The sequence below is a fragment of the Hyla sarda genome, chromosome 1 (assembly GCF_029499605.1).
Source record: "Hyla sarda isolate aHylSar1 chromosome 1, aHylSar1.hap1, whole genome shotgun sequence".
In the NCBI taxonomy this organism is placed as follows: domain Eukaryota; kingdom Metazoa; phylum Chordata; class Amphibia; order Anura; family Hylidae; genus Hyla; species Hyla sarda.
In genome coordinates, this window is record NC_079189.1 from 303,474,897 (window position 1) to 303,619,075 (window position 144,179).

Sequence of the window (144,179 nt, forward strand, 5' to 3'; positions counted from 1 at the left end):
AAAGTGCAAAAACGGAAAAACCCTGATTCCTTAAGGGGTTAAGGAGTTAAACAGGAAAACACAAAATTAAAAATTGTCTGTGTCCTCAAGGGGTTAAAGATAGGGGGGGCATGTATAAAAACACAGGAGTTCATTATCAGAACTGCCTAAACCAATCAGATTCTTCCAGTCACTTGATGGCGCAGTCAGAAGTGAAAGCAGTGAGCTGATTGGTTGCTGCGCGCACTCCTCTCCTCAAGTAGTTTTGATAGAGGAGGTACACGGGGGGATTTCTCCTCTATACAGTGCTCTACAGATGGCACACGTTAAACAATACTCCCCTGCCCTACAGTAAGCCTTGTTGTCTCCGGGTGGACGCTTGTGGCGTCTCTGCGGAGGCCCCGACCCCACGTGAACCAGGATAAACACTACTGTCAGGCAGTGAGCGCTGATTGGCTGCACACATCCTCCAGCAGCCGGAAAGCGGAAGTGTACGTGCACCGGTGAGCTGGCTGCTGCTGTGGCAGGATGATCGGGGACCTATTGCTTTTCGGGTAAGAGAGGGCACAGGGTGTGTCTGTGAGGGCACAAGGGTTCCGGTCAGACTGGGGCTCTCCTTTATGTGTGACATCACATTAGAGCGCAGGACTCCACTGTCATGACGTCATCTATTTACACTCTAGTACAGTGTTTCCCAACTAGGGTTCCTCCAGCTGCTGCAAAACTACAAATCCCAGCATGCATGGACAGTCTTAGGCTGTCCGGGCCTGATGGGAGTTGTAGTTTTGCAACAGCTGGAAGCACCTTGGTTGGGAAACACTTCTTTAGGGTTATGGTTTGTTTTTTATGGCCACCAGTTTGCATCCCCTCTGTTGCATTGAGCCTACCTCCTATATCAGTGGTCTTCAAACCATCTAACTCCAGCTGTGGCAAAACTTCCTGCTGGGAGTTGTAGTTTTGCAACACTTGGAGGTTTACCATTTGAAGACCACTGTCCTAAATCCACAACCCCTATGTCAGTGGTCTCCAACTTGCGGACCTCCAGATGTTGCAAAACTACAACTCCCAGCATGCCCGGACAGCCGTTGGCTGTCCGGGCATGCTGGGAGTTGTAGTTTTGCAACTTCTGGAGGTCCGCAGGTTGGAGACCACTGCCCTATGTGATGACGTGTACTGCAACTTCATGGTAGATTTTTGTGTTTCAGTTTATGACTTTTTCATGAACTCTGCTCACTGTCAGTGAATGGGACATTGTTAGGCTATGTTTACATGGCGGAATTTCAGCCTGGAAAATGCGGATAGACATTCCACAAATTTGCACGTTCTGCCAGCACTAGGACTGTTCGAAAATGTGCCGTCTCCATAGACGGCAATGCATTTCTGAGCGGATTCCGTAGAAAGAATGAACATGTTTATTCTTACGGTGGAGATTAGAATTGGAATTTCCACTGCGGAAATATCTGCAGCGGAAACTCTGCCATGTGCACAGTGCAGCAGAATCCCATTGTAAATGATTGGACTGGACTGCAACAAGATACCCCTCAGAAATTCAGTCCCGTGAACATGGCCTCACATCCAGGGGTCCTAGAGGTTGTCTATAGTAGGGCAGGGTTACACGTGCCGTATTTTGCTGCGTATTTGCTGCAGCGTATTTTCCTACCCATTGAAGTCAATGGGAAGCAACATCAGCTGCAGAAAATATGCAGTAAAACATGTCCCATTTTCACACTACGGAATTATTGTGTGCGGAATTGTGCTCCGGAATTTCGTGGTGTGTGCCTTTGCATTAATATGAGTCTTCCGTGGAAGTTCATTCTTCTGACGGAATTACTCGTGCATTGCCATCAATGGTGATGGCACAGGGCCGCCTGGTCCTACCGCCAATGGAATCTCCACGCGTGGAATTCCGTGAGCCGAGTTTCTGTAGTGTGAACTTAGCCTCAGAAAACTGTCTTTGTTGCCTATGGTCACAGCTCAGCTTTTTGTTTTTCGAGAGCACAATGAAAGCTGACTTCTGATTGGTTGCGATGGGTAACAAAGCCAATTTTATTTTTGCCAGTGTAATAAATGTTTGCCAGTGAGGCGCTGTTTCCTGCTGCTCTCATATCTTGATTTTGCAATGTGGCGGTCGCAACGTGGGTGTGTCCTCATCCGCTATTAGGAATGTCCCTTATTCGGAGGCTGCAAATACATTAACCTCTTAAAGTCGCAGGGCGTACCTGTACGCCCTGCGCCCAGTCCTGGTATGTAACAAGGGGTCACGCCGTGGGTCAGTCCCGTCGGCTAATGAAAGCCAGGACCCTGAGCTGTTAGCGTGGCACCGATCATTGTGCCACGCGCTATTGACCCTTTAAACGGGGCGTTCAAAGTTGATCGCCGCGTCTAAAATGAAAGCTTCCCGGCAGGTCAGTAGGGCTGATGAGGACATTTTCGGTGAAATTGCGATGTCCCAATCAGCTAGAATGCGAACGGAGGTCCCCTTACCTGCCTCTGTCGCGTCCGATCGGGGATTGATTGCTCCAAGCCTGAAATCCAGGCTTGAGCAATCGTCCGCCAATAACATTGGTCTTTGCCGTGTCATTGCACGGCAATGATCTGTGTATGAGATCGGTATGTTCAGCGTAATAGCCACTGGGGGGGGGGGGGGGGCTGTAACACTGCAAAATAGCCACTAGGGGGGCTATAACACAGCAAAAAAAATAAGTTAATAAAGATCATTTAACCCCTTTCCTAATAAAAGTAAGAATCATCCCCCTTTTCCCATTTAAAAAGCAAAAAAACAAAACTGTGTAAATAAAAATAAACATGTGGTATCGCACGTGTACGGAAATGTCCGAACTATAAATATATATCTTTAATTAAACCGCACGGTCAATGGCGTACACGCAAAAAAAAAGTCCAAAATAGCGTATTTTTGGTAACTTTTTATATCATTAAAAAATTTATAAAAAGCAATCAAAAAGTCCTATCAATATAAAAATTGTACCGATAAACACTTCAGATCACGGCAGAAAAAAAAAAGTTATAGGGGTTAGAAGGTGACAATTTTAAACGTATACATTTTCCTGCATGTAGTTATGATTTTTTCCAGAAGTGCGACAAAATCAAACCTATATAAGAAGGGTATCATTTTAACCGTATGGACCTACAGAATAAAGATAAGATGTCAATTTTACCGGAAAATGTACGATGTAGAAACGGAAGCCCCCAAAAGTTACAAAATGGCGTTTTTTCAACAATTTTGTTGCACAATTAATTTTTTTTCCACTTCGCCATGGATATTTTGGTGACGCAAAAAATAAGCCATAATATGGAATTTTAGGTGCAAAATTTAAAGCATTATGATTTTTAGAAGGTGATGACGAAAAAATTAAAATGCAAAAATGGAAAAACCCTGCGTCCTTCACCAGTTAAGGACCCAGAGCGTACGGGTACGTCCTGACACCCTGTTACTTAAGGACCCAGGACGTACCTGTATGCCCGTGGGAATTTCGGTCCCCACCGGGTGGGGACCGGACCGGAGTTACTGCTGATATCGATCAGCAGGCACGCCGCGCAAATGCCCAGTAGGCTGGGCAGAACGGGGAAACTGAGGACCGGCACCGAAGGTCCACTTACCCATCGGCAGCAATCGGCGACAGAAGAGGACGGCGATGCGGCTCCCTGGATCCTACGGAAGCCGGTGAGTTGTCTAGCAACATCTGGAGGGCTAAAGTTTGAGACCACTATACAGTGGTCTCTAAACTGTAGCCCTCCAGATGTTGCAAAACTACAACTCCTAGCATGCCCAAACAGCAGTTTGCTGTCTAGGCATGCTAGGATTTGTAGTTTTGCAACTTCTGGAGGGCCGCAGTTTGGAGATAACTGTGCAGTGGTCTCTAAACTGTAGCCATCCAGATGTTGCAAAACTGCAAATCACAGCATGCCCAAACAGCAAACAGCTGTCTCGGCATGCTGGGAGTTGTAGTTGCATACCTCCAGCTGTTGCATAACTACATCTCCCAGCATGCCCTTCGGGATCAGTACATGCTGGGAGTTGTAGTTTTGCAACAGCTGAAGGCACACTGGTTGGAAAATACTGAGTTAGGTAACAGAACCTAACTGAAGGTTTTCCAACTAGTGTTACTCCAGCTGTTGCAAAACTACAACTCCCAGCATGCACAGTCTGTCAGTACATGCTGGGAGTTGTAGTTTTGAAACAGCTGGAGGCTTCAGGGTACATTCACACAGGCGGGTTTACAGTAAGTTTCCTGCTTGAAGTTTGAGCTGTGGCAAATATTTTGCCACAGCGCAAACTCCTAGCGGGAAACTCACTGTAAACCTCTCCCAGTGTGAATGTACCTTAAAAACACTACACTAATACTACACTAACACATAAAGGGTAAAACACTACATATACACCCCTTACACTGTCCTCCCCAATAAAAATGAAAAAGTATTGTACGGCAGTGTTTCCAAAACGGAGCCTCCAGCTGTTGCAAAACAACCACTCCCAGCATTTCCGGACAGCCACTGACTGTCCAGGCATGCTGGGAGTTTAGCAACAGCTGGAGGCACCCTTTTAGGGGTATTCTATGCCAGTGATTCCCAATGTCCACCCCTATGCAATCCCTAATGTAGTCCTCAAATGCGCATGGTGCTCTCTCACTTCGGGGCCTTGTCATATTTCAAGGAAATAGTTTAGGGTCACATATGGGGTATCGCCGTACTCGGGAGAAATTGCACTACAAATTTTGGGGGGCTTTTTCTCCTTTTACCCCTTATGAAAAGGAAAAGTTTGAGGCTACAGCAGCCGGTTAGTGTAAAAAAAAAGAAAAAATTTTACACTAACATGCTGGTGTTGTCCTTTATTTTTATTTATCAAAAGCGGTAAAAGGGAAAAAAAGACCCCCAAAATTTGTAACACAATTTCTCCTGAGTACGGAAATACCCCATATGTGGGCGTTTTTCTCTTACTCTGGACAGTTCCTAAAATGGACAGAGATGTCAGCAGAGAGCACTGTGCTCGTGATGTCAGCAGACAGCTCTGTTCCAAAAAGAAAACCATTTCCTCTGTAGTATTCAGCAGCTAATAAGTACTGGAAGGATTAAGATTTTTTAAAAGAAGTAATTTACAAATCTGTTAAACTTTCTGGCACTAGTTAATAAAAAAAATAAAAAATTAAATAAAGTTTTCCACTGGAATACCCCTTTAAGTCTTATGGGACTCTGCCGGGGAATTAAAAACTGTCTGCTATTGGGAGGTGTCCACTAAGGGAGATTTTACTGTACTACAATTCTCAGAATGCATTGCTTTCCTCCTGCTCTTTATCCCACCCTGCCTTCTCCCATCCCAGAGCAAACCTGCCAGTTCTCCACCCATAGCTGTGTGAAATGAAATGTTCTGCAGCAATCAGATGAGATTTCAGAACCTGTTATTCATTCCCTGTCCGCCTTGCCAGTGGTATTGTTCAGCACAAGGCAGCATGCTGTAAGGCTGTGTTCACATGTGGCATTTATAAGTGGTACTGCTGCGTTACTACCACAGTTTTCCAAAATTATACATATTTCAGTAAAATGCATTATTTTACAGCGATTTCAATAATTTTCTGCAATATTGCTCACAGTCCTGTATATAAAATACAACAAGGGATTTAGATGATTTTCTTTGCGGTGAAAAGGTGCAGAAAAGTCGCATGAGTGTTGAGTGCCTTCTCCTTAAATGTCCCAATAAACAGATGTGCATATGACATGGATATGCTGATGTAGGGGCTGATGACCTTGCCCAGGGGGTGGGACTAGAATTCAGATACCCTTTAGCCACACCTCCTAAGGCTATGTTCACATGTCGGAATATGTGCTGAATGTCCACCCGGAAAACACTGGTGTATATTCTGTACATTCGCTTGATTCGATGGCACTAGGACTGCTTGGAACAACACAGTCTTCACAGGAACCGCAGAAACATTGAACCCAGGGATGTGGAATTACTATCGCCCAACGCCCGGGACATGCAGTTCCGGGCAGGTGAATTTTTCAGGTCCTTAGTCGCGCTTCGGACAAGCAGGGCTTTACCTGAAAGCCCCTGACAAGCACAGCAGCGCTCAGAGTGTATGCAGCGAGCTCTGGACTCATGCCCGCTCCATACTCTGCAGCCCCCGGCTGTTTTCAGTAGCTGGGGGCCGTCGCTAATAGCCAGCATACGGCGATCGCCGCGGCTGGCTATTAACCCTTTAGATCACCGCTGTCAAAGCTGACAGTGGCGTCTAAAGGGACATGTGAATGCTCCCTGGAGGGTTAATGGGGTGGATCACCACCCCCCCGCAGCACGATCGCGAGTGTGATCCACTATGGAGGTAGCCGGAGGGCTTACCTCGGTTTCCCTGTGTCTGTGGCTCTGTCATTGATAGATCCTGGCTGGACTAGGTTCTATCAATGGATCGCAGAGCACACAGATCAGTGGAGTTCAATAGAACTCTATTGATCTGCATGAGGAATCTAATGATTCCTCCTAAAAGTCCCATAAGGGACTAATAAGTACCAAAGTGAAGAAGTAAAAAAAACAAAAAAAGTTTTTTTTATTAAAGTTTAAGACACACATTAAAGGGGTACTCCCGTGGAAAACTTTTTTTTTTTTTTATCAACTGGTGCCAGAAAGTTAAACAGATTTGTAAATTACTTCTATGAAAAAAATCTTAATCTTTCCAGTACTTTTTAGGGGCTGTATACTACAGAGGAAATGGGTTTTCTTTTTGGAACACAGTGTTCTCTGCTGACATCATGACCACAGTGTTCTTTGCGGACATCTGTCCATTTTAGGAACTGTCCAGAGTGTATATGCTTGCTATGGGGATTTTCTCCTACTCTGGACAGTTCTTAAAATGGACAGAGATGTCAGCAGAGAGCACTGTGGTCATGATGTCAACAGAGACCTCTGTGTTCCAAAAAGAAAACCATTTCCTCTGTAGTATTCAGCAGCCAATAAGTACTGGAAGGATTAAGATTTTTTTATAGAAGTAATTTACGAATCTCATATATCCACAGAAGAGAAAGAAAGCAGAGCACTCACCAGCGTCCTCTCTTGAAAGCAGCTTTTATTTCAGTGTTCCGTTAACAACCATCAGGTCTCAGGTACACATCGGGGGGACACAGACTGGGGAGTGCGGCAGTGAGACGCTGGGGTATCCTCTAGGTTTCAAGAGAGGACGCTGGTGAGTGCTCTGCTTTCTTTCTCTTCTGTGGATACATGAGATTCTATCTCTTCAAGCGTGGTAGCACCAACGAAGTACCTCCAGCAGTTGCGAGGGGATTTACCAGTTGTCTATGGGTTTTCCATTTTCAGGATACAACTTAGTGGTGCCGAGCTACTCTCTATCAGACTGTGTAATTTACAAATCTGTTCAACTTTCTGGCACCAGTTGATTTAAAAAAAAATATATATATATATTCCACCGGAGTACCCCTTTAACCCCTTCCATATTAAAAGTTCAAAGCACTTCCTTTTCCTATATAAAAGCATGTAAACATAATAAAAATAAACATTTTTGGTATCGCTGTGTGCGTATTTGTACGAACTATTAAAATATAACCTTATGTATCCCGTACGGTAAATTACATAATTGTAGAAAAAAAAAAAAAATACCAAACCACAGAATTGCAATTTTTTAGAATATCCCGGAAAAAAAAGTTCAGTGATTAACCCCTTAAGGACCAGGCCCATTTTGGCCTTAAAGGGGTACTCCACACCCCTAGACATATTATCCCCTATCCAAAGGATAGGGGATAAGATGTCAGATCGCCGGGGTCCCGCTGCTGTGGGCCCCCGGGATCTCAGCTGCTGCACCCACCTGTACGGCTTCCACCTCACACTCCTCCCCTGTGTGACGTCACGCCCCGCCCCCTCAATGCAAGTCTATGGGAGGTCCGTCACGCTTCCTCCCATAGACATGCATTGAGGGGGCGGGACATCAAGCTCGTCCGCCATTGTGGTCGGGTCCGAAGCCTCCAGCGTTGCCGGTGTGAGGTGGAAGCCATACAGGTGGGTGCAGCAGCCGAGATCCCGGGGGCACACAGCACCAGGACCCCGGCGATCTGACATCTAATCCCCTATCCTTTGAATAGGGGATAAGAAGTCTAGGGGTGCGGAGTAGCCCTTTAAGGACCATAACTCTCTAAAAATCATAACTCTCTTATATTTCCATCCACAGACCCATATGAGGGCTTGTTTTTTGCGTCACCAATTGTACTTTGTAATGACATCACTTATTTTACCATAAAATGTACGGCGCAACCAAACAAATATTATTTATGTGGGAAAATTGAAAAGAAAACCGCAATTTAGCAAATTTTGGAAGGTTTTGTTTTCATGCTGTACACTTTCCGGTAAAAATGACATGTTTTTCTTTATTCTGTGGGTCAATACGATTAAATTGATACCCATGTATTGATACCCAATGATACCCATTTTCTATAATTGTAGCGCTTAAAAAAAAGAACCTCAAACTATTTGAACAAAATTAGTATGTTTTGAAATTGCCCTATTTTGACCACCTATAACTTTCAAATTTTTCCATATATGGGGCGATATGAGGGCTAATTTTTGCGCCATGATCTGTAGTTTTTATCAGTACCACTTTTGCTTAGGTTTTACTTTTTATGAATTTATTAATTTTTTGGGGAATAAAATGTGACAAAAAAGCAGCAATTTTGGCCTTTTTTTTATTTTTTAAGTTTATGCCATTCACCGTAGGGGATAATTAACAATATATTTTAATAGTTCAGACTTTTACACACGCGGCGATACCAAATATGTGTATTAATAATATTTTTTACGCTTTTTTGGGGGGTAAAATGGGAAAAACGGACGTTTTACTTTTTTATTGGGGGGAGGGGATTTGTCACATTTTTTTAACTTTTTATTTAACATCTTTTTACTTTTTTATTTTTTTTATTTTTTTAGTCCATAGGGGACTATTCATAGCAATCAGTTGATTGCTAATACTGTTCAGTGCTATCGGTCAACAGAGCAGAAGACCCCGGGAGACGGCCGGAGCCAGTTGAGGGGACCTCCGGCCGCCATGCTGGATGATCGGATCCCCACGGCAGTGCTGCGGGCGATCCGATCATCCAAAGTACCGCACTACTGCAGATGCCGTGATCTGTATTGGTCACGGCATCTGAGGGGTTAATGGCAGACATCCGCGCGATCGCGGATGTCCGCCATTACCGGCGGGTCCCTGGCTGCTGATAGCAGCCGGGACCTGCCGGGCTTGACACGAGCACCGCTCCGGTGCTCGCGATCATGGCGGCGCGTAAATGTACGTCATGGTGCGCTAAGTACCACGTCACCATGACGTACATTTACGTCCATTGTCATTAAGGGGTTAAAAAGTCAGATCAATACCAAAATGGTACCAATACAAAAACAGATTATGGCGCATAAAATGAGCCCTCATACAGCCTGGTATGCAGGGGGAGGGGGATGGGAAGGCTAGAAGGGTCAGAAAATGGCAATTAAAAATAATTCGAAAAAGTTCAGAATTTTTTTTTAAATTAGTAAAACAGGAAAGAAACTATACAAATCTGGTATCGCTGTAATCGGGCCGGCCTGAAGTATCAAAACAACATGTTATCTCAACCACAAAGTAAATGGCGTAGAGAAGAAAACCACCAAATCTGCTAAATTATCTTTTACTATTTCAATTTCACTTCACCAATATTTTTTGGTCTAGAGAATGTTATGGAAAAATTAAAAGGTATCATTATATTAGTTAGTTATGGCTATTATAGGGCGAGGAGGAAAAAACGAGTGTAAAAGCGAAAATTAGCCCGGACAAGTTGATTTTTCTCCGTTTTAGTCCCGTGGACAAGTAGTTTTTTTATTGAATTTCCACACCCCTGGAACTTGTTTAATGTTTCTGCGGACACCAGAATAAGGATTTCTACAGCACATGTTTCTGTTGTATTTACAGTGTGACTTACAAAAAAATTACTCATAATATGCCAAAATCCCTTAAAATATAACTTTTATTAAAGCACACTTACAAATAGATGAATGTAAATGATTAGAAGACTCTACAACATAGTAAACCAATAGGAAAGAAATACTGGAGTAATAATAAACATTAAAATATTAAGTAAAAAAGCGCCAAAAAGAATCACAAAACAAAAAATCCCTATATGCACATAGTCACCCCCAACAAAATAAATATACAAATGGTAAAAAAAGAATGTAGGAGATAATGAAAAGTGAAAATCACTTACATATCAGACGATCATATGCTGGAAAAAACAGTTCCATAGAGTGATGAATATAATGAAGGAGAGCTAATGTTTGGGGGGAAAAGGGGGTGAAAACAAAATAAATGCCCAGTCCACCATCAAGTGAATAAACCTCACTCAAATACAGATAAGGTCATCTGAAAACCTCTATTGTACATACATATACTCATAAACGGTACTACACCCTATGATGACGCATCATCATACCACTGACTAATAATTACAGAAATCACATTATATTAAATTAAACCAAAAAAAGGCTTAATTCTTAAAAGCAGATAGACCAGAAATCAACCTCAACGCGTTTCCCCCTAAAAAGGTACTAAACTGGGTTCCTCAGGAGGTATCTATACACAAACAAACTATTCTCACAATAGAAACTGAAGCCCATGATACCGGCAGAAGTCTTAGAAATGAAGCATAGTGGTGCACACCCCTTTTTGGTTTCATTTAATATAATGTGATTTCTGTAATTATTAGTCAGTGGTATGATGATGCGTCATCATAGGGTGTAGTACCATTTATTAGTATATGTATGTACAATAGAGGTTTACAGATGACCTTATCTGTATTTGATGTGATCGTTAGGGGATTGAGTACTTGTTTTGTTTTCACCCCCTTTTTTTCCCCAACATTAGTTCTCCTTCATTATATTCATCACTCTATAGAACTGTTTCTCCAGCATATGATCGTCTATGTTTTTTTATTTTTTACTATTCATTATCTCCTACATGCTTTTTTACCATTTGTACATTTATTTTGTTTGTGGTGACTCTATTTGCATATAGGGATAGTTTATATTGTGATTTTTTTTTTTTTTTTTGGGGGGGGGGGGGGGGGGGCGCTTTTGTACTAAAAATGCTCCGGTATTTCTTTTCAGTTGATACTCATCTACACCTACTAATTTGGTTTACTATGTTGTAGAGCCTTCTATTCATTTACATTTATCTACGTTTAAGTGTGATGTAATAAAAGTTATGTTTTAAGTGATTTTGGCAGATTATAAGTATGCACAGTGTGGCTGAATCCCATTGAAATATTTTGGTCCAAAATTCCGCTGTGTGAACATACCCTAAGACAGCAGAGGATGATGCGTTGTTTCGGGAGGGAAGAGGCGTGGAGTCGGAGACAATACTGCACTTACAATGAAAGGTCTAAACAACTTCCTAGGAATCGCTGAAAAGCATGCTGAAACCAGTGTCTGATAACACTATATCAAAATGATTAGGGTGATAGTCTTATTTAAATACAATTTTCTGAAACCTGAATACCCCTTTAATTGTAGTATTGAATTCCCTACCAAAACAATCAACCTTATACATGTAAATCTGCTTGAGACAGATTTTATATTGTGCTCTTGTAGGTGTCACTGACCCAGCAGAGAAACTATTATGACTTTGATATGCTTATAGCCAGAAAACTACTATAAATATCCTCTTTTAACTGTAAGTGAATGAATCTAATCATAAATCTGAGATGAAGTTTTGTAATAAACAGTGAATATATCTGTATCCAGTCCTAGAGAACAATGGCCGACATTTATCATTGTCTTTAGACTGTTTTTTAAACAGCAGGGCTTATTTGTGCCTTTTGGTTTACAAATTTCTGCTGATTTTGAGTTGCAATCCCCTGATTTTGGCAATACACATGATATGGAAGGGTTTTATGAACTGCGCCTTTTTGTAAAAAGGTGCAAAAAAGGCGCAAAGCCACTGAAAAGTCTCTAAAACTACACCAGCCCAGACTTAGCTTTTTGGTGTATGAAGAGAGAAATTTCAATAAATTTGGTGCTCCTACTAGGGCTGGGCGGTATGGCCAAGTATGTGTATCGCGTATTTTTGTAACTTATGGCGGTTCCACGGTATATAACGGTATCCACCCCCCCCCCCCCAAATTAATTATTAGCCCAGCGCTGCGCTGTCCCCATTGGGGTAAATACTCACATGTCACCCGCAAGCGCTGCCCTCCTCGTCCTCCTGTTTGTTGCGGGCTGCCGGCGCTGACACTCTATACTGTACACTGTATCCCTATGCCCGGGCTGCAGAAGGTAAACAAAAATAAACTTTAATGCACATTCCTACGTTGGCCTTACGCTCTTCCTGGGGACATGAACGTTGGACAGCCGTCAGCCTATCGCCGGCTGCAGCGATGTACCGTCTCGGCCGGTGATGGGCTGAGCCCACTGTCATGTAAGAAGCCGGCTTCTTACATGACAGTGGGCTCAACCTATCACCGGCTGAGGCGGAACATGGCTGCGGCCGGTGATAGGCTGACGGCTGTCCAACGTTCATGTCCCCAGGAAGCTGGTCCGGACCGACGGGGAAGGGGAGTTAAAGTTTATTTTGTTTACCTTTTGCAGCCCGGGCATAGGGATACAGTATAGAGCAGTGGTCTTCAACCTGCGAACCTCCAGATGTTGCAAAACTACAACTCCCAGCATGCCCAGACAGCCAACGGCTGTCCGAGCATGCTCGGAGTTGTAGTTTTGCAACATCTGGAGGTTGAAGACCACTGGTATAGTGTGTCAGCACCGGCAGCCGCAACAAACAGGAGGACGAGGAGGGTAACCTATGTGAGTAGTACCCCGATGGGGACAGCGCAGCGCTGGGCTAATAATTAATTGGGGGAAGGGGCAGAACAGCGCTCGCGGGTCACATATGATTTGTTCCCCGATGTGGGGACAGCGCTGGGCTGATAATTCATTCCCGAGGGGGAGGGGCCAAACTGGTATTGCGGTATGAGTTAAAATTCATATCGTGCAGCACAAAAATTTCGGTATGCGGTATAAACCGGTATACCACCCAGCCCTGCTCCTACACATTACCAGCACACAAAAAAAGTGTAGAAAAATGCTTCACTTACACCTACAATGATAAATGCTTCACTTACACCTACAATGATAAATGCTTCACTTACACCTACAATGATGAATGCTTCACTTACACCTACAATGATGAATGCTGGCCAATGTGTTTATACCTTTTGAAACTTTTTATGTTCTTTATATGCTAATTATTTTTGAAGGGATATTCCCAACTTGCAAATGTATAGGAGATAACAAGCAGTGTGGGTCTGATTGCTGGGATCCCTGCCCATCACAAGAATGCTTGGCAATGTTCAGAAGCCATATGGAGAATGAATGCAGCAGGTTCCCATGGTTTGACCACCACTGAACAGCTTGTTATCCCCTATCCCCTATCTTGTTGATAGGGGGTAACTTTGTGCCTTGGGAATACCCCATTAATAAACGGAAACTGAGCTGTTATATTGTAGTACTGCAGTACATAATCTGAATGACCCTTTCCATTCATCTATAACAGGACGCTGTTGGTGAATGCCGGAGCAGTATTGAACTTCAAATTGTGAGTTTTCAACAATGTTAACCTGCCAGGTGAAATGCTAACAACTAGAAAATTGAATCTACTGAGCTTTCAGCTTATTTTCAGAGGGTACCCCTTACACCTAGACATTTTAGACCTTGAAGTAAGACATTTCATCTCTCCAGTGGTTGTGTATGGTATTGAAATTTATAGAGCGAAGATCCAATGCCACACACACAATCTGTATACATTGATCCTTCAACTTACAATGGCCTCAGGTTACAATAGTTTCAACATACAGTGATCTTTTCTGGACCATTGTAACTTGAAACCAGACTCCACATACAATGCTACAGATGTGTCAATGTCTGGAAGATCTGACCAATCAGAATGAGCATTTTACTGGTAAACACCTGTAAGGGTGGGTTCACACCATGATTTTGCAATACGGTTTTAGCATACGGTTTCATTAAAAAAATGTATGCAACCTTACAGAAAACCATGCCCATAGACTTCCCATTCAAAACCGTGTGCACCATAATGTATACGGTTGTCTCCGTTTTCCAAACCGTACGGTTTTTCACAGTTTTTTTTTTTTCCGGACAGAAAACCGTATTAAACCTTATACTTTCTTTTTTAACATGGGAGTCAATAGGAACCGTATGTGCCTACGGTTCCATCCGGTTTTCACCATCTGGTTTTTGACTTTGCACAGTTTGTTTTCTTGGAATTTCAATCAAACAAGTGAAACTTTATTCATATTGGAGTGAAAAAGTTAAAAATGTATACTTTTTTTTTTATTATTGAAATTTTTTTAAACAGATGCGACCGGACATCATTTTTCAAACTGTATACAGATAAAAATTTGTACACACATTTTGATACAGTTTAGTCAGGTTTTGAGGAATGCGTTTTTTAAAATCAAAAACCTGATACGGGAACTGTATTGCAAAAACGTGGCGTGAACCCTTATACTGAAGTGCATATACTGATTGGCTGTCTGATAGCACCCCCTACAGTACAGGGAGGTATTACATGTTCTCTACTACTCTTTACCTGTGCCATGGTTAGATGCTCCTTTGGACACCAGGTAAGGGCGGCTCCATTTTAAGACCCTGAAGCAGCTCTTGTCCCCTACATAATCCGTGATTTACAGCATCTAACTGCTCTACTTTTATATGTAAGGTCTTCATATATCTATATTATTTATTTCCTTATTTTTCTTTAATCCTTGCTTTTTATTTTTCTATTTTTGGATGACATTTTGGGGCTTCAGAACCAATTACCAGGTTTCCATCTATTTCTGGTCTCCTAATGGTTTCAACATACAATGGTCGTCCTGAAACAAATTCATATTTCTACTTAATGGAACCACTGTATATAAAGGTGGCGCTGTTTGACATTACATAAACATGGCCTCTTTCTTCCTTTGACAGCCCCTCAAAATACAAAGTACCTTTATATAAAATCAAGCAGAACAGCCAGGAGAATGTCAGATTCTCAGGGGAGTCTGGGCTTTTCCTCCAGCAGGCTAAGGTTCTAGAGATCTGATTTGCACCTGCCAGTATAGACCTTTACATATTCCCAGCTGCTGTGCTGTTTTCTAGATCCGCTGCTTTCTTTAATAAAAATATATTTTATAAAGTTCCAAAAACTACACTTCATGGTAAAAATCCAGCAAGGCTGCCCTTTCCACTGCTGTTCTGTGCAGCCCCCAGCCACCTTGGCATCCTTGGTAACTCGTTTCGGGATGGCATTCAAGACAGGTAAGTAGGCTGTGCATGGAGTTCTCTCCATTGTAGTTTATGAAAGTAGAAAAATGCTTCCATCTAGGCTCCCTTTCTCTAAAGCAGTGGTCTTCAACCTGTGGACCTCCAGATGTTGCAAAACTACAACTCCCAGCATGCCCGGACAGCCGTTGGCTGTCCGGGCATGCTGGTAGTTGTAGTTTTGCAACATCTGGAGGTCCGCAGGTTGGAGACCACTGCTCTAGAGCAGGGATGTGGAATTTCTATCGCCCGACGCCCCGGACTAGCAGTTTTGGGCGCCGGGCAGGTGAATTTGTCCGGCCCTTAGCCCGGCTTCGGGCAAGCAGGGCCGGACCTGACAAGTGCCGCGGCGATCTGCAGTCTGTATGGAGCGGGATCCCGACTCCTGCCCGCTCCATACTCTGCAGCCTGTGTCCTCGGAAGCAGAGCAGGGGAGATGAGAAGCTGTGTATGTGTCTTCTCTCCCCTGCTCTGCAGACGTGCGGGGGGAGATGAGGGGGCGTGGCTTATTTCTCCCCGTGCAGACCTGCGTCCTTTGCCTTCGCTCCCCGCACGTCTGCACGGGGAGACTGTATGCGGCGCTCACAGGGGAGTATGGAGCGGGCTCGGGATTCCTGCCCGCTCCATACTCTGCAGCCCCCGGCTGTTCTCAGAAGCCAGGGGCCGCCGCTAATAGCCAGCATGCGGCGATCGCCGCAGCTGGCTATTAACCCTTTAGATCGCCGCTGTCAAAGCTGACAGCGGCGTCTAAAGGGACATGTGAACGCTCCCTGGTGGGCTAGTGGGGTGGATCGCCCCCCCCCGCAGCGCGATCGCAGAGGGGGCGATCCACTATGGAGGTAGCCGGAGGACTTACCTCTGCTTCCTCCAGTCCCAGCTCTGTCATTGATAGATCCTGGCTGGATCACAGAGCACACAGATTAATAGAGTTCAATAGATCTCTATTCATCTGTCTGAGGAATCTAATGATTCCTCCTATAAGTGTAATAAAGTGTTAAAAAAAAAATCATAATAAATAAAAGTTTTAATAAAAGTTTGAAAGACACACATTAACCCAGTGGTCTTCAAACTGTGCCCCTACAGATGTTACAAAACTACAATTCCCAGCATGCCAGGACAGCCGTTGGCTGTCCGGGCATGCTGGGAGTTGTAGTTTTGCAACATCTGGAGGGCCACAGTTTGAAGACCGCTGCATTAACCCCTTCCATGTTAAAAGTTCAAATCACCCCCTTTACCTATATAAAAACATGCAAACATAATAAAAATAAACCTATTTGGTATCGCTTCGTGCGTAATTGTACAACCTATTAAAATATAACATTATGTATCCCGTACGGTAAATGTAAAAAAAAAATACCAAACCACAGATTTGAAATTTTTATAATATCCCATAAAAAAAGTAAAAAAGCGATTTAAAAAGTCAGATGAATACCAAGATGGTACCGATACAAAAAACAGATTATGGCGCAAAAAATGAGCCCTCATACAGCCTGGTATGCGGAAAAAAAAATAAAGCTACAGGGGTTAAAAAATGGCAATTAAAAAAAATTTGAAAAAGTCCAGAATTAGTAAAACATGACGTAAACGATACAAATCTGGTATCGCTATAATCAGGCGCCTAAAGTATAAAACGAACATGTTACCTCAACCACAAGGTAAATGGCGCAGAAAAGAAAAACCACCAAATCTGCTAAATTATCTTTTACTATTTCAATTTCACTTCACTTAATATATATTTATATATTTTTTTGGTTCAGAGAATATGTTATTGAAAAATTAAAAGGTATCATTATAGTAGGTAGTTATGGCTATTATAGGGCGAGGAGGAAAAAACGAGAGGGTAAAAGCGAAAATTGGCCGGACAAGTGGATCGTCATGAGGGACAAGTAGATTTTGCTCCATTTTAGTCCCGTGGACAAGTAGTTTTTTTATAAAATTTCCACACCCCTGCTAGAGTGTCAAATGAGGAAACGGGGGGGGGGGGGTACCTCATTCACCCACAAAGTTTAAGAAGTGTAAGGCTATGTTCACGTGTCAAGATTTCAATGCGGAATTCACGTGTCAGTGATTTCAATGGGATTCTGCTTCTCTGTGCACACAACGAAATTCCAATTCTGTTGTCCACAGGAAGAATAGACATGTCCATTGTTTTGGTAGACTCTGCATGGAATGCATTGCCCATCTATGAGGCAGCACATTCCTGTGCGGTCCTAGCACCAGCATGTCATGCCAGCGCCCGCAGGTTTTCTGTGCGGACATTCTGAAATATGAACATAGCCTAACCCTGAGTCCATGTTTACACGGCAGAATTTCCGTGCCGGATTCCCCGTTGGATGGGACTCTGCTACAGCAGAATGCGGAAACGGCACGGAAATTCTGCGGTGTGAACATGGACTCAGGGTTAGGCTATGTTCATATTTCAGAATGTCCGCACGGAAATTAAATTTTCTGTGTCTGCACAAAGAACACGATCATTTGTTTGTGCGAGTCCGCACAGAATGCATAGCCGTCAATGAGATGGCGCGTTCCTGTGCAGTCTTAGCGCCAGCAGCAGAATTCCGTGCCGTATTCCACAATTGAAATTCTAACATGTGAACATGTCCTTCGGGTCCATGCACGCTACGGAATCTCCTCCTGGAGATATTTTGGGTCGAAATTCCATCTGTATCAGATGCTGGTAGGATCCAAACTGTTCTGAAATGCGCTGTCTCCAAAGATGGCATTGCATTTCGAAGAGGATTCTGACAAAAGAATGAACATGTTTATTCTTTTGGTGGAATCTGGGTTTCGGAGTTTCCATGGCGGAATGTCTGCTGCAGAAATTCTGTAGTGTAAATGCAGATGGAGTTTTCGCAGCGGAATTCAGCTTGGAAAATATGTTGTGTTTATGGATCCTTAGTTTGTGTGAGGTATTGCAGAAAAGTGAGACACCTAGTAGCCAAGACAAGGTGCACTCCAGTGTTTAACAACGTATCCCCCATCCACAGGATGGGGAATAAGGGACTGATCTCTGCCCTGCAATCTCCAGAACAGGACCACAAATCTTCCAGCTGCATAAAGCATAGGGTTTCATGCACTCCATGGGAGTACAGCGCATGTATCTTCAGTGCTTCTGTAGAGAATGCCTTAAGTGCATGCCGACTCCGTGCAGCTGGGAGAATCTGGGCCCGTTCTGGAGTTAGCGGGGGTCCCAGAGGTCGAACACCAGCACCACTGATTCTGCTGACAGATCTTTACAGCCACAGCGAAGGTTAGTGTGTACGTGCTGTACTCCCATGGAGTGCATAAAACCCTATGCTTTATGCAGCTGGAAGATTTGTGATCCTGTTCTGGAGATTGCAGGGCAAAGATCAGTCCCTTATTCCCTATCCTGTGGATGGGGGATACGTGTTCTCTTTGGATGACCAAGAAAACACAATTTTAATGTCCCAGCTGCACCAATGACCATTGACAGCTCTAGTGGTCTTCAGACTGGACTCTAGATCTGTCAGTCATTGGTGAGAGTCAGGGCCAGGGATGATCCCATTACAGTGTGCTCACCTAGAATTAAAGCCAAATATTCAGTCTTGGTTTTATCAGACCAGAGAATCACACATTCTGAGAGTCCTTAAAGGGGTTATCCAGGAAAAAACTTTTTTTTTTTTTTTTAAATATATCAACTGGTGCCAGAAAGTTAAACAGATTTGTAAATTACTTCTATTAAAAAATCTTAATCCTTTCAGTACTTATGTGCTCCTGAAGTTAAGGTTTTTGTTTTCTGTCTCTCTGATGACACGTGTCTCGGGAACCGCCCATTTTAGAAAAGGTTTGCTATGGGGATTTGCTTCTAAACTGGGCGGTTCCCGAGAACAACTTTAAGTTCAGAAGCTCATAAGTACTGAAAGATTTTTTAATAGAAGTAATTTACAAATCTGTTTAACTTTCTGGAGCCAATTGATATATAAAAAAAAGTTTTTTCCTGGATAACCCTTTAAGGTGCTTTTTTTTTTTTTTTTGCACTCTTCAGGCTGGCTTTCATGTGTCTTTTTTTTGTGGAGAGACTTCTTTCTGGCCACTTTGCTATAAAGCCCAGATTGGTAGGGTGCTGCAGTGACGGTTGACATTCCGTTTTTTTCCATCTGCACACAGGATCTTTGGATGTCAGCCAAAGTGACCATTGGGTTATTGGTCATCTCTCTTAGGGTATATTCACATGGTGGAATTTCCGAGCAGAATCCGCCTGAAAAATTCTTAACCCCTTGACGACCAAGGACATAAATTTACGTCCTGCTGCTGCGGTACGTAACGCACCAGGATGTATATTTACATCCTGTACATGACCGCGAGCATCGGAGCAATACTCGGATCATGCGCGGCTGGTCCCGGCTGCTGATCACAGCCAGGGACCCACCGGTAATGGCAGACATCGGTGATTGCGCGGATGTCTGCCATTAACCCCTCAGATGCGGTCTGAAATATGGATGATCATCCAGAACGGCGCACGGAGGACCCCTCACCTGCCTCCGCCGCCTTCCACGGGTCTTCTGCTCTGGTCTGAGATCGAGCAGACCAGAGCAGAAGATGACCGATAACACTGATCATTGCTATGTCCTATGCACAGCACTGAACAGTATTAGCAATCAAAGGATTGCTATAAATAGTCCCCTATGAGGACTATTAAAGTGTAAAAATAAAAGTAAAAAAAATAGAAAAATCCCCTCCCCCAATAAAAATGTAAAATGTCCTTTTTTTCCCCATTTTACCCTCATAAAGTGTAAAAAAATAAAAAATGTATACACATATTTGGTATTGCCACGTGCGTAAATGTCCGAACTATTAAAATATTATGTCATTGATCTTGCATGGTCAACGTAAAAGGAAAAAAAAAGCTCTGCTTTTTGGTCACCCTTTCAAATAAAAATGTATAAAAAAATTACCCGTAATAAAAGTTTTATATACACAAATGATGTATCAATAAAAATTACAGGTCGTGGCGCAAAAAATGAGCCCTCATACCATTAACCCCTCAGATGCGGTCGGAAATATGGATGATTCGATTGCCCGCAGCGCTTATATGGAAAAATGAAAAAGTTATAGATCGTCAAAATAGAAGGATTTTAAACATACTAATTTGGTTTAAAAAGCCTGCGATTTTGTTTTAAGCGCAACAATAATAGAAAAGTATGTAATCATGGGTATCATTTTAATCGTATTGACCTACAGAATAAAGAAAACATGTATTTTTCACTGTAAATTGTACGGCGTGAAAACTAAACCTTCCAAAATTAGCAAAATTGCGGTTTTCTTTTTAATTTCCCCACAGAAATAGTATTTTTTTGGTTGCGCCATACATTTTATGGTAAAATTAGTGATGTCATTACGCAGGACAACTGGGTGCTGATAAAAATATAAGAGATAAGATTTTTAGAAGACGAGGAGGAAAATGCCAAAATGCAAAATTAAAATTGGCCTGGTCCTTGAAGGAGTACTTTTTTTATTTTTTTTTTATTTTTTTTTAAATGAACTGGTGCCAGAAACTTAACCAGATTTGTAAATTACTTCTCTTAAAAAATCTTAATCCTATAGAGGAAATTCTTTACTATTTGAATTTCTTTTTTGTGTTGTCTACAGTGCTCTCTGCTGACACCTCTGTCCAGAGCAGCATAGGTTTGCTATGAAGATTTTCTCCTGCTCTGTACAGTTCCTGATACGTGCATCAGGTGTCAGCAGAGAGCACTGTAGACAACACAAAAAAGAAATTCAAAAAATAAAAAGATTTTCCTCTGTAGCAAACAGCTGCTAAAAAGTTCTGAAAGGATTACGTAATGGAAGTAATTTACAAATCTGTTTAACTTTCTTTAAAAAAAAAAAAAATTCCATCGGAGTACCCCTTTAAGGTCAAAATGGACTTGGTCCTTAAGGGGTTAACAGCCAATATTTCCACTGCAAAAATTCAGGTGTCTGCCGAAAGAATAAATACGTTCACTCTTTTGGCGTAATCCGCTTAGAAATGCATTGCCCTCTATGGAGATGGCGCATTTCCGAGTGGTCCTATTGCTGGCATATTCTGTAGGCTCCCACTGTCTGTGGAATTTCACTGTGTGAACATACCCTTACAAAGTCACTTCTCCCCTGCTTTCTTAGTTTGTTGGGGGGGGGGGGGGCGAGAGGGTCAGCTCTGTTGAGAGTCCTGGTTGTTCCAAACTTGTACTATTTAAGAATTATGGAGACCACTGTGCTCTTGGGAATTTTCAGTGCGGCAGAAATTTTCTTGTACCCTAATCCAGATCAATGGCTTCACACCATCCTGTCTCTGAGCTCTAGGCAGTTATTCGACCTCTTGGCTTGGATTTTGCTCTGATACAGTATGTATTGTCAGCTCTGAGACCTTATATAGACAGGGCTGTGTCTTTCCATATCCTGTCCAATTAATTGAATTTACCACAGGGGACTCCAATCATTGTGTAGAAACATCTCAGAAAGGATCAAGAGAAATGAAAGACCTCCAGAGCTAAATTTCGAGTATCATGGCAAAGGGTCTGAATACTTATGTTCATGCTAAATGTTTTCGATAAATTTGCAAAAACTTTCTAAAGCTTTACTTTCACATTCTTATTATGGAATATAGAGTGCAGAACGATTGAGAAAAATTGTGGTTTTTTTTATTTAAATTTTATTAAAATAGTACAAGGGAATACTATTCTATCATTAGGGGGGCTGACTGGGACATCCACAGCGCAATTTCAGATCAGAGGTCCTGATCAGTAATGATGGTGGCTGACCATTCTCTGCAGGCTGTATAAGCAGATGACCAATAATACTGACCAATGCTATGCTATAGCATGATATTAAACAGTGTTAGCAATCAAAAGATTTGATATAATAGTCCCTATTGGGACTTTAAATCATAAGGTTGTAAGGGGTCATATAGGTATTGTACATGATTAATAGAGTAATAAGAACATACAAGTTTATAAAAAAAAAATCAAAAGTATATAGAGACTACAAATAAACTGGAGGACATACACAAAGACACTAAGGGGATAAGCACACTCACAAAAATGATATATAAAGATCACATATGAGAATTATAAAGTGCACAATCGCAAATGTCAGGCGTCATATACAGATGATGTCTTGTTGGCACAGTGCATCAGTGGTTGGCTACAGTGCATAGTACATCTTCTCTATGCATTTGCATAGAGCTGTGCACATGACAATGCATACTTACACAGTCACTTACACTATAATTTCTGTGCCACCTCTATGCTGCCAGCGTTCATCACCATGGAAACTAGTAGTAAGCTAGGGAAGCACCAGACCCAGGGAATCTGTGCATCAACTTACCTGTCACCAAATAAACTGTTCTAAACGAACTCTGGCTATGTTCCCTAACTACTCCTAACACCCCTCCAGCAATCTCCCAGTAGGAAAAAGTGGGCATTTCCCAGCAGGCATGACATCACTGAAGCCTGCCGGGGGACCACTTCCGCCCTCACATGGTTGCAGCGCTGTGATGAATAGAAGACTTCAGGCTCTGTGCCTGTTTCAGTCTGTGTTGCTATCAGTGAGGTTCTCTTGCAGCTTTCAGGCTGTTATAAACAAGAAGACAAGTTGCGTGTGGGATATAAAAAATCTCTTTATAGCGATTAAAAACACACAGTGCATATAATAGAACTAAATTTAAAAATGGTTCAGACAACAAGCCAGTGCAGTGGCATATGCAAGTAATGAAAACTGTGTCCACAATGAGTGACATATGAGGGACATAAATGGCGTGGCCAGTTGGAGCATTTTGTTCTAAAGCTTTCAGTCTGTGCAGCTTTCTGTCAGAATCTGTAGAGCTTTCACTTTCTGTTCAGCTGTCAATCAAGCTCAGAGCAGCCAAAAGCACTTCCCGAGTTTGGACTCCTGCCAGGCCGAGAGGAGACCAAACTCACTGTATTAATTGTGGCAGGGAACAGAACAGAGCCACCTAGTGTCCGTTTCTTACATTTTAAACATATTTATGTTGATAATTTTAAAAGCAAGTGAATGGTAAAGTGTCTGCTCCTTACACAAGTAACACTATATTAAAAGTTTTATTTGGAGACGGGTTCTCTTTAAGGGTATATGCACATGTACCAAATACAATGCAGATTTTATGTGTAAATCAATCTGAGTAAAAAATTTAAAATCCACAGTGTATACATATAGGTGTAAACAAAAGAGCCTGTACAAAGCATAAGTGTATATAAGCTGTGTCTGTATGCTTACACTTGATACAGACAAAGCCTAATGGGTAGTATGGCAAACATTACACATGATAAAACACAGCCAGCAAACCAGCTTTACCCAGGAAGTAAGCATATCTCTGTGAGGTGCATTAATGGGCAAATAAGAGGAGTGAAATAAGTGAAGGCTGACCTGATCCCATTGCTGGCAACTTTGGGCATGTTACAAAATGTTATTTTCCTTAACGCAAAATGACATAGCTTAACATCATGCAGTATGATCTGTCTATGAAGCTCCTACACTTACTTAATAAAACTATCACAGTATCTAAACGCTTAAAGGGGTACTCCGGCCCGAAGACATCTTATCCCTTTTCCCGCCGCTGGGACCCCCACAATCTCTCATGCAGCACCCCCTATCATCAACCTCACGGAGCGAAGATCGCTCAGTGTCTGATGACTCACGGGGCCAGAGTATCGTGACCTCACGCCCCCTCCTCATGGGAGGGGGTGTGACTGCCTCCCATAGACTTGCATTGAGGGGCGGGCAATGAAGGCACAAGGGGGCAGAGCTATGATATCAGGATACACTGGCCCAGTGATCGTGAGTCATCCCCACCCTCCGTGAGGCTGATGATAGAGGGTGCAGCATGAGAGATTGTGGGGTCCCCAGTAGCGGGCCCCATGCGATAAGACATCTTATCCCCTATCTTTTGGATAGGGGATAAGATGTCTTAGGGCCGGTGTACACCTTTAAGTGCCAGTCGCCGGTGTTTGGGGTCTCATTGGACCCCCACAATGTGAATGTGGGGGTCTGATTACTTTAAATGGCTGCCTAAAGGGATTCTCCATGCTGCCGATCTTGGTAGAGCGCAGATATTGCTGTACCATGCAATAGCAGGTAAAATCAATCAAATGAATTGCTTACAATAGTACTCCTTGGGACTTATAAAAAGATGTACGGTAAAGAAAATATTTAAAATATTTACCCCTTCCCGGCGATTTTTCATTTTTCACTTTTGCTTTTTCCTCACCTTTTAAAAATCATAACCCTTTCTTTCAATGTTGCACCTAAAAATCCAAATGATGGCTTATTCTTTGCGCCACCAATTCTACTTTGTAATGTCAGTTATTTTTTTTTTAATGGGAAACGGGGGGTGATTCAAACTTTTATTAGGGAAGAGGTTAAATCATCTTTATTAACTTTTTTTTCACTTTTAATGTTATAGCTCCCATAGGGGACTATAACATGCAGTACATTAATTCAATACACTGATCAATGCCATTGCATTGCAATGCATTGATCAGTGTTATCGGCGGTTGATTGCTCAAGCCTGGATTTCAGGCTTGGAGCAATGAATCCCTGATCGGACGCGCAGGAGGCAGGTAAGGCACCCTCCTGTTGCGTTCTAGATGACCGGGACACCACTATTTTACCGCGATGGTCCTGATCAGCCTGACTGAGCTGCCGGAAGCTTTTACTTTCACTTTAGACGTGGCGATCAGAGTTGAAATTCTTTTCTTTTTGGATTTCTTTTCTGTCTGTTCACAGTGCTCTCTGCTGACACCTCTGTCCATTTTAGGAACTGTCTGGAGCAGCATATGTTTGCTATGGGGATTTGCTCCTGCTCTGGACAGTTCCTGAGGCAGACAGGTGTCAGCCGAGAGCACTGTGGACAGACAGAAAATAAATCCAAAAAGAAAAGAATTTCCTCAGTAGTATACAGCCGCTAATAAGCACTGGAAGGATTAAGAATTTTTAATAGAAGTAATTTACAAATCTGTTTAACTTTCTGGCACCAGTTGATTTAAAAAAATGAAAAAGGTTTCCACCGGAGTACCCCTTTAAGGGGTTAAAGGAAAACTCCTGTTCTTTTTTTTTTCTTTCTAGTTATGGCATTGTGTAGGATATGTAATTTATTAATTTTTTTTTTTTTTATTAAACCTCTACTTACCTGTCCTGCTCCAGTCCCCCGTAGCGATCGTCTTCCTGAGCTGGAGTGTGACTGTCGTCTACGGAAGCACCCAGTCCCAATGTGTCACACTACAGCTCAGTAAATCTCTGGCCAAGGTGGGACAATGCTGCACTGGAGTTTTCCATTAAAAGCAATCTGTCAGCAGGATCAGATGTGTACAAGGAAAAAGGGACTGAGCACTCAACCCCAACCCCCCCCCCCCCCCCCCCCCAAAAAAAAAAAAAAAAATTTGAATTATGAGTGTTTCCTATCTTTGAAATCACTGAAGGATAGATTATATCCACTAAAAAACATATATGTGTCCCAAATCCATTATCTAGCACTTGTATTACAGGAACATTTTAGATATTTTTTTTTAAATGCTAGTACATTCAACAAAAATCTGCCACTATTGCGTATTTTCTGCTGACCCATTGAAGTCAATGGTATCAAAATTCGCTGTGGATTTGCCACTGTTGGCAATCCACAGCAGATTAGTTACGTGTGACCCTACCCTAAAGGGCAAAAATTGCTTCTGCATTACCATGTCTCCACATGTAGTAGCTTTGTAATAAAAAGAAAATTAAAGTTGTCAGGGATCATAAACAATGGGTGAAATAGTATTGAACAAATCACAATTTTTCTCACTAAATATATCTCCAAAGGCGCTATTGACAAATGATCCATATATACAAAGAAACCAAAACAAATCAATGGGTAGCAAAGTCAGTTGTGTATTTTGCTACCCATTGACTTCAATAGGTAGGAAATCACGCAGTAAAATACAGCACATGTGACCCTACCGTGTTCGTTTCTGAAGGTATACTTATTATGGACTGCTAGTCCTCCTCTGATGCCCAGAGCTGTGATGGGCACCCCCCATTAAAGTATATGGAAGATTCCGTGTTACTGTGGAGCACTGGTCTCTATTGCTGTCCGCAGGAGCAGCTTTATTTTCTTTGAAACCATTTAAAAGTTTCCTTGGATGTGTGTTTGGGATTATTAGGGGAGATTTATCCAAACTTGTCTGGAGAAATAGAGTTGTTCCGTTTCCCATAGCAACCAGTCAGATTGTTTCTTTTATTTTTAAAGAGGCCTGTAATTAATGAATTAATGAAGTAATCTGGTTGGTTGCTATAGGCAATGGTCACTCTTCCTCCACCGTGGTGTTGATAAATTTCCCCCATTGTCTTGCTGAAATGTCCACCCTTGTTTCATCTTCATCATCTTCAGAATTCTGCAGTAAATTCCGCAGAAACTAATTGCCCATTCACTTCAGTGGAATTCCTGCAGCAGAATTTCTGCTGTGTGAATGGGACAGTGGAATCCCATTGAAGTATATTGGCTATACATTCATGCTGAATTCGGGTGTGTAAACATAGCCTCACTGTTGGTATGGTGTTTTAGGGTGATATGCAGTGCCATTTCTCCTCCAAACATGGGGGGAGATTTATCAAAACCTGTGCAGAGGTAAAGTTGCTGAGTTGCCCATAGCAACCAATCAGATCGCTTCTTTCATTTTTTTTAGAGGCCTTTCCAAAAATAAAAGTGATCTGATTGGTTGCTATGGGCAACTCAGCAACTTTTTTTTCTGGACAGGTGTTAATAAATCTTCCCTATGCTATAATACACCCCTTATAGCATCCAAACACATCTGACCACACCGTATCTTCCCAGTACTGTATTTCACTTGCTTTTTGAATAGACCGGAGTACCCCTTCAGTTGAGACTGTACCACCTGATATTAATTTGCACTGACAAGTGGCTGGATTGCTTTTTTATTAGTGACAGACTTCAGCTGTTGTCTTTGCTTTCCATGCCTTTTTGCACCTTTCTTCATGTGTTACACATAACTTTCTGCGCTTATTTGGTTTGGTTTGTATGTATGGATCACTTGGATTGTTACCAACATCTGGTTAAAATTTCTTGTCAATAGCATCTTTAAATAAACAAATAAATAAATAAAAAAAGATATATATGAAAGTGGTGATGTGTTCAATACTTACTTAACCTATGGTAGGTATTGCACATGGAAAATAGATATCAGCCTATTTGTATAAACTCTTTTTAAATACTTTAACAAAATTGCAATATTTAGCTATGTATCCTTGTTTGCAAGCCTTGTATGAGAGCGGTACATAATATTTTCATTACAAAGCTACTACATTTTGAGACATGGTAACGCAGAAACCTATTAAAAAGGTGATTTCTGTTGGAACCAGATACAGCATGTCTTAACATTAAAATTGATCCTTAGTAATAAAGGGAAGTAATGTTGGCTTTGCTTAATGTTCACACTTAATATTTATTTTTTATTTTTTTTTATAGAAAAAAGAAAGAATCCCAGGGATTTGGAGATGATGCTGCAGAGGCTACTACAGGTATGAAAGTTGACAAACATTCTTTGTGGAAATACTAGATGAAATTAAAATGTAATCATTCTTAGGCTACTTTCACACTACTGTTTCACACAGTAGTGTGACCGCCGTCAGGGCTGCCGGGGAGAATGGCGGAAGAAAAAATACTGCTTGTGCCGTCTCTTTCTCCCGCTGAAAAAGAGTGGCGTCTGACGGACCCCATTGACTATAATGGGGTCCATTGGGACCCACTTTTGCCCTCTGCGCCCCATCAAAATGACGGCCATCAAACTCCAGAGTGTAAAAGTAGCCTTACCTGTTTGCTGGTGTCAACAAAACCTGTTTGGGGAGCTGAAATAATTGACATAGTAAACATTAACTACCAAACAGTTGTAAGTTGAAATAAAACACATTTTCTAAATCATAATGCTGTTAACAAATAAGATGAATAACATTTTGGGTAGGGTCACGTGTTCCATATTTTCCACAGGATAAGGGATAAGTGTTTGATGGTGGGGGGTCCGACCGCTGGGACACCCCAGGATAACCTAAATGGGGCCCCCGGCATTAGCGCTCAGTGTGAGCGCAAATGCGCGTAACGTCGACCTCACCTGACCTCACAATGTCTTGCTGGGGGCAGAGACGACTGCTACCAGTTTCCTGGCGTTAGTCATGTCTTCCAGACAGGAGATGAACAGACATCTATCTATGCACTGTCTATGGGAGTAACAGACTTGCCCAAATACAGAACTTGTGTATCTCTGACTCCATGGAGAAGGGACCCCATTTTGTTCACAGAGGGTCTCAGATGTCTGATCCCTACACAATCAGACACTTATCCCCTATCCTGTTGTGGAAAGATCATGGGACATTAAAAGTTAAATGTATTTCTTTAGGTTTATAACCCTGTTTATTCACAAGGCAAGAGATCCTTCAAAATCTTTGAGGTAATTTCTGAAAGCGTGCACAACACCAGTTTATCAGGTTGGGCCAGGACTACTGTTTGAGAAACCTTTCAGAAGATGTTATCATTTATAATAGATTAACATATGACCTGATTTACCATAATCTCGCATGAATGTTCTCAAGCTAATTTTTTATCGTAGCATCCCTTGTCATTTTGGGGATAGTTTATAATTGTGAAAAATCATTTCATCTTGTATGGAGGCCTTGTAAATATTTGTCCTCAGATTGACAGTAAGCAAGTGTGTTGGCTTTAAGAAGCAGGTAATATATATAGCAACAGAATAATGCAGCAGCACACTGCCAGCACAAGGATATAGGTGAAACATGAACATGCATATAAAACATGGAGAGCTATACAGCTATGGTGTAATAGATGCAAATTTGAAACTATGCGATAGTGAGGCACTTGGCTCGCAAATTTGTCTCTGCCGGCGTTCAAATAGCTTGGACCGTCCCACCGTGATAAGGTGGCCTCATTGGGACGGACCCTACACTGTGAATACACCATAGCTGTATAGCTCTCCATGTTTTATCTGCATGTTCATGTTTCATCTATATCCTTGTGCTGGCAGTGTGCTGCTGCATTCTTCTGTTGCTGTATATCTAGCCTAGTAGCGTGCACCTGCAGGACAGGTCCATATAATAGTTTGGTATCAACTAAAGTGCTGGCTGACTTATTCTTTGTCTATATATATATATATATATATATATATATATATATATATATATATATATATATATAGCACATTAAGGTGGTAGGAAGAAACTGGCACATTAGACATTGGGCTGCTTGAAAAATATGCTAAATTCTGCCTTGTGTTGGAACACCTTACAGATATGACTCATATCATTAACACAGGAAAACTGTATTAAACAACTGTAAAGGTATTTTCCTTATCTTTATATTGTATCAATAGAGAGGATAAGTTGAATTCCCAAAGTGTACATGGTAGTGTGAGATGATTTTAATAGTGAAAGGAGGTAACAACTGTTCTGGCTGTAGATTTGCTCATAATCTGGCCAATAATATCAAAAATTTAAATTTTGTCGCTTGTAGTGACAGGTCAAAAAGTTTTGATCGTGCGGAGTCTGGGTGTTCAGATCACGACCAATAGCTAGAACTATCTGGGAGAAAAGTGCACTAAATGTGACAAATTTAAAGTGTAATTCTGCGGTATTGTTTCAGTCAGCTGCACTTTTCTCCCTATTGGTTCTAACCCTTAGAACCCAAGTGATCAAAACTTTTGACATGTCTGTAAGAAATGTCAAAAGTCCTTTTAAGCCACAAGTATACTGTAAAATGTACAATGATAATCTGTTCTAATAAAGTAACAATGCCAATGCGTTAACTTAAATTTTAGGCCATTACAATTTGTTTTGTGCCTCTTGCTCACTATGACACCTAGCCCCCTCATTTACAATTTTTTCACCCCCCCCCCCCCTTCATATTTTTTTATTTGTTTTATATATTGGGAAGCTTTGCCTTCTTTTGTTTATACAACCTGTTAACCTCTTAAGGATGCAGCCCATTTTGGCCTTATGCAGCCAATTTTAGTTTTCATTTTTCCCTTCTTGCCTTCTAAGAGCCATAACTTAGCTATAAAATTATTTTTTTATTCACAGACCCATATGGGGGTTTGTTTTTTGCACGACCAATAATATGTTGTAATGAAATGTAACTTTTTTTTTTTTTTTACATTTATTTTACGCTTTTTATGCCCCCATAGGAGACATAAGATCATTAGATTGCTAATACTATTCTGTGCTATGTATAGGCATAGCACTGATCAGTATTATCAGTGATCTACTTCTTTGGTCTGCTTGAAGGAGAGCAGTTGAGCAGGTGAGGGGACCTCTGTCTGCCATCTTGGCCGCGGCTGATTTGATCAGTATTTTACCACATAATCTATGGTGAAACTAAAATAAGATAAATTATTTGTGGGGCTAAATTGGAAAAACAAAAAACAGCCATTTCGTAACCTGTGCACTTTTTGGTAAAAATTATGGAGGAGATTTATCAAAACCTGTCTAGGGGGGGAAGTTGCTGAGTTTCCCATAGCAACCAATCAGATCGCTTCTTTAATTTTTCAGAGGCCTTTTCAAAAATGAAAGAAGCAATCTGATTGGTTGCTATGGGCAACTAAGCAACCTAGACAGGTTTTGATAAATCTCCCCCTATGTGTTAACCTTATTCTGTAGGTCCATCTGATTTAAAATGATACCCGATTCATATAGGTTTTGTTTTACTTTTGTTTCTATTACTTTATTTTACAAAGAATGCGAGAAGGGGGGTAATTGAAACTTTCATTGAGTAAGGGGCTTAGTCACATTAACTTAAAAAAAAAAAAAATAATATATATATATATATATATATATATATATATATATATATATATATAAATAATTCACTATTTCTTAGCCCTCACAGGGGACTATTACTTGCAATCTTACGATTGCATACACTGAACAATGCTGTCCCGTAAAACAGTATTGATCAGTGTTATCGGTGCTCCATTAGTGCAGGCAGCTTAGGCTTCCTGCCCCTTTGGAACGTCCATTGGACAACCTGGAGGCGGGTAGAGCCCCTCCGCCTGTCCTCTCAGCTGATCGGGACCCTGTGATTATGTTGTGGTTCTCCTGATCAGCTAATTAATAACTTTATTTTCCCACTTTTAGTTAAAAGTTGATTGTGGCGTCTAAATTGTTAATGCTGGACATTGGCCTAATCGGCGATGTCCAGCATTAGCCACGGGTCTCTGCTGCTGATAGCAAACAGGATCCACCGGGTATGTAGCGCACTCAGCTCCTGAACATGCTTCATACAACAGTGGAGGCTCTTGGGAGTACATTTATGCCTGATGTCCTGAAGGGGTTTAACATGAAAAAACAGAGTCGGAAAAGGTTCCAAAAACAGGGTGAGCACTTTCAGAAATCTCTGATAACAATGCCCCCTTTTCACATAATTAGCTGACAATTTAAGTGAATTGCTTTTACCCATGCACAGAACACGAGTACATGAAGGCCTTTATGTATCTGGAGGAAAGCCCTTTTTCTTTGCAGCATTAAGTACGGTAGATGTTCACAGATAAGATGTAAGCATGCTTACCATAATCCTACTCATGAGGCCATAGTAATCACTTTATTTTTCTGATAAACCTGGGCTCCATGCTTATCTTATTATACACATGTGGCCTCTGGTAAAGCAGGATATACTGTCCGTCACATGTGTATCAGTATGTATATTATGCCCGATGTGGAAGCAATGCTGTTCTTCCTCATACTTGTATGTAAACACATCCATGTGACTGAAATACTGCATTATTATCTAGGCTGGGCTATTGCAGTGCTCTGTGCCGCTGTAGATCTTTACTTAGTAACAACTGCAACATAGTAAGACACCGCTATGGCCACGGATTGGCAGAGCTGGGTAGTGATGGGGTCAGGATTGTGGTGGGTTAAGCATAGTTTCATATTTAACTGTGCCCTGTTCCATATATACTTACTTAACCCCTGTGTGTTCCATCTCACACTAACAATAATTGTAGTTTGTGTATGTTTGCAGGTGACAACATTCGAGAATTTCTGCTCAGTTTACGCTACTTTCGGATTTTTATCGCCATGTGGAACATTTTTATGATGTTTTGTATGATCGTGTAAGTATTGATTTTTTTTTTTTTTTTTATAATGAATTTTTTTAAGCAAGTAGAAGAATTGGAAAGCTGTTGTTCTAGCATAGCTATATGCTAGGATATAATGCAGTGTTCTTGACTGTTCAAAAGCCTCACTAGGTAGGTTAGAGGAACCATTTCATGTGGCTCCTTGTTGCCGACTGCTGAACCAAAGTATAGAGTCATAATAAAAGTATAGTGATGGGAAGTAACGTTTTAGCCCTTAATTTATCCTTTGTTTTGTAACCTAGTGTAAATGGATTACTACACTAGTCTTTGGTCCCTGGCCATAGATACAACAGTTCTAACTCAAAACAATTTATATATTTGATATTTGGAGTTTCAACATTTTATATATTTAAAAACAAACCAAATCGGATACAGAATATGCCCCTTTCTATGAGCTTTAAGAAAGCACTATTATTAGGGTATGTTCACATTGAGTAATGTGAACGGAATCTTTGCTCGCAGAATTCCGTGAGCGGAGATTCCATCAGATGGACTGCGCGGCACTGAGCAGTCACCTTTGACAGCAAAGCAGGGCTCGTGGAATTCCGCGCAAAGAATGAACATTTTCTTTCTTTGCGCGGATCAATTTCAGTGGCAGAATTGTCCAACGCTAAAATTCCTCAGTATGTACGCGTCTCGCTAAAGACCCATTAACACTGATGTTAATGTTCTCTCCGCGTAATTCTGCTCGCATAATTCCGATCAAGGAATTAAGCGGGAATTGAGCAGTGTGAAGATACCCTTAGGGTTTGTTCACACTGAGGAATTAAAGAGGAATTTACGTGCGTAATTCCGCTCGCTTATTCCGCTCCAACTTATCCTTAAATGAAATATCCATTGACTTGAACTTTCCACTGTCCTGTTCATGCTGAGGAATTTCCGCTAGGAGAATTCTGGCACTAAATTCTATTCCACCTGAGAATTGGACATGCTTATACTTAGAACAGAATTGGCAGCTAAAAGACAATTGAAGTCAATGTGTTATTATTTTTTTTTTGTTTAACCTGACAAAAGGAGTTTTGCACGGAATTCATAGGCAATTCTGCATAGGGGAGAGAATGGCAAAAATCAAGGTTTTCCGGACCAAAATTATTCCTCTTCAATTCCACTCCAATTCCTCAGTGTGAACATACCCTTAAAAGATTTTTCTAATATTCTGGCTATATGTTTGAGTTCACAATAATGTATTTTTGTGTGTATTTGGTCAGTGTTTTTAGCACTGTTTTTAGCACAGTGTTTTAAGTACAAATCTTTCCATTATGTTTTTTCTTGGTGTCTGTTCAACTTCTGGTTTTGCCTAAAAAATACAAGCCAAAATCCTATGTGAACCTGGTTGTGCTGTTAAGAGTAAAATACTAAATGCAAATGATGGAGTAACTTTGCATAGAAAGCATGCTTTGAAGAAGCCCTCTCCCCAAATGTGAGTGAATTATGACAACCCCAAACACATATGTTATGGGGATTAATAACTTTGTGCACACTGGTTATTCTTGAGATCCCTTACTTACAAACGATACTACCAGGCCCTTGACATCCATTGTACACACACATCCTTTAAGGTTTCTATTTGCACCTGTTCATAAGACTTTTATACCAGTTACGCTATGTTCACATATTGAATTCTGCACAGAGATTCCACTGCAGTAGAGTTCCGTTGAATTCAACGGGACTCTGATGTGCCATGCACACGGCGGAATTTCCGTGCCAGATGTTTCTGGCATGGAAATTCCGATTTCCGTGTCCACAGAAAGAATGACCCTGTCCATTCTTTCTGCGGACTCCGCACGGAATGCATAGCAGTGTATGAGATGGCGCATTCCTTTGCAGTCCTAGTTCCAGCAGTTTTCCGAATGTCCGCACGGAGATTTTCAGTGCGGACATTCTGTAGTGTGAACATATCCTTTTTAGGGTAGTACTTGTGTCTCTACATATGATGTAAGATCAGCAGGAAAATGAAGGTAAAGTGACACATAGCTGTAGGGAAGCTTCTTATTACTCTTCATTTTTACCGAATTTTGATTAATTCTATTTTACTAAGTGTCAGCGCTTGATGTAATGATGCTCATAGTAACCTACAGTATATTTTCATCAGTGTGAAACCTCTTTAAAGTCTAGCTTTACTTATTGGATTACTCTTTCAAGATGTTTTGCACAAATTGTATACTGTAGGGCAGTGGTCTCCAACCTGCGGACCTCCAGATGTTGCAAAACTACAACTCCCAGCATGCCCGGACAGCCAACGGCTGTCCGGGCATGCTGGGAGTTGTAGTTTTGCAACATCTGGAGGTCCGCAGGTTGGAGACCACTGCTGTAGGGCATTTGTGACTGTATTCACATTGAGGCCCAGTGATTCTCCACCTAGAATATCTATGAGTACTAAGCATTATTTAGGTCTTCTTGGCCTAGTGTGACTTTGATGCACTATAATGCACGTGTGTGATGTAAAATATGCACGCATGTTTTAATTCTCTTATTTTTTTTCCCTTCCAGGCTTTTTGGTTCATAGACATTGTGGGCCTAAGAATCTTTCTGTTTGGCTATGTGGATTTTTTCTATCCTTCAACCTTCAACAAGCTACAATACCCAGACTCAATTTCCATAGATATCACCAAGGCCTAGTTAATTTGCAGAAAACGTCTGTAGAATTGTATATATTGGACTTTTTTGTGAACATAGTGCAAAAATATCTAAAGAGACTATAGGAAAATGTCATACTTACATGGGACCTTTTGCCATTTCTCAATGTTTTGGTATTTTTAGCTGTACAAATAGTGTATTTCAAGAAGCACCTTTATTTCCTGCTTCTCGATTAGTGTCATCTTCTGAAAGATGACGTTTCTGGTATATCAGATCTAGAGATGAGCGAACTTACAGTAAATTCGATTCGTCATGAACTTCTCGGCTCGGCAGTTGATGCTTATCCTGCATAAATTAGTTCAGCTTTCCGGTGCTCTGGTGGGCTGGAAAAGGTGGATACAGTCCTAGGAGACTCTTTCCTAGGACTGTATCCACTTTTTCCAGCCCACCGGAGCACCTGAAAGCTGAACTAATTTACGCAGGATAAGTCATCAACTGCCGAGCCGAGAAGTTCGTGACAAATCGAATTTACTGTAAGTTCGCTCATCTCTAATCAGATCCTCTTTAAGGACAGGGCACCACTTATGCTTTTCACATTCTTACTTAGCACATCTTTGTATTTTTCTCCCTGAACAACATTGTATCGTGGGTTCATATCTTTCTGACTGATTCATTTGTAAAGGAAGTAAACTTGTAGACTATAATCTTTTATTGGTTTCTTCTGCTTGACTTCATGTTCTACTTTTTTGCTGTGAAAACTGCAATGGATCTGCATCAAAATACACAAGATATTCATTCAAATTTCACCTTTTTCTGATAGGTAAAGAAAAAACAATAATACCTTTCCAAAAAACCACCTCTTTGAGAAGACCACACCCTTCAGCAGGTCATATTTTGTCTGACAAACTTTTAGTGCCACTATCCATTATGTATAGTGTCCAATATATATAGAAGATTACTTTTTGAACATCCTTTTGGGTGTTCTCAAAGAGGTTTCACTGGGAACTGAATACTGAAAGTATTCTACAGGTGGAAAAGTATACAACTACAGGATCAGACTACACGGCATACTTAGTCTATAACTGTATTATTATTTTTTTTTAAACATGAAGATTTTACATATCACTGACACGTGTCATAGAGGTGGGATATTTTGTGCCCAACTCCAGCTGTGTATTAACCCCTCTGTGACTTGTATTTCTCTTAAACGTGAAGATACTCTTCTTAGCACTACCAATTGCTTTACATAAGAAGGGGATATGTTAGTTTAAAAAAACAAAACAATATCTTTGTTGGTGAAGTTTTCACCAATAAAAGCTTTATAATTTGATATCCAGAAATAATATAAAATGATAACCATAATCATGATATAAAAATAGTTGTTATGCTGCTTGTTTTTTTTCAAAAGGTAGGTAAATACACTGAGGTACGTAAGAGTTTTTTATTGATCTTTTCCACCTCCGAAGGAATGGACTCCTCCACTAGGGACAGTGAACCTAGAGTACAAAACGAGCTCGCCTTCTCTGGTTTTCTGACCCCAAGGAAGCCTGGAGTATGCCAAGGTCTGTAGTGGCAAGAGTGATGGGATAAAAATTACGGCTATGAGGTCTAGGGAAGCTGCAGAGCCCCTCTGTGTAGGTGGCTGGGTGACCTTTATATATAGCTCCTGATCAGATAGCTTTGTCGGCTCACTCCTAATTTAAATTTCCCACCCAACTCCCTGCCCCCTTTGTTCTCCCGGTGCATTTCTGGATCTGGCTCGGGAAGGAGTAACCAGCCGGTAAGTTGAGGCTGATGTGCAGTGCTGTGGGGATGGTCAAGGTGGCTTCCACATAGTCATGTGGGGATCCCTATGGTTGCGGCAATGCTGAAGTCCTGGAGTAAGAAACCCTAGAAATGATGCGGCAGCTAGAAGAAAGGGAGTGACACTGGGGCTGGACTTGATATCAGATGCTGCAGCAGGAATAAAAGGAGGTCTGCATCAAGCTTCCAGGAGGTGGTACTAAGTCAGTGACTGAGTTCCACAAGTGAAAAAAAAATGCCAAGCGAGTTCGCACTAAGTCTTCTTCCAAGAACCCACGCACGGATGAGGTGCCCAAGAATGCGACTAAAAAGATGAAGAAAAAAGCGTGTAGCATAAGTAAAACTAGTTCAGTCTACAGATTATGCAAAACCTAATTTTGCAGCATCTATAGGCAAGCTAATTACCGCTGAGGTCCCCTTGTTTTTTACTTCTGTTTAGGAAATTAGGAAAGAAATTGAAGCCATCTTAAAGGGTCTGCTACCGGCCCCTCAGCCTCCGCAGCCTGTAATAACTCCTTCAGTCCGGGCGACTCATAGGAAGAGGGCTTAGTCAGGGAAACCTTTGTTTTTAGTAAAGGATATGGATCAGCTAATTAAAGCTGTTTGGAGCAACCAAGGGAACCCAGAGACATAATGTTTAAGGAGCTGGAAATTAAAAAAATAAAAATGCAGAGTCTTCCCAGTCTATAAAACAGTATCTTAACTTATTAAAAGAGAGTGGTAAAAACACAATAAGGCTTTTATCCCCACCCAGAGGATTTGGAAGTACCATATGGACAAAAAAAGGGCTTAAATAGAGGAAATAAGGCTGTAGGGGACTATTTCTTGGTGGATTTCTTTCCACCCTAGTCTTTTCCTGGTATTTCTCTCCAATGCTGTCATGACAAGGTAGAAAACCGTTAATTACTCACTGGTAATTGTTTCCTCATGACAGCACCACTACAAATTCCCACTCTTTCGGTTTCTATGCACGTTCGGTTGGGGAAATAAAAAGGATGTGTTTTGTATCTTGGTGTTGGTTTATTACATGGTATTAGGCTATCATTTCTTGTCTAATAATTAGTGGAAAGGCTCTTCTTAAGCCTCAGTAACTCACTGAGGCATAGGAGGAGGGCTCTTCCTTTTCTACTATAGGTTTCCTGTCCTAGGGAAGGAGTATACTTCTCCAGTGGTGCTGTCATGACTTCGAGGAAACAGAATTACTGGTAAGTAATTACAAGCCTTTCCCTGTTGGCCCAAGAAGGATAAGAGTTTGGCTGTTTTAAAGAGGTAGTCCAGTACCAAAAAGCTTATCCCCTATCCGCAGGATAGGGGATAAGTGTCGGATCGTGGGGTGTCTGTGCGTTGGAACCCCCTGCGATCTCCCGCCGGGCACCCCGGCTCTCTGCATGAGTGCAGTGTGTTGACCACAACACAAATCTGTGGCCAACTGGGAGAGCTGCAGACATGAGAAGATAGCTGATAGGAGATAAACCAATTATGCCTGTCTTATAACTGATGAACGTTGCAAAGTTATAAAATCATGTTTTCCTTTCAGCATGCACTGCCCGTCCCGGCCCTGCATGATTGATGTACAAAGCTAAATGCTAACAGCCAAACCCTGTACATCAATCATGTAGGGGGGGGGGGGGGGGGAGAAGACGTGTTTGCTACAGCACAGTACCACCTCTGACTCCTGAGTTTGGAAGGAAAGCATGATTTTATACATTTGTAAACAGCCATCAGTTAAAAAAGGGAACTATCAACTGTCTGCTAATGTCTGCAGCTCAGGGCATGATAAAGAACTGACAGAATCCCTTTAACACAGTTCTGCTTTTACTTCAGCCTGCCACATTTGTAATTCTATTAGATGTTCCTAAGCACCAGTTCTAACACAATGCTTTACCTGCTTTAGCATAGAACCTGAAAATGTCATGTTTTCACTGCTATAATAAAAATTGTATAAAAGCTGCACAGGGAGTTCTCTTCATCACTTATCTGGTCCTAACCCTGCCCAGTGTAAGGGGATGGTCACATATGCAAGGTTTTTTTGTGTGATGTTAAGGTGTACCTGTCAGATCCCACAAAAAAAGATGTTACTCAGTACCTTATCCTGACTATGCACATCTAATTTTTATGTCTCCATCACCTATATTTATTATAAAAATACTTATTTTCATTAGCTCAGTGTTAGACATCCTGTCAGGGGAAGGGGGCGTGTCCCTCCCTTGTGGTGGTGGGAGGAGAATTGTGTGTCTGCTCATCCAGCCTTGTCCATGACTCTTGTCTATGACTCATGGCCAAGCCTGATGCTGCTGCAGGACTGGTTAGTGTCCCAGTAGGTATGGGGACCCATATTGGTGGGATTTTCAGTAGCTGTTGTCTTTTCATTAAATATTCAAAATGTTTTAAACAACCATATAACAAAAGTGCTTCAATTTTCATCAGTAACAACATGTAAAACATTTTTGGAGCTGACATTGGCCATTTAAAAGTTGTTTCCACCTGCAGTAACCCTATTTTACTGCCCTTATATTTCACCTTTCTCCTATTCATATCAAGGATGAACCAGTAAAGTTTGTAAAACTATTTTGTGGTTTGAGTATTGTGATGCAGTTTTCCATAGAAACCGTTCTAGGTACTTTTTGTAGGACTGTTGGGGACGTTTATCAAGCTATCCTTGTTGCCAGTCACCATGCAGCTTTTATTTCGTAGAGCTTTTGAAAGATAAAAGCGTTGCTGTGGGAGCGCAACAGAGAATTTGTTTTATTGCGTTTATTTAACAAAAAACTGTTTCATTAATCTGCCCGTGTTTTTAAGGAAACACACAGTCCCAGATTTATCAGTCTGTCTGAGCAACCAATCACAGCTCAACTTTCATATCTGGTAAAGGGAAAGCTGAGCTGTGATTGGTTGCCAGGGGCAAATGAGAAACCTTTTTGTCTCTGGCAGACTGATAAATCTGGGCAACAGCTTATACTCTGCTCAAAAAAATAAAGGGAACACTTAAACAACACAATGTAACTCCAAGTCAGTCACACTTCTGTGAAATCACACTGTCCACTCAGGAAGCAACACTGATTGACAATCAATTTCACATGCTGTTGTGCAAATGGAACAGACAACAGGTGGAAATTATAGGCAATTAGCAAGACACCCCCAATAAAGGAGTGGTTCTGCAGGTGGTGACTGCAGACCACTTCTCAGTTCCTATGCTTCCTGGCTGATGTTTAGTCAATTTTGAATGCTGGCGGTGCTTTCACTCTAGTGGTAGCATGAGACGGACTCTACAACCCACACAAGTGGCTCAGGTAGTGCAGCTCATCCAGGATGGCACATCATTGCGAGCTGTGGCAAGAAGGTTTGCTGTGTCTATCAGTGTATTTTCCAAAGCATGGAGGCGCTACCAGGACACAGGCCAGTACATCAGAAGACATGGAGGAGGCCAACAACTCAGCAGCAGGACCGCTAACTCTGCCTTTGTGCAAGGAGGAGCACTGCCAGACCCCAGCAAAATGACCTCCAGCAGGCCACAAATGTGCATGTGTCCACTCAAACAGTCAGAAACAGACTCCATGAGGGTGGTATGAGAGCCCGACGTCCTCAGGTGCGGTTGTGCTTAAAGCCTAACACCGTGCAGGACATTTGGCATTTGCCAGAGAACACAAAGATTGGCATATTTTCCACTGGCGTCCTGTGCTCTTCATAGATGAAAGCAGGTTCACACTGAGTACATGTGACAGAGTCTGGAGATGCTGTGGAGAACCTTCTGCTGCCAGCAACATCCTCCAGCATGACACATTTGGCGGTGGGTCGGTAATGGTGTGGGGTGGCATTTCTTTAGGGGGCTGCACAGCCCTCCATGTGCTTGCCAGAGGTAGCCTGACTGCCATTAGGTACCGAGATGAGATCCTCAGACCACTTGTGAGACCATATGCTGGTGTGGTTGGCCCTGGGTACCTCCTAATGCAAGACAATGTTAGACCTCATGTGGCTGGAGTGTGTCAGCAGTTCCTGCAAGAGGAAGGCATTGATGCTATGGACTGCTATAGCTATGGCTAGCGCGGCGCCCTCAATTGACCCGGTGTGGTTCTGTGGCCCCCTGCTGCGCCTGTCAGCCAGTGTCCCCGCGAGCACGATCAATCCCCACCACTAGCGGGATCCATGTGCTCACTAGCGGTGTCACAAGTATGCCTCCCGTGAACGCGATCGCTACCATCACCGCTAGCGGGGTCCCTGTGCCCACTAGCAGTGTCACAAGAATGCCGAGCGCGGCTCTGTTCCCCGTCCCTGTCAGCTCTCAGGGTAAGGGAACAGATTTAAAAGCCTCGCGCGCGGCTAACGTAGTACTGCGCAGGCGCAGCACTCTGCAAATAGCGTAGGGCTAACGTAGGCAGCGCTAGGAGCCTAGCGTTAGCCCTACGCTATTTGCGTAGTACTGCGCGCGAGGCTTTTAAATCTGTTCCCGTACCCTGAGAGCTGACAGGGACAGGGAACAGAGCCGCGCTCGGCATTCTTGTGACACCGCTAGTGGGCACAGGGACCCCGCTAGCGGTGATGATAGCGCTCGTGGGGGGCACATTTGACACCGTTAGTGGGCACAGGGAGGGGGGGGACAGGCGGTAATGCGGTGATATTCATTTTAGGCCATACCGCCCAGCACTAGACACAGCCCATTTTGGCCTTGAGGAGACAATTTTTACGTTTTTGTTTTTTCCTCCTTGCCTTTTTAATTTTTTATTTTATCCACAGACCCATATGAGGGCTTGTTTTTTTTTTTTTTTTTTTTTGCATGATCAATTTAACTTTGTAATGACAGCTTTCATTTTACCATAAAATGTACGGTGCAACAAAAAAAATATTCTTTTGCAACTTTTCATGGGTTTTGTTTTTACCAAATGCACTTTTATGGTAAAAATGACATGTTATATTTATTTTGTGGGTCAATACAATTAAAATGATACCCATGTTAACAAATTTTATAGCAATCTATCCTATTTATAGCAAGCTATCCTTTGCTATTACTCTTCAGTGCTATGCATAGGCAGAGCCATGATCAGTGATATCTGTGATCTGCTTGTATAGTCTGCCAGAGCAGCACGGAGCAGGTAAGGAGTGCTCCAGCTGCCATCTTGACTCTTCGGACTTGCCAAATAATGTTGTGGGTGGTCCAAAGAGTCTCACAAAGCCCCCAAATGCTTAAGTTGCTGTGAGCAGTATTGATCATGGCATCTACAGGGTTAATGGCAGACATGAGCATTATCACTTATGTCTACCTTTATCGTTGAGGTCTCCACTGCTGGCTGTATAGCCTGATCACTGTGTAGGGCAGTGTTTCCCAACCAGGATGCCTCCAGATGTTGCAAAACTACAACTCCCAGCATGCCTGGACATCCAAAGGCATGCTGGGTGTTGTAGTTTTGCAACACCTGCAGGCACCCTGGTTGGAAAACAGTGGTGTAGGGAGACACAGATACATATATGTATGTTGCATGTCCTTCACTGTTATTGAAAAGAACCCCTCAGGTCCCTGATGCCTCACACACTGGCCCCCAGACTTGAGAGGTGAGGATGCTGCATTGATTTCAAAATTAACTTTCAAGCTACTGCAAAACTACAACTCCCAGCACTGACTGTCCTCTCATGATGTCCACAGTGCACCAGGTCACCAGGATCTCTCAGTGGTGCAGCCTAAGGCTATGATGAAAGTTGTAGTTGTGCAGCAGTTTGAGAGCCACAGGATGGAAAACAAATGGGAAGATATCAAGCCTGTCTAAAGGAAAAGGTGTCATTGTTGTCCCTTGCAACCGAACAGAACCCTGCTTATTTTTTTTTCAACTGCTCTGATGGGTTGCTATGGGCAACAAAGACACTTTTTTTTTTTATTTTTAAAAGACTTATTTAACGAATATTCCCACTGTATTAATGGGACACAACAGGTGGGCGCTGCACCGGCTGGCGCATGCGCACATGTGTTGTGTTCCCGGCTGTCACTGCATAAAGTTTCAATATCCAGAACGACCTCGCGAACAGAAAAAAAAAAAGCCGTCCAGTCAGCTCTCAATTGACAGTTACATGCTGTTCCTCACACTTCCTGTTGGGGGAGGGGGAAATGTACGTTCATACGTACGTACGTGACGTGCGTGCTGCCCAGAGGAATTGTGACGCAAGCACGTCGCCTCAGTGGCGTCACAAAGCGTGCGGCGGCGGATTTCCCGTCGTGCCTCGGGGGCTCCCGGTCGCTCGACTCCAGCTGGAGAGACGCGCCTGGGAGTCTCCGGTGTCCTGCGCTCCCGGTGCCCAGGCCACTGTGTCCCTCCCTCCCCGGGAACATGCCGCGCCGCCCTCCGCAGTGATCCCCGGACAAGAGGCCATGACAGCGGCTCCGGTATCCCCGCGGGAGATCAGGGAGAGGCTGATGCAGGCCATCGATACGCACAGCAATGTGAGTGCCGGGGTTGTGGAGCTGTGGGGAAGGGGCTCAGCGGAGCGGCGGCAGTAGTAGGTAGGCAGTAGGAAAGACGAGTTCCCGGTGTGTGTGCCGTGACGGGCTCGCTCCGGTACCTAGCCCAAACTGTTGCTAGTGAGCGGCGCTGACAGCCGGCCCGGTGACAGGAAGTGTCAGGGTGGGCTCCGGGGGCACGGTAAGCTCCGGCCTGGACACTTGTTGCCGGGGTCAGCTACTTTCTGCCTGGTGTGAGGGAGCTGTGTGGCTCCTCAGGGCGGTCGGCATGGGCTAGGCCGGAGCCATGACAGCCTTATGGGTTCATTCATTACACCGCCCCACATGCCGGGCTCCAACTCTCAGGAAACACCGAGGCTTAGGCCTGCCTCTGGCCAGTCATAGGCGGCTTGTCCTTGGAGGAGGGGCCCGGCTGCCAGGAGCCCCTGAGATCATGCCAGGCCATGGAATGAGTGTGCTCGGGGGCTGCCACATGTCACGTCTTCTAATGCCTGTCTGCTGTTTGTGTAGTCTGCTCTCCTCCTATGTATTGGACCATGTTCACACATAATCTGCACCTACATCCTCATGGAATAGCCTATTCCTACACAACAGAAGGGAAGTGATGATCTGTGAGAGTCATTCTCCCCTAATGACCCCTCTGGGTGATGGTGGGGCTATTCCGCATGCACATCCGCAGCATTTCGAATTTCTGTCCAGGGAGTGCAGCGTTGTAGGTCAGTGTGATGCTGTCAGCCAGTGACCCTTCATAGCTATATAGGGACCCTTCATAGCTATATAGGGACCCTTCATAGCTATATAGGGACCCTTCATAGCTATATAGGGACCCTTCATAGCTATATAGGGACCCTTCATAGCTATATAGGGACCCTTCATAGCTATATAGGGACCCTTCATAGCTATATAGGGACCCTTCATAGCTTTATAGGGACCCTTCATAGCTTTATAGGGACCCTTCATAGCTTTATAGGGACCCTTGATCTCTGTTCCCATTTGCTGATGGGATGACTGGACAATACACAGGGTACCATCACTTACCTTGTACGCAGAATGTTAGCAGTAAGTTTAATGCCGCTTTCTTATGGTTCTGTTGGTTTTAGGTGCCTTTATGGACCATGGTGACAGGTCAGGTGAACCCTGTAATCCCACATAATCCTGTTTATGTTTAGTTTACTTGACAACAGATTGTACAACTTGCTTGCAGCAGCAGTGCTAGTCATCTAGCCATTATGGATCAGTATTTTTGGGGAAGGCTGTGTATAGTTCATGTAGAGTGGACCTATTCCCAGTGTTATGCACTCGGCCCATTTTATGGGAAGCTGGCTAATCCTGGTTGTGTTTGGGATGTATCAATAGGCTGGTATACTCCAAGTTCCATTTGTAAATAGATCACACTGGATAGCTTCGGGTGTGTTCACATGGTCACTATACTCTTTAAAATCCAATCCCAAATTCTGTGTGATTTTAACACTTTTGAAGTAGTTTCATTAAGCAGCCCATTGGTTTATAAAAAAGCATTTGTTATTAATATAATTTTCTAGGCCTCATCCCTCCTACAAGGAGCTGTTTAAAAGATGGAATGCTTCAGGGAGAAGACCACTTGTTGCTGGTAGTTGCCTAGCGACAAGAACACTTGGATATTAGAGTAGGATAAAACACACACACACAAACTTGCTGATCTCTTCTTCCTAGTCCCATTCATTACACATGTCCTTGTGTCAATATGGTGACCAGAGAGTAGAGGTCAGTAATTTTAAGCCTGTTCTCTATTAGCACATCTCTTCTATTATAGTTAAAAGGCCATTTCTTGTATAGTAGTATATGAATACATGCAGCCAACTGTATGGTTTGTATAAACGAGTCTCGCTGTCTCCCAGACAAGTATGGTTTCATTTCCCACTACCAGTCCCATTACATTTATGGTCACTGGTTGTTTTCCTCTGATAAAATGTAGTTTGGTGCTTGTCTTGTGAAATGAATGGAGTAGGCAGTCAGCCAATGGCAGGACTTTTGCACCCTCCTCATGAGAAAGGCATTCTGTGCATATTGAATGTTTGACAAGGTCTTTGTTTTCATTTTTTTGTTTATCCCCTAAATTCAGTTAATGGCATTTTTCTGAGACCTGAACAGTTTCCAATTCTTCTGTCATTAAGACACATCATTTACACTTAACCGAAAGGGAAATTCTGCCCCACAAGTGTGTGTGTGTGTGTGTATAGATGCAGTGTATGCCTAGGTGTGACTTGTCATGTAAGGCTGGGTTCCCGTTAAGTTTTCCCCCATACGGGAGCGCATACGGCAGGGGAGCGCTAAAAACTTGCACTCCCGTATGCCTTTCTATGCGCTCCCGTACGTAATTCATTTCAGTGAGCCGACTGCAGTGAAGCGTTCGGTCGGCTCATTTTTGCCCCGTATGCGTTTAACCCCGCACTTAAAACCGTGGTCGACCACGGTTTTAGGTCCAGTTGTAAAAGCGCATACGTGGCAAAAATAAGCCGGCCGAACGTTTTACTGCGGTCGGCTCACTGAAATGAATTACATACGGGAGCACATAGGCATACGGGAGCGTGAGATTTTAGCTCTCCCCTGCCATATGTGCTCCCGTATGGGGGGTGGGGGGAAACGTAATGGGAACCCAGCCTAACGTTGGAAAGGGCTACTCAAGTTGCCATGTGAGACTGACCTTAAAGAGGTGTCCCCATCTCAGACAATCATGGCTGAGATGAGACTAGCCATGAGAATTTGTTGGCTAGAGGTAATGCAGGCCACATCTGCCGGTTACTTTCAGGTTGAATTGGGAGTTGTGGAATCAGAGTAGCACTACTATTTCCACATGTACAATTTACTTAAGGTACCGAAACCAGTCCAGACGGGGCCAGAGGCTACAGGTTTATTGTACGTGTTCCAAAGCTGAGACATGCATGTGTCCGACATGTTTGACAGACTCTGTGTGTGTGTGTGCTATACCTGTCTGAAGTAAGCATACCCCTTAAAGCTGGCCATACACATTAAACATGTCTGCTAAACCCATTAATTTTAGGGGTATTAGATGCCCAGGTAAAGCGTAGCAGCTTTCCAACTCATGTCTTGGTAGAAGACTTGGGCATGTTGGATTTCAACCAGGGATCGTCCGATATCGATTTTTAAAATTTTTTTTTTTTAGGGCCGACACCGATAATCTCTGGAGGTTGGGGTCGATAGCCGATAACTTATACCGATATTCCGGTATAAGTTATCGGCTATTTATCCCCCCGCGACACCTCTGCAGATCATTGATTTAAAGCGGGTGCTTTAAATCAATGAACTGCAGCGGCTTTTGCGGTGCCATAAGCCGCCACCCGCTTCTCTCCCCCTGCCTGTCCGGGGATTCTCCTGTTTCCTATCACCGCCACCGCCGCAAATGTGTGCACAGCCGATTGATGTGTCCATGTTTGCTCCTTGCAATAAACCACTTCTGGCATCACTTACCTCTGAAGACAAGGGATCAGGCATATAGAAGGGTATTCTATGGTAGGAAAAATGTTTATATTTTGCTGGGCACGTTTCTAAAAAGTTACTTTTTCAAACTATGGTTCCCCCTCGGCTCCTAGTCCCCTCTATTCTCTTTGCTTACAACACAAAAAGGGAAAGAAAAAATCGGAGTCACTTTTGCAAACAAGTACCGTGTCCGATGGACAAAAATGTTATTGAAATGACAATGCAGACAAATTAAAACACATATATTGTGAGGAATACAGCACAAAAGGTGATATCACCGGCTCCGCCCACTAAAAATGAATACATGCAAGGAACAAAGTGTCATGTGCATAATGATGTAAACAAGAACCCAATACAGAAAAAGGACCAATATTACCAAGTAAAGAAGGCTGGTGGTCAGACGCCGGGATAGCACTACTCCAACGCACGTTTCGGTACGTCACCTTCGTCTGGGAGACGAAGGTGACATACCGAAACGTGCATTGGAGTGGTGCTATCCCCGGCGTCTGCCCACCAGCCTTCTTTACTTGGTAATATTGGTCCTTTTTCTGTATTGGGTTCTTGTTTACATCATTATGCACATGACACTTTGTTCCTTGCAAGCACCTTTTATCCCATTTCTGGGTTGCTGCTAGAGATGAGCGAACTTACAGTAAATTCGATTCGTCACGAACTTCTCGGCTCGGCAGTTGATGACTTTTCCTACATAAATTAGTTCAGCTTTCAGGTGCTACCGTGGGCTGGAAAAGGTGGATACAGTCCTAGGAGACTCTTTCCTAGGACTGTATCCACCTTTTCCAGCCCACCGGAGCACCTGAAGGCTGAACTAATTTATGCAGGATAAGTCATCAACTGCCGAGCCGAGAAGTTTGTGACGAATCGAATTTACTGTAAGTTCGCTCATCTCTAGTTGCTTCTATTGTTGCTATGAATGTTTAGGTGCAATATACACAATTATGCACTTTTATTGATGTTTACACCTTGCAACCATTTTACTTTTTTTGGTTGCCCCTAGATACAGATTGCATATTTCAGAATTTAAGAGCATGTATTAATTTTTAGTGGGCGGAGCCAGTGATATCACCTTTTGTGCTGTATTCCTCACAATATATGTGTTTTAATTTGTCTGCGTTGTCATTTCAATAAAATTTGTGTCCATCGGACACAGTACTTGTTTGCAAAAGTGACTCCGATTTTTTTTCTTTCCCTTTTTGTGTATGTTAGCTATGGAGTTCACAATACTATGATCCACAAACCAGCTCTGGGGGCTAATCAATTGTTTAGCTATTTGCCATTGAGACATTTTTCTTTTCACTTGCCTTATCCCCAGGGGTGTTGTCCTTGTATATTTATCTCTCTCTTTGCTTACAAGACTAGCAGTTGTAGCAGGACCTGCCTACTCAGCCAATCACTGTCTGCAGTGGGGACCTACCTGTTTAGTTATTGGCTTAGCGGGCTTACTCGGTCTTGGAAGCAGAGAGTAGAATTGTATCGGTTAATTCTGTTTTCAGCTGATAGCGGTGTGTTGTGAATTGTCTTATATAGTTCTCAGGGGTGTGGAAATAAAAAAAATACTTGTCCAAGGGACTAAAGCGGAACAAAATCTAATTGTCCCTAAAGAAAATCCACTTGTCCTGATAGATAAAATAATTTCAACCAAAATAATACGAAAATAAGGTCTTTATTAGTTTCCGCACTTTAGTTTTTTCCTCCTTTTTCCTATAATAGCCATAACTCTTATTTTTCCATCTACAGACCCATATGGGGCTTGTTTTTTGTGGGGAAATATTCTTAGTAATGACACCTTTTTATTTTTCCATAACTTATGCTCTGAAACAAAAAAATAATAATTTGAGGTGAAATTGAAAAAAAATGCACATTTTGAGGTTTTCTTTTTTTCCGCCATTCACCTTGTGGTCAAAATTACATATTATTTTGATTCTTTACGTCGGCTTGATTATACCAGTACCAAACTTTAGTTTTCGTCACGGTTTAATAATTTTTTTAATTTAAAAAAGAAAATCCCTGACCCCTATAATTTATTTTTCCGTATACCAGGCTGTATGAGGGCTAATTTTTTGGGCCATAATATGCTGTTTGTGTCGGTACCATTTTGGCATTGATCAGACTTTTTGAACACTTTTTTTTTTACTTCATTTTTTCTGAGATATGATGTTATAAACATAAAAAAGCAATTCTGTGATTTGGTATTTTCTTTTACATTAATGCCATTTACCGTACGGGATATAAAATGTTATTTTGTAATAGTTCAGTCAATTATGCACGTGCCAATACCAAATATGTTTATTTAAATTTTTTTTATATGGAAAGGGGTGTGTGATGTGAATGTACCCTAAAAGTTCATACAGGTGGATTTATTTGCAGGTTTCCAGCTGCGTATTTAAAAGGGGCAGGCTCTTCTCAGCTGTCCGCAGCAGATTTTCTGAGGCGGAATTTACGCTTTGTAAAATCCACAGCAAGCCCCATTGAAGTCAGAAGGGTCTGCGGTGGATTTTCCGCAGCGGAAATTCTGCCGCGGAAAATCTGCGGACAGCAGAGAAGAGACCGCCCCCTTTCAAATACGCAGCGGGAAACCTGCAAATCCGCCCGTGTGAACGTACCTCTAATATGGAAGGGGTTAATGGGTGGTTTTAAACTTTTATAAAACTTTTTTTTTTTTTTTTTTTTTTTGAGGAATTATTTCGATTCCTCCTACAGATAAATGCAGTTCTATTGAACTCCATTTGATCTGTGTTTGATTTGGTTGAGCCTGCTCATGGCAGGCTCAATCAAATGCAGATCTATGGGGTCAGCCATGGATGCGGAGGTAAGCCCTCCGGCTACCTCCAGCGGATCGCTCTGTGGGGGAGGGGGGAGGTTGGGGGGGGATGATCCACCCCACTAGACCACCAGGGATGGTTTAAAGATCCCTTTAGACACCGCTCAACTTTGACAGGGTTAATAGCCGCCCGCGGCGATCGCTGCATGCTGGGCTATTAGCGGCGGCCCCCGACTACGGAAATCAGCCGGGGCCGCAGAGTATGGAGCAGGCTCGAGTCAGGAGCCTGCTCTGTACACCCTGACTGCCGGTGTGAGGTGCAGACTTGCATCCCATGCATCTGCTCCCGCACCTCACACCGGCATTATGAATAGAAGAGAAGAAAAAAAGGGGAAGTCCCTCCAGCCCTGCTTGTCCAATACAGGGCTAAAGCTATGAAAAATTCACCTGCCCGGTACTACATGTCCCAGGCGTCGGGCGATAGGATTTCCACATCCCTGGTTCTGTTGAGATCCTGTGTAGCTCCTAAGGTGTACCTTTTGATAGCAGTCAGCTGAATGCTTGTGTGTGCTGGGAACCCATGATTCCTCAACACATGTGCAGCCATTGCTATCTCCACCTGCTGACTTTGCTAGGGGACCACAGCGTCTTTATCCTTCCATCTATAATCTCCTAAATTAGATAAGAGATAAGTATGGAATGGAGGAGGGCTGAACTGTGATCTTCTTTTACAACTGCCAGCAATAACTGGAGGCCTGTGTCCCCCCTAGTGGGGAGCTTGTGTGGATTATGTGAGACAGGGGCTCTACACAGCTTGTAATTGCATCATACAGGAAGCTTCACAGGTTTCTCTTCCTAGACCCATAGATAGAGCTATCACCAAAGCGTAACTACAATTCTTGTTGTGCTGTGCTTCACTATGGAGGATCTGATATCTAGTGAAAGAACAGGTATGAGTCTGATCTATGTGATTACTTAATGAAATACTAAGTAACTTATGATAGCTGCTTGCTTTTTATTTATTTTTTTGCACTTCTATAGTAGAGGGTCATAGCCGGAGCCAAGGTGTTTCTGAAATGTAGGATTCCTCAAACCTCGGTTTGTGGTTTAGGTTAATCTAAAGATGAGATAAATGATATGCGCTATGTGGAAAATGCTGTGGGTCCAACTTGTTACTATTTTTATACATTGCCACCTTAAAGCGTAGCTGTCAGATCACCCCAAAAAATTACCGTATATACTCGAGTATAAGCCGAGTTTTTCAGCACGATTTTTCGTGCTGAAAACACCCCCCTCGGCTTATACTCGAGTGAACTCCCCCACCCGCAGTGGTCTTCAACCTGCGGACCTCCAGAGGTTTCAAAACTACAACTCCCAGCAAGCCCGGGCAGCCATCGGCTGTCCGAGCTTGCTGGGAGTTGTAGTTTTGAAACCTCCGGAGGTCCGCAGGTTGAAGACCACCGCGGCCTTCGACATCATCCAGCCCCCTCTCACCCCCCTTTAGTTCTGTACAGTACTCACCTCCGCTCGGCGCTGGTCCGGTCCTGCAGGACTGTCCGGTGAGGAGGTGGTCCGGTGGGATAGTGGTTCCGGGCTGCTATCTTCACCAGGGAGGCCTCTTCTAAGCGCTTCGGGCCCGGCCCCAGAATAGTCACGTTGCCTTGACAACGACGCAGAGGTACATTCATTGCCAACGTACTTCGGCGTCATTGTCAAGGCAACGCCTCTATTCCGGGCCGGAAGCGCGGAGAAGAGGCGCCCCCAGTGAAGATAGCAGCCCGGAACCACTATCCCACCGGACCACCTCCTCTCCGGACAGCCCTGCAGCACCGGACCAGCGCCGAGCGGAGGTGAGTACTGTACAGAACTAAAGGGGGTGAGAGGGGGCTGGATGATGTTGAAGGCCACAGTGGTCTTCAACCTGCGGACCTCTGGGAGTTGTAGTTTTGAAACCTCTGGAGGTCCGCAGGTTGAAGACCACTGAGGGCGGATGATGACAAGAGGATGATGAAGGGGGGGGGTGTGGGATTATAAGAGGATGATGAAGGGGGGGGTGTGGGATTATAAGAGGATGATGAAGGGGGGTGTGTGGGATGATTACAAGGGGATGATGAAGGGGGGTGGGGATGATGACAAGGGGGGGGATGTGTGGGATAATGACAAGGGGATGATGACAGGTGATGATGAGGGTCTGGATGATGACAGGCGGTGATGATGATGAGGATGTTAATGACGGGTCTGGATGATGACAGGGGGGGATGATGTATTTCCCACCCTAGGCTTATACTCGAGTCAATAACTTTTCCTGGGATTTTGGGTTGAAATTAGGGGTCTCGGCTTATACTCGAGTATATACGGTAAACTGTTATGTTACTCAGTATCTCATCCTGATCATGTACATATCATTTTTATGTGTCTGACCTATATTTCTCTCAGAATTAGCTTTATTTCTGAATTACCTTAATGTTGTCGACGAGAAGCAGGGGGGCAGGTCCCTTTCTTCTCCTCAGGTGATGACCACTTCCCCTCCCTCCCTCACTCTCCTCAGTCACTGGTCGCAGAAGTGAGCATCTGTAACCCTTTCCTTTCTTGTTTTATGCTGTACACACACACACACACACTGTTACAGCTCCCAGCATGCCCACACTTCCTTTGAGTTGTAGTTTTGCAACAGCTGGAGGCATATGATTGATAAAATTCTGGTTTACAGCAGTGTTGCTACAGGCTGTGTTCCTCCTACTTTTGCAAAACTTCAACTCCCAGCATGCCCAAACATCTTTTGGCTGTGCAGGCTTGCTGGAAGTTGTAGTTTTGCAACAGCTGGTGGCATAGGATTGTAGTCCCCCTGTATTACACACACACACACACACACACACACACACACACACACACACACACACACACTCTGACTTCATTTATTCATGCACATTACGTAGACAACACAGATTTTCACACCTACATATATATCCATGCACACTTACTTTTTAAACAAAAAATCCTCCATTCAGTCCCCAGCTTCTTTCATCATCTGCTCACAGGCAGCAGTGTACTCCTGCCCCTCACACAAGGAGACTGTGAAGTAAACACAGACAGTGAGGGAGCTGATCACAGCAGCTTTAGATCTTCAGACCTGTCAATCATGAATTGGGTGCATGACGTAGGTGATGACGAGTGGACACAGCCAGGCTGGTATGTATCCCAGGAGACAAGGGGGCAGTTGTTTGACTGGCTTTTTCAGTATGAAATACTGAAATTTTTTAAGAAAGCAATTGCAAAACCTATTGGGTTTGCATGCTTTACAACATATCAAAAGTTTTTATATTTGACAGTGCCCATTTTAAATCTCCACCTTGGGTACCCAACCAGAGTAAGGACACAACAAACACTGTTATACAGGCTGTGCACTCACTACATTGTAGCAGATTGTGTTGTTAGTGTTCCCAGTAATGACAATGTAACTCCAAGTCAATCACACTTCTGTGAAATCACACTGTCCACTCAGGAAGTAACACTGACAATCAATTTCACTTGCTGTTGTGCAAATGGAACAGACAACAGGTGGACATTATAGGCAATTAGCAAGACCCCCCCCCCCCCAATAAAGGAGTGGTTCTGCAGGTGGTGACCACAGACCACTTTTCAGTTCCTATACTTCCTGGCTGATGTTTTGGTCACTTTTGAATGCTGGCGGTGCTTTCACACTAGTGGAGGCATGAGACAGAGTCTACAACCCACACAAGTGGCTCAAGTAGTGCAGCTTATCCAGGATGGCACATCAATGTGAGCTGTGGCAAGAAGGTTTGCTGTGTCGGTCTGTGTAGTGTCCAGAGCATGGAGACACTACCAGGAGACAGGCCAGTACATCAGGAGATGTGGAGGAGGCAGCAGGAGGGCAACAACCCATCATCAGGACTGCTACCGCTGACTTTGTGCAAGGAGGAGCACTGCCAGAGCCCTGCAAAATGACCTCCAGCAGGCCACAAATGTGCATGTGTCCACTCAAATGGTCAGAAACAGACTCCATGAGGGTGGTATGAGGGCCCGATGTCCACAGGTGCTTACAGCCCAACACCGTGCAGGACGTTTGGCATTTGCCAGAGAACACCAAGATTGGCAAATTGACCACATGTGCTCTTCACAGATGAAAGCAGGTTCACACTGAGCACATGTGACGGAGTCTTGAGATGTTGTGGAGAATGTTCTGCTGCCTGCAAAATCCTCCAGCATGACTGGTTTGGCGGTGGGTCAGTAATGGTGTGGGGTGGCATTTCTTTGGGGGGGCCGCACAGCCCTCCATGTGCTTGCCAGAGGTAGCCTGACTGTCATTAGGTACCGAGATGAGATCCTCAGACCCCTTGTGAGACCATATGCTGATGTGGTTGGCCCTGGGTTCCTCCTTATGCAAGACAATGCTAGACCTCATGTGGCTGGAGTGTTTCAGCAGTTCCTGCAAAAGGAAGGCATTGATGCTATGGACTGGCCCGCCCATTCCCCAGACCTGAATCTGATTGAGCACATCTGGGACATCATGTCTGGCTCCATCCACCAATGCCACATTGCACCACAGACTGTCCACCTCATCAGGAGCATGTCCAGGCATTGTAGGGAGGTCATACGGGCATGTGGAGGCCAGACACACTACTGAGCCTCATTTTGACTTGTTTTAAGGACATTACATCAAAGTTGGATCAGCCTGTAGTGTGGTTTTCCACTTTGATTTTGAGTGTGACTCCATATCCAGACCTCCATGGGTTGATAAATTTGATTTTCATTGGTAATTTTTGTGTGATTTTGTTGTCAGCACATTCAACTATGTAAAGACGAAAGTATTTCATACAATTCATTCATTCAGATCTAGGATGTTATCTTAGTGTTCCCTTCATTTTTTGAGCAGTGTACTATAGGTATTTATCCCTTCATTTTTTGAGCAGTGTATAATAAAATATTCACAACAATTTGAGGGGTGAACTCACTTATGGAGATACTGTACACAACAGTGGCACTGATTTGCCCTTTGTTACCAGCATAAGTAACAGGGTCACCTGACCCTGCTGTCAGTTTCCCTTTAATGTTAAATAAAAGTTGGACAAGCCAAGATTGCGGCCATCTTTAGAGTGATGACTAGGTAACTTGTAGTGCCTGTTAGGTTGCAGTGACCATGGTAAGTCTAGTAAGGGTTAGTTCTGGTGTTTGACTCCCTGGAAACCTTTGCCCTGGAATGCAGAACTGTTGTTGGATCATTTGTTAGGAACACGAAGTAACTATGCTCCCTGTGCAGCAGACATGACTAGACCTTGTAGTGTTATATCTAAACCCATTTGCTTACATCAGTCACATTTTTAGTCCTGACCGGGACATATCAAAGTGGTTGTGTAGTCAATGAGGGACATTTATCAATGTTTGCTTATGTTTTCTTTTTTTTTAGTAATTTTTTCCTTACTTTTTTTTTGCTTATGTGCGACGTATTTATCAACTGCTTTCAGCCTGTTGATAATTTTCTTTCACGTAAGCAATTTTTCCTTTTTTACTTTGGTAGTAGCTTTTTCTGCTCCATGTTTGAGCTGGAGTAAATTTAGTCAATTTTTAACGCTGTTGCGACTTTTTTTTGTGTAGTTGCGACTGTCGCAGTTAATAAATACCTGACTACCCGTAGTCCATTTTAAAATTATTACTACATAGTAAATTTTAGGAAAACTTGCTTTTCTCGCTTTCCAGACAAAATGTCGCACGAAAAATCGTGTAGTCGCAGTTGCGACAATTTTGCGACAATTATAGTAAAGAAAACCTGACTAAACCCGTTGATAAATGTCCATAAATGTACCCAGAAAGCTGCTGCCTACCTGCATTTCTCTTCTGCATTTTTGGTGTAGGTCTTTACCTCTATCTTTTGGCTCTGCTCACAGATTAGACTTAAACAGTTCCGTCTGCAGACAGTATGTTACAGAGCAGGAGGAGCGGAGAAGATGTAGTATTTGGTGGAATGTTTCATCATAAATTGTCATGTATTCCTGGAGACCTCTGCTTGTTCTAGTTATTGAGTGGGCGGTCCTTATTAATGATTGACAGTTACACATTTTACTGTGATTTGCATAGTTGCAATAGTTATCCTGTAACTTTATTTCCTAAATCTAACAACAATTTTCTCCGCTCTTCCTGCTCTATAACATCAAGCCTACAGGTTAGACTTTCAATGTCCCTGCAACTTCCCTCCAAGTGTGTGAGAGCTGGTCTTAGGATGGTATTCTATTGCTGGGCCCTGAAATGTTGCCAATCCCTGATCTCCTTTAACTTTCGAGTGTATATATTGCCTTTTCTGTTGCTTTTCCTTGTCATGTAGAAGTGTAATAAATAACATTTTGAAACCTGTAACTGAGATTTATTTCTTTTTATATGTTGTCCTCTTGCAAACTAGGAGATCCTCAATCTTCTTAGATCTACACTTTAATAGCTCAAATCAGGTGAAACTTTTTGAATTCCTTATTCGCACCAAGTATGGTTTGCCATCACCATTCCATGTGCCCTATTGGAGCAAATGGATGTCAGAAGGGTACCCCATCTGACCCAAAATCAGCACTCATGCCTTTTATTTATTACATGGTCAGTCTAGTAACAGCCGATCACTGTACAAGCTTCACTTTAAAAAGGATTTACAGCTGTGTGAAGAGGGTTTGTTGTTCTGTAAGGCTGTGTTCACACGTGGCATTTAATTAGCCGCACTACTGCAATTTTTAATTTTTATTTTTTTACTTTGATTTGTAGCAATATTATGCAAATTATAGTAAAATAGCACTATTGCCACAGTGATTTCAGGAAATATTGGTAAAATTGGAACAGTCCTGCAACACTGTATCGCATTACAATGTTCTCCCGCTGAATGGAAGTGCAAAGCTGTCATGTTGACCATAGTGTGTGATTTGCTGGACTATGTTGTTTATCAATCAACTCCTCCTTTATATCCTTGTGGGAAAAAAGAACTCCGTAAAACTTGACTTATTGAATGCTTCTCCTTCTGAGTGTAGAATTCCAGAGGGCGGTCACCAGTTTCATGCTGCCTAAACGACATGTCATTGGGGCAGCCCTGGCAGCTTCTCTCTGCCCCTACAACCAACCTGTATCTCTGCTTGGGTGTAGGAAGAGATCAGTCAGTCGGTGGGGTGGAGAAACTCCTGTTAGTTTATACAGTCCCTTGGATCTTCATCAGATTACAGGTGTGCATTACGCACAAAAAATCTGCAGCAAGTGTTGTCTAAGGTTTTGTTCACATGTCGTGAGTTTGCAGTGGATTTTTTTTTAGGTACTGTCTGCTTATGAATAAAAAGCTGACAGTACAAACCACCGAGTCTATGCAGCCAATTACAAATTCAACAAAAAATTTGTGATAGCCATTTAGGACAATTATTGGTACAATGAAGTTACAATAAGAGAAAGCTGTGGACTAATATAAAAAAAACTAAAACTTTTAATGTCATTAAGACATGAAACCTTCTGTGTTCAGACCGACTGATCACATGATTGAGAAGCTTAGCACATTCTGTCCCAGCACAGTGTCGAGTATCTAAGACTGTGACCCTCTCTTTCATTAGGCACAGAGTGAGGAGAGAAGTGCACAGCAGAGCTTTTCTCCCCCTGCTTGTTCTAGTGTATGGGGTCTAAACATTCACAACTCAACAGATTAAGATCTTTTCATGTGTCCCCAATTTGTGATGCAGATTTTATTCACTGCTTAAGGTTGAGATTTACTACTGCAGAAATTTGGCCATATGTGGCCATGTCCTTGTTCATATAGATTCTCGCCACTGTTGCCGGTGAGCCCATAGGGTCTAATAGACCAAACATGTCTGTAAACATTTTTGGTGTTTACATTGATAAACATTTAGCTTTTTTGGACAGAACATGATCTTTAGGGCCCATTCACACTAAAGATGTGCAGCAACCTCCTATTGTTTTCAACTGGATTCTGCTACACCATTAACACTACAAAATTCCCTGACTCCAAACTTGCCGAAAGAATGAACATGTACAATTTTTGGCCCAATCTGCTTGGAAATGCATTGCTGTCTGTGGAGATGTCCTAGCACTGACTGATTCATAGTGTAAATGGGCACTAAAAAAAATTTCCAAGTTGGCAAAACATTTATTCCGCTGACTTTGGACTACATAACCTAATTGCAAAGAAGTAAAATTCCTAGATGAAAGAGTGAGGCCATGTTCACACAATGAAATTCCACATGGAGTCCATTGATTTCAGTGGGGTTCTACTGCACTGTTCTCATGGCGGAATTTCCTCGGCAGATGTTTCTGCTGTGGAAATCCTGATTCTGGAGTCCACAGAATACAGTAGATCTGTCCTTTCTGCAGAGTCAGCATAGAAATTAATTTCAGTCTGAGACAACGTATTTCTAAGCGGACCTAGCGCACACATGTTCTGCTGGTGCTTTGCTGTCGGGGAAATGTCTGCACAGAAATTTTCTGTGCCGACAGTCACCCATGTGAACATGGCCTAACAGTATTTCCTGATGTTTCAATATATGGCTGCTGATGAGAATCGCAGGGTGCTTAGTGAAAGTTGGGATGTAGTCATACACAGACATTTTTGTAATTAACATCAGCAATCACATTTATTTATATAATTGGACCTTTTAAACCCATGTGTTTTATACTGAAAATCAGTTCCACTCATCTGAATGAGGTTGTTCCAGTCACTTTCTATTTCCACACACCTTTGCTTATTTTTACTTCACTCCATTATTTAGCCTAAGCATATTCCTCCATACTGTACATGCATTTTGCAATGCAGGTTTTTGCCACACCAATTGTACAGGTGACACATTTGTCACATACTGCCGCATGCACAGATCCCCTATATAATCTTGATGACCCAGCAGTTGTGGTAGCTCCTAACATTTGTGTAGAGTGGTGCGGCTCGTTGCAGTAATTCTGATATGGAGTATGTCACCTATCGACCAAAAACACCAAATTCAAAAGAAAGCCTCATGCAGTTTTGCTGCTTGTTGTTGTGACCTTTTAGTTGTTTAGGATGTTTAGTATTAGGGTGAATACACTACTATTACATTCTTTTATTTATTTTATTGTATAAATCTTTTTAAATCCTCTGTTTTGCCATTGAAAATAACGTGTTGGATTAATTTAGCGACATAAGGTGGTCGGTGTATACCAGGTTGTCCAATTCTAACCCAACCAGTGACGTGAAGGCACCTGTGGAGAACTTATACAGTGCCTTCCTGTTCCTGGAAATGACTGCACGTTATTGTCACATGTATGGGAGTCAGTAACATGATGTGCTCCTTCTGAAGAGAACAGTGGCAGCTGTTACATGAGGATTTCTTGGCAATCTGAGTGACAAGTCATATTCTTCACTATTGTGTCTGTGTGAGTTATGCCGTGGCAGTCCGTGTCTTTTGAATTTATAGTCTGGGGCTCCCTAAACTGTCAGCATTGCTGCAGCATGGCATGCACGTCTTAATACCTGAGCTGGGCATCACAAGTGCTACTGCCCTGCATGCTGTCAGTGTTTTATGCTAATCAGTTATAACCTGATCGGGCTCCTATGAATAGCACTCAACTCTCTATTTATAGAGGACTGACCCAGGGCATGATGGGATGGCAGCCCTGAACTGTAAACAGACTAAGGTGCAGCGTCCTGAATAGGATTAACCCCATCCTTCCCTGAGATTATGGACAACAAATGTTTACACATGCATATTTAATCTATTCAGTCTCCAGACTCACTGCTACATTTTAGATCCTCTCTAATGTTCCCTGTGAAATGGATTTTGGTAAGGGTATCTGCAGTCCCTCCAGTCGCCTGGTCAGGACTCTGATAGACTTCTGGGGAGATTTATCAAAGCCTGACAATCTGACTAGTTGGCCATAGCACCCAATTAGATTGCTTCTTTCATATTTGAAGAGGCCTCTGAAAACGAAAAGAAGCAATCTCATTGGTGGCTATATGCTACTGCACCACATTTCCTCTGCACAGGTTTTAATAAATCTCCCCCTTCATGCCTTCTGTGTGAACTAGTAGCACCCGCTCAACAGTGCTAAGAGGGCTTGGTTCACATCAGGGTTTGTGGACCGTTCAGACATGATCAGTTTATGTAGTTGAACAGATCATATTTTGAATAGATGATAAACTGACTCAAACTAACTCGTTATTAAAAAAACACTACTAGAAAGTTGACATGTTCAGTTAAATAAAAACGGACAATTTATATCAGTTCACATCAGTCTGTTTTCTGAGCATGCTCACTTTGAAAACCGGATGTAACTGGAAAGTAAAAAAAATCTATGCAAACTTAGTGATCCCCTTCTGGTAACATAGACATTAATGTTAATTTTGGTATGTAAGGCTAGAGTCACATTAACGTTGCACTCTGTTCAGGGGAGCTCAGTTCGTTGAGTCTGTCCAAATTTCGTGACTTGATCAGAGACAAGAATACTGCAAACGGTGATTTATCTGCTCCACTCCTGCGAAAAAACGGACACCAAACTCCAATGTAAACTTAGCCTTAGAGTTTTGTTTTGTAGTCAAGTTTTTTTTGGCTGGACAAAAAAAATAGTGCATGCTATGGTTTTTGATCAGCCAAAAAAACTGACCACAAACTGAGATGACCTGATCACAAAAATGCCCCATGGGCTTCAATGGGATGAGCTCATGTCAATTTTTCTGTCTTTTTGCCGGATCACTCGAATGGAACACACAAACACTGATGTGAAACTAGCTTAAGGGCTCGTTCATTGTCATTGGGCTCCAGTACATGAAACTCTGCCAGCCAGTCCCCCCCACAATGACTGAAGAAAAAAAATAGTGCATGAACTACTTTATTCTTTTTTTTTTTCTCTGCTCAACCCAGGTAAAATACCAAATCCCTGCCCGACCCTATTGAAATCGGCAGCAGTAATGTTAGTGTGCTCCTGGAGCTCTGCCCGGTCACAAAGCCTGCTGCCTGAATGAGGACAATAACGGGCGAACAGAACCGAGGTTCAGGGTAGATGAGTATCATTATCAGTGTCACCCACACTACCAGTCTGTACTAGCAGGATAGTGTGGGTGACAGGCAGGGTCACATGGTACACATCCACAGCATAGTTCACGCTGCGGATGTGCCAACTACAGTCAGTCACTGAATAGCAAGCTTCTGTCTGTGGCCAGGTAGCTCTGTGTGTATGCTAGTAGTGGTGGATTTCCCGCTGTAGAAATCCTCTACTATGAGCGGACAAATGGAGCTATCCGGTTGCAGCTGGAAGCTTGCTCTTCAGTCCCTCTATGACTGCCGTCGGTGCATCTGCAGCGTAAAATAATGCTGCGCATGTGACCCTGCCTTTAAATGATCTGTCTGGTCACTAAGCCTAGTGAATAGTTTTTAGGTTGACTCCTTATGACCTGAAGTTTTTAACCTGTGCAACGTGTGTGCTCTTGTGGTCTATAAGATTGTTAACTTTAGAATGTATACATTAGTTATTAGAGTACAGGTTTAGGGCAGAATTAGGAAATGCAGCACTAATATATTCTACAGCGATGTAGAAGCTGGTAAACACCTGGGCCAGGAGTTTGATTCCTGGCCATTGTTTGTGCTAACCACTGCAGTTTGTATGATTGTTGTCTATTGCTTTACAGTGTGGTTATGGGAATGACTCTTACGAGACGTCATAAAAAGATCAATTATTTGCACAAGTAAAAGTTCAGAGGTCTGAATTTCATAATCTGTTCTGCTTGTAATTTTTCCACATATTACAGGTGTACATTTTTATACTAAAAGGCCAATTTTGGGGTTTTTTAACTACTGAAACCAGTCAGGAAGCAGCCCACTTTGGCCTTAAAGGGGTATTCCAGGCAAAACCTTTTATTATATGTATCAACTGGCTCCCGAAAGTAAAACAGATTTGTAAATTACTTCTATTAAAAAATCGTAATCCTTCCAATAGTTATTAGCTTCTGAAGTTTTCTATCTAACTGCTCAATGATGATGTCACATCCCGGGAGCTGTGCATGATGGGAGAATATCCCCATAGGAACTGCACAGCTCCCGGGACGTGAGTCATCAGAGAGCAGTTAGACAGAAAACAACAACTCAACTTCAGAAGCTAATAACTATTGGAAGGATTAAGATTTTTTAATAGAAGTAATTTACAAATCTGTTTTACTTTCTGGAGCTAGTTGATATATAAAAAAAAGTTTTGGCCTGGAATACCCCTTTAACCCCTTAAGGACACATGACGTACTGGAACGTCATGTGTCCACTCCCGATCTATAACGCGGGGCCACGGCGTGGCCCCGCGTCATAGCGGGTCGGGCCCGGCCTCTAACAACGGCCGGGACCCGTGGCTAATAGCGCGCGGCATTGATCGTTGTGCCGCGCGCTATTAACCCTTTAGACGCGGCGTTCAAAGTTGAACGCCGCGTCTAAAGTGAAACCGAAAGCATCCCGGCTAGCTCAGTGGGCTGTTCGGGATAGCCGCGGTGAAATCGCGGCATCCCGAACAGCTGACAGGACAGCGGGAGGGCCCCTACCTGCCTCCTCGCTGTCCGATCGCCGAATGACTGCTCAGTGCCTGAGATCCAGGCATGAGCAGTCATGCGGCAGAATCGTTGATCACTGGTTTCTTATGAGAAACCAGTGATCAACATAGAAGATCAGTGTGTGCAGTGTTATAGGTCCCTATGGGACCTATAACACTGCAAAAAAAAAGTGAAAAAAAAAAGTGAATAAAGATCATTTAACTCCTCCCCTATTAAAAGTTTGAATCACCCCCCTTTTCCAATAAAAAAAAAACACAGTGTAAATAAAAATAAAAATAAACATATGTGGTATCACCGCGTGCGGAAATGTCCGAATTATAAAAATATATCATTAATTAAACCGCTCGGTCAATGGCGTGCGCGCAAAAAAATTCCAAAGTCCAAAATAGTGCATTTTTGGTCACTTTTTATATCATTTAAAAATGAATAAAAAGTGATCAATAAGTCCTATCAATGCAAAAATGGTACCGTTAAAAACTTCAGATCACGGCGCAAAAAATGAGCCCTCATACCGCCCCATACACGGAAAAATAAAAAAGTTATAGGGGTCAGAAGATGACAATTTTAAACGTATTAATTTTCCTGCATGTAGTTATGATTTTTTCCAGAAGTCCGACAAAATCAAACCTATATAAGTAGGGTATCATTTTAATCGTATGGACCTACAGAATACATATCAGGTGTCATTTTTACCGAAAAATGTACTACGTAGAAACGGAAGCCCCCAAAAGTTACAAAACAGCGTTTTTTTTTTTCAATTTTGTCGCACAATGATTTTTTTTCCCGCTTCACCATAGATTTTTGGGCAAAATGACTGACGTCATTACAAAGTAGAATTGGTGGCGCAAAAAATAAGCCATCATATGGATTTTTAGGTGTAAATTTGAAAGAGTTATGATTTTTTAAAGGCAAGGAGCAAAAAACGAAAATGCAAAAACGGAAAAACCTCCGGTCCTTAAGGGGTTAAGGACCAGGCAATTTTTTTATGTTAGTGTTTTTTCCCTTGTCCTTTTAAATTTAATAACTAAAAAATTTTCATAAAGCCATGTAAGGGCTTTTTTTGGGCTCGACCAATTGTATTTTGCCCCTAAACCTTTTAGTTTAACCATTAAATGTATGGTGCAACAAAAAATATTTTGTGGGAGAGAAAGCTTAAAAAAAAAAAGCAATGTTTCAGACATGGGTTGGGGTGCAGTAAAACTGATAACAGTATCTTTATTCTGTGTCAACATAATTAAAGTTACCCATATTGGCATAGCTCTTCTATTTACACACACACACACACACACACACACACACACACACACACACACACACACACACTGCTCAAAAAAAAAAAATACTTAAACACAATGTAACTCCAAGTCAATCACACTGTCCACTCAGGAAGTAACACTGACAATCAATTTCACATGCTGTTGTCCAAATGGAACAGACAACAGGTGGAAATTATGGGCAATTAGCAAGACACTCCCATGATGTTACAACAGACCACTGATCAGTTCCTATGCTTCCTGGCTGATGTTTTGGTCACTTTTGAATGCTGGCGGTGCTTTCACTCTAGTGGTGGCATGAGACTGAGTCTACAACCCACACAAGTGGCTCAGGTAGGGCAGCTCATCCAGGATGGCACATTAATGTGAGCTGTGGCAAGAAGCACACAAAGAATGTAGGGGGTCCAGCTCACAAAAATAGGCTAAAACATTACTTTTACTTCACGTATAAAAACATGGACACAAAGAAAAAACAACTTCCTTTTGTGTGCTCTATATCATTCAGGATACGGCCCGCACTGTACGTGCTCCAATGCCGCATGATAACTGCAGTCCTGTCTATTGATGTCCAACGAGTGTTGAGCTGAACTACACAGTCTCCTTTTTTTTTCTTCTATGTGGCAAAAATGTTTGCTATGTCTGTCAGCATAGTGTCCAGAGCATGGAGGTGCTACCAGGAGACAGGTCAGTACGTCAGGAGATGTGGAGGAGGCCGTAGGAGGGCAACAACCCAGCAGCAGGACCGCTACCTCCGCCTTTGTGCAAGGAGGAGCACTGCCGGAGCCCTGCAAAATGATTTTCAGCAGGCCACAAATGTGCATGTGTCCACTCATATGATCAGAAACAGGCTCCATGATGGTGGTATGAAGGCCCCACGTCCACAGGTGGGGGTTGTGCTTACAGCCAAACACCATGCAGGATGTTTGGCATTTGCCAGAGAACACAAAGATTGGCAAATTCGCCACTGACACCCTGTGCTCTTCACAGATGAAAGCAGGTTCACACTGAGCACATGTGACAGTCTGGAGACGCTGTGGAGAATGTTCTGCTGCCTGCAACATGTGGGGCAGTAATGGTCGGGGGTGGCATTTCTTGCCAGAAGTAGCCTGACAGCCATTAGGTACCGAGATGAGATCCTCAGACCCCTTGTGAGAGCATATGCTGGTGTGGTTGTCCCTGGGTTCCTCCTAATGCAAGACAATGCTAGACCTCATGTGACTGGAGTGTGTCAGCAGTTCCTGCAAGAGGAAGGTATTCATGCTATGGACTGGCCCGTCCTTTCCCCAGACCTGAATCCGATTGAGCACATCTGGGACATCATGTCTCGCTCAATCCACCAACGCCATGTTACTCCACAGACTGTCCAAGATTTGGCGGATGCTTTAGTCCAGTTCTGGGAGGACATCCCTCAGGAGACCATCTGCCAACTCATCAGGAGCATGCCCAGGCATTGTAGGGAGGTCATACGGGCACGTGGAGACCACACACGCTACTGAGCCTCATTTTGACTTGTTTTGAAGACATTACATCAAAGCTAGATCAGCCTGTAGTGTGGTTTTCCACTTTAATTTTGAGTGTCCCTCCATATGCAGACCTCCATGGGTTGCTAAATTTTGATTTCCATTGATAATTTTTGTGTGATTTTGTTGTCGGCACATAAAACTATTTCATACGATTTAGTTCATGCGTTCAGAACTAGGATGTGTTATCTTAGTGTTCCCTTTATTTGTTTGAGCAGTGTGTGTGTGTGTGTATATATATATATATATATATATATATATATATATATATATATATATATATATATAATTAAATTCTCCCCCCCCCAACACAATAGGTGAAAAATCTTTTACTTTCACCATTCAGTGGTGTGCCATAGCATTGATCAGTGTTATTGGTGCTCTTCTAGTACAGCCTGTCTGAGGCAGACTGTATCAAAAGAATGGCAGTCTGAAGCATGGAGGTAAGAAGACCACCTCCATCCACAATCTTAATGCCAGTACCATTACATCAGGCCATACGTTTGATTATCAGGAAGGTGTTAATGACCTAACCAATTTTTGCATTTAGTTTTTTCCTCCTCAGGGGTGCGGAAATTCAATAAAAAAAAACTACTTTTCCACTGGACTAAAGCGAAGCAAAATCTACTTGTCCCTCATGACGATCCACTTCTCCGGGCCAATTTTCACATTTACACTCATTTTTCCTCCTCGTCCTATAATAGCAATAAATACCTACTATAATGATACCTTTAAATTTTTCCATAACATATTCTCCGAACCAAAAAATATTGAAGTGAAATTGAAATAGTCAAAGATAATTTAGCAGATTTGGTGGTTTTCTTCTCTGCACCATTTACCTTGTGGTTGAGGTAACATGTTGTTTTGATACTTTAGGCCGGCCTGATTACAGCAATACCAGATTTGTATAGTTTCCGTCATGTTTAACTAACTTAAAGAAAATTCAGAACTTTTCTATAAAAAAAAAAAACAAAAAAACAATTAGCAATTTTCTGACCCCTGTAGCTTTTTTTTTTTTTCCCTCCGCATATGAGGCTAAGAGCGCTCATTTTTTGCGCCATCATTTGTTTTTTGTATCTGTACCATTTTGGTATTGACCTGACTTTTTTTTTTATATTTTTTTACTGGGATTTTATAAAAATTGCAATTATGTGGTTTGGTATTTTTTTTACGTTTGTCATTTACCGTACAGGATACATAATGTTATATTTTAATAGTGCATACAATTACGCACACAGCAATACCAAATATGTTTGTTTTACATGTTTTTATATAGGAAAAGGGGGTGATTTGTCTTTATTTTTTATTTTTTTCTTCTTATTCCCTTAGGGGACTTTTAGGCAGAATCATTAGATTCCTCATACAGATGAATAGAGTTCTATTGAACTCCATTGATCTGTGTGCTCTGCGATCCATAGATAGAGCCTAGTCCAGCCAGGCTCTATCAATGACAGAGCGGGACAGCAGGGAACAGAGGTAAGCCCTCCGGCTACCTCTATAGTGGATCTGTAGGATTTTCTGCTGCAGATTTCACTGTAAACCTAATGACTGAGCACAGCTTCTAATGGGCAGTTACAAATCCTGCTCATCAAATCTACGTAGGATCCTGTATGCGTGAATGTACCCTTAAAAGCCATAACTTTATTTTTCCATATACTATCACTGATTTATAGAATCTTCCCTGTTTGGGTATAGGCGGAGATCAAGGGGTATAAGACATCTAGGACGTGTCATTCAGGTAGTATGAGAGGTATAACAGGTTCCCTTTAATGGTGCGTATTCTGAGCAGAGATTGGTTGATTACAAGAGTCTGTTCTGAGGAGAGCACCCTGCACTGCTGCTGCCAACAAGGTGTAGCCTGCCACATAACAACTCTGCACAGCCTGCCCCGGCCCCTGCTTAACCTCCTGAGCCCCTTCCTCCTGCTGCACCTTCTGTCGCCCTCAGCGTGGTGACCGTTCAATTATTCAGATCAATTTTGCTGGCTGAATCATTGGCCCCTGTGTGTGGATGTGGTTTCTGTATCATTGGACTGTGCCCTAAAAAGTGATACTTTTTATGAGCATTTTCTTTCTGTTCAAACTATATAACTAGCAAGTTAGATCTGAACTCTATTAGGGAGGTGCTGAGGAAATATGATTGGATAGGAATATAAATTGGCACTAAGCACCCTAATCTCTTTATACGAAGTCCTTTTCACGGTAAGTGTAAAATGTGTTCATAGAGTTCTAAGTACTCTGCATTGTTCCATTCTTCCTGGAAATGTGTGAATAAATGGACAACTGAGTGATCAATGGTTTGTTTTTGTTAATTGGATAATCCCGGGAGAATGACTTCGGAAGTGGACTACAGCAGGTTGTTGTTCCTAATATAAAAATGCAAGACTATTTACAATAGTTATCAGAATAGACTTGCAAAACTTTGTATACCTGGGTGTCTGTCACATGACCAGGACAGATTTTTATCCATTCATTGTAAACAATGACGTTTCTAATTCAATGACTGCTAGCAGCAATCTTTAAAACTGCGAGGAGTTGATACAGCAGCCATATTGGAAAAGAATAAAGGCTTTGTTCACATGTTGCAGTTATAACGGTAATGTCAAGGTTTTAACAGCATTTGTTCAAAAATGCGGTAGGAACTCAGCCTTTTTGCCACCGTTTCGGAACATAAATGAATGGCATTTGATGGGATCCATGAACCTGCCAAACCTATTGCTAGCTATAGACACTTGGACTGTATACCAGTCACAAGAAGTAATGACTGGAGTAGTTGCCCAGCATTGAAGTACAACACAAGTGATGAGGACACTTAAAGGGACTCACCAACTGCTGACAGTTTTTTTTTAATTTTTTTTTTTATTTCTTTTCTCAATTAATTAATTTCAGAACTTTCTTTGCAGATTGTTAACATGGTGGCTGTGTTAGAAGTGATCTCCAGCTTGGAGAAGTATCCTATTACCAAAGAGGCACTGGAGGTAGGTGTGGCATGTTGTGGGGTTTGTGCATCGCTGTAACAAGGCATCCTGTCCCTGTTTAATGCTATCTGATGACAGGTTCACTTTAAGCAAACCCTTTTTGGTGGCTTTTCCATGCTTTCCATATTCCACCCGCTACTTTGCAAAATTTAAAGGCAGGTTTTTAAATATTGCAAGCATGTTCGCCACGAAAATGCAGCTGTCTGAATGAGATTCCCCTGGGATTTCAGGCAGAATTTTACTGTGGAATTCTGTTTGGAATTCCATCATGTCAACATGGCCTGAGACTGAAGCAATGTCAGAGAAAATGCTTATTTTAACCCCTTCACGATGAGCGACGTACATGTACGGCGCCGTGAAGTGTCACTTGGCGCGCGGCGACGTACATGTACGTCGTGGGGTTCTGGGAGCGCCGCGTCACCGGTAGCAGTGATCGGGCCGGGAGGACTGCTGTTATCTAACAGCAGGCATCCCGGCACATCGCCGAGGGGGGTCCTGAGACCCCCCCCCCCCCCCATGACCGCGATGCGCGCAAATCGCAGATCAATTCAGACCTGCGATCTGCGTGATTCCGGGTCATACGGTTCACTGGTGACCCGGAAAATAAGAGGGATCGGGGGTGTCCGAGACACCCTCGATCCCCCTAAAGGGATAGGAGTTTGGTGGCAGGGGTGCCACCCCTCCTATCCCTGCTATTGGTCGGCCGAGCGACCGACCGATAGCAGACCGGGGGAGGGGGGGGTTAAAGTTCGGTTCCCCCGCTTTGCCCTCCTATCGGTGTCCGGGCAAAATGGGGGAACCGTCCAGGGAAGGTCGGCGCCGAAGGTCCCTACCTGGATCCCGGATCCCCGTTCGCGAACCTATCCCCACGTGCGGCGGCGGCAGCAATACTTCCGGGTCCTGCTAGGTGAGTTGTTGCCTAGCAACATTCGAAGGGCCACAGTTTACAGTGGTCTCTAAACCGTGGCCCTCCAGATGTTGCAAAACTACAACTCCCAGCATGCTCAGACAGCTGTTTGCTGTGTGGGCATGCTGGGACTTGTAGTTTTGCAATATTTAGAGGGGTTCAGGTTGTAGATCACTAAGTGGTCTCAAACTGTAGCCCTCCAGATGTTGCAAAACTACAACTCTCAGCATGCCCAGACAGCAGTTTGCTGTCTGGGCATGCTGCGAGTTGTAGTTTTGCAACATCTGGAGGGCCACAGTTTTGAGACCCCTGGACAGTGATTTACAACCTGAACCCCTCTAAATCTTGCAAAACTACAACTTCCGGCATTCAGGAACAGCATAAGGCTGTCTCTGCGTACTGGGAGTTGTACTTGCGTGCCTCCAGCCATTGCATAACTACATCTCCCAGCATGCCCTTCCGCAATCAGTACATGCTGGGAGTTGTAGTTTTGCAACAGCTGGAGGCGCACTGGTTGGAAAATACTGAGTTAGGTCATAGAACCTAACTCAAGGTTTTCCAGCCAGTGTGCCTCCTGCTGTTGCAAAACTGCAACTCCCAGCATGCATGGTCTGTGAGTGCATGCTGGGAGTTGTAGTTTTGGCCCCCCTCCCATGTGAATGTACAGGCTACATTCACACTGGCGGCAGATTACAGTGAGTTTCCCGCTACAAATTTGAGCTGCGGCAAATTTTCCGCCGCAGCTCAAACTCCTAGCAGGAAACTCAGTGTAATCCGCCGTCAGTGTGAATGTAACCTAAAAACACTACACTACACTAACCTAAAATAAAGAGTAAAACACTACATATACACACGTACACTGCCCCCACACCACCCCAATAAAAATGAAAAATGTATTGTACGGCAGTGTTTCTAAGATGGAGCCTCCAGCTGTTGCAAAACAGAAACTCCCAGCATTTCTGGACAGCAATTGACTGTCCAAGCATGCTGGGAGTTTAGCAACAGCTGGAGGCACCCTGTTTGGGAATCACTGGCATAGAATACCCCTATGCAAGTCCATAATTCAGGCCTCAAATGCGCATGGCGCTCTCACAATAGGGTCACATATGGGGTATCGCCGTACTCGGGAGAAATTGCCTAACAAATTTTGGGGGGCTTTTTCTCCTTTTACCCCTTATGCTGGTGTTGCCCTATACTTTTCATTTTCACAAGAGGTAAAAGGGAAAAACGCCCCCCCAAAATTTGTAACGCAATTTCTCCCGAGTACGGAGATACCCCATATGTGGGCACAAAGTGCTCTAGGGGCGCACAACAAGGCCCAGAAGGGAGAGTGCGCCATGTACATTTGAGGTGATTTGCACAGGGGTGGCTGATTATTACAGCGGTTCTGATAAACGCAAAAAAAAAAACACACCCACATGTGACCCCATTTTGGAAACTACACCCCTCACGGAATGTAATAAGGGGTGAGAATTTACACCCCACTGGTGTCTGACGAATCTTTGGGACAGTGGTCCATGAAAATGAAAAATTTTGCACAGCCCACTGTTCCAAAGATCTGTCAGACACCATTGGGGGGGTAAATGCTCACTGTACCCCTCATTACATTCTGTGAGGGGTCTAGTTTCCAAAATGGTATGCCATGTGGGTTTTTTGCTGTTCTGGCACCATAGGGGCTTCCTAAATGCGACATGCCCCCCGAGCAAAATTTGCTCTCAAAAAGCCAAATATGACTCCTTCTCTTTTGAGCATTGTAGTTCGCCCGCAGTGCACTTCAGGTCCACTTATGGGGTACCTCCATACTCAGAAGAGATGGGGTTACAAATTTTGGGGGGTCTTTTCTGCTATTAACCCTTGCAAAAATTTGAAATTTGGGGGGAAACCCACATTTTAGTGAAATGTTTTTATTTTATTTTTTACATATGCAAAAGTCGTGAAACACCTGTGGGGTATTAAGGCTCACTTTATTCCTTGTTATGTTCCTCAAGGGGTCTAGTTTCCAAAATGGTATGCCATGTGTGTTTTTTTTTTTTTTTTTTTTTTTGCTGTTCTGACACCATAGGGGCTTCCTAAATGCAACATGCCCCCCAAAAACCATTTCAGAAAAACGTACTCTCTAAAATCCTCTTGTCGCTTCTGAGCCCTCTACTGCGCCCACCGAACACTTTACATAGACATATGAGGTATGTGCTTACTCGAGACAAATTGGGCTACAAATATAAGTAAACATTTTTTCCTTTTACCCCTTGTAAAAATTCAAAAATTGGGTCTACAAGAACATGCGAGTGTAAAAAATGAAGATCTTGAATTTTCTCCTTCACTTTGCTGCTTTTCCTGTGAAACACCTAAAGGGTTAAAACATTTACTGAATGTCATTTTGAATACTTTGGGGGGTGCAGTTTTTATAATGGGGTCATTTATGGGGTATTTCTAATATGAAGACCCTTCAAATCCACTTCAAACCTGAACTGGTCCCTGAAAAAATGTGAGTTTGAAAATTTTGTGAAAAATTGGAAAATTGCTGCTGAACTTTGAAGCCCTCTGGTGTCTTCCAAAAGTAAAAACACGTCAATTTTATGATGCAATCATAAAGTAGACATATTATATATGTGAATCCAAAAAAAATAATATTTTGAATATCCATTTTCCTTACAAGCAGAGAGCTTCAAAGTTAGAAAAATGCTAAATTTTCAATTTTTTCCATCAAATTTTGGGATTTTTCACCAAGAAAGGATGCAAGTTACCACAAAAATTTACCACTATGTTAAAGTAGAATATGTCACGAAAAAACAATCTCAGAATCAGAATAAGTAAAAGCATTTCAGAGTTATTAATGTTTAAAGTGACAGTGGTCAGATTTGCAAAAAAGGGCTGCGTCCTAGAGGTGAAAATGGTCTCCGTCCTTAAGGGGTTAATAATGCCACTAAAAACACTGATAGCAAACCAGCAATAAAAAAATTACTGGAAACATCTAGGGTAGCTCAAACTGATGAACAGTAACAAATTCCAGCTTTTTAAGTCAGAACGAAGTCTGCTACTATTTCAATATCTAAAGTCCTTACACTCTTACTCACTTGACATGCAGGATCCACTAATTAGTTTAAAAACCTAGAATATAGAACTTGGTTTTCTAATCCTAAAAACAAGCTTCTCTTTGGAAAATGGAGATGTACCGTATATACTCGAGTATAAGCCGAGTTTTTCAGCACGATTTTTCGTGCTGAAAACACCCCCCTCGGCTTATACTCGAGTGAACTCTCCACCCGCAGTGGTCTTCAACCTGCGGACCTCCAGAGGTTTCAAAACTACAACTCCCAGCAAGCCCGGGCAGCCATCGGCTGTCCGGGCTTGCTGGGAGTTGTAGTTTTGAAACCTCCGGAGGTCCGCAGGTTGAAGACCACTGCGGCCTTCGACATCATCCAGCCCTCTCTCACCCCCCTTTAGTTCTGTACAGTACTCGCCTCCGCTCGGCGCTGGTCCGGTGCTGCAGGTCTGTCCGGAGAGGAGGTGGTCCGGTGGGATAGTGGTTCCGGGCTGCTATCTTCACCGGGAAGGCCTCTTCTAAGCGCTTCGGGAACGGCCCCAGAATAGTCACGTTGCCTTGACAACGACGCAGAGGTACGTTCATTGCCAACGTACTTCTGCGTCATTGTCAAGGCAACGCCTCTATTCCGGGCCGGAAGCGCGGAGAAGAGGCGCCCCCGGTGAAGATAGCAGCCCGGAACCACTATCCCACCAGACCACCTCCTCTCCGGACAGCCCTGCAGCACCGGACCAGCGCCGAGCGGAGGTGAGTACTGTACAGAACTAAAGGGGGTGAGAGGGGGCTGGATGACGTCGAAGGCCGCAGTGGTCTTCAACCTGCGGACCTCCGGAGGTTTCAAAACTACAACTTGAAGACCACTGAGGGCGGATGATGAGAAGAGGATGATGAAGGGGGGGGGGATGATGACAAGGGGATGATGAAGGGGGGTGGGGATGATGACAAGGGGATGATGAAGGGGGGTGGGGATGATGACAAGGGGATGATGAAGGGGGGTGGGGATGATGACAAGGGGATGATGAAGGGGGGTGGGGATGATGACAAGGGGATGATGAAGGGGGGGATGTGTGGGATGATGACAAGGGGATGATGAAGGGGGGGATGTGTGGGATGATGGCAAGGGGATGATGAAGGGGTGATGTGTGGGATGATGACAAGGGGATGATGACAGGTGATGATGATGATGAGGGTCTGGATGATGACAGGCGGTGATGATGATGAGGATGTTAATGACTGGTCTGGATGATGACAGGGGGGGATGATGTATTTCCCACCCTAGGCTTATACTCGAGTCAATAACTTTTCCTGGGATTTTGGCTTGAAATTAGGGGTCTCGGCTTATACTCGGGTCGGCTTATACTCGAGTATATACGGTATTTGAAAGTTCATAGAAGTTTTCTTATAAGTACTTTTTAAAGGGATTGTCCAAGGAGCAGAAAAGGTGTTACCACTTGCACTCCACTTCCACTCTGCACGCAAGAGGAGTTGGGTACCAAATCCTCATCTTGTGCAGGCAAAATATGCCCACAATTTATGTCCAATAACTGCATGATGGTGCATGATGTGAGCAGGGTTGAAGTGTAATACAAAGGAGCAAAAGAGGTAATACTTCTCCTCTTCCCAGATAAGACCTTTTAAGTGTCTCCTGCTTAAAGGGGTTATCCAGGTTTTATTAACTCTTTACTGTCGTGCCAAGTTAGGTCTTAAGTGCTTTACTTGCCTTACATGTGTGGGTGGATCATGCCCCTTTTTCTGAAATCACAAATACACACACAAAAAACACTTATGACATAACTTGGCATGATAGTAAAAAGTTAATAAAACCTAGATAACCCCTTTAATCTGATGTTAGATGTGGAAATGACCAGGGTGCATGTTAAGTGGATACCTGGATATTCTGTTTACTAGAACCCATGTGCACTACTCTCCTGGCACTGTGTGGTTACCTGATTAAGTGGGAAATCTGAATTCAAAGTGCATTAAACTAGAAATCTCTTAATTAATGATGCAAATAAAAGATTGCAGCAGCACTCTTGGTCAAAACATTGAGGCTCTTGGCACTCTTTTTGACCCTCTGCAGAGGTCGGCTCACTTTGGATGGGGTCCTAACACTCCTACTCACCTTTGCTGGAAATTTAGCCACTAACTGGGTGACATGCATGATCCACTATTAGTTTAACCCCTTAAGGACTTGGGATTTTTTTTTTTTACATTTTCAATTTTTCCTCCTTAACTTTAAAAAAAATCATAACTCTTTAAAATTTTCCCCTAAAATTCTATATGATGGCTTATTTTTTGCGTCACTAATTCTACTTTGTAATGACATTAGTCATTTTGCCCAAAAATCTACGGTGAAACGGGAAAAACAAAATCAATGTGCGACAAAATTGATGAAAAAACACTATTGTAAGTTTTGGGGGCTTCCGTTTTTATGCAGTACATTTTTCGGCAAAAATGACACCTTATCTTTATTCTGTAGGTCCATACGGTTAAAATGATACCCTACTTGTATAGGTTCAGGGATGTGGAAATCCTATAGCCCGACGCCCGGGACAAGTAGTTTTGGGTGCCGGGCAGGTGAATTGTTTATAGATTTAGCCCTGTATCGGGCTAGCAGGGACAGACAGACAGACTTCTCCCTTATTTTTCTTTAATGTCGGTGTGAGGCGCAGGAGCCGATGCAAGTCTCCACCTCACACCGACCCTCAGGGTGTATGGAGGGGGCAGCGGTCTCCAGCTGACTGCAGAGCCCCCTTATCTCCCCTCCCGGAGGATGGACGGAGCTCAGAAGACACAGCAGGGTGAGAGAGAGAGAGGACGCACAGCTCTATCCCTCCCCCTCCCCGGCTCTGTCTAGACAGGACCTAATCCACCACGGGGAGGTTGCTTGTTTGCACGGGGAAAACACAGAGCAGGGGGGAGAGGGAGAGGACGGAAATCTCACCTCACACCGGCGGTGACTACAGCTCTGATGTCCACTCATGGCGGATCAGGTGAGGAGGCCGAGAATACAGGCGGCGGCAGGAAGGGTGGTTGTATATGTATGGTGTGAGTGTATGTGTGATGTTTATGTAATGTATGATGGGGGCGGGGGGGGGGCAGCGGCAAGTGTATGTATAATGTGTGCATATGTATGGTGTATATCAGTGTTTCCCAACCAGGGTGCCTCCAGCTGTTGCAAAACTACAACTCCCAGCATGCCCTGGGCATGCTGGGAGTTGTAGTTTTGCAACAGCTGGAGGCACCCTGGTTGGGAAACACTGGTGGATATGTATGGTGTGAGTGTATGTGTGTATGATGTCTATGTGTGATGTGTATGTAATGTATGATGTGTGTATAATGTCTAAGTGTGATGTGTGTATGTGATTTATGATGTGGGGTGGGCAGCGGCAGGTGTATGTATGATGTGTGCATATGTATGGTGTATATGTATGGTGTGAGTGTATGTAATGTATGATGTGTTTGTAATGTATACTGTGTGTATGATGTCTATGTGTGATGTGTGTATGATGTATGTGTGATGTGTGTATGTAATGTATGATGTGGTGGGGGCAGTGGCGGGGGTGTGTATGTATGATATGGGGGCAGTGGCTGGTGTATGTATATGTGTATGCATGAATGTTTTGTATAGGAGCGGACTGTCACATCGGGCATTAGGGCAGTTGTGCCATCTAATTTTATTTATTTTTAGTGGCACCCGCACTAAATTTCCCCCCCAGAATCCCCCCCTTCATACTCACCCGACGACCAAGAGCCCCACGGATGCACACAAACACGCCCGAACCAAAACTACAACTCCCAGCATGTTGGACCATAACCTAAACTGTAGAACTATAAAGTGTAACATGCTGGGAGTTGTAGTTTTGGTTCGGGTCAGCTGCAGAGCCATAGGCTACATCAGGGCATGCTGGGTGTTGTAGTTACTAACTGCAATTCTCAGTATTCCTTGACACATCCTATGGCTCTGCAGCTGACACAAACCAAAACTACAACTCCCAGCATGTCCCACAATAACCTTAACTGTCCTACTATACAGTGCAACACGCTGCAACACCCACAGAACCATAGGCTGTATCAGGGCATGCTGGGAGTTGTAGTTATCTAGTAACTAAATGCAACTTCCAGCATTTTCTGACACACAATGCACCACATAAACTGGAGAAGCAGAACCCCCACCCCCCCAGTAACACATAAGTCCCTATTGAGACTGAAAAAGTGATTAAAATATTTTAAAAAGTGCGTATATATGTGAATAAGCCCCTTTCCTAATAAAAGTTTCCAATTTTCTTTAAATAAAAATAATGTACAAAAATAAACATAAGTGGTATCGCTGCATGTGGAAATGTCCAGACTATTAAAATATAATGTTAATTAAACCGTACAGTGAACGGTGTAAATGTAAAAATTTTTTCCAGAATTGCTCATTTTTGGTCACTTCATATGAGAAATGTTTTATAAGGTGATCAAAAAGTTACATGTAGACTTTTCTGGGCTATCCTCGGGTGTAAAAGGAGATAGAGCTCTCCCCCCGCTAATAGCCTGGCATACTGCGATTGCCTATTAACCCATTAGATCACCGCTGTCAGCAGTGTCTAAAGGGATCTTATATCCATCCCTGGTGGTCTAGTGGGGGGGGGGGATCAGACTATTTTGGTTGAAATTATTTCATCAACCAGGACAAGTAGATTTTCTTGAGGGACAAGTAGATTTTGTTCCGCTTTAGTCCCTTGGACAAGTAGTTTTTTTTTTTTTATTTCCACACCCCTGAGGTTTTGATTTTGTATCCCTTCAGAAAAAAAAAATCATGAATACATGCAGGAAAATGTATACATTTAAAATGGTCATCTTCTGACCCCTATAACTTTTTTTTTTTTTTTTCTTTGTTCAGGGCCCTATGAGGGCTAATTTTTTGCTCCGTGATCTGAAGTTTTTAGCAATACCATTTTTGTTCTGATCAGACTTTTTGATCACTTTTTATTCACTTTTTTTGTGGTATAAAAAGTGATCAGATGCGCTATTTTAGACTTTGGAATTTTTTTTGCGCTTACGTGCGGTTTAAAAAGCAGTATATTTTTATTATTCGGACATTTCCGCACGTGGCAATACCACACGTTTATCTTTATTTACACTGTTTTTTTTATTCTTGGAAATGCCGGGTGATTCAAACTTTTATTAGGGGAAGGGATAATTGAAAGGGTTAATGATTTTTTTATACACTTTTCTTACGCAATATTATAGCTCCTATAGGGGGCTATAACATTGCATTAACTGATCTTTTACACTGATTGATCCATCTCCATAGGAATGGATCAATCAGTGTGTTAGGCGATTGATTGCTCAAGCCTGGATCTCAGGCTTGAAGCATTCATTCGGCGATTGTACAGCGCAGGAGAAGGTAAGAAGACCTCCTCCTGTGCTACAGCTGTTCAAGATGCCGCGGCATAATGAGCTAGCCCGGCACTTTTACTTTAGTTTTTAGCCGCGCGGCACAGCTTTGAGCGCGCGGCTAAAGGGTTAATAGCGTGCGGCACCGCGACCAGTGCCACGCGCTATTAGCGGTGAGTCTCGGCTTCACTATTACGCCGGGCCCGCCTCGATATGATGCGGAGTCACCGTGTGACCCAGCGTTATATCGCAGGACCGGGACCCAGGGTGTACCCATACGTCCTGGGTCCTTAAGAGGTTAAAAACCTCCTGTGGAAAGGAAGGGTTGCCACTCGCCCTCAGTTGCATGGCATAAAACACAGAAAAAAAGCCAGCACAACCACCAAATACATGGGTGCATGATGATGTGGCAAATACAAAGTATACAAATAGGTTGCAGCAGCACTCTAAATTGGTGATAGATTTTGAGAGCTTTATTGGCAGCTCATTAGCAGATCCAGTTTCAGTAGAAGCTGCTGTCACTTTTAAGCCAACCATTCTCATAGGGAGTATCGGAAAGAAGGTGTGAACTCAATTGTACTTTGTGGGAAAAAAGTAGTCTGGCACTTTAGGTGTAGCCCCAAAACCAATGGTATGCTTAGTTGATATTTTGGATAGTTCGTCCTACAGGATAGGCGGTGGTGGTGCTAACATGTCAAAATTTGGCAATATGCAAAATTTAGAAGGAAAAGAAAAATACTTTGCACTCACCCCATTTGTAGTTGCAAAAAGTTAATCCATCTTTATTGAAGAATCTCACGGTACATTAGTGCAGAAGGGAAGGGAGGAAAACTAACATTAGCTCCGGAGGAGCTGACTGAGTGCGACGGGCCATTTCACAGTAACAACTGCTTGATCGTGCACTCAATCAGCTCCTCCGGAGCTTATGTCCATTTTCCTCCCTTCCCTTCTGAACTGATGTACCGTGTGATTCTTCAATAAAGATGGATTAACTTTTTGCAACTACAAACGTGGTGAGTGCAACGTATTTTTCTTTCCCTTCTATCGTACTTTGGTTTAGTCTTCTAAAAAAAATTTAAGCAGATCTCGACAAAAGTGGCAGAACCGGCCATTGGTTTGTAGATAAACATCTCATGTCTATGACTATCTTAAAGTGTACCTGTTAATAAATATATAAATATATATATATATATGCTCTTGACGTCCTTTTTTTTGAATGGATCTGTTCCTAGGACATGCAAAAAAAATTTATTAAATGACCATGTCCATTTATACAATAAACATGTTAGGAGATTTTAATATGTATGTTATTTATTTATTACACAGGAAACAAGATTAGGAAAATTAATCAACGATGTTCGAAAGAAGACCAGCAATGAGGATCTTGCCAAACGTGCAAAGAAACTGCTACGAAGCTGGCAAAAGCTGATAGAGCCTGTCCAGCAGAATGAGCAATTGGCCAAGGGCACTCCAAATCCACCAGGTTCTGCCAATGGAGGTGGCACCCTTAACTGTAAGACTGAGACAGCCCCAGCTGTACTGAGTGGAAAGCCTATTCAGGATCTCAAAATACGGAATGACATCCAGAAGGTGCATTCTCCTAAGGCTGAAAAATTGGCTAATAGAAAGCGAAAGGGGGATCTTAGAGATGGTACCCAGGGGCCTGCTAACAAAGTGGCCAAACCTAGTCATGAGCTGTTTCCAAACTCCTCACCCCTACCTACAAATGGAATCGGTGGTAGTCCCCCTGAAAGTCTGCTTGATAGCAGCTCACAGACTAACCGACTGGAGACTGAGAATGATAAGCATGGTAGAATCCCTGTTAATGCTGTCCGGCCTCACACCAACTCCCCTGGACTTGTAAAACACCCAAGCACTTCCTCTTTGTTAAAAGTGGCCGTCCTACAGCAGCACAGTGTAGCGTTAGAAGATGCCCATTCTCTTCAACCACGTAGTCCCCGCTGTTCTTCTTTCAGCCCTCGTGGCACTAGAGCAGAACTAGTGACACGGCAGCACACCACATATGCACCAAAGGGTTCTGCGCCCAGCCCCTCCCAAAGGCTGCCTGGTGTGGACACTGCACATACACCCGCGTATCAATCCCCTGGGCACCCTGCTACACCTCCTGCCATAGCAAAAAGACTTGAGTCTCCAAGAAGAGAAATGGCAATCTCTTCACCTCACAGGCCAGTGGAGCAGCCACTCCCCGCTGACTGGCACCACCAGCAGTCTCCCAGGATTACACAACAGCACACGCCACGAAGTAGTCAGCCGTACATGGACCCTCAAACACCGCGCAGTGGCTTTTCACCAGAGCCCTCCAAAATGGACAGCGATGATGCTGCATCTGGCTCAGACAGTCAAAAGAAAAAGAAATCCCGTAATCGGGGTGAACAAGAAGGATATTCTACAGATGGGACTAGCAAACAGACACGAGTAAAAAAGGATCGAAAGTTAAAATTTGATTTCATGACTGGGCAAATAAAACCCCTAACACACAAAGATCCAGCTCAGAATGATAGTTCAGCCCCTTCAGAACAGCACAGGACTGAGACAGACAAACAGGACCCCAAATTAGGGCTACCAAGTCCTTTTGAGCAAACAAACTGGAAGGAATTGTCTCGAAATGAGATCATCCAGTCCTATCTCAATCGGCAAAGCAGCTTGTTGTCTTCCTCTGGTGTACAGACGCAGAGTGCACATTATTATATGTCTGAATATTTAAAACAGGAGGAATGCACTAAGCGAGAAGCTAGAAAAACTCATGTTTTAGTGCCACTTGCCCTTCCTAGTGACCTGCCTGGAAAAAACAGGGAAGTAACTAGTGCTGACTTAGAAAGACTACATGAACAACATTGGCCTGGTGTCAATGGCTGTCACGATACACAGGGCAATTGGTATGATTGGACGCAGTGCATCTCCTTGGATCCACATGGTGATGATGGTAGATTAAACATCTTGCCTTATGTCTGCCTAGACTGAGCACCTGTCCCGAGTCTGCTTTCTTATATCTGCGGTTTTTTTACTGCAAATCCATGGGTCTCTTGGTGACCACTGCTCAATATGGAAGATTTAAATGAGAGAGGAGTTCCCTGTTTCAGGGAATGTGGAGGGTGGGGTTGTAGAGCACCTGGAAGAGGAGAAGCTTTGTGTCCACTACATCCTGGGAATAGCATTCCCCTGCCGGAGCTTCCCCTATGTCTTCTACACCCGTTCTTTTGTGCTAAATGCTGCTACCGGTTTACTAAAAGGATTAAAGAAGGGGGTCAAGAAATGCAATGGAAGGGTGTGCAAGGGGGTTTAAGTCTGGAGTTTTGAAACTCCTATAGAAAGTCGGTTGTAATAAAAAAAATATGTGAAAAATTCAAGTGTTAAGTTCAAATTTACCCTTTCAAATGCAAAAAAGTGAATTTTCCGGTACCTGATAAAGGGCTGGAATAAATTAAAGAAATATATATATATATATATCTATGAGACAGGTACCTAAAACTTATGTAAAAGAGGATTTAATTAAGTTGAGAATAAGTTACCATAACAGAGTATGCATTTATTTATTTGAATTTTTTCTTTTGTTTTTATTTCCATTTGAAAAAGTTGAGTGTCCCAAGTAGAGGCGTAAATTCAAGTGTTCAGTTCCAAGCATAACAACTGGTCCCTATATCGTGTGCAGGGGAAGTCTTAAAGTCATTCATTTCCCCATCCTTCCACTAGGTTTTACTTTTTTTTCCTTTAAAAATGATTTGTGTTAACTCCTCCAATAGCCTCTGTATTTGTGATGAACCGATCCCTGAGCTGCTGCTAATCACTGTGTTTAGAAGCCCAATACTGAATGGAATTTGGTATTGACTCTTGTTTTAAAAAAGCACATTTTATGACTTTATTTTCAATGTTTTCAGCTCCCATCCCCTATCATGTCAGTTCGTCACATGACCCTCACCTCCAAAACTTTAAGGTGACGGATGGTGCTAACAGCTTCTAAATTGTCCAGACAATACAGACAGGGCTGGTTTGTATGCTGGGTAAACAACAAAAAAAAAACACAAACAAACTTAAAACTACTTGCTATCATTCCTTTAGATGTAATCTGCCTTATGGGATCTCCATCAGAAACGTGATTTTTTTTTCTTTTTTTTGCAAAAAAATAAAACATAAAAAAGAAAAACAAAAGCCTTAGTTGAATGTACAGTAAGACTTCTGTATTTCTGGTATGCAGAAGAGGGCAACTTTGCTAACTTTGGTCCTATCGGTGGACAAATTGTGATATAAATGTGGAAACCATAATAAAAAAAATACAAATGTGTATAGTTTGGTGTTTTTTAAGAGGGCCCTGGAAGTGTGTGACTTCAGTGGATATATAAATCCACTATGTTGCTTTTCAGAACAGAAAAAGGATTCATGGTAGGAATGGTAACAAGGTTTGGAAAAACAAAAGTACTGCAAAAAGGAAATGTTACTAATATTATAACTGTATATTTAAAATAAAGCCATACTGTAAGAAATGTGTGTATAGGGCCAAAACTTTGCAGGTTTTATAGCAAAACATTTTCTGATCACATGATTTTTTATTTATTTTGTATTCTACCCTCGTCCTATTCATACAAAGCATTCAGAGTACATGGTGCAGAGGAGAGACCAGAAGAAGAGCGATTACCCAAGGCTTCCATATATAGTTCATTCAAAAAGCTTTCAGACCCTTTCCACTATTTTCACATTGTGTTACTGGCTTCTGCTAAAATAAACCCAGTCTTCACTCATCCACTCAATACCCCAAAATGGCAAAGGGAAAACAGTATGTAAAATGAGAAGGTTGCAGTGACGTAAGTATTCAGACTCTTTATTTAGTTGACGCTACAAGGATTGTACACCTGGATTTGAGGACTTTCTGCCATTCTTTGTCCCAGCATTCAGTGGACAACTATTTGCATGTGTCTGAATGGGGCTCTGTCTGGCCAGTCTAGGACATTCACAGTTCCAAAGCCACTCCTGAGTTGTTGAAATATGAACAAGACAATCAGACTGAGGTCCAGGGCACTCTGGATCAGGTTTCCATTAATGGGGTACTCCACTGGAAGAATTTATTTTATTTTTTTTAAATCAACTGGTGCCAGAAAGTTAAACAGATTTGTAATCTACTTCTATTTAAAAACCTTAATCCTAACAGTATTTATTAGCTACTGTATCATCCACAGGAAGTTATTTTTCTTTTTGAATTTCCTTTGTCTGACCACAGTGCTCTCTGCTGCCACCTCTGTTCATGTCAGGAACTGTCCAGAGCAGGATAGGTTTGCTATAAGGGATGTGCTTGTACTCTGGACAGTTCCTAAAATGGACAGAGGTGTCAGCAGAGAGCACTGTGGTCAGACAGAAAAGAAATTTAAAAAGGAAAAAAAACTTCCTGTGGAGCATACAACAGCTGATAAGTACTGGAAGGATTAAGAGTTTTAAATAGAATTCATTTACAAATCTGTTTAACTTTCTGGCACCAGTTGATTTAAAAAAAAAAAAAAAAAAAAAAAAAAAAAATTTCAGGGGAGTACAATTTTAAGAAGATCGTTGTCCTTTTGCTCTATTCAGGTTTCAGTTAACCTTGTTCAATATCCTGTCCCAGCTGCTGAAAAACACCCAACCACCATGCTTTGCTGCAGGGGATATAATATACCCTTCTCCAGACTGCTCCCCTATCCTAAGGAACAGCCCCCTCTCTGTGATCTCCTTTACAGGGCCTGGCATTCTACCTGAATGGGCCGTGTTGGACTATTGCACGAAGCAGCAGCATAGATGCCCCCTCAATGCAGCTCTATGGGAGACCTGGAGCGCTGCACTCGTCAATCTCTGGCTCTCCCATAGAGCTGCATTGAGGGGGCACGGTAATTGATGGACAGTTGGAAAACTTTAAATTTTAGCTCAAGGCTGCAAAATACCATGGAAAAAAAGTGAAAGGGACTGAAAGTTTTCCAAAAGCATTGACAACATGGTGAGAATTTTTTTTTAAACTCACTATTGGATGTTGTATAGCCATAGAGCACACCCGCCCCCAAAATAATCACCCTTACTTTCTGCAATGGGGTTCCCCATGGTGTTGCCTCTGCAAAAGTATTTGGCCATTAAAGACAAAAAAAATGGAAGTGGACAGGCACTTTGAAGGACTTTTAGTCCCAGCGGGTGCTCCGCTCCAGGGGGCTTGACTCATAGTCCTAAAATATCCAAATGTAGTAGATAATGAAGCAGCATTCCAAATGGATTGTCCATTGGTGTTTTATTCACTCCTCACAAAAATGTGCAATGTCTCAGTCCACAATCCGGACCTTTTTCAAGCATGATCTGACCAGTAGTTTCTTGCTATAAAAAATATTGCAGAAGCTCAAGGCAGTTGCCCATGAGGAAATTCGGCAGACGCACTTTCGAGATACTTGCTGTCAATGAATGCAACTATTATTTTTGTGAAATTGTGTGGCATAAAGTTTGAAATTTTTTTTTTTGAACACCTTTTAATTAATGTCCAAAGGATAAAACACCCCTTCGTATGTATTTACAGCAAAAATAAATGGGAGGATATAATCTGTGCTCTTTAATAATATTAAAATAAATTGAAATGGGAGAACTCATAGATACAGCTCTGTAAGAAATGAAATCTGAATTTCTCTACCCATTTAAAAAAAACATTGTAATTATTTCTAAGGTGGTCTTAGAGGCTAAGAGGAACGCAATGGTAAAGGATATATATATATTTTTTAATAGCCCAAAATATAAATAAAAAAAAGTCTGTAAAATGAATACATTGTCATATTATTGTAAAAAAAAAAAAAAAATGGCCCAACAATCTTGATCTGAACATAGTTTAAGGAAATAAACGCTTTTATCCAGAGACCCTCACAAGAGAATTTTGCACCCCAGACAAAATTCCAAGATCAATGTGCAGCTTTTCTTAGTGAGAAAACTGAATAAATATTTGCTGCCAAATCTATTACAGGCACAAAAAAAATTATCTTGCAGTTCAAACAGAGAAAGGGGAGGTAATAAATCAACAACATAGTATACAAATTGCTATTGCTCTATTTTTCTCATCGCTGTACCAGTCTGATATTGTGGAGGATATTGGTAAGTACTCGTTATGCCTTCTGAAAAGATAAGACTGGGTATAAGAAAACTGGTTCCAGTGGAAGATCATTTTCTGGAACAGACTGCTTCCCGTTCAAAGTCTAGAAGGAATTTATGGAAGTGCTAATGCCTACGAAAAGGAGAAGATTGAAATCCTGTGATACTGAGAAGCAAATAAATATCATTTTAATATAAAAATCCTCTATAAATGTAATTCTATAATTTCTTTTGCTATGATTTTCATGTGTTAAGCAGTTAAGTTTTGGCAGCAAGACTGGCAAAGGTCATTCCCGACTGGAATCTATCAAACCTGCCTTGGTTATGTGCTGCTTATCAGGAGCGGGATGGGACCCTCTGCTTTATCCTATCTTTAGATACATGAAGGGTGGAGGTTACTCTGGCGGCCAATGGAATCTTTAGGCCCCAGCCATGATTTCATCAATTAGGCCTGTTTGGATGTATCTTCTAGAGGACATTATGGAGAGGACAACAGGTTTTTAAACTATTTTTTTTTTTTTTACTATTTTTTAATGGCCAACTAATTTAAGTTCCTGGTTTGGTAAAACAGTCCGTTTTATAACAATAATTGGAGTTATGCAATATAACAAAACGTATCCCCTATCCATGTGGTCTGACCACTGGGAACCCCTGCAACCTCCCACCTGGTGCTTTGGCTCGCTGCATGAGTGGAGGCGTGAAGACCACCAAGCTGTGGCCGACTTGCACCCTCCATGCATTTCTATGGGAGAGCTGGAGTTACAAAGTTCCGGTATATCCGGCTCTCCCATAGAGATGCATGAAGGGGACGTATTGGCCACAGCTTTGTGCCAGGTGGGAGATAGCAAGGGGGTCTTGGTGGTCTGGGGTTCCCAGTGGTCGGACCCTCTGCGATCTGCATCTAGGGGAAAAGTTATGTTATACTGGACTACTTCTATAATTGAGAAGGTAAAAAATTAGAACAACAGAGGGTGTTTGTGTTTCCCCGCTGCCTTTCCATCTCCGCTGCCTGGCTTTCAAGTCCTTCTCTGTACTGCTTTTATGGATTGAATACGAATAAAAGAATTTCTACTACAAGTCCTGGTGAGTGCACTGTTCCTCTTCTTCTACTGTATTGTTATTGAAGACTTATAATGCTTCCTTTGCCCAAAAAAACTGAAGGGGCAACTTTTGCTTACAAAAAAAGATAGAAATGGTTGTAGAAGAAAAATTCTTGATTTCTTTCATTTTTTCATAAAAAAAAAAATATATAAATATTTAAAATATTTAATTTTTTAGCAGCATGATGGGTTAATAGAAGGAAAAGAGACCAAACTGAAAGCAGGAAGAACCACAAGAAGCTGGAGCTGGCTGTAGTATAGGCACCTAAAGGGAGGAAATGAGGAGTTGTTGATGTCCATGGGTTCCGGACTTCAGGCAGACATGGCGAATGATTTGCTTCCAGGTATAAGAGTAATCCTATCCTTACAACTGTTAGTTCCTTCATTTTTACTCTATTTAAAAGTAACTGAACAAACTTTGGGGGACATTCATAAAGAGTGGTGTAGGAGAACGTCTTTTACCCAATTAATTCATGTGGTGGACACTGTGTACCTGCACCAGATCTATGACATGGTGCTGATCACATTTCTTACTCCAGTACACCACTTTGTATATTGGCCCTCTGCGACTTTTTGTGCAGCTTTCATCCCTTGCGACAATGTGCTGATAACTTTTTTTTTTTATAATGCTTTTTGCAGTTAGTTCTGTAAGCCAAGTCAGGGCTTGTGTAGGATCGCGCCCAAGTTAGCGTAGTTGCGACAAAAGATGCGACAAACTGAAAAGTCACATAAGATGAATTCCTTACCACTGCATGATATCAACTGAAATCATGACATAGTATTTTCTTTTAGAAAAACCTAAAGCAAAAGTCGCAATAAAAAGCCTCAAAACAGCATCTGAGACAAACTGCGACAAATGTACACCACTTATTAAAGGATATCTGCAGCAAAAGATAACTTACCCCCTACACACATTATAGGGGATAAGTGTCTGATCGCTCCCCGCTATCTCCTGCAGTGCCCGTGACGCCGCAGCCACCATGCCTCCTCCATGTATCTCTATGGGAGAGGTGGGGAGGCAGCGTTGGTGCCTCTCCCATAGAACAGTATGTGGAGGGGCATACCTTCGACCTAAGAGGGGTTTATGCTCCCCCCATGATCAGACATTTATCCCTTATCCTGTGGATAAGGGATAAGTTATCTTTTGCTGCAGATGTCCTTTAAGGCATATCCAATAAACAAAGTTTTACTAAAATACACAGTGATAGAATAGTTTTCTAATATACACAGCAGTAAAATACTTTTAAAGGAGTAGTGCAGGGAAAAATAACTTATTCCCTATCCTTCGGATAGGTGATAAGTTATAGATCGTGGGGTTCCGACTGCTGAATGGGGCCCCAGCAATCTGCCGGAAGAGGCCGTTCCGACCCCCTTTCCAGCAGACCCCTGGGGCCCTGTTCAGGAGATTGCGGTGGTCCATGCGGTTGGACCCCCATGATCTATAACTTAACTCATCCCATATCCAAAAGATAGAGGATATCTTTCACTACACTACTCCCTTAAAGGGTTTCTCCACTGCCCTGTCTTCCGGACCTCTGCTCGCAGCGTCCGGAAGTTTATTATTCCGGACGCTGTGTGTGGGCTTCTGTGTTCGAGGCCGCCCCCTCAACGTAAGTCTATGGGAAGGGGGCACGACCTCTGTCACGCCCCCTTCCCATAGACTTTTGTTGAGGGGGCGGGCTTGATGTCACGAGGGGGCGGCCTCGAACGCGGAAGCCCACACACAGCGTCCGGAGTAATAAACCTCCGGACGCTGCGAGCGGAGCTCCGGAAGACAGGGCAGTGGAGAAACCCGTTAATGATTCTGAAGGACCTTTTGGTTGTCTGGGCATACTAGGAATTGTAGCTTTGCAACAGCCGGAGGCACCCTGGTTGGGAAACACCGCCCTAAGCCCTGTTGCTGGTTTCTGTGAACAGAAATCCATTCTTTCTCATTCTCTCTCTCTCTCTCTCTCATTCTCTCTCTCTGTCTCTCTCATTCTCTCTCTCTTCTCATTCTCTCTCTCTGTCTCTCATTCTCTCTCTTCTCATTCTCTCTCTCTTCTCATTCTCTCTCTCTGTCTCTCTCATTCTCTCTCTTCTCATTCTCTCTCTCTGTCTCTCTCTCTTCTCATTCTCTGTCTCTCTCTTCTCATTCTCTCTCTCTGTCTCTCTCATTCTCTCTCTTCTCATTCTCTCTCTCTTCTCATTCTCTCTCTCTCTGTCTCTCTCATTCTCTCTCTTCTCATTCTCTCTCTCTTCTCATTCTCTCTCTCTGTCTCTCTCATTCTCTCTCTTCTCATTCTCTCTCTCTTCTCATTCTCTCTCTCTGTCTCTCTCATTCTCTCTCTTCTCATTCTCTCTCTCTTCTCATTCTCTCTCTCTGTCTCTCTCATTCTCTCTCTTCTCATTCTCTCTCTCTGTCTCTCTCTCTTCTCATTCTCTCTCTCTGTCTCTCTCATTCTCTCTCTCTTCTCATTCTCTCTCTCTTCTCATTCTCTCTGTCTGTCTGTCTCTCTCTCTTCTCATTCTCTCTCTCTGTCTCTCTCTCTCATTCTCTCTCTCATTCTCTCTCTCTCTGTCTCTCTCTCTTCTCATTCTCTCTCTCATTCTCTCTCTCTGTCTCTCTCTCTCATTCTCTCTCTCTGTCTCTCTCTTCTCACTCTTCTCATTCTCTCTCTCTCTCTGATTCTCTCTCCCCCCTATATGATCACATATGGTGATCATATAGGTGATATGATAGTATCAGGTGATGGAGAGCTCGTCCCTTGTACATCCTCTGATACAAAGGCGCCCTACATACACACTGAGTACGTCTATTCAGCTCCAGCCGGCGCATACAGAAAGCGTCTTGACCGGAAATGACGATCCAACTAAATAGCAGTCCTAGAGGAAGTGAGGTCATTGTGAAAATGCTCTATCACCACCCATTCTCTTGACGTCTCTACTTCCACGTCTCTCTTGTGTGTGGGTCCCGGTGAGGTGTGCGGCTTCCCCGTGGGGAAGGAGGAGGATCGGAGTCATGGCGGTGGTGTCCGGAGCTGGGGGCGGGGGGCCGGCGGCGCAAGGTAACATACGAGACGGGGCCAGGATAGCCATGCTGTGCATTCTATGGTACTCGGTGAGCTCTGGCGGCAACGTGGTGAACAAGATCATCCTGAACGGCTTCCCGTACCCAGTGACTGTGTCCCTCTTCCATATCCTGGCGATCTGCTGCTTCTTGCCCCCGATGCTCCGCGCCTGGGGGGTCCCGCACACCCAGCTGCCTGCTCGCTATTACCGCTGGTACATCATCCCGCTGGCCTTCGGAAAGTACTTCGCCTCCGTATCCGCGCATTTCAGCATCTGGAAGGTGCCCGTGTCTTATGCCCACACCGGTAAGTAGTGCCAGCACTGTGCCCACACTGGGGAGGGGGGATATTCGTGGATCTAAAGTTTCAGCCTTCTATGAGATGTATTAGAACTAGTTCCCCATTGCTTTAGATCAGTGTCTTCCCAACAATATGCCTCCAGCTGTTGCAAAAACTACAACTCCCAGCATGCCTGGACAGCCTGTGGCTGTCCAGGCATGCTGGGAGTTGTAGTTTTTGCAACAGCTGGAGGCACACTTTGGATGACACTGCTTTAGATCAAGTAGTTTCTTTGTCTTGGTATATGTGGCTGCTATGGAAATACTTTAGGCATCATAAACAGTCCATGATAGGCCATGTTCACACTACGGAATTCCACGGTGTGAACTTAACATTAGTGTGAATGGATCTCTGCAAGACCCGTTCACACTGCGGAATTTCCGCAGCGGACAATTCCGCCACTGAAATGGTTCTGCGCAAAGAAAGAACATGTTCATTCTTTGCGCAGATTCCGCGAGCACTGCATAGCCGTCAATGGGGACAGCTCAGTGCCCCGCGGTCCTAGCGCCGAAGCAAGCTCGGCGGCGGCCACCAGGCGGAATCTCCGCTCGCGGAATTCAGTAGTGTGAACGCACCCTTTACACTGACTTGCCAAAGGTTGAACAGCCGTTAATGCCGTTTTGGGTCTTTATGGTGGAACTATCAGCTCTATTGGTTTTATAACACTCTTTCAATTGTTGGGGTTCTCACCTATATCAAGAGCAGGAACCCTCTTTATGAACAGGACGTAGCCCCTTAAACAACGACCAGTCCTACCAGGAGCAATGTTGCATCTCATGCCAGTCACGTAGGTCATGAGTGATGCCAGGGTAAGGGAAATTTCTCCACAGAAAACCGCTTTTCTGCTCCATGGTGAGTGAAGCAAAAATGATCCGGAATTGGCCTTTATTTGGTCATAGACTAAATGGGATGTTACTTGCGGATTCCGCCAGAGGAATTGATATGTGCAGTCTTCCGGCAGAATTTGGATCAGGGTCGGACATTCCACGGTAGGAACAGTCACGGAAAACCCATTAGTCAGTGGGAGTCTGAATGTAAGAGAGAATCTGTGTGGAATATAACTCTGAATCCGCGTAAGATTCCTTTCCCCTGAATTTCCTTCGACCTAAGATCTAGACTTTTAGGGCCCCGTTCACACTATGCGGATTCCGATTGCTGCAGCCTCCTATTGATTGCAATGAAAAATTCAGCTGCTCAGTTCACACGTCAAGAACTCTGTAGCTGGACTTCTGACAAGGAATTGTATTCCGGCGGAATTTTCCGAAGAAGTTTCCTTTTGACAATGAGATGGCGGGTATGTTCGCAATCAATTGTGGCATATGGAAGCACCAATTAAGGATATTTTCGGCTCCATGCAGAAGATCAGGAATCCACTAGGGAAATTTAAAGGAGTACTGCAGTTTTAGGCACTTATCCCCTATCCACAGGATAGGGGATAAGTGTTTGATGGGGGTTCTGAGTGCTGCGACCCACGCGATCTCCCGCACGGGGACCCTGCATTGCCACCGCTCATGCGCGTGTCTTAGACTTCACTAAGAGGTAGCGCCCCCTCCATTCAGTTCTATGGGAGAAGCACGAACACTTAATCTCCTCCTCCTTCCATAGAGATACATGGAGGGGGCGTGTCGCCGTGGTGGATTAGTGCGGGAGATCACATGGGGTCCCATCGTTCGGACCCCCCGCGATCAGACACTTATCCCCTATCCTGCGGATAGGGGATAAGTGTCTAGGACTGCAGATCTCAGAAATTCCTCAGTGTGAATGTAGCCTTAGAACAATTTTTCCCAATCAGGATGCCTCCAGTTGTTGCAAAACTACAACTCCCAGCATGCCAGGACAGCCTTTGTCTTTCTGGGCATGCTGGGCATTGTAGTTTTGCAACATCTGGAGGCACCCTGGTTGGAAAACACTGCCATAGGCTGCATTCGCATCTCTGTTTTGCAATATGGTTCCTGCATCCGATTTCAGTGTAAAAACTGTATTGCAAACTGTATATATAGACAGGTAATTGAAAACCGTATGCCAAACGTAGCATCCGGTTGTGTATGTTTTTGCATCATTAACTCTTTTATTTGTTTTTTTTCCCTGTACACAAAACCGTAGTCTACTACGTTTTGTGTCCTGGTGAAAAACCGAATACAACCCGTATACTTTATTTTTTTATTTTATTTTTTATTTTATTTTTTTTTAACGGTGGTCTAAGGGAACCGTATGTATGTACAGTTCCATCTGGTTTGCACAACACGGTTTTGCAGTTTGCACGTGTGCAGTGCACGTCAAAAGTTCTTCTCACAAATAGAACAAGAACTTTAATTAAGGACAAACATAAAACCGTATCTGTGTTGTTTGATTTATTTATTTTTTCTTTCTTTCAAAAAACGTATACTGTTGTATACGGTTGGGTCCGGTTTGTAGACATGGTGTTTTTTTTTTGTTTTTTTTTTTTTACAAAAAACCTGATACGGGAACCGTATTGCAAGAACAAGATGTGAATGCAGCCTTAGAAGGATGATCACATTGCTACCTCTTTCCTTACACGTGTTCAGAATACACAGAGTTTAGACAAAGGAGGGGGGTTTCTCATAGTTTGTGTATTGGATGTGTTTTGGCTGTCCGGGCATTCTGGTGGTTGTAGTTTTGCAACGTCTACAGTTTGGAGACACTGATGGGAGCCCATGCACACAAGCATATGAGGCATCCATATGGTACAGTCCCAGTAGAGGTCTGTGGGTGAACATGGTACCCCCGGTATTCTTACTGAGCTACTACACAACAATATGCATACGGTCTTGTAATACGGACCCCTAGGCAGGATCCAGAGGTGGCAAGTAACTTCCACTGCAAAGTTTGCTGCAGATCTGTGACAAATCCACCAAAAATTCCATATTTTTTACATGCAAATGTTGTCACCAATGTCACCCTGCACATTGTAAAATCCACAACAGAAGAGCTAGTCTGCAGTATTTTCTGGTACACGTGGACAGGGCCTTGAAAACCCCATTCATTTGTATTTCATACTGTAAGTTGCTGCAGGTGTTTAATGGTAATGACTATCTTAGTCTGTTGGTTTAGTTGATGTATGTTCACAAGCTGACAACATTTGACACCAGCACTATTGGGACTCGCCCTTCATTTATTTGTAACTCTCACCTAAGGGCTCATACTAAGAAAATTCCATGCAGATTTTTCTTGTAGCAGCCATATCTGTGGGTTTCTTCTGCTCTGCTGCCAGAAGTTTAGCGACATAATTCACAATGAGGAATTGGATTTTGTAAGTGGGACAGTGCTTGTGTTCGTGGCAGATGCCTCCATGCAGGAAGATCATAGATGCATTGGGGAAACTCCTAAGGGTAGGGGCACACGTGCTGTATTTAGTTACATATTTCTCGTTCGGCTCCATTGGGTGACACAAACTATGGGTATATCTTGCTGTTAACAAAAGTCTGCCCCTCCTGGCAGGATATACCCCACCCACTGACTCTGAACTAATCAGATTTATCTTGGACTCAGTAGGAGGCAGACACAGGTCTGGAGCTCTTCTAGAGTGAGTTTTCTCCCCTCCTTTTTTGTTTTATTTAGGTTGGGGTGACAGGAGCATGGCGCTGCCTGATTTCTCCCCCCCCCCCCCCCCCCCAATCACTTGAGAGGAAGGGGCACGGTACATAAAGTATGCACAGTTGACCCCTTCTCGCCTCCGACCAGAGCTAAGGATGTGCCCTGGGTCCCGCTCCCCTCTTGCCCCAGCACTAGGCTGGTTGAAGACTTCGGTGGCTGAGTATATACGGAACATTTCCCTTGAGGGGAAGTACACCCCTTCCACTCTCCATTCCCTGCCCCCCGGGTTTATGGGTGTTACTCTTTTATTGGGTGTTTAGGGGTTAAAAACGTATCGGTCCCTGTACCTCTCTTCCTAGCACCTCTCTTGCCGGCGGCCATGCCGCACATAAGGTGTCTTTTGTATATTTGCGACAGTATTCTGTCGCACAGCGTCATTGCACTGTATATTTGAGACAGTATTCTGTCGCATGGCGTCCCTGCACAACACACAAGGTGCTTTCCCTATTCTTGCGCACCTCGAGTATTCGCACGCCTGTTTTCTGCACTTCGGCCATGGCAGTGGGAAAGCATGTACACCTGCCGCATGTCTGTGTTCCAGCTCCAGCACTCTTCTCACCCGATTGGACATCTCCACGCCACGCTCACTCCCTTTCCCCATCTACCAGGCGGCGACCTCGCTCTCACGGTCGTTCTCCAGGAGGCCACTCCCAAACCCCAGTCCACCATTTCAGGTCTACTACGCCTGGATCTAGAGCTCCCACTACCCTTTCCCATTCTCCTGGGGAACTGGTGGGCCAGACTCGGACCCACGTTCGGAGACTGAGGAGCTGCCATCCATGTCGGACATGGTGGACAGCCTTGTGTCTGCTGTCAGGGACACCTTTCACCTACAGGACCCTGGAACTTCAGACCCATCTCCAGAAGTTTTCTTTCACGCACTCGCTGGACATCCAAGGTTTTCAGCACTCATACGGAGTTTGATGACCTGCTGGAAACTGCCTTCAAGCACCCTGAAAAACGCTTCTAAGCGGCTGCGGGCTGTTTTTCCACTTGCCCAGGACTGGTCCTACGGTGGACCCTTATCTCCCGCTTATCAAAGTCCACCACTTTTCCTCAGGCTGATGCAGCTTCCTTCAATTTGGACAAGCAAGTTGAAAATTTAGCAAAATTCGCATTTCAAGCAGTAGGTTCATCCTTGCTTCCGGCGGTCATCGCAACTTGGGTACCAAAGGCCTTGTCAGCCTGGGCCACCCAACGTCGCAAAGGTGTTTTATCTGGGGCTCCCCCAGATGATCTGGCTGACCTAGCCCTTCAGATTTCAAACACTGGTGATTATATGTGCTCGGTGTCTCTGGAGTCCGCACGCTGTGCAGCCTTTGCTTCTGGCAACTTGGTGGCTATCCACAGCTCTAAGTAGTTGAAGGCTGGAATGCAGATGCGGCTTCCAAGAAACTGACGGCCGCCTTTTTGGCAAACGCTTGGACAAAATAATCTCTGGGGCTACAGGTGGTAAGAGCTCTCTGCTTGCTCAAACTAAGGTGTGTTGCACAGATTCTCGCTGCAAGTCCTCTTTGTTTCGGTCCTTTGCATCAGGCCGCCGAGACAAACCAGCGGCTTTGCAGTCTCTGAAGGCTCCTACCTTCAAAGTGCGCCCCTCCTGTAGAGCTGCAGATTATTTTGGATGCTTTTCTGCAAAGCCAGGTACTCTCAAACCTACCTCCGCCTGAAGGGGTGCCCCCACCCGAGTCTTCCTCTCGGGTGGGTGGTCGCTTGTCCCTCTTTCGGGACGTTTTGCGCAGGTCCAGGATTCCTGGGTTCCGAATGCCGTTTCCGACTGGTGCTCTTCCCCGGGATCGTTTTTTCCTGTCCCGTCCTCCCCACTCTCCAGCCCCTGCTGTGGATTTTCAGTCTGTGCTCCACACCCTCCTTGCACAGGGGGGTCATTGTGCCAGTTCCACTCCAGGAATGTTTTTTTTTTTGGGCTTCTATTCAAATCTGTTTTTGTTTGTTTCCAAAAAAGGGGGTACGGTCTGTCAGATTCTTGATCTGAAGCTCCTCAATCGGCACTTCTGAATGGAATCTCTCCGCTCTGTTGGTATCCATGGACCAGGGCGAATTCCTGTCTTCGGTGGACATCCCCATTTTTCCGCCATACCAACTATTTCTGCGGTTTGCCGTTCCTGCAGGCCATTTTCAATTTGTGTCCGCAACCCCCAGGGTCTTCACCAAAGTCCTGGTGGTGGTGATAGCTATCCTCCACTCTTCGGGGGGGAGGGGGGGGCGGGGCTGGTTTGATGCTTCCTTATGTGGACAACCAGTTGATAAAAGCTCCATCCATTGCACAAAAGCAGAAGTCTCTCCACATCACTCTTCAGACCCTGACCAGTTTCGGATGGGGGATCAACTGGGAAAAGTCCAACCTCTCTCCCTCCCAGTCTCTAGTCTTCCTGGGGCTTCACTTTGACACCAGGTTATGCTTCCGCAGGACAAGCGGTGTGCTCTGCTGTTTGGGATCCGCCTATTATGCCGTCCGAAAGCAGTGGCCATCCGTTAGTGCATGGAAGTGTTGGGGCAAGATGGTGGTAGTCATGGAAGCCATTATTTTTTCTCAATTTCGGTGAAGTCCTCTTCAGTGGGCCATCCTGTACCTTTGGGAAAAGTCTCAGCGATCCTGGATTCCGCGATCCTGTCTCTGGCTGTGGACGTGTTTTGGTTGTTCCCTGGTCACGGTTCACCCTCCCTTACCTCTTCCCCTCCTGCCCAGGGTAGTGAGGAATTCAAGGCGGAAGGCGTCTCAAATCTGGTGGCTCCAGATTTGCCCCGGCGCCAGTGTTTTGCCGACGTAGTGCGTCTCGTGGTGGACATTTCCATACGGCTCCCGGATCGGCCCAAACTTCTTTTTCAAGGTCCCCTCTGCCACCCCAATTTACTGCTGCTGCATTTGATGGCATAGCGGTTGAAACCGCAGTTTCTCTTCGGGCGCCTAAACCGTCCTTTTGCCAGGATTCATCACAAGACCTGGCATGCCTACTTTCAGTGGTGAGATGCTCGATCCCTGTCTCCCACACTTAGTTCCCTCTAGTGGTAGGTGTTGTCACTTTTCATTCTTTCAGCATCCTTTGGCTTCTGACCCTCCATGTTCGCACCTTCATTCAGGGGGTGGCTCACGAGGCTCCTCCTTACAGGTCTCCCACTCAACCCTGGGACCTGAATTTGGTTCTCAGCGCTTTGCAAGTGCCCTGTTTGGACCCCCTTCGGGAGATCTCTCTCCGCTTCCTTTCTTGGAAGGTGTCTTTCTTCCTTCCAACGGATGTCTGAATTGGCGGCTCTCTCCTGCCGAAACTCCTTCACCAGGAATAGGCTGTGCTTCGGCCAGTACAGTCTTTTCTGCCAAAGATGGTCTCCTCTTTTCATCGGAACAAGGATATTGTCCTTCCCTCCTTCTGTCCAGCTCAGTCTCCACCCTAAGGAGCGTTCTCTCCACAACTAGGATGTGGTCAGAGCTCTGCGTGTCTCTCTCAGCCACCTGCTTTTCGGTGCTCTGATTTGCTATTTGTCATTCCGGAAGGCAGGCGCAAGGGGCTTCTAAGGTGACCATATCACGGTGGGTCTGGTCTGCCATATCAGAGGCCTATCGTTCTAAGGGGAAGGCTCCTCCTTTCTGGGTTACGGCACAATCCACCCGCTCTGTTGTGGCCTCCTGGGCGGTCTTCAAAAGGGGCTTCGGCCCTGCAGGTATGTAAGGCAGCCACTTGGTCGTCCGTGCATACGTTCACCAAGTTCTACCAGGTGCACACTTCTGCGTCTGCTGATGCCGGTTTGGGGCATAAAGTGTTGCAGGCGGCGGTGTTTCCTTCCGCCTGATTCTTTCTAGCTGGGTTCTGATTTCCCACCCCGGGGACTACTTTGGTACATCCCACAGTTCCTGTGTCCCCCCCAATGGAGCTGAATGAGAAAAGTGTATATAAATACATATATATATATATATATATATATATATATATATATATATTATTATAAATTTTTTTTTTTTTTTTAATACTTACTGTAAAATCTTTCTCAGATAATCCATTGGGGGGGGGGGCATTGCTTTTGGACTAAACTGATTAGCTCAGTCAGTGGGTGGGGTATATCCTGCCAGGAGGGGCTGACTTATTTTTTGTTAAAATGCCTAGTGTCAGCCTCCTAGTGGCAATATCCCCACGGTTTCTGTGTCCCCCAATGGATCCTCAGAGAAAGAGATTTTACAGGAAGTATAAAAAAAATCTACTTCTACCGATTAACGTCAAAATCGGCTGCAGAAAATACGGAGCAAAAAAAGCACGTGACCCTACCCTAAGGGTGCGTTTACATGTGGCAGATTTGTTGTAGAAATGTCTGCCGTTGTCAGGTTCACCTCAATCAAGCATGTGGACATACATCCACATGCTGCAGATACACTTGGAGGTGCAGTTCTATCAATTTCTTAGACAAATGTTCAGCATGTGACTATACCATTAGAGACCAATTTGGGCTCAGAATTACAAAATAAACTGTTCAATATATGTACTTTACCAATTCTATTCTGGTTATCTCTGTGCCTGTTCAGTCACTGTAGTCGCAACACGATCGCTGAAAAAAACTGAACACGTGAAAAAACAAAAAAAATGTATAGTAAAGTTGGTGGTTTTGCTCTTTTAAGGTAGGGTCACCCGTAACGGATCCGCCAGTTACCCGATCCTATACTGTGCCTCCAGCTCTTCCCAACCCCCGTGTGCTGCTCGCACAGGGACCTTCGAGTACTCAGACATCTCGGAGCTGCCGCAATGTCTGAGTACACTGCGCATGCGAGAGGTGACTCGGTCACTGTGTGGCTTCTCCATAGTGGCAAATTTCCGCTTTGAGCAGCACATGGGGGTTTGAAACAGCTGGAGGCACACTATAAGGTTGGGTCACTGGTGGATCTGCATTGTAAAATATGCTGCCGATCCGTTGTGACTCTACCCTAAGGGTGTATTCACACATACAGTATCTTGCGCATACTTGATGTGGAGGATTTTAAGCTGCAGATTTCAATGTAAACTGGACTGGATGCAGCATTAGTCTGCGCATCAAAAATGCGCAGAATATTGTACATGTGACTACACTCTTGTAATGGATCCTGGTTAATCCACTACACCCTTAGGGCTTGTTCACATAGGCGAATCCACAGTTTTTTTACGCTGCGGATCCGCCGACTATGGACCCCCCTAGAGTGTGCCTCAGATGTGCCTGCTCGGAACGGCAATTCGCTGCAACGAGCAGACACACTGCGATGTTAGTCGCTGCTCTTGGCCTAACAAGGGGAGCAGCCGCAATCTGTGACTACACCGCATGTGGCGACTCCCACATCGCAGCAGTTTGTCTGCTCGTAGCAACAGATTGCCGCTCTGAGCAGGCACACCTTAGGTGTCAATCGTTGGCGGATCCACAGCGTAAAATACGTTGTGGATCCACCCTTGTGAACGAGCCCTAAAGGTTTATACACACACACACTATCCTGCACATATTTGTTGCACAGGATATGAAGCTGCAGATTTTATTCTTTTGAAGTAAACTCGAATGGTTTAACACAGCTTCAAGTCCTGCGCATCAAATATGCACAGGGTACTGTCTGTGTGAACAGACCCTGAAAATTTGAATTTGGTACAAATAGAGGATGTAAAAAGAACTAAATGTATTCTGTGTTACAGCTGTTGTAGAGTTTTAAGATGGTCCACGCTTGACTCAAAAATCTGTCCCACCCACAATTGCTCTTCAGGTGATCCTGTATATCCATTCTAGCACACAGTCAAGGAAAATCTCCATGGTGTGGCTATCAATTTCCCTCCTGGTGAGGAAACCATGGCAAAGCTTTTTTTTTTTTCTTTCATGGTGCGTTCCCACCTGGTGTATACACAGTGTATTTTATGCTGCACAAAATTTGCTGCTGCAGCGGGAAATACGCTGCGTACTCCTCACTCACTATACACACAGGGCTTTCCGGCGGCAGCCCTATGTGTGCAGGGAGTTTTGGAGACGGATCCGCGCGTCTCGTCAGCACACGGCCTCGCCTCCAAAACTTACTGCATGCATAGGGCTTCCCCCGGAAAGCCCTGTGTGTGTGTGTGTGTGTGTGTATATATAGTGAGCGAGGAGTATGCAGCGTATTTCCCGCTGCTGCCGCAAATTTTGCGCATCGAGAAATACGCTGTGTATACGCCAGGTGGGAATGCACCCTAAGGATGTATTTAGACATGCAAAGATTTATCAAAATGTTTGTGGTGAGAGTGGTAAAGTTGCTTGTAGGAACCAGTCAGATTGCTTCGTAAAAAATGTTGTTTTTTTAAAGGCCTCTGAAAAAATTAAGGAATTTGGTTGCTAGGGGCAACCGTACCACTCTTCCTCTACACAGATTTTGATAAATCTCCTTGTAGTGTTTACATTTATTGCATAGTTTCAAACCGGCTACAACCCTGGGGCCAAATCTAAGTGTTTACAAGTGAATTTTATCCACAAAGGAGATTGTGTTCCAACAAAGGAAATATGTTAAATCCATGGCATATGAACAACAGATAGGAATTAGAAAATTCACAAAATGTGTGTAATCTACTGTAAGGCTGCAGTCACATCACGATTAGTGCCTCTGGGATGACTGTTTGGGACATTAGAATGTAGGGATCAACTGATTATCGGTTTGGCCGATAGTCACAATTTTCTTAGTTATTGGTATCGGCAATTACCTTGTCGATAATGCGGGCGCTTTAAATAAATGAACGGCTTTTGCGGGGCCAGAGACAGCTGCCGCCACCCGCTTCTCTCCCTCTGCCTGTCCTGAGTCTAACCACCGCCGCTGCCAGAGACTGCCACCACCACCCGCGTCTCTCCCCCTGCCTGTCCTGGGCTCCTGATTCCAACCACTGCTGCTGCTGCCAGAGACCACCTCCGCCGGTGCCCCATTGCCTCCCCTATCCCCGGTTTTATAATTACCTGTTCCCGGGGTCCATGCTACTTCTGGCTTCTGCGGCGTCCTGCGCTGTTGCTGTGCACTGCGCAATGACGAGTGACGTCCTCAACGCGACGTCACAGTCAGTGCACACAGTGACAGCTCAGGACGCTGCAGGAGCCAGAAGTAGCGCGGATCCCGGAAACGGGTAATTATAAAACCGGGGGTGGCAGTGGTTGGAATCAGGACCCCAGGACAGGCAGGGGGGAGAGAAGTGGATGGGGTCTCTGGCCCCGTAAAAGCCACTGCAGTTCATTGATATAAAGCACCCGCTTTAAATCATTGATCTGCACTGTGGCCAGTCTGATGCTACTTACAAGCAAGATCTGCCTTACAGTGCAGTTTGGAAGAGGATTATTATACAATTAAATATTCGAATTCCTGGGTGTGACCCAGAAGAACTTGTACTGCGCCTACCGGAAGCTGTGATGGCCATCCAGTATTCTACGTGGTGGTGAGGCCGCATCCTGGAACTCAAGATCCTGTAAGCTAATGGCTTCATATACAGATAACACTGTTGACACTCAGCAAAGTAATGTCTCCGATACCTTTTTTGTTAAAGGGGTATTCCAGGCCAAAACTTTTTTTTTATACATCAACTGGCTCTGGAAAGTTAAACAGATTTGTAAATTACTTCTATAAAAAAAATCTTAATCCTTCCAATAGCTATTAGCTTCTGAAGTTGAGTTGCTGTTTTCTGACTAACTGCTTTCTGATGACTCACGTCCCGTGCAGTTCCTATGGGGATATTCTCCCATCATGCAAGGGATATTCTCCCATCATGCACAGCTCCCGGGACATGACATCATCATTGAGCAGTTAGACAGAAAACTTCAGAAGCTAATAACTATTGGAAGGATTAAGATTTTTTAATAGAAGTAATTTACAAATCTGTTTAACTTTCTGGAGCTAGTTGATATATATAAAAAAGTTTTGGCCTGGAATACCCCTTTAACCTCTGCTAGTACTAGTGTGAATATTCCACAATTCTTTAGGACATTTAAAATTAAAACTGCAATTATCACACTACTTATATCAGTTACACAACAGTCCTGATGAACATTTCCCATTTGCCAGTTCCAGTTTCTATTTCTCACCATTTACAAAAAAAAGTGTAGGCCTTCAGATGATTGGGGGAATATAAAAAGGAGAGTGTAATAAAAGAAAGTGTAGTTATGTGGTATATATAAAATATTTAATAGAATTATTAATTCACATATACACTAGGCAGGGTAGCAGTCCCCTGTAGATGGGTGTCCCCCCTAGTGTAGTGTAGGTAGCAGACTGCCTGAAGATAGATACTCCCCGGCTCGCTGTAGATAGTGGACAACCTGTAGATGGATGCCCCCTGCAGTAATTTACTCTGCCCATCCGGGACCTACTTCAATGGGCTATAGCCCTAAGCAATAGGTCCCCCAACCGGAGGGGTAATGGAGCAAAGAAGCTGCAGATACCTGCCAGTCCAGCCAGACTCTTCCTCAGTAGTCTGGTACTCCCAGGTGCCTCGCTGTTGCCTCTCCTGAAGCCTGGGGACTGCTAGGACTGGGCGGTATACCGGTTCATACCGAATACTGACATTTTTGTGCTGCACGATATGAATTTTAACCCATACCGTAATACCGGTTGGGCCCCTCCCCCTCGGGAATGAATGAATCCAGTGCTGCGCTGTCCCCACATGGGTGAACTAATCACAAGTCACCCGCGAGTGCTGTTCTGCCCCCCAATTATCAGCCCAGCGCTGTCCCCATCGGGGTAAATACTGATGTCGCCCACATGCGCTGCCCTCCTCATGTTTGTTGCGGCCGCCGGCGCTGACACTCCATACCAGTGGTCTTCAACCTGCCGACCTCTAGATGTTGCAAAACTGCAACTCTCAGCATGCCCGGACAGCCGTTGGCAGTCCGGGCATGCTGGGAGTTGTAGTTTTGCAACATCTGGAGGTCGGCAGGTTGAAGACCACTGCTCTATATTGTGTGGTTCCCTATGCCCGGGCTGCAAAAAATAAACAAAATAAACTTTAACTCACCTCCCGTTGGTCCGGTACCGGCCTCATTTGTTTCCTGGGAACGTTGGACAGCCGTCAACCTATCACCGACCGCAGCGATGTTCCGTCTCGGCCGCTGATAGGCTGAGCCCACTGTCATGTAAGGAGCCGCCCAGAGCTCCTTACATGACAGTGGGCTCAGCCTATCAGCGGCCGAGGCAGAACATCGCTGCGGTCGGTGATAGGCTGACGGCTGTCCGACGTAACCGTCCCTAGCGTAAGGCCGACGTCGGAACATGCGTGAGTTTATTTTGCTTACCTTGTGTCTGCGCCGGCGGCAACAAACAGCACGAAGAGGGCAGTGGGTGACATGTGAGTATTTACCCCGATGGGGGCAGCGCTGGGCTGATAATTTTTGTTGTTGAGGGGGGCAGAATAGTGCAGCTCTGGGCTAATAATTAATTTGGGGGGGGGGGGGGGAATACCGTTATATACCGTGGAGCCGCCGAAAGTTAAAAAAAAATACTGTGATATGCAGATTTGGTCATACCGCCCAGCCCTAGGCACTGCCTTCTTAAAGTGGCAGCAGCTGTTGGCCCCAGCAGACCCCATTGGAATGCGAGTACAGTGCTTCCTCGCTCTGCAAGCAAGGTGTGCAGAGCCAGGAACTTTAAATAAAAAATGAGACATGAGGGGGCAGTTGTGGGACGCAATGCGCGCGCCCCCCCCCCCCCCCCCCAAAAAAAAAAAAAGGGGGGTAATGTCTGGCTCTACTTTTCCAAAGCAGGGCTAAATGCTCGATAAATTCTCGGGTGTCTGGCGATAGGATTTCCACAAAAGTAAAATGCTAAAAAACGCCTATTAAATGACTATTAATGTACAGGATTATGTGGACGTATATCGAATGGTCTACTTGTGTCCAGCTACTAATGATGAATTATGCAGGAACCAATGGGGACATTCATGAAAACTTGTGCAGAGGAAAAGTTGCCCAGTTGGGAAACTGGGTAACTTTTTCGCTGCACAAGTTTTGATGAATCTCCCTCCATATACTTTATTATATGCTGCCATGAAATGTAAAACCACATAAGTATAAGAATAAACCATTCTAAGGCTGCATTCACATCTCGTTTTTGCAATACGGGCCTCGTATCCCGTTTCTGTACAAAAAAGTATGTCTCCAAACCGGACCGAAACGTATGCAACCGTATATGCCTCCTCACATTTTTAAACTATATACGATTTGAAAACGGATGTCTATTTGCATACGTTTTCATTTAAAAAAGATACGGTTTTATTTGTCAACATTTTAAATTAATAAGTTAAAATGTTAAAGTTCTTTTTTTTTTCTTGAATTTCCCCCCAAAAAAACTGTATTGTGCAAACGGATGTAACCGTACGCACATACGGTTCCCATAGAACTCCATTTTAAAATAACCGTATACAGGTTGGATACGGTTTTTCAACCTGACTTCAAACCGTAGTAGACTACGGTTTTGTGCGGAAAAAAACCTGCATACAACCGTACAGGCAGCAAAACGTACGCAACCAGATGCTACGGTTGTCAATGTAATGTCTATGCATACGGTTTGGAATACAGTTCGATAAGGTTTTTTTGTGAAACCGGATGCGACAATTGCAAAAACGAGATGTGAATGCAACCTAATGCTGTGCCTTTGAATGAAAAATAACATGGGGTGTGGAAATTTGAAAAAATATAAAAAATTTACTTGCACAAGGGACTAAAACAGAGCCCAATCTACTTATCCTTCATGGCGATCCCGATCCACTTGTCCAGGCCAATTTTTGTTTACACTCTCGTATTTTCTTCCTTGCAAATATAATAGCCATAACTCTTATTTTTCCATCTACAGACTCATATAAGGGCTTGTTTTTTGCAGAACCAATTGTATTTTGTAGTGACACCTTTTTATTTTTCCAGAACATGCTCTGAAGCAAAAATAAATATATAAATAAATAAATATATACTGGTGAGGTGAAATTTAAATTAAAAAAAAAAAGCGAATTTTGCTAATTTGGTGGTTTTCTTTTTCTTGCCATTTATCTTGTGGTCAAGCTAGTATGATGTTTTGATACTTAAAGGGGGTACTACCATGCTGACAACTTATCCCCTATCTAAAGGATAGGAGATAAGTTGCCTGATCGTGCTGGGTCCTGCCGCTGGGGTACCCTGCGATCTCACATGCAGCAGCCCGCTCTCATCAGGCCCCGGAGCGAACATCGCTTCGGGTCTGATGACTGCCGATAATGGGGCGGAGTATCATGAAGTCACGGCTCCGCCCCATGTGACTTCACGCTCCGCCCCCTCAATGTATGTCTATGGCAGCGGACGAGACAGCTGTTTCCCCATTTCAGTCATCAGACCCGGAGCGGATGTTCGCTCTGGGCCCTGATGAGAGCGGGGTACTGCCCGCGATATTGTGGGGGTCCCCAGCGGCGGATAGGGGATAAGTTGGCCTGATTACAGCAATACCAGATTTGTATAGTTTCTGTCATGTTTAACTAATAAAGAGAAAATTCAGAACTTTTTAGAATTTTTAAAAAAAAAAATTTTATTGCCATTTTCTGACTCTGTAGCTTTAAAAAAAATTTTTTCGTATACTGGGCTGTAGTAGTCACGGAATAAGAACACTGCTTTATTGAATGTCATCGACAGGAACATAGAACACAGCATGCACAAACCAAGGAGTGACTGTTCGGCAGGCGTACGACTAAGGCGGCTACGCCAGCCGATTCGCGTCACTCCTTAGTTCGTGCATGCTGTGTTCTATGTTCCTGTCGATGACCACTTCTTATTCCGTGACTACGGTGCTGGATATTCCTCTGTTTGGCTATTCTGCGTGTGCTGTCCTCACACATCCGTGCACCTGTTACTGGGTGGTGAGCTGGATGTTTCAGTGTGTTCCTTTTTTATAGCCTGTTTTTTGTATTGGTACCATTTTGGGATCTTCTTACTTTATTCTGGGATATTATAAAAAAATAAAAAAAAATTGCAATTCTGGGGTGGTGTGTGTTTTTGTTTTTTAATTTTATTTTTTTTAACATTTACGTCATTTACCATATGATATATATAATGCTATATTTTAATCATACAATTACACACACGGCGATACCAAATATGTATATTTTTATGTGTTCATGTTTTTTTTTTTTTTTTTTTATATAGGAAAAGGCGGTGGTTTGAACTTTTAATATGGAAGGGGTCAAAAAGTGACCCCGGTAATTATAGACCTGTTAGAAAGCCCTCAAACAATTTACATACAGGAGGTTAAACTAAGGGATGCTAATTTGGAGTATCTTGATAAAAAAAAATGTGTGACTCCATATCAGCATGGCTTTATGAAGGATCAGTCTTGTCAAACTAACCTGATCAGCTTTTATGAGGAGGTGAGCTCCAGACTGGACCAGGGGCAATCGCTGGATGTCGTATATCTGGATTTTTCCAAAGCATTTGCTACAGTTCCACATAAATGGTTGGTGCATAAAATGAGAAGGTTTGGGCTGGGGGAGAATGTGTGTAAGTGGGTAAGTAACTGGCTCAGTGATAGGAAACAGAGGGTGGTTATTAATAGTACTTATTCTGATTGGGTGACTGTTACTAGTGGGCTACCACAGGGGTCAGTCTTGGGTCCTGTCCTATTTAATATATTCATTAATGACCTTGTAGAAGGGTTAAATAGTAAAGTAGCAATCTTTGCAGATGATAGCAAACTCTGTAAAGCGGTAAACACGATAGAGGACAGTGAACTGTTACAAATGGATCTGGATAGGTTGGAGGTTTGGGCTGGGAAGTGGCAGATGAGGTTCAACACTGATAAATGTAAGGTTATGCACATGGTGAAGAAACATCTGGGCCTGGGATTATGGATTAAATGGGAAAACACTTGGGACGACTAACGTGGAAAAGGACTTAGGAGTCTTAGTTAACAGTAAATTTAGCTGTAGTGACCAGTGTCAGGCAGCTGCTGCCAAGGCAAATAAAATCAAGGGGTGCATCAATAGGGGCATAGATGCCCACGACAAGGAGATAATTCTATCGCTCTACAAATCACTAGTCAGACCACACATAGAATACTGTGTACAGTACTGGGCACCAGTGTACCGGAAAGATAAATAGTAGAGCTGGAGAGGGTTCAAAGACGGGCAACCAGAGTAATATGGGGAATGGGAGGACTACAGCACCCAGAAAGATTATCAGAATTGGGGTTATTTAGTTTAGAAAAAAGAAGGCTTAGGGGCAACCTTATAACTATGAATAAATATATCGGGACCGTACAGAGATCTCTCCCATGATCTATTTATACCCAGGACTGTATCTATAACAAGGGGGCATCTTCTACGTTTTTAGAGGAAAGAAGGTTTCTAAACCAGCACAGACGGGATTCTTTACTGTAAGAGGAGTGAGACTGTGGAATTCTCTCCCGGAGGAGGTGGTCATGGGCAACTCTGGAGAATAAGAACATCGCTGGTTATGTATACTAGATTTATAAGGACAGAAGGTTGATCCAGGGATTTATTCTGATGCCATATTTGGAGTCGAGAAGGAATTTTTATCTCTAGTATGAGGGTTTTTTGCCTTCCTCTGGAACAACTCAGTAGGGACTCATTAGGGATATAGGTTGAACTTGATGGACTCTGGTCTTTTTTTCAACCATATTAACTGTTACTGATGTGTCTTTTAAAAAAAAAAAAAAAAAATTATAATTTTTTTTTACACTATTAGGGGACTTTTAGGAGAAATCATTAGATTCCTCATAAAGATCACTGCAGTTCTATTGAACTCCATTGATCTGTGTGCTCTGCGATTCATTGACAGAGCCTAGTCCAGCCAGTGTACAGCTATCAATGACAGAGCCACGGAAACCAGTGAAGCCCTCAAGCTACCTCTATTGTGGATCACCCCAACATCCCCCCCCCCCCCCCTCCTTCTGCGATCGCGCTGCATGGGGATGTTCCACCCACTAGCACACCAGGGAGCATTCACATGTCCCTTTAGACACCGCTTTCAGCTTTGGCAGCGGCAATCTAGAGGGTTCATAGCCAGCCACGGCGATCACTACATGCTGGCTATTAGCAGCGGCCCCCTGCTACTGAAATCAGCTGGGGGCTGCAGTGTGGGGAGTGGGCTTGAGTCGGGAGCTTGCTCCATACACCCTGAGTGCTGCCGTGCTTGTCGGGGGCTTTCAGGTCCAGCCCTGCTTGCCCGGCGCATGGCTAAGGACCTGAAAAATTCACCTGCCCGGTGCCCGGAACTGCATGTCCCAGGCATGGGGCGATATTACATACAGGGATGTGGAATTCATTACTGTCCGTGTTATAGAGACTTTTTTTTATATTAAGTGGCCACACTCACTTGTGCTGTCTGAGTTAGAGATGAGCGAACTTACAGTAAATTCGATTCGTCACGAACTTCTCAGCTCGGCGGTTGCTGACTTTTCCTGCATAAATTAGTTCAGCTTTCTGGTGCTCCGGTGGGCTGGAAAAGGTGGATACAGTCCTAGGAAAGGACTGTATCCACCTTTTCCAGCCCACGGGAGCACCTGAAAGCTGAAATAATTTATGCAGGAAAAGTAATCAACTGCCGAGCCAAGAAGTTCGTGACTAATCGAGTTTACTGTAAGTTCGCTCATCTCTAGTCTGAGTCAATATGTGGACATTAATTGCAATAGCATTGTAAGTTCCAATATTATGTCATATGGAGTAAAACATTCATAAATAGTTTTTGTGCTCTGTATCAATGTGCAGACATACATTGCGATGATACTTATACATCTGAAGAGCTTTTATGTTCTACTTATATCGGCTTTTTCGGCTTAGTGTGGTCCTGAGTGAGTCGGCCGCATTCAAAGTGGCTTCAGCTTGAACGGCAGGACGGCTGTACAGGAGCACAGACTTATTTATTGGTGATCTGTCGTAATTTTCACTTGCACTAACCTGTTGGTACAGATAGGTAGTGCAGGTGACACTGATGACTATACTTACCTGGTCCCATTCCTTGCTCTGGTTCTTCCGCAATCATCTGCCTTATCATCTTTTTCGGAGCGGACTTGGTCTGTGGGTGGAACTTCATAAAGCTGCGGCTGCTGCTCTCTGCTGGGTCCTGCTGCTAGCAAGCAGCAGCGATGACGTCCACTCATGCTCAGTCTGCCCCGGAACAGAAGAAACTGAAGAACCGTACGGGACCAGGAAAGTATCGGTGTCATCGGTGTGTCACCTGCAGTACCTATCTGTACTGGCAGGTTAGTGCAGGTGAAACTGATGACAGGTTTCCTTTTACTTTGGGTATGCCACAATCCTGCTAAGCTGGTAAACTGGAGAGTGTAGCCCAGGCAAGTAGCATCAAGCACTGTATGTGACTTACGTCACTGTGTTGGAGCATTTGCTCAAAGTGCAGCTTGAACAGCCAGGCAGATTTTTCCATGGACATTAATGGCAGTAAATAGACAGTGGCATGGCCAAGGAATGAAAAGATTTTAGATGTGTTTTTTTTTTTTTTTTTTTTTTTTTTTTTTTTTTAGGGAGCCTTGGCCTTTCTTCAGTAGTATATGTACTATAGAATGATAATACTAATGTGTCAATTGCGATTTTACATTTCATTATGCCCACATATTTGCTACATTAATAGTAATTTTAATAAGGGGCTTTTAGCATTTTACTTCGCGGAATGCAGAGTGGGCGAGGGGGTGAGCTGAACTCTCCGTTCAAGACTTCTATTCGCTGTAATTTTTCCTGTATACTACCTGGGTCTTGCCCTAGTGTGTATGTAATTTAATACTTAAAGGAGTAGTCCAGTGGTGATTCAGTGGTGAGCAACTTATCCCCTATCCTAAGGATAGGGGATAAGTTGCAGATCGCGGGGGGTCCGACCGCTGGGGCCCCCTGCGATCTCCTGTATGGAGCCCCGACAGCCCGCGGGAAGGGGGCGTGTCGACCTCCGCACAAGGCGGCGGCCGACACGCCCCCTCAATACAACTCTATGGCAGAGCCGAAGCGCTGCCTTCGGCAATCTCCGGCTCTGCCATAGAGATGTATTGAGGGGGCGTGTCGGCCGCCGCCTTGTGCGGGGGTCGACACCCGCTATCTCGGCCGAGAGCCGGGGCCCCGTACAGAGAGATCGCAGGGGGCCCCAGCGGTCGGACCCCCGGCGATCTCAAACTTATCCCCTATCCTTAGGATAGGGGATAAGTTTTTCACCACTGGACTACCCCTTTAAGCTGCTTTCACACTATAAAATTCATCCGTTTTAAAGATCCGTTTGATGTTCCGTTATGAAAACCCTGAAAATCGGCCATTAAACGGCTGTTAGAAAATTCCGTTATAGTCTCTGGAATTTTTACATTATCCGTTTTAACCCGTCATAGCCCGTTATTAATAATGGACGTTATTTTGTGACGGAAGATAGTAACGGGGGAAATACTGCATGCACTATTGCTTCCATTCATTCTCCCGTCACAAAATAACGGCCGTTATTAATAACGAACTATAACGGATTAAAACGGATAATGTAAAAATCCCATAGACTATAATGGGATTTTCTAACGGATGTATGGGATTTTCTAACGGACGTTTAATGGCCGATTTTCAGGGTTTTCATAACGGAACATCAAACGGATCTTTAAAATGGATGAATTTTTCTGTGTGAAAGCAGCCTTAGTTGGGTAATACTGAGTAAACTACACTTTACAATCCTCCTTCTGTTTTTTTTTCTCCCATAATTCCATTGTGGGAATTATTCAGAATGCCAATCCATAATCCACACTTATCATCTATGATTCTTCCTCTGTCAGTGTATATAGAACGTTCTGGCCCCAGACAACTCCTTTTTAAAGGTGTATACCAGTAAAATGTATTCTTTTGCTGGAGCCCACCACTGACTGATCCAGAACTGATCCAAATAACTGGTGCAGCCTTTTTTTAATTTTTTAATAAAAATACCATCCACAGCCGCAGTTATATCCCTGGACAACCCCTTTAATATTGTAACATCCAATGTAGGCCCAGATTCCACAAGACCCTTGAATTTGAAAGCGTTTGCTGCAGATATGAAGTCTATGGACTCTTTTTTTGGGGCGTTTTATTTCATACTGAGATGCATGTGTTTTTTGACTAAAACTAACTTTTGGAACTATCTTTTATTAAAGGTTGTCCACCATTTTGCCTTCTGCAGCTTCTTTGTGCCACAATACATAGGAAGCTACAGAATACTATTAAAGAGAAATCTGTCAGCGGTAGAACAGTTTTGCCTCTGCCTGCATGCCTCACCTGTCCTGTACTTTGTAGTGAATGGGTTTCCGTTCACAAATTCACACTTCGGAATTTGTGGACGGAAAATCCGCTTGAAAATTTCCACCTGAAGAATGGCGTTGCTCATTCTTCAGGCGGAAATACCCGCGGAACACATTGCAGTCTATTGGAGACTACAGCGTCCGCACGGTCCTAGTGCTGGCCACACTCGGAATCTCCGGGTGGAAACTTTTCTGTCCGGAGATTCTGCAGTGTGAACCTAGCCTAAGGGTTTTAGTACCATAGCTATTTACCATCAATGCTTCTTTTTGTGTGGAACCTTGCATGTTATTTCAATGCCGTTATCTTTTTGCTTTAATTTCAGTAAAGGCCACTATGCCAATATGGGTGGTGCTTCTTTCAAGGATAATAATGAAGGAAAAGCAGACTACGAAGGTGAGTGTTGTGACTGCACTGTGTGTTTCTCCATGGTGTCTTCTATGTTAGTACAAAGACTAGACCTCAATGCCTACAGTCCACCTAACCTAGCCTGCTCCTTTTTATATAGGTGTACATGTCCTTGATTCCAATCATAGGCGGTGTCCTCCTGGCTACAGTAACAGAGATCTCCTTTGACATGTGGGGTCTGATCAGTGCATTGGCCGCAACACTCTGCTTTTCTCTGCAGAACATCTTTTCCAAGAAGGTTAGTGTCAGTATGATACTTTACATAGCCCAACATCTTGTCTTTTTTTGACAGGTGCAAGGACAACATAATGGAAGGAAGGCTGAAATTAAACTGTTGCATTGTAGTAACTCAGTGGAGCATGGGAGTTGTGCAAACCCAATGTGTGGATGCTGCATGTAAAACAATGTTAATAGGTGCATGGACTGACTGTCTGTGAGCAGCCTGTTATAAATGAATCCTAGAATGTGTCTACAAATAACCATTCTGTCCATCTATACTCCTACAGTGGACCTCAAATAATGACATAAAACAATATGTAGCGTGCAAAAATATTGAAAATCTTTAACAGAAAAAATTCATAATGTGACATAAATGAAAACCCCAAATGACACCCATAAAAAAACATTGGGTTGGGGTGGGGGGTGGAGTACAGGTTGCCAGAAAGGAATAAGTGAAGACTTCCACAATGGGATATCTATGAATGCACCAATAAATATAATATAAATATAATTGATATATATACACACTGTAAAACAAGTCATAGGATCCCATTCGCAACGGCACACGTCAAGGATGCCCCCTTTGCCCTCTTCTGTATGTCCTGGTGATGGACATCATTTAGCTGAAACATTCGTGGGGTGACAGTTGGGGACCACGAATACAAATGCTCCGCTTTTGCTGGTGATCTCTTAGTTTATCTCACGAACCCCGTTGTGTCCTTGCCTAATCTTTTGGCGCACCTCCGGGAGTTTGGCACGTGGTCTAACTTCAAAATTAACTTCTCCAAATCGGAATCGCTCAATGTCTCCATACCTGGACGTACAGTAGAATCCCTCCGCTTGACCATTCCTTTCGCTTGCCCCCCCCCCTAGGTATTGCCTATCTGGGGACTAGGGTGTCATCTGACCTCTCCCAATTGTTCTCCCTTAATTTTTCTCCCCTACTGGCAGTTTCGTGCAGACTTGGCTACCTTTAACAGGAGGGAGTTCTTGGTTTGGTCGGATGAACATCCTAAAGATGAATCTCTTACCCTGTTTGCTGTATCTGCTTCAAACTGTCCCTATCCACCTCCTCGCTTCCTTCTGGTGTCTCATGCAGCAATATTTTGGGTTGTTCGTCTGGTCTTGGACACGTCCTCGCTTGAACCGCCTACTCTCCAGGTCTAAATTATCTGGGGGAACTGGCTTGCCTGACTGGCGCTTGTACTTTTTAGCCTGTGTACATGCTCGTGTCCTTGACTGGTTGCTCAACTCCAATTCTAAGCTGTGGGTCCGACTTGCCCAGGTCATTTGCACTAAAGCCCTAGCTACCCTGCTGTGGACCTGGTCCCCTGCCCAGCTGTCCTCCTACCTGAATTCTTATTCCACCTGTCACACTCTGTCCTCTCTACATGTCCCTGGGATGGGGGCTCCCTAATTGATCGCCAGGGTCCTCTCCTTCCAGTGACTGACCATCCAGTTTTCCCACCTGGGGCTTCCACAGGTGGTACCTTTTTTGGCGCCTCTCTGTCTAATCCCCTTTGTTTCCACCATGTTCTGACCGCGCACCAGATCAAATCCTTGGACACCCTGCTGGAAGAGAGACCGTCCTCCAGACGGGCTCCCTTTGCCTATTTTCAACTGCGTAATTTCTATTCCTCCCTACCGACTCATCCGGCGCTGCACCGTGCATTGATGCCTTTTGAGCACCTTTGCCTCTCCTCATCGTACCCTAGGCACTCCATCTCCGTTCTGTATGATTTGTTGCTGTCCCCTAGATCTCTCTCCCTCCCGGCATATTGCCGTGCTTGGGAAAATGAGCTGGGTAAGACGTTCTCCCTGGAGGACTGGACAAGGTGCTTTTTTCCTGACCCATAAAGCATTGATTGCCACTAAACGCAGGAAACCTGCTACAAACTTCTCTCGCTGGTACCGTGTGCCAGTGACTCTTCATTGTTGGTACTCCTCTGTCTCGGAGGCCTGTTGGCGGTGTGGGGATGCAGTGGGTACAATGACTCGTATCTGGTTGGACTGCCCTGTGCTCGCTCCCTTCTGGTGCAAAGTCCTACAAGTTATTTCCGAAGTGTCAGGTGTTCATGTCCCAAGCGCTCCTGAGGCTGCCTTGTTTTTTATGTTCCCCATGGCGCAGGCGAGTTACAAGCGATCCTTGGCACGGCACCTCCTTCAAGCTATGGACCCTCCCAACTTGGAGGAATGGTTTGCGGAGGTTGCTAATACTCTACATATGGAGGAGTCAATGACTGTCCTCCCGACAGTCAATGACCTTCCGGCAGACGCCGTTCATATAGAAACCACCTGGCTTCCATGGTTGCAATTCTGCTCCTCACAGGTATAGGTCCCTGAGAGTTTCCTTCTGTTTGGACAGTTAAGTTGCCCCTTCGCATTCCACTCCTTTTCTTACCAGCAACATGTGCCCTGCCTGTCATCTACCTTACAGGTCGCGCTCCCCTTCTCTTTGTCCTGTGTCCTTGTTTTTCTGTAGTCTGTCTTGTGTGTTTTCTCTCTTCCCCTTTCTGCTATGTCTCTTCTAGTTGACTACTGATTATGGCGATGGGCTTGAGTTTTCTGAGCTCCAGTTGATATAGGCATGCTCCCTGCCCTTTCTCTCATGTTTATTTTATTTTCTATCTGGATCTCTTATCTGCAGCTCTGGGCACCCTGCAATATCTATTATCCCTGCTCTGCTGCCTTTCCTATCACTCCCATTGCCTTTTTTTTTTTTTTTTTTTTTTTTTTTTTTTATTCTTTCCACATACCGTATATACTCGAGTGTAAGCCGAGTTTTTCAGCACGATTTTTCTGATGCTGGGCGGTATACCGGTATGGATTTTTTTTTTTTTTAACTGTTTTTATTGCAATGTAAGTGCTCAACACAATAAATACAGACGGAGAGTATCAAAAGCTGGTGGTGAGAAATACAGGTATCATCCGACACCGTGCCGGAAAAAGGATGATCATTCATCAGCATGACACGAGCAGATACATCAGCAATGAATCAACTGAAACACAGAAAACATTAAAACCAACCACCGTTTGGTGGGAACGCAAGAACTATGGAAAGGGAAACAAAGACAAACACAAAGACGAGACACTACAAACGCAAAAACACCACACAAATCCGTCCAGGTCAGGGAGAAAGGGGGAAGAGGGAGATGAGAAGGAGAGAGAGAAAAGAAAAAAAGAAAAAAAAAGGGGGGGGGGGAAGAGAAAGTAAGGGGGAAAGGAAGAGAGAGAGGGAAAAAGGAGAAAGAGAAACAAAGAAGGGGGGAAATATCAGCCTAGGTCAGACGAGAAAAGAGAAATCAAGTAGCCGGGGAAGAAGACTGTGATAGAATGAGGTCTCTTGCTGCCAAGAACCTAGATACCGTGTATTGAGCATGGGGGGAGGCACACCAGGACGCCCATATTTTATAGAACTTGGCAGGGTTCTTACGATGTTTGTAAACCAGATACTCATAGTTCACTGAGGTGTTCACGAGGGCCTTCCAACCAGCAACCGTGGGTGTCCTAGAGTCCATCCAACGCAATGCTATGGCCTTGCGTGCAAGGAAGAGAACCTCCCTGAGGAAGATGATCTCAGCTGGCTACCACAGTTCCTCATCAAAAAGACCCAAAAGGCAGTGCCTCGGGAGCATCGGCACTGGTCGTCGAGTTAAGGAATTAAGAAACTGTATCACCTCGGACCAGAATGACGCTATATAATGGCAGGACCACATCATGTGCATGAAGTCAGTCAGGATGTCCACAACGGTGGCAAGATGAGTCTGGGCGCCTACCCATTTTAGTCAAGCGTATCGGGGTAAGGTACGACTGGTGGAACATGTACAGCTGAATCAGTCTGTTGTTGATAGAAGGTGAGACGTACAGATGTGAGGAGAGGGCATCATCCCACTCCTCATCAGTCATGTCAGCTACACAGCTCCTCCAGCGCGCCTCGGCCGACAGCGGCTCCCCCCCCCATCTTAGCATTCAAAAGGGCAGTATATAGAGCCGATATAAGTCCCCGGGGCCCCTGAGTGGCGAACACCCCAATAACCGGGAAGTGAGAGAATGGAGCACTAGACCTAGGGAATTGTACTTGAAAGGCGTGTCTGAGCTGAAGGTATCGGTAAAATGATCGTCTGTGGACAGATTTAACGTCAAAGTACTGGAAGTCCCTAAAGGCACTACCATCATAGACATCACCAACGGAGATCACACCATAGGACCTCCAAAAGTGCGGATCCAGTTGGTCAGAGAAGTGCGGCAACGTAGGATCATGCCACAGTTGTCTATCCAACAGGTTGTCCGTAAAGACAAATAAACGTTTAGCATAGGTCCAGAGTTTCAGGGCCAGTCTATGCAAAGGAAACCAAGGGCCCCCCAGGCCAACCCTACCCTCCAAGACGGGCCACAGGTGAGAGAGGTGTAGACTGTGGGCAAGGTGATGCTCACTATTGGGGAGGGGCTGCAAGGATACCCAGTGTCTTAGATACCTGAGCTGGCCAGCCATGTAGTATAACTGTAGATCGGGTAGTGACATACCTCCCTGAGTTCTAGGTCGTTGCAATGTGGTCAGTTTCAGCTTGGATCTATTACAGCCCCAAATAAACGGGGGCAAAAGAGAATGCAGCTGCCTAAAAAAGGAGACTGGTACTATGGCTGACGCATGTTCTAACAGATAAAGACACTTGGGGAGGACCACCATTTTGATGAGATTAATGCGGCCCGCAACAGAAAGGGGCAGGGCAGCCCAGGTCCGGAATTTGGCACGGAGATAGGATAGAAGAGGTAGAATGTTCGTCTGGTGATCCTCCCCAAACCGCCTGTTGATAATGATGCCTAAATATTTGAACTGATCTACAAACCGTAGGCCATGTAAACAATTCCCTACCGGAGAATCTCTGATGGGCATATACACCGACTTGCTCCAATTGATCCTAAGACCCGAGTAAACCCCAAAGTTGTCAATGAGGCCAATCCCCAAAGCCAGAGTGCACGCAGGATCAGACATGAATAAGATCATGTCGTCAGCATACAGGCCTACCCTATCCTCCCTCGAGCCAATGCTTATACCAGCGTATCCCGGATGCTGACGGATCCGGAGGGCCAAAGGTTCAATAGCAATGGCAAATAATAGGGGAGAGATAGGGCACCCCTGTCGCGTGCCCCTGCCCAGGGAAAAATAAGGAGAAAGAGCACCGTTGATGGACATACGTGCCCTCGGGGATCTATATAAAAGGGAAATCCATTTTATAAAGTTAGGTCCGAAGCCAAATCTCCGAAGAGTTTCCAGCAGGAAGGACCACTCAACGGAGTCGAAAGCCTTAGAGGCCTCTAAAGAGGCCAGCGCCCAATCCCTCCCCCCAGTAGCACCTATTTGGGTGAGTGTCTGGACCCTCCTGATGTTATCAGATGTGGACCTCCCAGGCATAAAGCCTGATTGATCTGCATGAATGATTTCCAAAATAACTCGATTCAGCCGAAGGGAGAGTATTTTAGCGAGCAACTTATAATCTAAATTGAGGAGGGAAATGGGCCTGTACGAAGAACATTCTAAGGGGTCCTTATCCGGCTTCAAAATGACCACTATAGTAGCATCATAAAAGGACTCGGGCAACACGTCAGAGGCAAACGCATAGTTATACATGGCCAGCAACACCGGCGCCAGCTGCTCCTTGTATTGCTGGTAAACTTCCACTGGAATGCCATCGGGGCCCGGCGACTTACCTCTCGCCAGGGCACCCAAGGCATCCTCCAATTCTTCTATAGTCAGCTCCGACTCCAGAGAGGAGGCACTGACAGCGGACAGTCGAGGGAATGTGATGTCATCCAGGTAGTCAGACAGTTCCCGTGAGGAGTAGGTGGCCTGAGAGGTGTATAAATCAGAGTAGAAAGAGACAAATCTGTCAGATATCTGGGAAGTAGTGGTCAACACAGTCCCATCCACCGAACGGACCTGTAGTACCGTCGGAGACTGGTCGTTCTGGTGTATAAGGTGGGCTAGTAATCTACTGGACTGATTTCCCATCTCAAAGGCCTTCTGTTGGGTAAAAAAAAGCTTACGAGCCGCTTTCTCCTGCAAACAATGTAAGTACTGTCGCCCCGCATGCAGCCATACAGTTTTATTGTCATCGGTCGGGTCAGTGATGTAAGTCCTCTCCAGGTCAGCACAACGGTCCCCCAGCTCAGACTCCTCCCTCATCGCCTCCCTTTTAATAGAAGATATGGCCGATTGTAAACACCCCCGTAGGAATGCTTTAGTGGTTTCCCATACTAAGATGAGGTCGTCAACCCCAATATGATCTACAAAGAACATGGATAGTTGTACAGGTATACCATCATGAGGGCCAAATAAGGACAACCAATAAGGATTTAATTTCCAGCTTCGAATATTAGAAGGGCCAGGGGTCTGTAGGGTCAGTAGGAGAGGGGAGTGATCGGAGACCCCCCTAGTAACATACGCCACAGCCTGGACCATAGGGAGTACAAGTGGGTTACCCAACATCATATCTATGCGCGAAAGGGAGTTGCCGCTAGCGGCCTGACAAGAATATACACGGGCATGGGGATGTAAATGCCGAAAGGTGTCCCTCCAACCTAGTTCCTGAACCAGGGCGCTTAGCGGAGTCGGGGAAGAGGAAGGAACAATGCCAACCCCTCTCCTATCCAAAGCTGGGTCCAACACATTATTGAAGTCACCCATGCAGAGAACTCTAGCCCCTGGAAAAGAGGCAGCAAAAACTGCAGCTTGGTGGAGAACCTCCAGGGCACCAGGAGGAGGGACATAAATACCCAAGAGGACATAGCGGGAGTTGTCAATAAGTGAAAAAATAAACACATACCTGCCCTCAGAGTCAACCCGGGTGTGCCTCGCCTCCCACCTCAGGGATTTGTGTATCATAAAAGAGACTCCCCTGGAATGTGAGGTGTGGCAAGAGTGTAGCGTCCATTGCACCCAGGGCCTAGACAACCACCGAGTGTTAGGGGCAATTAAGTGCGTCTTGGTTGGTACTTACGTATAGTGGCATACACCAGAGATCGCTTACGAGGACAGCCAAGACCCCTCACATTCCACGAAAGATACCTAACATTCGCCATGTGGAGAGAGTGAAGCTGAAATGAAAGGAATGGTGAGAGAAGAGGAACAGGGGTAAAACGAGTACCCGACGTGAAAGTAGAAGAGGGGGCAGGTAGGGGGATGACAGAAGGGAGTGGAAGAGCAGGGAAACCACAGAGAAGGAGCGCAGGGAAGAGGGAAAAAGGGCAGGCAGCCCGACCGGGACGTACACAAAACGAAACAGACACAAAACACCAGACAAAGACAAAACAAGAGGGTCATAAACAGATGCAACATGCATAAGGCCAATGGCCTAAGGCCAAGAGAAGATGGATAATACGGGGGGAACCGTGTTAATCAAGGTCGCAGGGAAACGAGACCTCACAATCTGCCACCAGGGACAAACAGCAGCACCATCAATTAACTAGGGTACATAAACAAGGGGAAATACAGGTGGGCCAGAATCCAGGCAGTATGCCGCACAGTGTAGCGAGTATGAGCAGTTCAGAGTAACATGCAGTCCTGAGGTATCAACCGGGCTTCAAGTCCCATCAGCAGAGTGGTAGCGGGTCATCAGAACTGTTGCAGTCACGGGTGTATGGCAACACTCACCAGTGTAGTACCAGGTCCCCTGCGGGGGAAGTCCAGCAAAGGGGAAAGGGATAAACGGTACAGGGAGGATGCAGAGTCCGTTGGGCACAGGGCAGCATGAGGAAGGGGTCTGCATGGGTCCGGCATGAGAGGGAGCATACAGTTACTGAGGGACAGTCCACGGGGGGGGGGGGGGGGGGTAGGACAGCAAGGTCGGGTGGGGTATCCAGGTGGGGTATGCAGGTACGGAGAGTGGAAGTCCATGGGTGAAGGTGGCAGTTGGGTGCATCCCAGAGTGTATATGCTCAAGGGGGAGTAGGCCATGAGGGGACCGGGAGATGGGTACAGGGGCACACCAGGGGACCCAGAAGCAAGTCACTGTAGACAGCAGTACTCACAGTTCACCGGCAGTCCGGGAGCTCCAGACAGTGCAATAAACAGCAGGGCCCAGCCGGGCCCAGATGGCGTTCAGGACCTCAGCGCCTCACATTGCGCCTCCTTGAGGCCCACTCGTCAGCCTCCTGCGGGGTAATGAAGAAGATGGCCCTCTCACCGTCCACGACCCTCAGTCGGGCTGGGTACACCATAGAATAAGGTAACGCCATGTCCCTCAGCTTCCGCTTCACCGCTTGGAAGGTGGCACGCTTCTTCTGCAGGTCCTGGGAGAAGTCAGGGAATATCGACACCGGAGATCCATTGAAGGTGAGCTCTGGCAGGCGACGGAGCAGACGTAAGGCGATGTCCCGGTCATTGCAGTTCAGCATTCTGGCTAGAAGCGGCCTCGGCGGGGCCCCTGGCGGGAGGGGGCGAGTCGGGACCCGGTGTGCCCTCTCCACCGCGAAGGTGGTAGTGAACGGGGCATCAGGCAACAGCTCACGCAGCCATTTTTCAACGAAGGAGCCGGGGTCCTGTCCCTCAGAGTGCTCCGGCAGGCCGACAATCCGGAGGTTGCTCCTCCGCAGCCGGTTCTCCAGATCGTCTGCCTTCTCTTTCCATTGCGACGCAGTGCGCTCAAGGTCTGAAATCGCTGCAGGTAAGGGCGCCACCGAGTCCTCGACTGAGGAGATACGAGCTTCAGCCTGTCTCGGAGGTTGTGCAGGTCCTGCCTGATTAGGCCAATATCAATCTTCACCTCCTCCAGCATACTCGTCAGGGAAGTTTTGCACATGGTAATGGCAGCCAGAAGTTGCGCAGACACCTCACTTAGGGTCATCTCCCCCGGGGCAGCGGCCAGTGTAGAGGGGGTCTCCGGACAGGAGTCAGCAACCGGCTCAGCAGGAGCGGAGGAAGGAGGCCCGGCGCCATCTTGGTCTTGGCCGCGCGCGAAACCCTGCAACTTCGCGGCTGCCGCCACACCGCTCTTATTAGCTGGCATGATGGACCCCACCGATCCGCTGCGGTTCCGAAGTCTCTGAGGCAAAGTTCTGAGGTCCAGGATGAAGACAGGATGCTAAACAACACGGTTCAGAGCGGAGCTAGTTCAGCATGCGTCCGTTCGGCTCAGCGTCTAGGCCACGCCCCCCCACTGGTATGGATTTTTGCCCATACCGCTATACCGGTCGGGCCCCCCCCCCCCACCCTTCGAGTCAATAAAAAAATTAAACTTACCCGTAATGGGGGTGGTCCGGGCCATCCATCCATCCTTCCTGTAGTGTCCGGGGTCGTTCCAGGTGAAGAGTGAACCGGTCCGGGCTGTCCTTCTTCTCCGGCGGTCATCTTCTCCACTCCGGGCAGGCTCCGGCCTAGTACGCTGTATAGACGCCGCTACGCCGTGACGTCAGGTGCGGGCGTCACTGCGCAGCGGCGTCTATGCAGTGTACTAGGCCGGAGCCTGCCCGGAGTGGAGAAGATGGCAGCCGGGACCGGTTCACTCTTCACCCGGAACACCCCCAGACACTACAGGAAGGATGGCCCGGACCACCCTGACAGGTAGGGGGAGAGAAGCGGGTGGCGGCGGCGGCGGCGGCCTATGGCCCCGCAAAAGCCACTGCAGATCATTGATTTAAAGCGCCCGCTTTAAATCAATCATCTGTAGTGGGGTCAGAGGGGGTTAAATAGCCAAAAACTTATACCGGAATATCGGTATAAGCTATCGGCCCTAACCTGCACCGATTATCGGTATCGGCCCTAAAAAAAAAACTATCGGTCGATTATATTTATATATAATATTTTTTTTTTTTATATATATTTATATATTTTTATATATATTTATATTTATATATTTTTATATATATATATATTTTTATATATATTTATATTTATATATTTGTATATATATATTTTTATATATATATATTTATATATATATATTTATATATATATTTATATTTTTATATATATATATATATATATTTTTTTTTTATATATATATATATTTTTATATATATATTTTTATATTTATATATTTTTATATTTATATATTTTTATATATATATTTATATATTTATATATTTTTATATATATATATATATATATATATATATATATATTTTTTTTTTTTTTTTTTTTTATATATATTTTTATATATATATATTTTTTTTTTTATATATAATATTGTGGCAAGGAAAGGGTGTATTTCCCTTGCTAACTCTGGAGAATCCACCTGTGGCCTGATTAATGAGGTATCAGGAAGGGGAAGTGTGTTTAAAAGGAAAGGAAACAGAATAGTTGGGGCTCTCCCTGGGAAACCGTATGCTGGCTGTTAGAGGGGGAGACACACAGGCCCTGTTTAGGTAACACGCAGAAGGTGCTGCGAGTGGTCCAAGAAGTGATGTGAACTGTGAGTAGCAGGTTGCAGGAGTCACATGATTTATTTTTTTTTTTTCAACTTAACATCCTGGGTTTTTCCTTAATTTTTAATTTTCACAAGAGGTAAAAGGAGAAAGAGCCCCCCCAAAAGAACACAATTTCTCCCGAGTACCGAAATACTCCATATCTGGCCGTAAATTGCTTCTGAGGACGGACAACATGGCTCAGGAGTGAGAGTGCACCATTTACATTTGAGGCATAAATTCGGGATTTGCACAGAGGTTTTGAGATAAACGCTAAAAAAAAAAAACTACATGTGACCCCATTTTGGAAACTGCACCCCTCACGTAATGTAATAAGGGGTACAGTGAGCATTTATGCCCCACAAGTGTCTGACAGATTTTTGGAACAGTGGTCTGTGAAAATGAAAAAATGTAATTTTTTTTATCTGCACAGCCCACTGTTCCAAAGATCTGTCAAACGCCAGTGGAGTGTAAATGCTCACTGCACCCCTTATTAAATTCTGTGAAGGGTGTAGTTTCCAAAATGGGGTAACATGTGGGGGGGTCCACTGTTCTGGCACCGTGGGGGCTTTGTAAATGCACATGGCCCCCGACTTGAATTCCAGCCAAATTCGCTCTCCAAAAGCCCAATGGCGCTCCTTCTTTTATGCGCCCTGTTGTACGCCCACAGAGCACTTAAAGATGTATTCCAGGAATTATTTTTTTTTATTTGACTATGCTACAGGGGCTGTAAAGTTAATGTAGTTCATAATATGGTGTCTGTACCTGTGTGTGACGGTTTGCTCACAATTCTTCTGTGATTTACACACACACACACACACACACACACACACACACACACACACACACACACACACATATATATATAATCATTTTAATTTTTTTTTTTTTTTAAACATCATACAAAATGACTCTCAGATTTTTCCCAGGTTGCAATGTGGCAGAGACCTGACTCACTAGTCAGCTGATGACAGTGAGCCTGTCTGCTTCAATGGGTGGAGGGATCGCTTGGTGGGAGAGGGATCAATCTGCAACTAATGCAACAGCTGTAGGCGCCATGATTGAAAACCACAGGTCTTTTGAATGGATGCAGCTCATTTATGTGTCAATAGGTGGGGTGGCTGTGTGGGAGGGAGGAAAATGGAATTGTGGGATTTTTAGTCAAAAAAAAGAAGTCACACAGGAAATACTAGTTCACAAAAAGCTAGCCACAGTATTATGGTAATCTCACAACATAGCCATTTAACCCAAGACAAGTGCAGATCCTTCCTAAGCATGTCCATTACTGTCTGCCAGGTACATACTGCAATCATCTTATGGTGGATAATCCCTTTAACATCCACACATGGGGTATTTTCATACTCCGAAGAAATGGAGTTAAACATTTTGGGAGGCTTTTTCTCCTATTACCTCTTTCACGTTCAACTTTAATGAAAAGTCGTCAAACACCTGTGGGGTGTTAAAGGAGTACTCTGGAGCAAAATATTTATTGCACATTGTAAAGCTAGCCCAAAGTTATATAATATCCTAAATTACCTCCGTTGCGCTAACTGCACGCTTATACAACTTTTCGGAAAACCGGAAGTGCAGCCAGTATCTCACAATTATGAATTTCGTTCCCCTGTATTCAGCCTGCCGCTGCCATCTTAGTAACGAAACGTTATCACTTTAAAGATCGTCCCCGCTCTTGCACGGCCCCCTTGCTGCAAGTAGGTCACTCCCATATTTTACATATTCATATATTCGTTTGCGCAGCAGTCATTGGCTGGACTGCGCAATCGACTCTGAATGCCTCCCGCCTATCACATGAAGCTGAGCGTGCCGGCACACTCAGCATTTCCCCGGGACCGAACATGTGACCACTCCTGGCCAATGATATCCCGGTTAGGTACGCTGCTGTAACGAACAGGGATATTCTTTGAACGAGTTACACATGATTTCAATGTGTAACGTTTCAACGGGGCAGGTTTAATATAATTACCAGGGAGGGGAAAGGATGAGGTAGAGGAGGGGGTGAGAAGGACTGAAGCACGGAGGGACTGGAAGCTGGAGCAAGGCAGCATGCGGCTGACTATTTTTACGTCATCCTCCACACCAGCATAACCCAGAAGAACCAGGAAATTCGCAGCGCTGCAGCGGGAAAACGGCCAGACCGACTTTTGAAAGAAGGACATTGATAGAAAGGTACAGCCGTGGGGAACATTTTGGGCTAAAAAAATTATGCACCATAATACTCCTTTAACCCCTTAAGGACCGGAGGTTTTTCCGCTTTAGCATTTTCGTTTTTTGCTCCTTGCCTTTAAAAAAATCATAACTCTTTCAAATTTACACCTAAAAATCCATATGATGGCTTATTTTTTGCGCCACCAATTCTACTTTGTAATGACGTCAGTCATTTTGCCCAAAAATCTATGGTGAAGCGGGAAAAAAAAATCATTGTGCGACAAAATTGAAAAAAAAAACGCTGTTTTGTAACTTTTGGGGGCTTCCGTTTCTACGTAGTACATTTTTCGGTAAAAATGGCACCTGATATGTATTCTGTAGGTCCATACGATTAAAATGATACCCTACATATATAGGTTTGATTTTGTCGTACTTCTGGAAAAAATCATAACTACATGCAGGAAAATTAATGCGTTTAAAATTGTCATCTTCTGACCCCTATAACTTTTTTATTTTTCCGTGTATGGGGCGGTATGAGGGCTCATTTTTTGCGCCGTGATCTGAAGTTTTTAACTGTACCATTTTTGCATTGATAGGACTTATTGATCATTTTTAAATGATATAAAAAGTGACCAAAAATGCACTATTTTGGACTTTGGAATTTTTTTGCGCGCACGCCATTGACCGAGCGGTTTAATTAATGATATATTTTTATAATTCGGACATTTCCGCACGCGGTGATACCACATATGTTTATTTTTATTTTTATTTACACTGTGTTTTTTTTTTTTATGGGAAAAGGGGGGTGATTCAAACTTTTAATAGGGGAGGAGTTAAATGATCTTTATTCACTTTTTTTTCCACTTTTTTTTTTGCAGTGTTATAGGTCCCATAGGGATCTATAACACTGCACACACTGATCTTCTATGTTGATCACTGGTTTCTCATAAGAAACCAGTGATCAACGATTCTGCCGCATGACTACTCATGCCTGGATCTCAGGCACTGAGCAGTCATTCGGCGATCGGACAGCGAGGAGGCAGGAAGGGGCCCTCCCGCTGTCCTGTCAGCTGTTCAGGATGCCGAGATTAGCCGCGGCTATCCCGAACAGCTCGACTGAGCTAGTCAGGAACTTTCACTTTCACCCGCGCGGCTCAGCTCTGAGCGCGCGGCTAAAGGGCTAATAGCGCGCGGCGCCGCGATCGGCGCTGCGCCCTATTAGAGGCGGGTCCCGGCTTCACTATGACGCCGGGCCCGCCATGATATGACGCGGGGTTACTGTGTAACCCCGCGTTATATCAGAAGAGCAGGACCAAGGACGTACCGGTACGTCCTTGGTCCTTAAGGGGTTAAGGCTCACTGTACCTGTCCCTTGAGGAGTGTAGTTTCCCAAATAGTGTGCCATGTGGGGTGTTTTTTGGTGTTCTGCCACTATGAGGGCTTCCTAAATGCAACATTCCCACCAAAAACCATTTCAGCAAAATTCTCTCTCCAAAAGCCAAATTTTGCTCCATCTATTCTGAGCCCTGTAGAGCACTTTATTCCACATATCAGGTATTTCCATACTCAGAAGAGAGAGGGTTACAAATCTTGGGGTCTTTTTCTCCTATTACCACTTGTGAAAATGAGAAATTTGGGGTAACACCAGCATTTTAGTGAAAAAATCTCATTTTTCATTTTCACGTCCAACTTCAACGAAAATTCGTCAAACACCTGTGGGGGTTGGGGCTCACTATACCCTATGTTGCGTTCCTTTAGGGGTGTAGTTTCCCAAATAGTATGCCATGTGGTTGTTTTTTTTTTTTTCTTTGTTTGTTTATTTTGCAGTTCTGGCACCATAAGGGCTTCCTAAATGCGACATGCCCCCCAAAAACCATTTCGGCAAAATTCTCTCTCGCAAATCACAAAGTTGCTCCTTCCCTTTTGGGCCCTCTAGTGCACCCACAGAGTGCTTTACATCCACATAAGAGGTATTTTACATACTCAAGAGAAATAGGGTTTCAAATTTTGGGGCACTTTTTCGCCTTTTTACCTCTTGTAAAAATGAAGAAAATGGGTCTACAAGAACATGTTACTTCAAAAAATTTAGATTTTGAGTTTTCACTTCCACATTTCTGCTATTCCTGTGGAACACCTAAAGGGTTAACATACTTACTGAATGTCATTTTGAATACTTTGAGGGGTGCAGTTTCTATAATGGGGTCATATATGGGGTATTTCTCACAGAAAGGCCCCTGAAATCCACTTCAAACTGAACTGAAGATTTAGAATTTTTCGAGTAAAATTGGAAAATTGCTGCGGATCTTTGAAGCCCTCTGAAAAGTAAAAACATGTCAACTTTATGATGGAAACATAAAGTAGACCTATTGTATATGTGAATCAATATATCATTTATTTGGTGTATCTATTTTCTTTACAAGCAGAGAGCTTCAAAGTTAGAAAAATGCAAAATTTTATAAATTTTCATAAAATCTTGGAGTTGTTCACCAAGAAATCAACGAAAATTTACCAGTAACATAAAGTAGAATATGTCACGAAAAAACAATCTCTGAATCAAATTTATAAGTAAAAGCAACTCAGTTATTAATGCTTAACATGACAGTGGTCAGATGTGTGTAAAAAAATAAAATATAATAAAAAAAAAAAAAAAAAAAAAAAAATGGCTGTGTCCTTAAAGGGGTACTCCGGTGGAAAACCTTTTTTCTTTAAATCAACTGGTGCCAGAAAGTTGAACAGATTTGTAAATGATTTCTATTAAAAAAATCTTAATCCTTCCAGTACTTATTAGCTGCTGAATACTACAGAAGAAATTCTTTTCTTTTTGGAACACAGTGCTCTCTGCTGACATCTCTGTCCATTGTAAGAACTGTCCAGAGTAGGAGAAAATCCCCATAGCAAACCTATGCTGCTCTGGACAGTTCCTAAAATGGACAGAGATGACAGCAGAGAGCACTGTACTCGTGATGTCAGCAGAGAGCTCTGTGTTCCAAAAAGAAAATAATTTCCTCTGTAGTAGTCAGCAGCTGATATTTTCTCTTTGGAACACAGTGCTCTCTGCTGACATCACGAGCACAGTGCTCTCTGCTGAAGTACTGGAAGGATTAAGATTTTTTAATGGAAGTAAATTACAAAACTATTTAACTTTCTGGCACCAGTTCATTTAAAAAAAAGTTTTCCACCGGAATACCCCTTTAAGGTCTAAATGGGTCCTTAAGGGGTTAAATGTGAGTTATTTGTCAACCATAAAGTGCAGGATATTGCTATCATGTGCAGTATTAGGTTTGCTCCTGTACAATTCTTCTTGCATAAGAAGTCCTCTTTAATTCTGCAGGTGCTCCGAGATTCCCGTATCCATCATCTGCGCTTACTCAACCTCCTAGGATGTCATGCTGTCTTTTTCATGATCCCCACATGGGTGTTATTAGACCTGTCGTCCTTTTTAGTGGAGAGTGATCTGGTGAGTTGATCCCTTAGTTGACTCTTATATAAAGAATACAGGCCAATATGTACGTGACTGATGTCAGTAGTTTTGCAGTCTTGTTTATTTTGCCTTTTGTCAGCAAACTTGGGTGATGATTTTGGCTTCAAGATGAGCATTGTAGACTGAAAACTTTGTCATTTGAGACTATAATTTAGTAAACTAGTCAATGGGTCTGAAGTCTCCTCTGTAATGTAACCTGAGACCACTGTCATTTGAGCGTCTATTGTTGTAGTATAATATACTTTGAAACCAATGTACATCAGATTCAAAATCTTCTGTCATAAAAAAAAACTTTTCTTACAAATCCTTTTCGACTCTATACGAAATATACTTAGCAGAATGTGATGATTCGTTGCTTTGTAAATCTTCTGAATTTCCAGTTTAACTACAGAAAAAGGTTCCTTTAGCCTTTTCCACCCTTGCCCATGGTGGCCTGTCATGATTGACCAATGATATACAGTGTTTCTCTGTATTAAAGGGGTATTCCATGAAAAAAAAAACTTTTTCTTCATATCAGCTGGCTCCAGAAAGTTTTAACAGATTTATAAATTACTTCTATTAAAAAATCTTAACCCTACCAGTACTTATCAGCTGCTGATGTTCAGTTGTTTTCTGTCTGACAACAGTGCATTCTGCTGACACCCCTGTCTGACTAAGGAACTGTCTAGAGCAGGAGAAAATCCCCATAGCAAACCTCTCCTGCTCTGGACAGTTCCCGAGACAGACATAGGTGTCAGCAGAGTGCCCTGTGGTCAGACAGAAAAGAGCAACTCCACTTCAGCAGCTGATAAGTACTGGTAGGATTAAGATTTTTTTTAATAAAAAGTAATTTTATAAATCTGTTCAACTTTCTGGAGCCAGTTGATATGAAGAAAAATGATAATTTTTTTCACGAAATACCCCTTTAACATCCTTAGTAAACAAACAAGCACACTCTACCCCATAGACTTATTCAAAGACAAGTAAATAACAAAGACTATATAATTGGCACCTACATTTCATTTCATGAAGAGGTGCAATGAACCCTAACACCTAATAGATGACAGGATAGTATAGTTTTGTCAAAAGAATACACTTGAAAGTAGGATTAATTATCCAGGAAGAAATGGTGGCATCTCCGAAGTGCCATTTCTACTCTGGTTTAAGCGCTCCACAGAAGGTGCTCTTGGTGCCCGCTAGGTCAACATATGCTTTTTGGATTTTAAGGCTGCTTGAAAGAAACCTGAAAAAGTTGACTACAATGAAGGAAATTACTATTGTTGTTTTTTCCCATTATTTCACTATTGTATCTTGTCTTTAGACATCTGTTTCCCAAGGGTCATGGACACTTCTCCTCCTTGTGATCAGTGGGACATGCAACTTTGCCCAAAACCTCATAGCATTCAGCATTTTAAACCTTATCAGTCCACTGAGTTATTCTGTAGCGAATGCCACCAAGAGGATCATGGTTATCACAGTGTCTCTCATTATGCTTCGTAACCCTGTGACACTCACCAATGTTTTTGGAATGTTGACTGCAATTCTTGGGGTATTTCTCTATAACAAGGTGAGTGGAGAGTATTAATAGCTTTCAGTATGTGGTTCCGATGCTTGATTTATAGCAGATATGTGCTACTGTTTGAAGTATGTATTTTGTATCTCTACCAACATTACGACATAAAAGAACGTACTACCGTATATATTAGAGTATAAGCTGAGTTTTTCAGCACGATTTTTCGTGCTGAAAACTCCCCCCTTAGCTTATACTCGAGTGAACTCTCCGCCTGTCAATCCCTTCTCAGTGGTCTTCGACCTGCAGACCTCCAGATGCTGTCTGGGCATGCTGGGAGTTGTAGTTTTGAAACATCTGGAGGTCCGCAGGTTGAAGACCCCCATCCGGTGCAGGAACCGTCCGGTGGGGAGGGTTAGTCGTTCCGGGCTGCCCATTTTCACAGGGGGGGGGGGGGGGGGCGGGCCTCTTCTCCGGGCCTGCCCCGCACTAGTGATGTTGCCTTGACGACGACTCACGGGGACGCACATGAACGTCCCTGTGCGTCGTTGTCAAGGCAACGTCACTAGTCCAGGGCAGGCGTGGAGAAGAGGGTCCCTCCCAGTGAAAACTGACAGCCCAGACCGGCTCACCCTTCCTTCCCACCGAGGGGTGGCGAGTAGAAAACTAAAGGGGGTCTGGATGATGACGAATGCCGCAGTGGTCTTCAACCTGCGGACCTCCAGAGGTTTCAAAACTACAACTCCCAGCATGCCCGGACAGCCGATGGCTGTCCGGGCATGCTGGGAGTTGTAGTTTTGCAACATCTGGAGGTCCGCAGGTTGAAGACCACTGCAGCCTTCGTCATCATCCATGATGACGGGGGTCTGGATGATGACATGGGGGGGGGGATGTATTTCCCACCCTAGGCTTATAGTCGAGTCAATAACTTTTCCTGGGTTTTTGGGGTGAAATTAAGGGCCTCGGCTTATATTCGGGTCGGCTTATACTCGAGTGTATATATATGGTATATTTTTTGGGGTCTACAAAATGAATGGTCAATCCTTGGGAATCAGTAAGGCTAGGCCTCCCAACACCTCAGCTTACTGAAGGGGCAGGAATATCCTTTAGTAAGTCCTGCATTCCTTTCATTGTTTACCAGGCACAGCTCTGTGGCTGATATTGCTGCTTGGTCCTATTAAAGGTAATTGACTGAGCGTCAGTATTAGGCAGTAGAGATGTACCTGGAAACAAATAAAGGAACCCTGGTAATTGGTGAAGCAATGACTGGATTTCCTAAGGAGAACTCTTTTAAATTCTCAACTGGTAACACCCATTTGTCTATTTTCTCATAAATTTCTAGTTAGACATAACTTAGAGCTATAGGATAGGATACTCCAGAATTCTTTCATACACGTACTTTCTAAAACGGGCAGATCAGCAAGGCCATGGGTCCACTTTATAGAATGCAATTTTGTTTGTACCCCATAATTGTAAGCGCTGCGGAATCTGTAGGTGCTAAATAATAAAATAAATAAATTTGAGACTGATATAAAAACTCTCAACTGTTGAAATCCATTTTGGGGGTGATTTATCAAAATCTGTCCTGAGGAAAAGTTGCTGAGTGGCCCATAACAATCAGATTGATTCTTTCACTTTTTAAAAAGGCCTCTGAAAAATGAAAGAAGCGATCTGATTGGTTGCTATGGGCAACTCAGCAACTTTTCCTCTGGACAGGTTTGGATAAATCTCCCTCTGTTTCCCCTGAACCCTCCAGATTAAAGAGTTTGATTTTATGTTTTAGTTGGTAAGTAAAGGCCAGTAAATGTTCACATAATATATATAATTATTATTATTTATTTTGTTGTGGTCTTTGGGTTGTATTCTCACTGTTCAATAAACAGGCAAAAAAATCAGCTTTATTATATTTTTTATACACAATTGTACGCAATAGTAAAATGTACACAATTGTACGCAATAGTAAAATGTCTGTTGTGCACGCACACTATTTTTAAAGTCACAAATGGCTATGGAATCAATTTATATTTTCTTTATCATGGCCTGAATAACTTTATTAAAAAGGGCTGGTTTTCATGTTAAAATGGCAGGAAAATGACACTTTATAAAACTTTTTTTAAACAACGGAAAATATTATCTGTAAACATTGTGTGAACATGGCCTAAGGGTGTAAAGTTGTAAGTACTTTGGTTGGTATTTCCTCTTATGTAGAGCTTCTTTATTGAAATGCTGTAAGTGGAAAGGTTATTGGTACTGAGCATTTAGATTGGTCTTTTAGATCTACAGTTCTTTTTTATGCTTTTCAGGCAAAGTACGATGCTAACCAGGAGGCAAAGAAGCAATTACTTCCTCTTGAAAGTTCAGACATCCAGGGCTTGGACCACCGTGAACTTCCTGAGAAGCTCCAGAATGGCATGCCCTCCTTTACTCCCGGAAGGGACTATCAATATGCTCGGACCAGTGTACTGACTGACCACTTTCAGTACAGTCGACAGAGTCACCCTAATACACACAACAGATATGATGTCTGAAGCATCTTTCCTAGGAGTATTCCCCCCCCTCCTTTCTGCTTTACATTTGTTCATTTTCCAAACGCAACCTGACAGATTGTGTACTCGACAGATTGCCTACCCACTGATCATTGGCTGGTTTAGAATACAATGTGTTCATTAGAAGCAGAGGAGATACAACAGGGAACTCTTCTATGGGCCATGGTCAAATGTGATTGACACCTGGTTCACCATGTTTCCGCACTAACTTCTGGACTGCACGTGGTGCAGGATATGCTGACTAAATCACATCCCGATCATCCACTGGGTTATTCCATTATTCCCACATCTTCAGAAGTCTCTCAAGGCTGCTGCATGCAATGTTCTGACCTTTTTAAGGAGTGGGATTAACTATATATATTATAATTATTATTTTTTTTCCATCAAATGTATAAAAAGACTTTATGCCAAATATGGCTCATTCTTGGACTTTAGAATTGTACACATTGGCGTGTAAAAGTAGTTGTGAGTATACCTCCCCATTTCTAATTGAGCTCAGATTTAGAATGGATAGTTTTTTTTATTGATGCTCTATTGGCCATATCAAGGGCATTCTCCTCTGGTAAGAATGAAGGGCATTGATGAAGGGTAAAGAGGTTGCTCTAATCTGTAGATATGTAAGGATCATATCGGATTGTTAGGAGTTTTAACACGTTGGTTTTTGCACAGTTTACTACACCTCCTAAAACATTTTGCACATAAACAGCACAATTGTTTCATCAGAATAAATGGCTATAGAATGTAAGCATAGAATTGGCACAACTGTGTTGTGACCTCTAGTAACTAGTGCTGTTTTGGCGTTGATGACGTTCTAGCAGTAAGTAGCCCATGAAGACTAGTATCTGGTTGCTTAGCATTCCAAATAGTGGTGTTTGCAAATGTTAGAGGCCTTGTCACCAACATGTTTGCTAAATGTTTGCTTTAACTACTGTGTAGTAAAGCGGAAGCATATTAGCATTTCAAGATGTAGAATACCATCGTAGCAATTTCTTGACCAGCAAGACCACAACACTAGTTACAGTTAGCTAGAATATCAAACCCGCACCTTTATATTTCCCAGCCTGAGCTTGGAAAACAAGAGGTGCAATCTGGTTACTGGCTGTTGGCAAAGGATATGCTACTGTAAATAGTGGTGTATTTCCAAATCTTTCTTACAGTACTGTTTAACCTTATATTTATTTAAACTGGTTTTATTTTCTAAAGAGTAGAAGGAACAAAGTGTGGCTCGGCCAAGACTGCACTACGGTCCCTGTGCGATCTAGTAAATGGATCGTGCGAAGTTTCCCAATGCAAAAGTCCAACTCTTTACAAATGTAAGATACAAAGCGTACATATTGTGCATCACACACAATTGTCATAGTATGAAAATGAATCTGTTTAGCTGGACCTGTCATCGACCAAATCCAACATTAAACAGCTATCGCAACCCAATCTTTACATAGGCTCCTATTGTTAAATACACTGAAGGCTTTCTAATCCAACATGCAGATAAATGCTGAAGGTGAACAGAAGCTAAACTTGGTAATGGTTCAGAAAAAAGAAAGCAGTTAGGAAACGAATCTAATTCCGTAAGGTTTCACTGCTCGTATTAAGGTTAATGTTGATCCCGAAAAAGGCAGTTGTCTCTGTGTGTGTATAATTATAGAGAGAGAGAAAAAAAGGAAGGGAATCGGCACTGTAAAACGTGACTTGTAGTCACAGGTGGGTGCTCAGCCTCAATAGGTCCAAACTCCAGAACCTTCATCCAACCAAAGTCCAAAGTAGGGAAGCGGCACTCCAGTTCAAAATAGAAAATTGGTGTCTTTATTCACTGATGAGGTTAAGTGCAATGTTTCAGCCTCACCATGAGGCCTTTCTCAAGAGAAAGGCCTCATGGTGAGGCTGAAACGTTGCTCTTAACCTCATCGGTGAATAAAGACACCAATTATTATTATTTTTCTTTTTTTTTTTTTGCATGAGTAGTGGGTTTTCATGTTTTATCCTGACCCAGTAAGTGATGTTTAGGATGTATTGATGAAAGGTCCACATCCTGGCTACACAATAATGTATGGAGTCCTCAAAGAATGATCATTATTTCAGATCTTCCTTCTAGAGCAGTGGACTTCCAGATGTTGCAAAACTACAACTCCCAGCATGCCCGGACAGCCAACGGCTGTCCGGGCATGCTGGGAGTTGTAGTTTTGCAACATCTGGAGGTCCGCAGGTTGAAGACCACTGTTCTAGAGCATTATTGAGTCACATTTCTTGTGCACTTTGCTAGGTTTACATAAGGGGTCAAAGCAAATATTGTGCACCTTCAACTCGCACTTTTATGTCTACATGGATGTAATGATCTGACCAGGACCCAGGGGGTTATAGTTAGAATACTAGATGACTGGTTACTGTAAACTGCCCTAATGTAACGGATCTATCCTCTTGCCAAGTTCTCTTTTATAGGGGTTATCCAGTTCAGGCAGCATGAAAGATGACTGATTCCCTTTTAAGATTGTATTATGTCAAGTCTGTGATTCTTTTTAAGGAAAATTAAACTGGCCAGATATGAATCTAAGGGGTCTCTCTCACATTTACTCTGGCTCAGTAGTAGATATGAAACCACATACTGTAATTCTGTAGAGTAATATGGGAGTTAGACTAAAATAATATTACAATGATAGAATTCTAAGTAAAAAAATGTATTCCCTAAGAAGAAATAATTCTACAAATGTATAGTTTTTAATAGCGGTGTTGTGCTGTTTCTCTGTTCTTATTAGAAAGGTATGAGTAAATAGTCAACGGAGTGTTAGCAGTTGCAGACTTGTTCCCTACATTGTCTGACACAAACTGCTTCCCAATAGAATGGCAGTGCCAAGCTGTGCAGGGTCATGCCTACAACATGGGAACACCCAGTTTGCTATTCAGGCCATAATGAGTGCAAAAATCTGCATGTAATACGTGTAAGTCCTGACCTGTCCATGGATCTGAGGACCCTGACAAATGTCAGTGTAGGATATCAGAATCTTAGTAAGACCGGTACTTGCAAATGTAATACGAAAGCAAAAGAAACATAGAATGTGTCGGCAGATAAGAATCATTTGGCCCATCTAGTCTGCCCAATAATCTGAATCCTATCAATAATCCCTGGCCCTATTTTATATGAAGGATAGCCTTATGCCTATCTCTATCTTATATGAAGGATAGCCTTATGCCTATCTCTATCTTATATGAAGGACAGCCTTATACCTATCCCTATCTTATATGAAGGGTAGCCTTATGCCTATCCCTATCTTATATGAAGGATAGCCTTATGCTTATCCCAGGCATGCTTAAACTCCTTCACTGTATTTGCAGCGACCACTTCTGCAGGAAGGCTATTCCATGCATCCACTACTCTCTCAGTAAAATAATACTTCCTGATATTACTTTTAAACCTTTGCCCCTCTAATTTAAAATTGTCCTCTTGTGGTAGTTTTTCTTCTTTTAAATATGCTCTCCTCCTTTACCATGTTGATTCCATCTATGTATATAAAAGTCTCTATCATATCCCCTCTGTCTCTTCTTTCTTCCAAGCTATACATGTACCTGTCCTGTAGCCTTTCATGGTAAGTTTTATCCTACAATCCATGTACTAGTTTAGTAGCTCTTCTCTGAACTCTCTCTAGAGTATCTATATCCTTCTGGAGATACGGCCTCCAGTACTGCGCACAATACTCCAATTGAGGTCTCACCAGTGTTCTGTATAGCGGCATGAGCACTTCTCTCTTTCTACTGGTAATACCTCTCCCTTCCCTATACATCCAAGCGTTCTGCTAGCATTTACTGCTGCTCTATTACATTGTCTTCCTACCTTTTAAGTCTTCTGAAATAATTACTCCTAAATCCCTCTCCTCAGATACTGAGGTCAGGACTGTGTCAAATATTCTATATTCTGTCTGAGTGTTTTTACACCCCAGGTGCATTATCTTGCACTTATCCACATTAAATTTCAGTTGCCAGAGTTCTGACCATTCTTCTAGTTTTCCTAAATCCTTTTCCATTTGGCGTATCCCTCCAGGAACATCAACCCTGTTAGGGTGCATTCACACCATGTTTTTGCAATACAGTTCCCCTATACATTTTCAATGGGAAAACTGTATGGAACCATATTAAAAACCATATGCATTGACTCTCCATTGAAAACCGTATGCCAAAAGATGCATCAGGTTGTGTCTGTTTTGCATCCTGTAAGGTTTTGTCAGTTTTTTTTTTTCCTGTACTCAAAACCGTAGCCTACCACAGCTTTTGGTCCAGGTGAAAAACTGGATTAAACCGTGTACGTTTTTTTAAAACATGGGAGTCAATGGGAACCGTACAGAAGCGTATGTTCGTACGGTCCCATCCGGTTTTTGACTTTGCACAGTTTGTTTTTTTTTCTTGGAATTTCAATCCAACAAGTGAAACTTTATTCATAATGGAGTGAAAAGTTTTTTTCTTTAAAAACGGATGCAACCGGACATCATTTTTTTTAAAACCGTACACAGGTTAAATTTTGTACACGCGTTTTGATATAGTTTAGTCCGGTTTGGAGGAGTCAGTTTTACATAAAAAAACCTGATACGGGAACTGTATTGCAAAAACGTGGTGTGAATGCACCCTTACATATCTTTGTGTCATCAGCAAAAAGACCAATACCTTACCATCGAGACCTTCTGCAATATCACTAATGAAGATATTAAACAAAAATTGGTCCCAGTACAGATCCCTGAGGTCCCCACTGATGACAATGTGCATGTTATATGCTTGTGTGAAACTGGCCTTAGTCATACCTTTCTAATATGAATAACCAATGGCACAACACTAAGCTAGAAGAAAAGATGTTCCACAATGATGGTTTCAAGGGCAATACAAGTATTTATTAAAACAGGTCAGGAGAGGCCGTGGGCCTTTATAAAATATACAAAACTACATTGCAGAAACTAGTAAAATCACTGGTTAAACTTCTTTGTTGCCTAAATTCTGGCAAAAATGTCTGATCAGTGATCAATAAAGGTACAAGCATGAGGCTGTGTTCACACATTCAGATTTTTAGTTTTTGAGTTATTGAATACAAAGTCGGGAACAAATCATAAATGAAGGATGTGTATAAAATGTACAAATCCATCCGGTCTTTTGTATTGAAAAATTGCAATTAAAGCGTATCTGTCATATCACAGAAAAAATAATGCTATTATGTTACTCAGAAAAAAAGCCACATGCTAGAAAAGGGGAGGTTGCAGAGGTGCAAAATATTTATAATATATAATAAATATCTTGCATCTGTGCAACCTCCCCTTTTTTATAGCATTCGGGCTGATCTGCATCATAATGGGAATAGGTGCCTAACCTGCCCTAGTTACCAGTAAGTGGCTTTTTTGGGGGGGTTACTCACTAGCTCATGGAGATTCTATACGTGTCTTTGTGTCCTAGCTTCTGTATTTGGCTCATAAATCCCACAATTCTGTTACTCATTCCGACATCCACTGCTTATGAAGGGGCACTTCATAGGTAAGTACTGCACTTGCCTTGCATTTACTTCCTCCTTTAGTCTGCTGTGTTGTGCTGGCTTTCTTTATCCTATCACTGCAGGCTTTTCTGTAACTCCCTGCTCTGTTTTCAGAACAGGAGTGGGCACAGAGCAGCGCTAGTCTGCCCTAACATACTAAACTTTGTCACAGCTGGGACAAAGCTGATGCTGCAGCCAGACAGGACTATGTTCTGGATGGTATGGGGACCCCTAGTGTGTTTTTTATTTTTTTTATTTATAAAGGCTTAATTTCTATAAAAAGTAGATACAACACCTTGAGTGCCCATTTAAAAACCTACATGAGTGAACACAGTCTGAGTAATTTTCTGGGTTTCCACTTTTCAGTTTTTTGGAAAATTGTCACTGCAGTCTTTGAACCAAAACTAAGAGGGGATTCAAAAGGAATGGGAAATATAAAGGAAGGACTTATACTTCCTATTCCTGCTGGATACACTTCTGGTTTTGGCTTAAACCTGCATTGGCAGTTAAAAAAGGAAGAAAAAAAATGTCTGGATGGAATCTAAATTCTCTGTTCTTGTAGGGCTTTATGTGACTGATGTACATGGTTAGACCCATTACGCATTTGACCAATCATGATAGCAGTGCAACTGCAGGTCAGCCTTTATTGGGTACACAGAAACTACAAAACAGCCTTACCTAAGCAACCTTCAGTTTTCACTTTACAGTGGTCCTGAATTTACGAAGTACAAATGTCGCACATGGTCATAAAGTCGCAAACCCTAGCCAGGTCAGACCTAGTTTAAAAAAAACTGCACTCAGACCTAGCTTAAAAAAAACTGCAGAGACTTTTAAAAAGTGCCCTCCAAAACATGCCTTTATGGTGACAAATCTTATAGCAATGAATTAGAATGTTTTCAATCAAAGAGCTAAAACCTTCCCAGCTTATTGTCCGAAGTGAATCTTAAAGCAGGGGAAGTTGAATCCTAAAAGAAATTAATTTAAAGCAGTGGTCTTCAACTTGTGGATCTCCAGCTGTCTCAAACCACAACTGAACAATCAACACCGTATACACACATTTTTTACTGACTTAAGTGTGCATTGTGTATAACCATTTCTGCACATTTCTTTGCTGTCAGTTGACTTCAGCAGCCTCTGTTCTGTCAGACATAATAGTGTAATCTGTCACTCTATTCTAGGCAGCCAAGAAGTTTAAAAGATTAAAGGATCCCATTAAAGTTCTGCTTCATGAAAACTGATGAGCGTGCATTCGTAGGTCTGTATGGTAGCCACATATTTTGATCCAGGAGCAGAAATCCTGAAACAAAAACATTCATGGAAATTTTCTTTTTGAAAACTTTTTTCTGATCTCTCAGTACATGATCTTCAGAACCATATAATCCAAGGGAAGTTCTTTTATATAGCCTGTGAGATATTCAGGTAGCAGTGATGAAACAGGTTTCTATTTCATGTCATTTCCTACATTTTTTGCCTTTTTAAATTGTAGGAGAACCACCTTTAGACTTGCCACCTATCCACAGTATTGTGATCAGTAAGGGTCCCAGCAGTCAGACATCCACTGATCAGAGAACATGGGTCCTTTTGTTTCCTCCATGTGAATGGAGCAGAGTTTGGACATTTACCTCTGCTGTCTTCACTTGCTATACACATCCTTTCACACAGGACAAGAGATGCCTGTTCTCATGATCGGTGGGGGTCCGAGTGGTTGGACCCAACTAATCGGGTACTAGAAATAGAACACCTTTTAACCCACAAATCTAGTAGGTGCATGTATTTAAAACACCCTAAACCAGGGATTATTTTACAAGAATGAAGACTGATTTTATCTTTTAAAGCAGCATTATAGCTAAGCCAAATGGCACAAGAATTCTAGAATACTTTTCCCACCCTTACACCAAACCTCTTTGAGGCAGGAATTGTAATTGTCAGGATTCCCAGAATTGAAACATTTTTCAAGGGTTCCCAACCAGTAAAAAGGTTGGGAACCACTGACCTAGATGATTCTGCTAGTATCTTCCTTTTTGTTTGTTTTTGTTTTTCTTCATTTATTTTTTGTGCTTGCTATGTTGTTCTCAGATTGGTCTGTTCGTCCTGTTAAATCTTGGCTTAATACAATCCGATATATATATAAAAAAGGGAAATCCTCAAAATCATTTATAGTGCAGCTATTCTTTTCCTTGGATTTAATGGATGTAACAGCATTTACGGAGTTAAAAATAACATTGAAGTGTTTTAGTAGCAGCAATACTTGTGTTAATTCCATCCTGAAGGTTTATACCTGCATGCAATACTTGCGTCTCCACTGCTGTACCTCTTATGAGCCTTCAGTCATTTCCTGGACAAAGTAGAACACTGGCTTTATATGTAGAATGGTCCTATTTATTGGCAGACTGTATATATAATATGTTTTAATTTATGTATATAAGATAATTAAATGTGACCTATAGAAACGAATGAAGCCTTCTAGTGTACATTTCATGTGTGCTGTGACGATGCTTGGAGGTTTTGGGGTTTTTTTTCTCATGATTTTGGAAAAAGTTTGACCATTTTTAGTGTGGTTTTTATTTTTTGTTGTTGTTTTTGGTCACATCCAAACAAACAAGTCCAAACTGATGCACATTTACTTTGGGATGCTGGACACCTCTGTCCATGTCCGGAACTGTTTGGAGCGGAAGAGGTTTACTATGGGGATTTACTCCTGCTCTGAACAGTTCCTGACACAGAGGTGTCAGCAGAGAGCACTGTGGTCAGACAGAGAAGAACAACTCAACTTCCTCTGTAGTATACAGCAGATAAGTACTGGAAGGATTAAGATTTATTAATGGAAGTAATTTACAAATCTACAAGAAGAAAGCAGGTAGATGCCAGCGGATAAGAAACTTCACCTTTATTTTCATCACGTTAAAAGCATAGACATGGAAAGATTTCAATAAGACTCATGGATAAAATCCTTGAAAGAGGTGCCAGGCATGACGCATTTCAAGTCACGTGACCTTTCATCAGATGCATGGTGGGAAGCAGAGAGGAGGAGAATATATCGGGCCAAACAAATGGAACAGGTGAGTAGAACACTAACCTGGGAATTAACCCCATATGTTCCGAAACTTGCAAATTCCCCTTGGCTAAAACACCATGAGCACAGGCAAATACAATATAAAAAATTGTCAACATAGGAAGATTGTTTACTTATGTATGTTAAGGAATAAAATGCAGATTTAACAAACATCATTTTACATACATATTAAATGTAAAATATTTATTTAATTTAACTTATGTTGCAAGAACAATCAATAGTGTAGAATAACGTCTGACTTTAAGTTCAGACCATGCGGTTGGAAAGTACATAGGGAATAAATCCAAAAGATTTCTCTGTTATGTAACATTTTTAAACGATCACCTCACCTATCTGGTAAATGCACAATTTCAATGCCTGAAAATGAGAAATCGGAGACACTACCACCATGGACATTTTTAAATTGTCTTGATACATTAGATGCGTTAGTGTATGAAGTGCCGTTAATACGCGTTTTAACCGCATGGTCTGAACTTAAGTCAGACGTTATTCTACACTATTGATTGATCTTGCAACATAAGTTAAATTAATTGAATATTTCACATTTAATATGTATGTAAAATTATGTTAAATCTGCATTTTTATTCCTTAACCTACATAAGTAAAAAATCTTCCTATGTTGACAATTTTTTATATTGTATTTGCCTGTGCTCCATGGTGTTTTAACCAAGGGGAATTTGCAAGTTTCGGAACATATGGGGTTAATTCCCAGGTTAGTGTTCTACTCACCTGTTCCATTTGTTTGGCCCGATATATTCTCCTCCTCTCGGCTTTCCACCATGCATCTGATGAAAGGTCACATGACCTGAAACGTGTCATGCCTGGCGCTTCTTCCAAGGATTTTATCCATGAGTCTTATTGAAGTCTTTCCATGTCTATGCTTTTAACGTGATGAAAATAAAGGTGAAGTTTCTTATCCGCTGGCATCTACCTACTTCTAAACCTGGAGGAAAATCTTGCCGTGCGGTGACCGGGTGAGCTGAATGTCTGTTTTTGTGCTAATTTACAAATCTGTTTAACTTTCTGGAGCCAGTTGATATGAAAAAAAAAAAAAATTCCACCGAAAAATAAAATGAATTACATTGCTGTTCTGTTCTTCTCCCCCAATGGATTTGATCAGTTCCTGGTTTCCTCTCTGAATTGCGGTTGCCATGCCACTGGGCGTATAATCCCACCCATCACCTGATAGTCACTCCCATTTTTATAACTGAGTTCACACCCATCTGATTCTCTGAATAGTCAGACGAACCATAAACCCTCATATCTTAGGAATGGAAAGGCATATCAAGAAAGTGTAAAAGCTTTATAATGACAGTACATTTTTGGGGGTTGGTCACAGGTTCTCTTAATTTTTACATTGCAGCAGTTTAGACTTATTTATCTTTGTCGTGTAACCCATTTAAATGTGGAAACCACACCATCAGCAAAACAAGCAAACTAAAACATCCTATGACATTACAGCCAGACATCACTCTTTCAGTCAGGGAAAATGGATGTTGGCCACTTTATCCACACATCTAGTAGCATGTTTACCTCCTTTTAGCACTGCAACAATATGTTTTGGCATAGATTCAGGAATACTGGCCTATGCAGACAGGATGACTTCTTACAGTTGTCACAAGTTTAAATTGAGGTACTGACATGTACTTAACAGCCTCTTCTTCCTCATCTCTGATGCTCCAGGTGATGGTCCAAGCTGGATGCTCAGGCCTGGTTTACACCATGCGGCTGCACTGCCATGCAGAAAAGAGGCTCTGCCTGGAACAACATTATCCTAATAAGTCACAGGGTAAAATATGCTACTGAGGTGTGAAGGATGTACATCCTACAGTTTACAGTATGACCTGAATATAATACTGCCACATGCAGTGCCCCCTAAATATATAGCCAAACACTGCCCCTGGAAACAATGAGCTATGCCAGTGCTCATATTGCAAAACACTGTGCTCAAACTAAAAATTACGCTACTGCCCCCTAATGAACTGTACTGTTGCAAACTACGACTTCCATCATGCTCTGACTGAAGGGCATGATGAGAGATGTAGTTTTGCAACAACTGGAGAGCTACACAATTGTCCCCCTTAGAAAAAGTTTTACATAGAAAAAAATAAATGGGCATTTGCATCCCCTAGTGAAGGCCGTTTTATGAGTAATATATATATAGAAAGGGAGATAAAAAGGAAGAGGTGCGCTCCTAGTGTAGAAACCTTTGCTGGAGACGAACCCCAAAAGAAAAATGCAAGCTTACCAAAGGATGTTGTGCTAAGGGCACAACACCTCAGCTGGCACGTAGGTTCACTTGTCGGTCAGAGGTCAGCTGCTCCGGAGTCCCTCCTGAAAGATTTGGTCGCTCAGCGGTAGGCAAGATACAGGCTATGCAAAAATGGACTCTTCCAGGCGCTTCCCCTCAAGACCAATGATGCTCTTGGAAGACCCCGGCGGATGGGCTTGAAACTTTTATGTTGCAAATAAAGTCCTAAGTACCATCCTGTAAAGGGATTGTTAGCATCATTGGTCTAACAGAGTCCATTTTTGCATAGCCTGTGTTTTATGAGTAATAGGGGTGGTAAATAAAGATATACTCACCACGTCGGGTTGTGCTCAGAGCACAACACCTAATCTTGCATTTTCAAAAAATCCAGACCCGCAGCCACGGTCCTCTGCTAACTATCCCAGTTTGAAGCCATGGAAAGGAAATGGGAAAACTTGGCCGTTTCTTACACTGGTTCTCTGGATGGTGAAGGACTAGGAACTCTGGTATATTCCTTTAAAACTGATTTACTGAGCAGATACACAGGCAACGCGTTTCTGGTCTGTACCAGACCCTTGATCAAGGGTCCAGTACGGACCAGAAATGCGTTGCCTGTGTATCTGCTCAATAAATCAGTCTGAGTAAATCCTTCTTTGCTCACTGCTCTGCCAGACTCGATTGCATAAGATGGGACCTTTAATCTTAATGTAGCCGGTCTTATCCAACATGTGAGGAAGCAGCAAGCTGGGCAGTGAAGTGTTAGCGGTGTGTTTCTTTTTTTCTCTGTCAAGTGATCTGAACATCCAGACCCTGTCCCTGACTGGTCAAAACTTTGAACATGTCTGTGTAACTTTTGTGAAACTTTTTTTTTTATATGACAGTAAGGCTATGTTCACATGCCAGAATTTCCATGGCGGATTCCGCATTTTCAATCGGGCTCGGAGATTCTGCTTCAGCAGAGTCCCTTCAATTCAAGGTGTTTCTGCTGCTTTGTGCACAGCAGAATTTCCATGGCGGATTCCGCATTTTCAATCAGGCTCGGAGATTCCGCTGCAGTAGAGTCCCTTGAATGCAACGTGTTTCTGCTGCTTTGTGCACAGCAGAATTTCAATGCCAGATATCTCCAGCACGGAAATTCCATATCCCGTGTCCGCACAACATGTTCATTCTTTGTGCGGAGTCCGCACTGAATGCATAGCTGTCTATGAGATGGCGCATTCCTGTGTGGTCCTAGCACCGGCATATTATGCTGGCGACCCGCAGTTTGCAGAATGTCCGCAGGAAGATTCTCTGTGCAGACATACCGGCGTGTGAACATAGCCTAACACTTTAGGTTATGGGAACTGTGAAGGCAAGGAAACTCACCTTCATGTTCCTGGACCAAGCTTGACCCTTATGTGCTAAAGTGCATTTTCCTGCTGAAAGTGTCATTCTGTCATAGTGTAAACAGCTGCCATAAAGGAATTAACTTTGTTAGCCACAATGGTTAGAGGACTTCTTTTCAGAGTACCTCTTTAATCTGACCAGTTAGTTTTCCACCGTTGATTCAATTTTTCCCTCAGACAATAATGACACTGGCTTCTTCTATTATAGCCCACAAGTGTTAAGGAATTACAAGCTGGGCATTAAAGGGGTTATCCGGCCAAAAACATCTTATCAGGGATAAGTGTGTAAGAAAGTGTCCGGCACTCCAGGAATGTGGGTAAAACACAGCTTGATTTATTGGATTATAGGACCGAAGTCATATACAGAAATCTTGTCTGAGACATTTCACCCTCTCTGGGGCTTAATCGCAGACTAGCAAACTACAAACCACACCGTTAACCCCTTAATGACCACGGACGTATATTTATATCCTGTGGCCGGCTCCCGATCTGTGAAGCAGCTTCTGAGCGCGCTTCATATCTGCAGGGTCCCGGTTGCTATCAGCAACCAGGACCCACTGCTAATAACGGACATCCCCGATCGGGCTGATGTCCAGTATTAACTTGGCACAATACGCTGCCAGTTATCTTAGCAGAACTGTTCGGGACGGCCGGGGTGAAATCACTGCATCCCGAACAGCTGAGAGGACAGCGGGAGGTGTCTTACCTTCTTCCCAGCTGTCTGATCGGCGTTTGATTGCTCCAAGCCTGAAATCCAGGCTTGAGCAATCAAGTGCAGAAAACGCTGATCAATGCATTCCTATGGCAATGCATTGAGCAGTGTCTGCAATCAGTATATGCAATGTTACAGCCCCTAGAGGGGCTATAACACTGCATAAAAAAAAGTTCCTAAATTTGATTTTCCCCCCTTCCCTAATAAAAATCAGAATCACCCCCTTTTCCCATTTAAAAAAAAAGTGTGTAAATAAAAGTAAAAACAAACATATGTGGTATTGCTGCTTGCGTAAATGTCTGAATCATAAAAATATATTGTTAATTAAACCACATGGTCAATGGTGTACGCGCCAAAAAATTCCAAAGTACAAAATAGCGTATCACATCACACGTTGCCCAAGAAAATTCATTTCTCCACTCCATTTTGTTTAGGATATTAATGACATGTTTTGTGTCCTGTAAAACGGTTGGGGTTACTTTTGTCAGCGGTTGAATATAAAAGTCCACCCACTCCCCAAGGTGCTCCACAAGGGACCCTATCCCAGCCACAATGGGTCTGAGAGGTGAGAATATGCCCTTGTGGACCTTTTGGGAGTAAGTGGAATATAGGGATGATCAGGTTTGAAACATATAAAGACTCCTCCAATCTACTATCAATAGCACACAGTGCCACCCCTTCTTTTAGTACTTTTTTCAATTTCTCCTGAAAGGATTTAGTGGGGTACCCCTTAAGTTTTCTGTATGTTGATACATCTGAAAGGATTTCGTAATTCTGTATTTTGTATAACCCTAAATCGAGCACAATGATGTCCCCCCCCCCTATCAGCATTTCTTATTGTGATATAATCATTGTCACACAGTTCCTTTCATGCAATTCTCTCCCCTTAATTCAGATTATCAAACACCTTTTTTGTGCTAA

The 144,179-nt window shown here is 43.4% G+C and overlaps 3 protein-coding genes across 5 annotated transcripts; all 3 read left to right on the forward strand.

Moving 5' to 3' along the window:
- Nucleotides 1-233: 233 nt before the first annotated feature.
- Nucleotides 234-35,402, forward strand: SMIM7 (small integral membrane protein 7). The gene is made up of 5 exons (XM_056518155.1): nucleotides 234-533; nucleotides 13,560-13,601; nucleotides 27,804-27,856; nucleotides 32,361-32,451; nucleotides 34,966-35,402. Exons 1-5 carry the CDS (start codon nucleotides 508-510, stop codon nucleotides 34,979-34,981), a joined length of 228 nt encoding a protein of 75 aa, XP_056374130.1. The 5' UTR covers nucleotides 234-507; the 3' UTR covers nucleotides 34,982-35,402.
- Nucleotides 35,403-42,924: 7,522 nt separating this feature from the next.
- MED26 (mediator complex subunit 26) lies at nucleotides 42,925-81,500 on the forward strand. Of its 2 annotated transcripts, none has more exons than XM_056518156.1 (3): nucleotides 42,925-43,279; nucleotides 67,791-67,865; nucleotides 78,527-81,500. In XM_056518156.1, exons 1-3 carry the CDS (start codon nucleotides 42,947-42,949, stop codon nucleotides 80,180-80,182), a joined length of 2,064 nt encoding a protein of 687 aa, XP_056374131.1. In that variant the 5' UTR covers nucleotides 42,925-42,946; the 3' UTR covers nucleotides 80,183-81,500. The 2 variants fall into 2 exon arrangements, with proteins under 2 accessions (XP_056374131.1, XP_056374132.1); XM_056518157.1 differs by lacking the exon at nucleotides 42,925-43,279 and adding an exon at nucleotides 66,931-67,089.
- A 6,772-nt stretch (nucleotides 81,501-88,272) lies between these two features.
- SLC35E1 (solute carrier family 35 member E1) lies at nucleotides 88,273-132,965 on the forward strand. 2 transcript variants are annotated; one of them, XR_008855595.1, is made up of 7 exons: nucleotides 88,273-88,751; nucleotides 109,959-110,029; nucleotides 110,142-110,279; nucleotides 126,156-126,281; nucleotides 127,606-127,851; nucleotides 130,098-132,450; nucleotides 132,513-132,965. XR_008855595.1 is itself a non-coding variant. In XM_056552073.1 (6 exons), exons 1-6 carry the CDS (start codon nucleotides 88,397-88,399, stop codon nucleotides 130,320-130,322), a joined length of 1,161 nt encoding a protein of 386 aa, XP_056408048.1. In that variant the 5' UTR covers nucleotides 88,273-88,396; the 3' UTR covers nucleotides 130,323-132,965. The 2 variants fall into 2 exon arrangements, 1 of the variants encoding a protein (XP_056408048.1); XM_056552073.1 differs by having other exon boundaries at nucleotides 130,098-132,965.
- The last annotated feature ends 11,214 nt before the right edge of the window (nucleotides 132,966-144,179 follow it).

Excerpts from the sequence above, each read along its gene's own strand:
- SMIM7 (XM_056518155.1), top strand. The coding sequence starts at position 508 with ATGATCGGGGACCTATTGCTTTTCGG. Across the intron at positions 534-13,559 it reads GGGGACCTATTGCTTTTCGG|GACGCTGTTGGTGAATGCCG; the intron begins GTAAGAGAGGGC and ends CATCTATAACAG. Across the intron at positions 27,857-32,360 it reads TGCTGCAGAGGCTACTACAG|GTGACAACATTCGAGAATTT; the intron begins GTATGAAAGTTG and ends GTATGTTTGCAG.
- MED26 (XM_056518156.1), top strand. The coding sequence starts at position 42,947 with ATGTACGTTCATACGTACGTACGTGACGTGCGTGCTGCCCAGAGGAAT. Across the intron at positions 43,280-67,790 it reads CCATCGATACGCACAGCAAT|ATTGTTAACATGGTGGCTGT; the intron begins GTGAGTGCCGGG and ends CTTTCTTTGCAG. Across the intron at positions 67,866-78,526 it reads TTACCAAAGAGGCACTGGAG|GAAACAAGATTAGGAAAATT; the intron begins GTAGGTGTGGCA and ends TTTATTACACAG.
- SLC35E1 (XM_056552073.1), top strand. The coding sequence starts at position 88,397 with ATGGCGGTGGTGTCCGGAGCTGGGGGCGGGGGGCCGGCGGCGCAAGGT. Across the intron at positions 88,752-109,958 it reads CGTGTCTTATGCCCACACCG|TAAAGGCCACTATGCCAATA; the intron begins GTAAGTAGTGCC and ends CTTTAATTTCAG. Across the intron at positions 126,282-127,605 it reads TTTTAGTGGAGAGTGATCTG|ACATCTGTTTCCCAAGGGTC; the intron begins GTGAGTTGATCC and ends TCTTGTCTTTAG.